At 45.9% G+C, this 129,574-nt stretch overlaps 7 protein-coding genes across 18 annotated transcripts; 4 read left to right on the top strand and 3 right to left on the bottom strand.

Moving 5' to 3' along the window:
* Positions 1-8,814: 8,814 nt before the first annotated feature.
* On the top strand, positions 8,815-16,268 carry LOC121545529 (myelin transcription factor 1-like; the record flags this gene model as incomplete). The annotated part of the gene is made up of 7 exons (XM_041856122.1): positions 8,815-8,892; positions 13,850-13,944; positions 14,286-14,340; positions 14,490-14,520; positions 14,779-14,841; positions 15,354-15,592; positions 15,766-16,268. Coding segments are annotated over exons 1-7 (1,011 nt in total), but the record flags the coding sequence as incomplete, so codon positions are not given.
* An 11-nt stretch (positions 16,269-16,279) lies between these two features.
* LOC121545528 (myelin transcription factor 1-like) lies at positions 16,280-32,259 on the top strand. Of its 3 annotated transcripts, none has more exons than XM_041856121.1 (17): positions 16,280-16,842; positions 16,948-17,067; positions 17,239-17,329; positions 17,520-17,645; positions 17,958-18,172; positions 26,035-26,243; positions 26,529-26,636; positions 26,953-27,107; positions 27,335-27,397; positions 27,711-27,779; positions 28,221-28,283; positions 30,135-30,218; positions 30,383-30,607; positions 30,865-30,956; positions 31,373-31,476; positions 31,635-31,778; positions 31,919-32,259. In XM_041856121.1, exons 1-17 carry the CDS (start codon positions 16,362-16,364, stop codon positions 32,060-32,062), a joined length of 2,493 nt encoding a protein of 830 aa, XP_041712055.1. In that variant the 5' UTR covers positions 16,280-16,361; the 3' UTR covers positions 32,063-32,259. The 3 variants fall into 3 exon arrangements, with proteins under 3 accessions (XP_041712055.1, XP_041712054.1, XP_041712053.1); XM_041856120.1 differs by having other exon boundaries at positions 26,412-26,636; positions 31,922-32,259; XM_041856119.1 differs by having other exon boundaries at positions 26,412-26,636.
* A 2,582-nt stretch (positions 32,260-34,841) lies between these two features.
* pcmtd2a (protein-L-isoaspartate (D-aspartate) O-methyltransferase domain containing 2a) lies at positions 34,842-71,516 on the top strand. 6 transcript variants are annotated; one of them, XM_041856116.1, is made up of 7 exons: positions 45,079-45,220; positions 45,338-45,408; positions 46,212-46,518; positions 46,831-46,933; positions 47,258-47,429; positions 68,976-69,099; positions 69,711-71,516. In XM_041856116.1, exons 3-7 carry the CDS (start codon positions 46,212-46,214, stop codon positions 70,154-70,156), a joined length of 1,152 nt encoding a protein of 383 aa, XP_041712050.1. In that variant the 5' UTR covers positions 45,079-45,220; positions 45,338-45,408; the 3' UTR covers positions 70,157-71,516. The 6 variants fall into 6 exon arrangements, with proteins under 6 accessions (XP_041712052.1, XP_041712048.1, XP_041712051.1 ...); XM_041856118.1 differs by lacking the exons at positions 45,079-45,220; positions 45,338-45,408 and adding an exon at positions 34,842-37,838; XM_041856114.1 differs by lacking the exons at positions 45,079-45,220; positions 45,338-45,408 and adding an exon at positions 44,698-44,769.
* Positions 71,517-71,766: 250 nt separating this feature from the next.
* LOC121545526 (polycomb group protein ASXL1) lies at positions 71,767-87,201 on the bottom strand. Of its 2 annotated transcripts, XM_041856112.2 has the most exons (13): positions 86,586-87,201; positions 83,237-83,319; positions 82,715-82,717; positions 82,441-82,558; positions 82,132-82,291; positions 81,324-81,454; positions 80,992-81,076; positions 79,938-80,060; positions 79,058-79,224; positions 78,703-78,799; positions 76,464-76,569; positions 75,306-76,323; positions 71,767-74,996 (listed from the first exon to the last, which is right to left on the bottom strand). In XM_041856112.2, exons 1-13 carry the CDS (start codon positions 86,640-86,642, stop codon positions 72,243-72,245), a joined length of 4,902 nt encoding a protein of 1,633 aa, XP_041712046.1. In that variant the 5' UTR covers positions 86,643-87,201; the 3' UTR covers positions 71,767-72,242. The 2 variants fall into 2 exon arrangements, with proteins under 2 accessions (XP_041712046.1, XP_041712047.1); XM_041856113.2 differs by lacking the exon at positions 79,938-80,060.
* A 3,906-nt stretch (positions 87,202-91,107) lies between these two features.
* LOC121545525 (zinc finger protein PLAGL2) lies at positions 91,108-96,049 on the top strand. Its single transcript, XM_041856111.2, has 2 exons — positions 91,108-91,230; positions 92,238-96,049. The coding sequence occupies exon 2, from the start codon at positions 92,761-92,763 to the stop codon at positions 94,039-94,041; it is 1,281 nt and encodes a 426-aa protein (XP_041712045.1). The 5' UTR covers positions 91,108-91,230; positions 92,238-92,760; the 3' UTR covers positions 94,042-96,049.
* LOC121545524 (myosin light chain kinase 2, skeletal/cardiac muscle) lies at positions 95,679-101,847 on the bottom strand. Its single transcript, XM_041856110.2, has 18 exons — positions 101,719-101,847; positions 101,226-101,535; positions 100,796-100,908; positions 100,529-100,607; positions 100,261-100,442; positions 100,005-100,083; positions 99,466-99,808; positions 99,099-99,286; positions 98,834-98,939; positions 98,617-98,710; positions 98,356-98,465; positions 97,871-98,012; positions 97,600-97,670; positions 97,358-97,486; positions 96,953-97,105; positions 96,722-96,854; positions 96,399-96,502; positions 95,679-95,940 (listed from the first exon to the last, which is right to left on the bottom strand). Exons 2-18 carry the CDS (start codon positions 101,485-101,487, stop codon positions 95,907-95,909), a joined length of 2,322 nt encoding a protein of 773 aa, XP_041712044.1. The 5' UTR covers positions 101,488-101,535; positions 101,719-101,847; the 3' UTR covers positions 95,679-95,906.
* A 1,492-nt stretch (positions 101,848-103,339) lies between these two features.
* Positions 103,340-111,159, bottom strand: LOC121545523 (targeting protein for Xklp2-like). 4 transcript variants are annotated; one of them, XM_041856106.2, is made up of 17 exons: positions 111,052-111,159; positions 110,634-110,751; positions 109,750-109,890; positions 109,502-109,649; positions 109,074-109,160; positions 108,902-108,943; positions 108,502-108,612; positions 108,084-108,208; positions 107,854-107,999; positions 107,516-107,687; positions 107,205-107,343; positions 106,687-106,906; positions 106,155-106,421; positions 105,668-105,814; positions 105,331-105,442; positions 104,655-104,842; positions 103,340-104,149 (listed from the first exon to the last, which is right to left on the bottom strand). In XM_041856106.2, the coding sequence occupies exons 2-17, from the start codon at positions 110,734-110,736 to the stop codon at positions 104,039-104,041; spliced, it is 2,259 nt and encodes a 752-aa protein (XP_041712040.1). In that variant the 5' UTR covers positions 110,737-110,751; positions 111,052-111,159; the 3' UTR covers positions 103,340-104,038. The 4 variants fall into 4 exon arrangements, with proteins under 4 accessions (XP_041712040.1, XP_041712042.1, XP_041712041.1 ...); XM_041856108.2 differs by having other exon boundaries at positions 104,655-104,821; XM_041856107.2 differs by having other exon boundaries at positions 108,084-108,193.
* Positions 111,160-129,574: the final 18,415 nt, after the last annotated feature.

Raw genomic sequence — 129,574 nt, 5'->3', positions numbered from 1 at the left:
TTAGGTTTGTTTCATTGAGTTGCTCTATGTTGGCAGTGTCTCCCTCACCCCTAGGGAGAGAGGCACGTGTGGCACATTCAACTCCAGTAAATAATCAAACAGCCCTTTCATTCTCTTAAAGAGGTCAGCCCTTTTCCAACACCTGCTCCCACTGGAGGAGAAAGAGAAGCCTCTCCGGGGTGGCGACCTATGTTACCATGTACCTCCGTGAGGTCAGGGGTCAAAGAGTGACCTGTGTAGCTGCCCATCGTGACACTGCTTCTCTGGGAGAGGTGTCCTGTTTCCCTGTGACCTCCAGGGAATAGAGTGAAAAGTTAGTTATCATCAGAAGACATTTTCATACATTATTGTATAACAAATAAATAAATCATTAATTAATAAATGTCCTCAATTTGTGCAGGTCTAGACATCAAAATGTCTCCAGCCATTTTAATACTGTACATGAAAACATTGTCTGCAATATTGTGTTGTTTATTGTATTGTTTATTTTAGATTTGTGTGTAAAACAGATGTAGAAACATGCATGGGGAAACATCTTAATAACAAAGGCACAGAAATGTTTTAAGTACTGTTTAAAAGATGTTCACACTGTGGTAATGTTAGCAGATTGACTCAATTAAGTATTTATTTCATTTGTAACAATTTCATAATCAATATTTTACAAATGGCAATTGCAAGGGGATTTGCCTCTCTGGATGACAGCCATAGAAAGCAGGCCGACAGCTGCTTATAATGTCACACAATTTATATCTTAGTGCATAAGTATAGGGGAGTCCGTACATCCCCTCACCCTCCATACATTATCTATATACCATGAAGGTTATTTGCATACAGATGCCAACTCAGCCTGGCTAGTTGGATGAGAAAGGGGGGAGGGGGGAGGGGCAATACACCCAGTCCTTTGGCCCTGTGCCATGGCGACAGGAATGTGGAATTAAAAATTACCATGGATACTTCGGAGTGTGGGTCGGTGCTAATTAATCTTAGAGGATGTCTAATCTAACAGTCATATTGGCTGGGCTTCAGCAGTCCGCAGGTAGATTTGATATTTTTCTGGCTTTCTTTTTCAAGGAGGGGGAATGGGAGCTGCTGTATTGCCGGAAGGCAAGGTGACGAAACAAAAATAGTCTTGAGACCAGAACATGAGTGTGCTTAATTATGGGGGGGGACTGAGCTGGGTGTGAGGGTGTATGAGGGCAGGTGGCATGAACATCTAGACTAGAAGGCAAATTGTCTTATTGGGGGGTCTATTGAGAAGTTGAGGGATGAATGAAGAAAGAGGACTATTGGCACGTTGTCATATTCACTCCACCAAAACAAGTGAACCTATACTTTTCGACATCTGCTGAGCTTATTTGGCAAGGCATGGCAGAATACTATCCACACAGTACTAAAACTTTGAGTGCAAACCCATTGGTGAATACTCCTCTTGATTGCGGTTCTCTAACAACTCCAAATATGTCGTCAATATTTTGGTATTTTAAGTGTGATGCATTATTACAAACAGAACATTTTTGTTAAATGCTTATCTGAAGTTAGGGTTGTGTTTGCCACACCATACCTTTTTAAGCTATCACTCTCTGTAACTTCAGTCTTACGACTTTGAGTCACTTCATAGATCCCTATGCACAAACAATTCCAGAAAAATACATTAGAAAATACTAAAAGTTGTCTTGTTTTGTATTTGATCTTCAAATAATTATTGAAATGTTCCAGGGATATTGATGCAGTTATTCTTTTCATACTAACTTTAGACAGACTAGACTGATATTACACTGAAGAGTGACAGCTGTGGCAAAGGGCCTTTTTTTCACTATTCACACACAAACACACACACGTGCACGCATACGCATGCACACACACAGACACACACACACACACACAGGGTGCTCATTAAGCAGCCAATGGCCTGGAAATCATCCCGCTGGCTCCGCCCCAAAGTGTGAGCAGCCTTTGTTATTGTAATCAGGCTCTTAGTGTGCAGGGGGCAGGGGGTGCATGTGTGTGCGTGTGTGCAGTGCAGCAGGACTTGGCCATCCGTCAGTATTCCTCCTCACAGCTCCCACCCATAGGCCCATACAGCATCAGATTTAAAAAACAACTATTGATGCAAACACTACAACATACAGTTTATTTACTACAAAATAAAACTGTTTATGAAAACACCAAATAGAAAAAGTAAATTTCAAGGTAATCATAATCAGGTCTCAGCCATACATCTCAACTCTCAAAAGTTTGAGCCTGCAGAATGTCTTGACGACAACCAGAAGCGCCGTCAGAAAGGAGGTGGGGGAGGGGGGGCTGCAGCCTGCGGTCATCAATATCTGCAGGCCATCTGTCATAGGGGTCTATGGGGGGGCACAGTATCCACTCACAGGGCGAGAAGGACATATGGTGAACCACAAAGTTACAGAGCACCACTCACAGGGAGAGGAGAAGGGCCAGACAAACAGAGACACAGAAACATTCAGACAGACAGACAGAGAGACACAGAGACATTCAGACAGACAGACATTCACACAGACAGACAGACAGACATATTCAGACAGACAGAGACACAGAGACATTCAGACAGACAGACAGACAGACAGACAGACAGACAGACAGACAGACAGACAGACAGACGTGAGTGGAGAGAGTTGAAAACAATGAGAGAATGGGGAGCAAGTATGTCACAAGCCGGGCTAGAAACTCCGGTCTCAGATGTGGAGAGCTGGGGGTACTACCCCTTAGCCACAGAGGAGGTGTTGTAGGACCCAAATGAAACACCCAAGGCAATACTCCAGGCAAGTAGATTTAATGTTCCAAAACAGGAGGCAAAACAAAACAACTCCACGAGGGGAGAAAAACAAACTAAAGATAACTTAGAACAACTTACTAGGACAGACACGGTGGGACAAAGCAGGAGACACATAGTCAGGACGCAATAACCAAGTGAGAAACAAGGGGAAAACACACAGCTAAAATACACAAGGGGAAACAAGGCACAGGTGACCTGGATCAAGCTAATTAGGACACATGAGGAAGAACTAAGGCAGAGGGGAACACAGATGACCTCTAGAGGCCCGGAGACAAACAGGAGGCAGGAAGCTGACACACACGAGGAAGAACTAAGGCAGAGGGGAACACAGATGACCTCTAGAGGCCCGGAGACAAACAGGAGGCAGGAAGCTGACAGGACCCCCTCCTCTAGGAACGACTCCTGACGTTCCTTCCAGAACACCCTGGCCCCAGGGTGCGAAAATCTCGGATCAAACCTGGGTCCAGGATGTCCCTGGCTGGAACCCAGGAGCGCTCCTCCGGCCCGTAGCCCTCCCAGTCCACCAGATACTGCAAAGAGTTCTGGACCCTCCGGGAGTCCAGTATCCGGCGGACTGTGTAGGCTGGCTGGCCGTCAATGATCCTGGGAGGTGGCGGGGGTCTGCGTGGGGGGGCAAAGGGAGAAGACAAGACAGGTTTAAGGAGTGAAACATGAAAAGTGGGGTTAACTCTAAGGGAGCGAGGGAGAACCAAACGATACGACACAGGGTTAACCTTTCTAGCAATGCGGAAAGGCCCGATGTATCTCTGGGAAAGCTTCCTGGATTCGACCCGGAGGGGCAGGTTCTTAGTGGCCAACCAAACTCTCTGACCAGCTCGGAAACTAGGGCCGTCCGGGCGGTGGCGATTAGCCTGACTTTGGTATCTCTGGGAGGTCCGAAGGAGGGCACGCCTGGCCTTCTTCAGGTCCGCCTACAGCGTTGGACAAAGCGCTGGGCCGAGGGAACACCAACTTGCGCCTCCTCCTCTGGAAACAATGGAGGGTTGTAACCGAACTGGCATTCGAAGGGGGACAATCCGGTGGCTGAGGACTGGAGGGTGTTGTGGGCATATTCAGCCCAAATGATATAGGTGGCCCAAGACGTGGGATTACTGGCCGCCATACACCGCAGGGTGGTCTCCAGATCCTGATTAATCCGTTCCGTTTGGCCATTAGACTCTGGATGGAACCCCGACGATAGGCTGGCTGTGGCCCCAACAAGCCTGCAGAAGGCCCCCCAAAACCGGGACGAGAATTGGGGACCTCGGTCAGAGACCACGTCCAGGGGGAATACCAAATATCCGGAAGACATGGTTCATGAGGAGCTCAGCAGTCTCCTTAGCCGAGGGCAGCTTGGGCAGGGGAATAAACCGGGCAGCCTTAGAGAACCGGTCTACCACCACTAGGATGACGGTGTTGCCCTGGGATAGAGGAAGTCCCGTAACAAAGTCCAGAGAAAGGTGTGACCATGGCCTTCGAGGAACAGGTAAGGGATGGAGCAGTCCCTGGGGTCGCTGGCGTGTCGACTTTCCCTGGTTGCACACAGGGCAGGCCTCAACATAGACCTGCACGTCCTTCTTGATGGACGGCCACCAAAACCGCCGTCGGAGGAACTCCAGTGTGCGAGCACTGCCTGGATGGCATGTCAAGGGCGACTCATGACCCCACTGCAAGACGCGGCCCCGAACAGAGAGAGGAACGTACAGGCGACCGGCAGGACCACCGCCTGGATCGGGCTCCCTGGACAAGAGCTTCTCGTACCCCTCTTTCTAGTTCCCACTGAAGAGGTGCGACGATCCTAGACCTCGGAATAATCGATGCCAAGGGCTTCTCTTGTAACTCGGGAGAATAGACTCGAGACAGAGCATCCGGCTTGACGTTCTTGGTGCCAGGTCGGTAAGTCAGGAGGAACTGGAATCGATTAAAGAAAAGGGACCATCGTGCTTGCCGAGGGTTCATCCGCTTAGCCTGTTGGAGATATTCCAGGTTCTTGTGGTCTGTGAGAACCTGGAAAGGGTGCTGAGCCCCCTCAAGCCAATGGCGCCACTCTTCCAATGCCAGTTTTACCGCAAGCAACTCTAGATCCCCCACGTGGTAGTTGCGCTCGGCCTCAGACAGGCGGCGAGACATGAAGGCACAAGGGTGTAATCTCCCATCCGCACCCCTCTGTGACAGGACGGCTCCCACCCCCCACCTCTGAGGCGTCCACCTCCACCACGAAAGGTCTCTCTGGGTCAGGGGTCACCAGAATCGGAGCAGACGTGAAGCGGCGCTTGAGATCCTCGAAGGCCCCTGCTGCTTCCGGACCCCAGTGAATCTTGGTCCCTCCTCCCTTGGTAAGCGTCGTCAAGGGGGCTACCACCGAGCTGAAATTCTTAATGAACTTCCGATAGAAGTTAGAAAAGCCAATGAACCGTTGAACCTCCTTGACCGTGGCAGGTGTGGGCCAATCGTGGACCGCCTTGACCTTCTTGGGATCCATCTCTAGGTGCCCGGGAGTGACAATAAACCCGAGAAACTGAGTCTGAGAAACATGAAATTCACACTTCTCAGGCTTAACGTAGAGGTGATTGTCAAGGAGCCTCTGGAGAACCCTGCTAACATGCCCCTCATGCTCCTTCAGAGACCTCGAGAAGATGAGGATATCGTCCAGGTACACGAAGACGAACAGATTAAGCATATCCCGGAGAACATCATTAATCAGGGCTTGGAATACTGCGGGGGCATTGGTGAGCCCGAACGGCATCACCCGATATTCATAGTGCCCCGTGGGCGTGTTGAAACGCCGTCTTCCATTCGTCTCCTTGCCGGATCCGCACGAGATGGTAAGCATTGCGGAGATCCAGCTTAGTAAAAATGGAAGCCCCTTGAAGCAGCTCAAAAGCAGTGGCCATGAGAGGAAGGGGGTATCGATTCCGAACCGTGATCTTGTTGAGTCCCCGGTAATCAATACAAGGCCTAAGACCCCCGTCTTTCTTTTCAACAAAAAAGAAGCCCGCCCCAGCCGGGAAGTAGAGGCATAGATGAGGCCGGCTGCCAAGGACTCCTTAATGTAGGTGTCCATAGCTGCGTGCTCGGGGAGGACAAGGAAAAGATCCGACCTCTAGGAGGGCAGCACCCAGGGAGTAGATCAATGGCACAGTCATACGTGCGATGAGGCGGTAAGGAAGTAGCCCGGGCCTTGCTGAACACTGCCTTGAACCGATGGTAAACACTGGGGACTCGGGAGACGTCAACAGACTCTTGAAACTGGGTACTAGGGGCTGAGGGACTCTGAAGCATGCAGGTGAGTTGGCAGGCGGGACCCCAGCTTAGAATGGTGCCCGTAGGCCAGTCGATCTGGGGATTATGTCTGCATAGCCAAGGGTGACCCAGGATAATAGGATACTCGGGAGAGTCAATGAGATAGAAGGTCTCCTCCTGCTGGTGTTGAGAGATGGTAAGTCGCAGGGACTGAGTCGCCTCGGTAACCTTTCCTGGTTCCAGAGGTCTGCCATCTAAGGCTGTAACTGCCTGGGGTTGAGGAAGTAGTTGGGTAGGGATCTTAAGTTCCTTAGCCAAGGTTACATCCAGGAAATCACCTGCGGCACCGGAATCGATCATAGCCTGGACCCGATGCTGGTGGCCCCCAGGACAGAGTGGCTGGAATAGCCAGGACAGCGTTAGTAGGAGGCGCTCTAACTCTCCCCATCACAGCCCTCCTGTAGCTGGGCGGGGACAGGCGTTTCCCAAGCTCGGGGGCAAGTGGAGCGGAAGTGGCCGGCAACCCCGCAGTAGAGGCACCGACGTTCCCTCATGCGACGTTCCCTTTCGTTGGGAGAAAGCCTGGAACGGCCTAACTGCATGCTCTCCGGGGAATCCTGGAGCAGTTCAGGAGCCGGGGAAGCTCTGAATGACGGAGTCCAAACAGGAGAAACAGAGCTGCTCAGAGGAACTTGGGAATGAGACACCTGACGGCGAGCCGTTCTCCGCTCTCTTAGACGATTGTCCAGGCGGATGGCCAAGGCTATGAGGGACTCGAGATCACCAGCTGGTTCTCGGGTGGCTAACTCATCTTGAAGGGGCTCAGATAACCCTCCCTGAAAGCAGACCCTCAGCGCTTCATCATTCCATCCGCTCCTTGCTGCTATGGTCCGGAAATCAATGGCAAAATCTGCCGTGCTTGGGGCCCCTGACGGAGAGACAGTAGGCGCTTGGAAGCCTCCCGCCCACTGACAGGATGATCGAACACCCGCTTGAACTCTTCTACAAATGCAGCGTGGGAGTCACAACAGGCCTCCTGGGACTGCCACACCGCAGAAGCCCAGGCAAGCGCCTTGTCTGAAAGAAGGGTAATGATGTAGGCAATCTTGGAACGGTCTGTGGGAAAACTTGAGGGTTGGAGCTCGAAGGTGAGGGAGCATTGGGTGAGGAAACCCTGGCAAGAGCTTGGATCCCCAGAAAAGGGCTTGGGAGGTGGTAGTCGGGGCTCCGCCAACCGAGATGACCTGTCGTCACAGAGGGGGTGACCTGGGGGAAGGGAGAGGACCAGGGAGGCGTTCAAAGAGCTGGCGGAGGGAACTCATCATTTCGGCCAGGAGTTGAGAATGACTAGCCATCAGCTCCTCTTGTCGGCTGAGAACGGCTTCATGGCGCTGGAAAGAAGCCTCATGTCGAGTGATCACCGCCAACAGGTCCGGGGAACTGAGTGTTTCTGGGTCCATGAGTGACTTGGTTATTCTGTCACAAGCCGGGCTAGAAACTCCGGTCTCAGATGTGGAGAGCTGGGGGTACTACCCCTTAGCCACAGAGGAGGTGTTGTAGGACCCAAATGAAACACCCAAGGCAATACTCCAGGCAAGTAGATTTAATGTTCCAAAACAGGAGGCAAAACAAAACAACTCCACGAGGGGAGAAAAACAAACTAAAGATAACTTAGAACAACTTACTAGGACAGACACGGTGGGACAAAGCAGGAGACACATAGTCAGGACGCAATAACCAAGTGAGAAACAAGGGGAAAACACACAGCTAAAATACACAAGGGGAAACAAGGCACAGGTGACCTGGATCAAGCTAATTAGGACACATGAGGAAGAACTAAGGCAGAGGGGAACACAGATGACCTCTAGAGGCCCGGAGACAAACAGGAGGCAGGAAGCTGACACACACGAGGAAGAACTAAGGCAGAGGGGAACACAGATGACCTCTAGAGGCCCGGAGACAAACAGGAGGCAGGAAGCTGACAAGTAAGAGAGAGAGATGGCATTTGTAGATGACAGTCAGACTACAGTGTGTCAAATGGTAGGCATGTGTCTGAGAAATGTCCTTCATTGATTTGTAAGTAACTGATTGATAGACTAGAACTCAGTGATCGGGGTTTGGCATCCCTATCTGACAGAACACAACCTTACTGTAGCATGTTGCTGTACTACAAATGTGGTGTAATAGCCTGAAAGAAGAACATAATTACACTGAAATTAAGGGTATAGGCTATGAGTTTTCATTAGCCTATGAGTAGGCCTACTAGGCCTATAACTTGTTTCCACACTATTGCCAAGTTAGAACCACTTTATTGCATGCTACCAACATAATTGTATTAACTAAATTAATCTGATTGTGCATTTGTACACACTACTTCAGTATTATATAATTCGTTTCATTACATATTATGGGAAATTGGTAGGGTATGCCTTCCTTTCACCTGCTGATAAGATTCTGAGGGAGGCATTCTAAGAAATGAAAGCTTCCTTTCAGAGACACTTTGAAAGCTCAAGCATCTTTGAGGAGTTGCAATGAGAGAACCGGGAAGAAGTTGGATTTCACTTGTGACTTACTAGGGATACCGCGACCCCTTTGTGTTAGTTTTCAATGGGCATTGTTTTGGAACGCTGACAGTGTGCGACGCTCTCATTGGCTGTTTTTGGAAACAATAACAGGACCGGTGGCCTCTGATTGGTTCAAATCGACAGCTGCCCAATAATACCCCCCTTCCCGACTCATACGTTTCTCTACCCAACTTTCTTTAGTATGAAGTAAAGTTGCCTGTGTTTGGAAGCAGTGTACAAGGGGAAAAGTCACAGCAAAGATGAAGCTGTGTAAAACCTTTTTAGGTGAGTCGCCTATTTATCATCTGTTTCTCTCTCTCTTCAGTAAGCAATGTGTTGATGGCTAACTGAACTATGGTTAGGAGCAGATGTGACGGTCTAAGCATCTGTCACTTTTTAGTCTGTTAGGATAGGCCTTGCCTGCTCTTCTGTTATAGCTTAAACTTGCATGTTCTCTATTCAAAGTCATTAAAAGACACATATTCATCGTAAAGAAAGTGTCAGTATTTGCATTGGCTTTAGGGATGATAAATAAGCATCTTCCACCCACTACTAGACACACACAGGTGGCGTCAACTTTATTTAAACATACTCGAATTATGTGACTTCTTCGTATTTCATTAGCAAAAACTCATCAACTCTATTTACACAATGTCTAAATATAACCCAAAATGTACGGAAGCTATAAGCTTGTCGACAACGTATAAACAAAGGTTGATTTGCAGTCTGTGCCCAGTTGCTGAATTTTCTGGGCCTTTTAACCGTTCAGCTGTTTATGGAAAGTTTTTCTGTACATGCCCGAATTTATATTAATAGAAAAACTATGTTGAATCTTAACCACACAAGGCTCTTTGTGCTGACCAAAGATTTCCTGAACTCACACTCTGTTCAGACACTTTGTTAGACAAAGGAAAGTTTTGTCCCCTCAGGGATTAGTGGCTCTTAACTCTGTATAGGAGACGTCAGGCTGCAGGCGTATTAAAAACATTTTGTGCGGGGTGGGGGAGTCTGTCAGATTGGTCCATCTGTTTTTGGGGAGTCGAGAGAGCAGCCTACCCTCTCGTCGGTCACCCCCTATGTAATATTTATACAGCCCGTCCCAGTCATAGCAGATCCGACGCTAATTGTATTCCAGAGCAGGGCTGTCCATCTGCACTGTGGCTTTAAAAAATGACTGCGATCGGGGAAAAAAGGCCCCAGCTGGTAACCGAAGAGGAGTTGAGACTTTAAATATGCAAAACTCTTTTGAAGTTGCTCGAGCTTTAACAGTGCCAAAATTGAGATTTGTTTTTCAACATATTTGCAACCGGACGTTTGAGGGGTATAGACTAGGCCTAGTAGGGTACTTTATATGCCCAATAAGTAAAATCATTTATTTACACGCACTCAAAAGTGTATACTACTATAAAGCTACTAATAGCATATTCGTTTCGTTTAAATTATTGATTGGTTATCCAAATTTGTATAGGTATAGGCTGCATGATTTGACGATTAGACCTAGATTATGGTCATAGCCTATATATTCGTGGTTGTATTAGCATTTATTAGCCTACTATATTTAATCAATACATTGTTCTAAAGTAGCTTTTTTTCTGTAACATTATTTGATTTTCTTCAAAACAAAATCAGTAGAGAGCAAATATAGGAAAGGATACTGTAGGGCTACTACTACTTTGTCCAGAGGAGCTCAGGCTGTAGGCCTAATCATATTTTGCGGAGTACTGCCTGTGTGTTGTTGCACAAGAAAAACGAGTTCCCTCTGAGAGGGGTATGTTACGCTTTTTTTGCCTTGACACCAATGTTTCAGTTTTTGGCTAAATGACTAAAATGTGAAATGTGAAATATTTTGGTTGATATAGGCAGACACAAAGTGCTACGAAAACATTGTCTGTAACAGACACCATGCAATTCGATTGTTTTTTTTCTCTCAATAAAACATCGGCTATTTAAGTTAACTTTGAAGGAATTTCAATCGGTGTGAATTGGAAAGTGGTTTATATTTAGCTCTGAGAGTAGTTACCACATCTATAAGGACAAATGTTATTTTTATGGATCGCCGTTTTAGCAGAGCGCTCTAGCTACTGTCCATGGTGCTGAAACTAAGGCACGCACCACCCGGGGTACTGAACTCTTCAAGATATTTTCACCGTGCTTAGATTTACCTTGATACTGATGTTGAGGGAGGGTGTAGACTACAGAAAATTATGATTGATGCTGCAGCATGAATACTGATATAAAAAATTAACCGGAGTAACCGAAGCCCCTCTTAGCCTATGTTGTGGGGTTTGCTATGGTGATGTCAGAGAATGGGGGGAGGGGTGAACAATGGCCCATGAGCGAAAGGTAAGGCAATATTACGTAGGCCTGTTCTCGCTGACAAAGGCAAATGAAGCCATGTTTTTTTGCTTATGAATTTTGGAGTAGGCTATTCTACATTTAAAGTTGGAGTAATGCCGCTTTTGTAAACTGAAGACTGGTGGAAGAGCACTCAGCTCCGGATTATGTTTGATGTCTCTAACGGTCAATGAAAGAGGTGCGGGGAAATTGTGGACGTAGTATTCAACGCTGAGAAGAAGTTGTTGAAATAGGAATCAGGAGGCCCGCCTTACCTACTTGAAACAACGAAGCAACCAGAGTCATTCAAGAATGGTATTTATAATCATATTACGGTTTCAAATTCTGTAGTATAGTTAAATGATTGTGTTCCTCAAATGTGTTTGAAATCAGATTGTAAACCTATTTATTATCTTTTCGCGAACATCCATTGCTGTTGGTTTCTATCGCCTAATGGACGTCCGGGTCTTAATTCTTAAAGATGAGGTCTCTTTAGGATGCTCATTCATATAGAACATAATTGTATCTTATTTCACATAACCTTCAGTAATATAGACTTAAGGCATGAACAAACAGAACACACAGTTCTGTTTTGGTAATCCAAAAGTAATCCAAACGACCAGAGAACGTCATTTCGGACGAATGTCGAACTCTTTTGATAGTACCCTTGAAAAAAACGTTGATCGTTTTGATATGAGTTTCAGAATAAGCTATATTGTTCACAGTTTGTAAAAGCATTAATGTGTGATTTGTATCCGACTTCGTGTTGCTTAGGGTTTCTGAAACTTCGAGGAAAGAGGCATATAGACCTAATGTTGATAAGTTTGAAAGCTGTAGGCCTATTGTGTGGCATTGTACATAGCCATGTAATTGTATTTTATGGTTTATCCTTTCTTTCCATTATGAAGAGCCTATAGAAAATTAGGCAACCGGGGAGATAATGTAAAATAATATTTGAACCACTAGGCATATCTGTTTCGGTTTAGGGTTCTATTGTGAAAGTCATTTATGTTTTTGCAATCCGTAGAGGCATAGGCCTTTATAAGCGCAATGTAGCCTACTTTTCTTGTTCTTATCTCGTATATATTTTGTTGTCTTTATATTTCAGTTGCATGTTCACTCGATGATCAAGGCCTAAACCTGCACGTTATTTGGTTACAAAGTGGCTTTGCAATGGGCCTGCTGCTGCGTTGCTATATATTTGCCTGTGCTTTCCTACTCTGCTCGCATGGAGGTCGTGTTTGTAGTCAATGACTGTAAAATGTGTCAGTAGGAAACTGGGGGAGGTGGAGCTACATTTCCGAGAGCCGATGATCATGCGCTCCTCAAATGTCACCATCTCCCGGGGCTATGTGCGCTAAGAGTGCCATTACAACGACCTTATTAATATAATAGCACTAGAAAAACCCACCCAAGCTTGATATTTGAAGGCTCTCTCTCTCTCTCTAAACCAGACCGATTAACTCGAAGGCGTGGTGCCATAGCCGAGTGTGTTAGGTCATGTTAGTAGCACCATGGACAGCACCGTGGTGTTTTTGTGCAAGGCCGATAAACAAAGCCACGAAGCCATTTTCTTTCTCTTTAAACACATATTCATAAATCATCTAAATGTATTCAAATGTGTCCTACTCTAGGCATATAGGTCTAATTCCATTATGTGCAAGAGAGAAGAAAAATAGGCTAACATGGTCGAGGAGGAGACTTAGGGTAGGCTAGTTGCTCTGGTGAGCGGATATGCAGTTTAATATTTTAGTATATAGTGATTAACTGTCTGGTTCATTAAAGGCTATTCCTCAAATAATAGAATCACCACCGGTTATAACGTCCAACTATATAGGCCAATTAGGCCTAATCATAGGTATGCCTAAAATGCTATATGATACATATTCTTTGCACATTGCTGCATGTTTAACGCAACATGATCTTGGAACAGTGTATGCCTCAATGCCATTGATTTAACAGCGCTAGTACTTGTCGGCCTACTGTATTGTTCTCTTATATTTCTCTGTGGGAATCTCAACCACACAGCCCTATTGTGTATGGGGAGCTTGTTGTGTATGCAATAACAGTCATGGTTATTTATCACCCTCTTATCAACCATCGACCGTTTTTACCTGTAGCTCTGTCCAGATTGAACATGTGATGATTTTCTAGGGGTGCTCTTCAAGGATAGTTTTGTGTTTAAGCTTTTTAGAACATTTTGTACACAAATAAGATTAACAACAAATAAGAAGGACACCAACAATCAACATTACATTATGTCATGGAATGAAATTGCCATACATGGAAAAAATTAAGTATGTCACACAGTCTTATATATCTTGTATCCCTAATAGGTTAGGATGTCACCAGTGCACACAGTTTGGGCCTGTCTAAGTATGTACACTATGTATACAAAAGTATGTGCACACCCCTTCAAATTAGTGGATTTGGCTATTTCAGCCACACACGTTGCTGACAGGTGTATAAAATCGAGCACACAGCCATGCAATCTCTATAGACAAACGTTGGCAGTAGAATGGCCTTACTGAAGAGCTTAGTGACTTTCAATGTGGCACCGTCATAGGATGCCACCTTTCCAACAAGTCAGTTCATCAAATATCTGCCCTGCTAGAGCTGCCCCGGTCAACTGTAAGTGCTGTTATTGTGAAGTGGAAACGTCTAGGAGCAACAATGGCTCAGCCGCGAAGTGGTAGGCCACACAAGCTCACAGAATGGGACTGCCGAGTGTTGAAGTGCGTAGCGCGCAAAAATCCTCTGTCCTCGGTTGCAACACTCACTACCGAGTTCCAAACTGCCTCTGGAAGCAACATCTGTGCGGCCAAAAGGTTTGCCCAACCCTGATGTATGTTGTATGCTGGTGTTGTATAAGCCTGACTGTGTGTTCTATATCTCTCCTCTCCAATAGAAAATGAGTTCAGAGGGCAGCTGCTGAACCAGAGGTGGACACGAGGAGACAGAATAAGCAGATTCTGTGAGACCAAGAGGAGCCTTCGAATCAAAGTAAGAAGCTGTGTGTGTGTGTGCTGATATTTCCTTTTAAAAGCTTATATTAGAGTTGATAAGGGCTCTGCTTTCGTAACAACAGCTTGCTCCTTTAAAATACTTGTGTGCAGGAAGAGGAAGATAGGGGGGAAAATACATTGATACTGCTATGGCACTGTATACATTGAGGATGCAGAATAATTGTAGAGAAGTCACTCAAAAAGTGAAGCCTTTGTATCTGTGTGTCTGTGTGTGTGTGTGTGTGTGTGTGTGTGCGTGTGTGTGTGTGTGTGTGTGTGTGAACAAGAGAAAGAGAGACAGATAGTGAGTGCAGTGTCATGACACTCTGTGTGTTTCAGATGAGTCAGGACGCAGCAGATACGAGAACCCGGACCCGCTCAAAAGGCATCAGAGGTGAGCTGGGGCCAATCAGACATGCACGTACAGTAGGCACGCACGCAGGCACACATGCACACTCACTAATTGAAACGGCTTCATTTGTTGTGTATTGTAGGATAAGTGTGTGTCTTATGATGTTCTCTCTCTGTCTTTTTATTCCCCAGTACCCGTTGAACTCGTGGGAGCAGAGTTAAGGTGAGAGAGTAAGATTCTTTCTGCTACTGTGTTGAATCCACCCACACAGTTGTCCTGTTACTGTATACATGTAGGACACTCCTGATAAATGCAATATGGCTTTAGACTGGCCAGGTGCACTAAAACCAGAGCATGCAGATATTCAGAGCAAATAAACTGGGCTGATGATGAACTGAATAGCACATACAAAGTTTGAACGTATTCATTGTGCAAGATGAATAAAACAAATGTTTGTTTTCTGTTTGTTTCACTAAGTAGCTGCCCCACCCCCGGATGCGATGGTTCAGGCCATGTCATTGGGAGATATTCACGACACAGAAGGTATGATATACTAACTAGACTAACCACCGCCAACTCTTAGCGCTCAAGTTCCTTTGCTAACACCAGTTTTTAATGCAAATACTTTGGGTCATTGAGAAAAAACTCCATTAAAAATACCACATATAGTGGTATTAAGGGTAATTCAAAAGTCTCTTAAAAGACGTTCTCCAGTGATTTTTGAACTTTACCTGTTGCAAAACGATATCCCCAGTATAAATACAGTAAAGTACACACACTAAAGGGTAAAAAAATATTGTAAACTTCAAGGAGTAGGGCATTGGTCTGATGGTGACTTTGTGATGTCATCAGTCACCCTCCTTGCTCAAGAAACAGTAGAGGAGCAATAGAGAACAAAAGAGGAAAGGCTCATCCCCCCCACTTGTGCCATGTCATGAGGATACCTGGACCACCTATTGAGATGTGCCTTTTGTTAAGTAAATCAGGTGTTAAATGAGGTGAAAAGGAGACTGGAGTAAGACTTTAACACCCATCTCCTCACCTTGCACCCATAGCGTTCTTGGATGCCCAATAGTGAAGAAGAGGAAACTTGTGGAGGTGGAGGCAGAAGATAATCAACCCGCCCCCAAGAAAAAGACCCCGCCCCTGAAGTTGGCCATGGACGAGAGCTTCAACACAGCAGACAGTGATGCCGCCAGTGAGGCGGAGCATAAGGAGGGGGAGGAGTCAGAGGAGGAGGAGCAGAAAGAGAAGGAAAATAACAAAACGCCAAACCCTCCCAAGTCCATGAAAGGTGAGTCAAGAGAAGACCAGAATCCAAGGAAAATATCACATTTATCATGGATTGTTATTGGCTATTACAGTGGTACAGATTGATAATGATACTAAAGTGAGTATTGATGAAAAGACAAATACAGGGAACCGCTCATATTTAGCAATAACCTATCAACTCTGCACTGTACACAGCCGATTGCTCACAGGTGGTACCTGAAAACACAGAAAAAGAGACGTCTGTTGAGTCTGACACCATAGCTGCACCTAAAGCAGGGACTCCGCAGAAGGACACAGCCACCACAACCCAACAGCAGGCAGAAGCAAAGGCAGACAGACATGAAGAGGAGGTGCAAGTAGTGGCAGAGATACAGGCCGCTGAGGAGGAGAAGGAGGAGGAAGATGAGGATACAGTTGATGAACACAGAATAATAGAGCAGCCCAAAAGCAACGATGAAACAGGGAGATCAGAGAGTGAGGAGAAGCAAAAGGAGGAGGTAGGAGAGGAGGAGGAGGAGGAGGAGGGAGTGGAGGAAGAGAAAGAGGAGGAGAGGCAATGTGTGAGTCAGGAAATCTCAGATCACCAGTACTCCAGTGGCGACTACAGCAGGCATCAGGCAAAAGAGGAGGGAGATGAGGAAGAAGAGGAAGAGAAGAAGGGAGAGGAAAAGGAGAAGGAGGAGGAGGAAGAGAAGGAGGAGGAGGAAGAGAAGGAGGAGGTGGAAGAGGAGGAAGAGGAGGAAGAGGAGGTAGAGGAAGAAAAGGAGGAAGAGGAGGATGAGGTGGTCTACATGGAGCCTGCCATCCCTCTTGCCTCTAGTACTCCTGCTCAGGAATGTGAGGATACAGAAGTGGAACCGGGGGAGGTAAAGATTGGTACCCCGTTGACTGAAGAGGAGGAAGAGGAGGAGGAAGAAGAGGAGGAAACAGAAGCAGGGGAGGTGGAAGAAGAGGACCACAACTCTCTCAAAGCCCCACCTACCACAGTGGTCAACGAGATACGATCTGAGGAGGAGGAAGAGGAGGAGGAAGAGGAGGAGGAAGATGACTGTCTCTCACAGGGTTCGGGCGTGACAGATGACTCAGAGACCTGGGATATGACCCGGGGGAACTTGGGACTGCTGGAGCAAGCCATCGCCCTGAAGGCCGAGCAGGTGAGAGGGCCGCACGTCGACCAACAGTCTCCCGAGCACCAGCACTACCACAGCCCCGACGACAGGGCCAGCAATGCCATGGACCCAGCCATGCGACACAGAGGACACCACAGCAAAGGTAGGACAGTTTATGGTTTATCAGGATATCTTTTAACCCACCATAGGTTCATCTTCCAATTGTTAGGGATTCTGTTCACTCAACATCTCTCCCCTTCCCATCCAGAAAAGAAGGAGGTGAAATGCCCCACCCCTGGGTGTGATGGGACGGGCCATGTGACTGGGCTGTACCCTCACCACCGCAGCCTCTCTGGGTGCCCTCACAAAGACAGGATCCCACCTGAGAGTGAGTACTGTTTTTTGTAGTTGTACTTTTGTTTCTGAGAGTGAGTACTAGCAGAGCACTAACACGCTAATACCAAAGTTCTAACAGGGAAACATTACATGTACTCCTTTGAACAATATGTAGATCTGCCACACATACTCTGTCTTTCTCTCTCTCCCTCCATCTCCCTAGTACTGGCCATGCACGAGAACGTGCTGAAGTGTCCAACTCCAGGATGCATAGGCCAGGGTCACGTAAACAGCAATCGCAACACACACCGCAGGTATTATACTGTCCAATGATTATAACCTGACATTGACCTTTTATCCCTACACTTAATAAATACTATTATTGAGGATATGGGACATTAGCAGCTGATGAGCTGTAGTTCTAGTCACAATGTTAGTCAATTAAAAGGATCTATTTGTGGTGGAATTCTATACATTTTCACTATCTCTCTTTGTCCCTCTCAGTCTGTCCGGTTGTCCCATAGCAGCTGCAGAGAAACTCTCCAAGGGGGGCCATGTCACCCCCAGTCACCCCCAGCCTTCAGTCAGCGAGCCCCCAACTGGGAGCCCCCACTCAGACAGAGTTCTCAGGTGAGCCCTCTCTGCTCCTCCCTTTCTCCATATCTCCACTTACTACCATAGCTGTCCATCTCTGCATTTTACTAATCTTTTACCCCTTCTCTTGTACAAATTGTTCTGACTGTTTCACCACCTCTGTCTCTTACCTTTCTTCTCTCTCTTTCTCTCACTCTCACTCTCACTCTCTCTCTCTCTCTCTCTCTCTCTCTCTCTCTCTCTCTCTCTCTCTCTCTCTCTCTCTCTCTCTCTCTCTCTCTCTCTCTCTCTCTCTCTCTCTCTCTCTCTCTCTCTCTCTCTCGCTCTCTCTCTCTCTCTCTCCTACAGACCTATGTGTTTTGTGAAGCAGCTGGAGATCCCTCAGTACGGCTACAGACCCAACATGGTGCCTGCCACGCCCCGCGCCAACCTGGCCAAAGAGCTGGAGAAATACTCCAAGGTCTCCTTCGACTATGCAAGCTTCGACGTCCAGGTGTTTGGGAAGCCTTTGCTGGTTCCAAAGATGCCCTCCACCAGTCAAACCTCACCCAAAGCCTTCAAATGTAAGATGATCTTGGCATTTGTTGAATTTCTGTTGGAAACCATTGCTTAAAGGGATAGTTCTCCCAAATTACAAAATGAAAATAGTGCCAGGGAAACTAAACTAAGGCATGTATTGCTGTCATACCTTGTCCATAGACTGCTTACAGGGTAAAAAGAAAAACAATGTGTCATTTTGTAATTTGGGTGAACTGTCCCTTTAACTACAGTTTTTCTCGATTGCTAAGACACATTTCTTGAAAGCTGCTCTCCTTTTCTCTTAACTGTGAACACAAAACCCAATTTTCAAGCTACATTCACAAAACCTCAGACTCTTCTTGCAAAACCAAACTTTCACCTCAAAACAGTTCAATCTGTGCTCAAAACTGAACTATGTTGTCAAATCGTGCCCCGAGTCAATCAAAATAAAAAACACTACTGAACAGTCACTAAACACTACGTAGAAAAATAGAAAACACAATGCTCAGGACATGAAGCTGGAGAAATAAATGTTTATTGTTCACTGTAGGCTAAATGCATGTTGCATCTAAATGCATGTTGTAGCACTTGTAAAAACAAACAGAAATCTTATGCGTTTGCCACTTGTGTACAGTAAGCCCATGTAAAAATAAAGTACAAAAATATACAAATAAGTGCATTACTCAGCCACAGCATCATGTCTCCGTACTGGGTCAGGCCACAGGACTTCATCCACATCACAGGCCACATTTTGTCTGGCCAGGCAACGGGGGAAGAAAACCCTGGCATGCCGTATCCAGGCTTGGCATGCCTCCACACCTATGTCACCACAGGCAAGTCCCATGGCTTGCAGGAGATTTACCCTGGTGTAAGGTTGGCGTTCATATACCTTCCACCGCCATGAGGAGAAGAATTCCTCAATGGGGTTTAGGAAAGGGGAGTACGGTGGAAGGCAAAGATTGATAAAACCTTGGTTCATATTGTACCACTCTCTAACCTGGAGGGCTCTGTGAAAACTCACATTGTCCCAAACAACAACATAGATGGGATGCTCATCCTGCTGCCCTAACAAAGCATCTCGCATGTGATTGAGGAAAATGAGGAGCTGGTGAGTGTTGTAGGGCCCCAGGTTGGCATGATGGTGGACAACCCCATGATTGCTGATGGCAGCACATAATGTGACATTGCCACCACGCTGCCCAGGAACACCAACAATGGCCCGATGGCCAATCACATTACGGCCTCTCCTTCTCCTTTTGGTGAGATTAAACCCAGCTTCATCCATGTAGATGTATTGATGGGGTCTTTCCATTGCATCCAGTTGAAAAACCCTCTGTAGAAATAGATATAGTTTTGTAAGTGATACGGAAAAAGTGATTTAGGCCACTACAGTAAATCACTACTTAGAGTAATCAACATTGAATGTGTCTGGATATATGCCAACCTGTACATACTGGAATCTTTGCTCTTTGACTCTGTCTGAGTTGCGATCAAAGGGCACTCTGTATAGCTGTTTCATGCGCAGTCTGTTGCTGTCAGGGCGTGCTGTAGGTGTAATGGTGGAATCAAACGCAGGACTCAGAACGATATTCCAATCTCTTGTATTACTGCCCATACATAGGCAAAAAGGACAACTTGGCCCGAAGGCGAAAATTACGCACAACGGCGAAAAGAAACAGCGCACAAACAGGTGCGACAAAATGTAACCGCGCACAAACAGGTGCGATAATACTCCAGAGTAGTGGAGAGAAGCTCAACCGAGCAATACACACAACTGACGGAAAATAATTACACACAACACTAGACAAACACAACGAGAAACTTATAGGACACTAATTACGCCAAAACAGAAACAGGTGTGGAAACAAACAGACAAAAGCAAACGAACATGAAACATACAGCGGTGGCAGCTAGAATTCGGAGACGACGAACGCCGAAACCTGCCCGAACAAGGGAGAGAGGCAGCCTCGGCCGAAACCGTGACAGTACCCCCCCCTTGACGCGCGGCTCCAGACGTGCGCCGACTCCGGCCTCGGGGACGACCAGGAGGACGCGGAGCAGGGCGCGTCGGATGCCCCCGATGGAATTCCGTCAGGAGCGACGGGTCCAAAACGTCTCTCCTCGGCACCCAGCACCGCTCCTCCGGACCGTACCCCTCCCACTCCACTAGATACTGGAGACCCCCATCCGACGTCTCGAATCCAAGATGGATCTCACGGAGTACGCCGGTGCCCCTCGATGTCCAACGGGGCGGAGGAGTCTCCAAGATCTCATTTTCTTGGAGTGGGCCCTTCACCACCGGCCTGAGAAGGGACACATGGAACGAGGGGTTAATACACTTATACTCCACAGGTAGCTGTAATCTATAACATACCTCGTTCAACCTTCTCAGGACTTTAAATGGCCCTACAAACCGCCGACCCAGTTTCCGACAGGGCAGGCGGAGGGGCAGGTTTCTGGTAGAGAGCCAGACTCGATCACCAGGTGCGTACACCGGTGCCTCACTGCGGTGGAGATCAGCGCTCGCCTTCTGACGTCGGAGGGCCCGCTGCAGGTGGACGTGTGCAGCGTTCCAAGTCTCCTCCGAGCACCGCGCCCACTCATCCACCGCAGGAGCCTCGATCTGGCTCTGCTGCCAGGGTGCCAGAACCGGCTGGTAACCTAACACACATTGAAATGGAGTTAGGTTAGTGGAGGAATGGCGTAGGGAATTCTGGGCCATCTCGGCCCAGGGAACGTACCTTGACCACTCCTCCGGCCGGTCCTGGCAGTATGTTCTGAGAAACCTACCCACATCCTGGTTTACGCGTTCCACCTGCCCATTACTCTCCGGGTGGTAACCCGAGGTGAGGCTCACCGAGACCCCCAACCGCTCCATAAACGCTCTCCAGACTCTGGAGGTGAATTGGGGACCCCGATCAGCCACAATGTCCTCGGGTACCCCGTAGTGCCGGAACACATGGGTAAACAGTGCCTCGGCAGTTTGTAGGGCAGTAGGAAGACCCGGCATGGGGAGCAAACGACAGGCCTTAGAGAACCGGTCCACAACGACCAGGATGGTAGTATTCCCTTGGGAGAGGGGAAGGTCTGTTATAAAGTCCACTGAGAGGTGGGACCATGGTCGTTGTGGAACGGGCAGGGGTAGCAACTTACCCCTAGGTAGATGTCTAGGCGCCTTACACTGGGCGCACACCGAGCAGGAGGAAACATAAACCCTCACATCCCTTGCCAACGTGGGCCACCAGTACTTGGCACTAAGACAGTGCACTGTCCGGCCGATACCCGGATGTCCAGAGGAGGGTGACGTGTGAGCCCAATAGATCAATCGATCCCGAACCTCGAGCGGAACGTACCTCCGACCCTCCGGGCACTGTGGTGGACTAGGGTCGGTGCGTAACGCCCGCTCGAGTTCAGCATCGACCTCCCACACTACCGGTGCCACCAGACACGACTCAGGCAGTATGGGAGTGGGCTCCACGGACCTCTCCTCCGTGTCATACCGCCGAGACAGCGCATCTGCCTTGCCATTCTGTGACCCAGGGATGTACGTGATCTTAAAAGTAAACCTGGTCAAGAACATACTCCATCTTGCCTGGCGAGGGTTCAGCCTCCTCGCCGCCCGGATGTACTCCAGGTTACGGTGGTCCGTCAAAATGAGGAAAGGGTGTTGAGCCCCCTCAAGCCAGTGCCTCCACACCTTTAGAGCCTGTACCACGGCTAACAGCTCCCTGTCCCCTACGTCATAGTTCCGCTCCGCCGGACTGAGCTTCTTAGAATAAAAAGCACAGGGGCGGAGTTTAGGTGGCGCGCCAGACCGTTGTGAAAGCACGGCTCCTAAACCGGCCTCCGACGCGTCCACCTCTACCTGGAACGGCAAAGAGGGATCCGGATGCGCCAGCACCGGGGCCGAGGTAAACAGGTCCTTCAGCCTCCCAAACGCCCTGTCCGCCTCGGCCGACCACTGCAGACGCACCGGACCCCCCTTCAACAGAGACGTGATGGGAGCTGCCACCTGTCCAAAACCCCGGATAAACCTCCTGTAGTCATTTGCAAACCCCAAAAACTGCTGCACCTCCTTCACAGTGGTTGGTGTTTGCCAATTACGCACGGCCGACACCCGGTCTACCTCCATCTTCACCCCTGACGCAGACAACTGATAACCCAAAAAGGAGACCGACTCCTGGAAAAACAGACACTTCTCTGCCTTCACATACAGGTCGTGCTCCACCAGCCTCCGCAACACTCTACGCACCAGGGCCACATGCTCGACACGGGTAGGTGAGTACACGAGAATGTCATCAATGTACACCACCACCCCCTGCCCCTGCATGTCCCTGAAGATCTCATCCACAAATGATTGGAAAACTGACGGAGCGTTCATCAACCCGTATGGCATGACCAGATACTCGTAATGGCCCGAGGTGGTACTAAAGGCTGTTTTCCATTCATCACCCTCCCTGATGCGCACCAAGTTGTACGCGCTCCTGAGATCTAATTTCGTGAAGAAACGCGCCCCATGCAACGACTCAGTCATGGTCGAAATCAGCGGGAGTGGATAACTATACTTCACCGTAATCTGATTGAGACCACGGTAATCGATGCACGGGCGCAAACCACCATCCTTTTTCTTCACGAAAAAGAAACTCGAGGACGCAGGGGAAGTGGAAGGCCGTATGTATCCTTGTCTCAGCGATTCGTCTATGTAAATCTCCATAGCTTTCTTCTCCTCCTGAGACAGAGGATACACATGGCTCCGTGGGAGCGCAGCTCCTGCCTGGAGGTCTATCGCACAATCCCCCTGCCTATGGGGTGGCAACCGCGTCGCCCTCGCCTTACTAAACGCAATAGCCAAATCCCCATACTCAGGTGGAACGTGCAATGCGGGCACCTGGTTTGGACTCTCCACCGAGGTAGCCCCCTACGGAAACGCCCAAACATCTACCCACACACTGAGCAGACCACTCCATCAGAGCCCTCTCCTGCCACGAAATAGCTGGGTTATGGGTACTCAACCAGGGCATGCCCAGCACCACCGGATACGCAGGAGAGTCAATCAGGAACAGCTGAATCATCTCCTGATGATCCCCCTGCGCACACATCCTAAGTGGCGCCGTGACCTCCCTGATTAAGCCCGTACCCAACGGACGACTATCTAGGGCGTGAACGGGAAAAGGAACATCAACAGGAATGAGGGGAATCCCTAACGCTAAACAAAACTTTTTATCAATAAAATTCCCAGCCGCGCCTGAATCTACCAGCGCCTTATGCTGGGAATGAGGTGCTACCTGTGGAAAACGTACAGGCATACAAAAATGGGCAACAGTGAGCTCTGGGTGAGTGGGGCGCCTACTCACCTGGAGGGAATCCTCAGTGCGGGACCTGTCGTCATCTCCCCTAGGAGGCCATCCCCAGCACCTAGCCGCGGTGTGTCCTCCCCGACCACAGTTGGTGCAGTGGATGGACCCCCTAGCCTGCCGACTCCTCCTCTCTAGCGCCAGCGCCCCCGAGCTCCATAGGACACGGCTCGGAGGCGCTGGAGGGTGAAATGGACGGACCCTCCGCAGGACGTCCGCGGGTAGCCAGTAGGTTATCCAGCCTGATGGACATGTCAACCAGCTGGTCGAAAGAGAGGCTGGTGTCCCTACAAGCCAGCTCCCGACGGACGTCCTCTCGTAGGCTACATCTGTATAGATCGATGAGGGCCCGATCATTCCACCCTGCATCTGCCGCTAGAGTACGGAATTCGAGCGCAAATTCCTGGGCACTTCTCCTCCCCTGCCGGAGGAAGACCAGACGCTCCCCCGCCGCTTTCCCCTCCGGGGATGAGTCAAACACCGCCCTGAAGCGGCGGGAGAACTCGTTGTAAGTAATCGTCGTGGCGTCGATCTTCCTCCACTCCGCGTTGGCCCACTCCAACGCTTTTCCGGCCAGGCAGGAGATCAGGGCGGACACGCTCTCATGCCCTGAAGGTGCCGGGTGCACTGTGGCCAGGTATAGCTCCACCTGGAGTAGGAATCCCTGACACCCAGCCGCGGTTCCGTCGTAGGCCCTCGGGAGAGATAGTCGGACTCCTCGAGGTTCCGGCGCTGGAATGGGCGGGCTGGCCGATGGTGCTGGCAGGGCGGGAGGCGGTGGAGGCGTACCCCAGCCTCGGAGGGTGGAAATCACCTCTTGCAGGGCGGTCCCCATCTGCAGGAGCTGATCTTGTTGGTCCCGAACCTGGGCCTCCAGTCTCGTCTGGGCTGCTTCGGCTCCTGCTGATTCCATAGATGGTGTGTAATTCTGTCAGGGCGTGCTGTAGGTGTAATGGTGGAATCAAACGCAGGACTCAGAACGATATTCCAATCTCTTGTATTACTGCCCATACATAGGCAAAAAGGGACAACTTGGCCCGAAGGCGAAAATTACGCACAACGGCGAAAAGAAACAGCGCACAAACAGGTGCGACAAAATGTAACCGCGCACAAACAGGTGCGACAAAATGTAACACGCACAAACAGGTGCGATAATACTCCAGAGTAGTGGAGAGAAGCTCAACCGAGCAATACACACAACTGACGGAAAATAATTACACACAACACTAGACAAACACAACGAGAAACTTATAGGACACTAATTACGCCAAAACAGAAACAGGTGTGGAAACAAACAGACAAAAGCAAACGAACATGAAACATACAGCGGTGGCAGCTAGAATTCCGGAGACGACGAACGCCGAAACCTGCCCGAACAAGGGAGAGAGGCAGCCTCGGCCGAAACCGTGACAGTTGCGCTTGAGGACACGATCAACAGTAGAGAGGCTGACACTGTTGATACCCTCAAAATGTAAATGGTCCTCAATGATCTTCTGCTGAATTTCGCTCAGTTTAATGGCATTTTTCTTACGGACCATATCAACAATTAGGGTCTCTTGGTGTGGGGAGAACATACCTGTCCTCCCACCCCCATGTGGCAGTCTTTCAATTCTACAAAAAGAGAACATGGAGTTACAAAAAATATACATGGAATACTAGGCCTACAAACAGTTAGACCAACCCTCCATTACAATATTACAGTACATTGGTACAGTGATGTACTGAAACATGTATTCACTTACAGTATACTGTGGTACAGTATATAGTATGTCATACAGTAATTGCTGTCAACATTTACATACTGTACTATAATGTCAAAAAAAGGTAATTACCTGTTCTCTTCTCTAAATCTTCGGATTATGGTGGACACAGTGAATCTACTGATGTTTGGTTGTACCCTTTGTCCAGCCTCCCTCATGCTCATACCATGGACAAGAACATGGTCAATCACAGTAGCTCTGATTTCATCAGATATTACTGTTCTTTGTCTTCGCTGACCACCTCGACCACCTCGACCTCCTCTCACACGAACTCTTCCTCTCAGATTTCTATCCATTGTAGGGCCTCACAAACCAGTGCTCTCTGAACTGGCTTACTGTATATGTTCCCTCACATCATTAGCCACAAGTGTGATCAATTTTGAGTTGTTGTGTTCAAGTGGTGATACCTGTGCTCTAATTGTGTTTGACTTTTGTCACATGTGCTCACCATTATGCAGCACGGGTGCATCACAATGAAAATGTGTTGGCAAGTTGTGTATAAACAGGTGAAAAGTGCTTATGGTTTTGCCAAAAGAGTGATTGATTCAATCAGTGGGTTCAGGCAACTGAGCATTTGGTTCAGACAATAGGGTTTAGTGTTTTAGCAATTGAGAAAAACTGTAACAAAACATAACTTTTACTTTTCACGTCATTGTTCATGAGAGAAATTGGTCGGTAGTCTAGGATCACGACCCTGCTGGTTATAGGACAACTTTAATGGCAGCTTGGTGCGTGTTATACTGTGAAGGTCAATTCTCATTTGTACACACCCACCCTCTCTCTCCTCTACAGCTAAACCATTCCCTAAGGCCACGTCCCCGAGCCATAGCTTCTCGGGAGGATATGCAAAGAGCAGCTCCTCCTCGTCCTCCAGTGGCTACGATTACTCCCATGATGCCGAGGCTGCTCATATGGCTGCCACTGCCATCCTGAACCTGTCCACACGCTGCTGGGAGAGTCCAGAGAACCTTAGCACCAAACAGCAGGACCCAGCTGGCAAGGTAGGCCTCTCTGTTACCCAGCTCAGCCCAGCCTAGCCTGTTGGTGGTTGACTTTATAAAGAATATATTTTTCCCTCTTGAAAGTATTTATTGGACACACTGCATTACTACCCGCGCACACGCACGCACGCACACACACACGTAGTAACATAGTCCTTGTACCTTCAGGAAATAGATATTGAAGTGGATGAGAATGGGACACTGGACCTGAGCATGAAGAAGCCCATCAAGATGGAAGGGATGCAATCACCAGACCAATCTTCATCCTCCTCCTCTTCCTCGCAGCACACGGGAGGTGTTCCCTCGTCCCAGGCCCACCTGCAGGAGGAGTTGGAGGGGCCTCTGGACTTCACCAAGCCAAACTGTCCCAAAGAGAAGGAGGAGCAGGATGAGGTAACCGCTTTATGCCAAGTCTGCGACTAACACCAAACCATTGGAATTATGATAATGTTATAGTCTTGAGAGAAGTTAGTGTGTGTTCTAGCCTCAGCTTCCAGTGATGCATGAGAATTGGAAATATGGCAAGGTGAGACGTGTGTGATTATGTTCTGAATGCATGATTTGTTATGCTAGAGCTGCCATCTTTGCCAGGTCTTCTTTGTAAAATAGCTTTTTTGTCTCAATGGGACATCCTGGTTTGAATAAAGGCTGGATTAAATGATCAACTATAATCTCCATCCTTACCTGTGTTTGTTTGACCTTCTGTCAGATGGACTATGTGGCCCACTCCTACACCTCCTCTGACGCAGAAGATGATGACATCACCCAGGAGTGCATGGAGGACAGGAAGTACCCAGGCGAGGTCACCACGTCCAGCTTCAAGGTCCAGTTCTCGCCCAAAGACTGCAAAAAAGAGGTTCTACTGTAAGAATACTCTAAAATAACTTCAATCCAACATTCATAACAACGTTATAAGTGAAAAAGAACCTACATTTAAATATTTAATTGTCTATCTATGTCTATCTACCTAGTACTCTAATCTCAAGGCTGACACATCACTATGATAAAGAACACAGTTGAAAGTAGTACTGCCATCCACCCTCATTATGTTTTCAATGAATTAATTTCCAATAACTTCCAATTATCTTCAGATGTCCCACCCCAGGTTGTGATGGCAGTGGGCACATCACTGGAAACTACGCGTCACATCGGAGGTATGACACAGCCCCACTCCCCTGCATTACAACCAATGCAGTCGGTGGCACTGTTTCAAATTTTACATCTTACAACTGCATACAACTGCATTTATAGTGTTTTTCAGGAACTGATACTGAATGTCAACTAATTTACAAATCTGCATAAAAAATCCTGAACTTTCAATAATTACTATACTCTATTGTGCTACTATGAGTCCTGTAAACAGTATTCATTGTTATGATTAATGATCGAGGCCTTTCCTTTATTCTGCCCTTATTAAATGACTACACAATATCCTCTCTCTATATATATATTTTCCATATCTTCCAGTCTGTCAGGCTGTCCTCTTGCTGATAAGTCTCTTCGGACCCTCATGGCTGCCCACTCTGCTGAACTGAAGTATGTCTGTGCTTGTATTCCCCCTTCCTTCCTTCCTTCTAACCCAGGCATGTGTGCAGGCATTGGTTCCAGTTCAGCTCCAACACACCTACAAACCTAATTGTTGTCTGACTTCAAGGATTTTAATTAGGTGTGTTAGTGCTGGGCTGGAATAAAAACCTTCACACACTGCGGCCCTCCTTGACCAGAGTTTCCTATCCCTGTTCTAACCCTACTTTATACTGACATGACTGAACCCTTTGTATTGTCACTACAATGTGCAGGGATGTGTTTTCCCTCTGCTGCGATCTCCTGTATCAAACAAATTGCTATCCCATAGAGAAAGTGTTAGCTACCTTTATGACAAAGCGCTTTCATATCACCTCTACATTTGCAATACATATGAATATCTCATGCAGTGCTATGCTGACCTGACCTGACTTCTCTCTGGTTGACTCCCAGGTGTCCGACCCCTGGATGCGATGGATCAGGTCACATCACTGGAAACTACGCCTCCCATAGAAGGTACAGTGCCTTGCAAAAGTATTCATCCCCCTTCGCATTTTTCCTATTTTGTTGCATTACAACCTGTAATTTAAATTTATATTTATTTGGATTTCATGCAATGGACATACACAAAATAGTCCAAATTGGTGAAGTGAAATGAAAAAAATAACTTGTTTCAAAAAATTATAAAAAAGAAATAACTAAAAAAAGTGGTGCGTGCATATGTATTCAACCCCTTTGCTATGAAGCCCCTAAATAAGATCTGGTGCAACCAATTACGTTCAGAAGTCACATAATGAGTTAAATAAATTCCATCTGTGTGCAATCTAAGTGTCACATGATCTGTCACATGATCTCAGTATATATACACCTGTTCTGAAAGGCTCCAGAGTCTGCAACACCACTAAGCAAGGGGCACCACCAAGTAAGTGGCACCATGAAGACCAAGGAGCTCTCCAAACAGGTCAGGGACAAAGTTGTGGAGAAGTACAGATCAGGGTTGGGTTATAAAACAATATCTGAATCTTTGAACATCCCACGGAGCACCATTAAATCCATTATTAAAAAATTGAAAGAATATGGCACCACAACAAACCTGCCAAGAGAGGGCCAACCACCAAAACTCACGGACCAGGCAAGGAGGGCATTAATCAGAGAGGCAACAAAGAGACCAAAGATAACCCTGAAGGAGCTGCAAAACTCCACAGCGGAGATTGGAATATCTGTCCATAGGACCACTTTAAGCCGTACACTCCACAGAGCTGGGCTTTACGGAAGAGGGGCCAGAAAAAAGGCATTGCTTAAAGAAAAAAATAAGCAAACACGTTTGGTGTTCCCCAAACATATGGAAGAAGGTACTCTGGTCAGATGAGACTAAAATCGAGCTTTTTGGCCATCAAGGAAAACGCTACATCTGGCGCAAACCCAACACCTCTCATCACCCCGAGAACACCATCCCCACAGTGAAGCATGGTGGTGGCAGCATAATGCTGTGGGGATGTTTTTAATCGGCAGGGACTGGGAAACTGGTCAGAATTGAAGGAATGATGGATGGCGCTAAATACAGGGAAATTCTTGCGGGAAACCTGTTTCAGTCTTCCAGAGATTTGAGACTGGGACGGAGATTCACCTTCCAGCAGGACAATGACCCTAATCATACTGCTAAAGCAACACTCGAGTGGTTTAAGGGGAAACATTTAAATGTATTGGAATGGCCTAGTCAAAGCCCAGACCTCAATCCAATTGAGAATCTGTGGTATGACTTAAAGATTGCTGTACACCAGCGGAACCCATCCAACTTGACGGAGCTGGAGCAGTTTTGCCTTGAAGAATGGGCAAAAATCCCAGTGGCTAGATGTGCCAAGCTTATTGCTGCAAAAGGTGGCTCTAAAGTATTGACTTTGGGGGGGGTGAATAGTTATGCACACTCAAGTTTTTTTTTTTTTTGTCTTATTTCTTCTTTGTTTCACAAAAAAAAATATTTTGCATCTTCAAAGTGGTAGGCATGTTGTGTAACTCAAATGATACAAACCCCCCAAAAATCCATTTTAATTCCAGGTTGTAAGGCAACAAAATAGGAAAAATGCCAAGGTGGGTGAATACTTTCGCAATCCAATGTATTCACTCAGGGGTGTGAATACTTTCACTTTGTCATTATGGGGTATTGTGTGTAGATAGGTGAGAAATAAATATATTTAATACATTATGAATTCAGGCTGTAACAACAAAATATGAAATAAGTAAAGGAGTATGAATACTTTCTGAAGGCGTTGCTTAGTGGGGGCGTTACTCAAAATGTACAACTGAAATCTGGACCCCCTCTAAAAAGGACTGTATGCAAATCCTTATTTTTCTCTCTACGTCTGTCAGTTTGTCTGGATGCCCTCGTGCTAAGAAAGGTGCTGTCAAGACAACACCCACCAAGGATGACAAGGAAGACTCTGAGCTTTTAAGGTTGGTACACAACCAACAATTCCTTTTCTTTTCCATCCACACAAAGGATTGCCCTTTATTCGGCCCTCTAGCTTTCAAACTGATACTGATTGCTTTCCTTTTGTCTCTCTCTCTCTCTTTCCCCTCTCCTTCCTTGTTGTCCCTGGCTTTCCCCCCTCCATTAGTAGATGCCCGGTGCCCGGCTGTGACAGCCTGGGCCACATCAGTGGGAAGTATGCCACCCACCGTAGTGCCTACGGGTGCCCCCTGGCAGCGCGGCGTCAGAAGGAGGGGCTCCTCAACGGTTCTCCTTTCTCCTGGAAGGCCTTTAAGACAGAGGGCCCCACTTGTCCCACCCCCGGCTGTGACGGATCAGGACACGCCAACGGCAGCTTCCTCACACACCGCAGGTATTACACTCATTCAAATTCAATTGTTTTTGGGGGGATTCGTACAAACACTTTACAAAAACTATTTTATTAACATATTATAGGTTATTTGATAGATTTTTACATCTAGTCAGGTTTTTAAAGCACAGCAAAACATATTGTATAAAGACAAAAAAAATGATAGCATATTAAAATAAACTAACTAAATTAGTTTGGCCCTATTCTAGCAGCACTCCATCACTAGCCTCATCTCTCTTTTCCTCTTCTGTTGTTCCCAGTCTCTCTGGTTGTCCCAGAGCCTCTGCTAATAAGAAGAGAACCAGGTTCCCTGGAGATGAGTACATTACAGCAAAGTTCAAGGCCAGCGATGGTAAGTCTGGGGATATACAGTAACTTAAATGTTTCATCTGACAGTTTGTACATAACGAGGCAAATCGTAATTTCCACTTAGTCATGCATTGATTTCAGTGGAAGTTAGGATTTGTCCCAACATGATGAGTGGATCAAGTCAACAACACATCAGTAAAACTAGATGATCTTCAATTATGTTTGCGGCAGGTAGCTTAGTGGTTAAGAGCAATATGCCAGTAATCGAAAGGTCGCTGGTTCTAATCCCCAAGCCGACTAGGTGAAAAATCTGTCGATGTGCCCTTGAGCAAGGCACTTAACCCTAATTGCTCCTGTAAGTCGCTCTGGATAAGAGCGTCTGCTAAATGACTTAAATGTAATGTTTGACTGTTGGAGTCCATCAACCATTGGTTGTTACTGGTTGCTTAATTTCCCCAGTTCTGGATAATGATGAAGATATCAAGCAGCTGAACAAAGAGATCGGGGAACTGAGTGAGTCCAACTCAGAGATGGAGGATGACATGATGAACCTGCACACACAGGTGAGTTTGCCACTTGTTAACAATACCCACTAAATACTGTCCCGACTGTACGTTCCTAATTCAATTCGAAATCAAAAATGAATTGTATAGAGTGTTTCTGACTGGTTTGTGGCTGACTGAAGAACGGTGGTTGATTGATTTGTGGTTCTCTGCTCCAGATCTCGTCCATGGAGAAGAACCTGAAGAGTATGGAGGAGGAGAACAAGCAGATTGAGGAGAGGAACGATGCCCTGTATATGGAGCTGTCTGGCCTGAGCAAAGCTCTGATCCGCAGCCTGTCCAACATCCGGCTGCCACACATGGTGAGTTACACACAGGGATGGATCACTCAGAGCATGCATGCACTCACGCACACCCACACACTCTCCACAAATGCACCGGCACTCGCTCACAAATTAACGCATACAGCTTGTCTCTAACGCGTTACATGTGTTTACTTCAGCAGGAACCTATGTCGGACCTGAACTTCGATACCTACGTGGACACATTGACCCATATGTTTTCCAATAAAGATTGCTACCAAAATCCGGAGAACCGCGCTCTGTTGGAGTCCATCAACCAAGCAGTAAAAGGCATTGAAGTGTAGTCTCTAAAAGAGTGGTGAGGCATAATGGAACATATGAAAGAGAGAGGTAGAAGAGGAGACAGGGTGACATGGTGTGTGGGAATACAAAACCCAACAACCATAAATAATCATCCCTTGCTTTTGGGATATACAGTGGGGAAAAAAGTATTTAGTCAGCCACCAATTGTGCAAGTTCTCCCACTTAAAAAGATGAGAGAGGCCTGTAATTTTCATCATAGGTACACGTCAACTATGACAGACAAAATTAGAAAAAAAAATCCAGAAGGATTTCCAGTAGGATTTTTTATGAATTTATTTGCAAATTATGGTGGAAAATAAGTATTTGGTCAACAACAAAAGTTTCTCAATACTTTGTTATATACCCTTTGTTGGCAATGACACAGGTCAAACGTTTTCTGTAAGTCTTCACAAGGTTCACTGGGTGATCTGAAAAGTCATAGTCAATCAATCAATAATATAATAATACTTTTAGCAAAAATGTTTATTTTTAATTCACAATCTGTAGAAGCAATGAGAATAGAAAGGTTCAGAATTTTTGTAAAACATCACAGTACGGTTGAAATATATATGGCAAATAGAAATCCTATATGGATGGTGTTAAGAGATAGATGGGAGGTATTGAATAGAGTTGAAGGATGGGACTAATAACAAATAACAACAAATAATAACAAAGATAGCTAATAATGTAAGCATACTGTGTCCATAATAAGTATATAGGTTGTATGTTGGGAGCTTTTGGGAAGCAGCACAGTTAGAAAGATATGCCATATAGAAGCAAACCGGATGGACACCATGAAAATGATCGGAGAGGTTGAGAGTAGAAGAAGTTCAGGAGCAAAAAAAAAAAAAATATATATATATATATATATATATATATATATATATATATAATAGAATTATTGTAAAATTAACTCTGTCCATAAGGTGTAGATAGTAAGTATAGACCGGAAGTAGAGGCCTGGGCATTGTTGTTCACTAATTTACTCCAAGTAGGGAAAGGATGGTGGGGTTGAAAAGTAATAAAGGGGAGTATATATATAAAAAATAAAAAAAACATGGGGGATTGGAAGTGATGCAGACAATTACATTGATAGAAGATACAATCTATCTGCAATATTAAGCTGATCCATTCCCCCCCCAAAAAAAAAAAAAAAAAAAGTCTTCACAAGGTTTTCACACACTGTTGCTGGTATTTTGGCCCATTCCTCCACGCAGATCTCCTCTAGAGCAGTGATGTTTTGGGGCTGTCGCTGGGCAACACAGACTTTCAACTCCCTCCAAAGATTTTCTATGGGGTTGAGATCTGGAGACTGGCTAGGCCACTCCAGGACCTTGAAATGCTTCTTACGAAGCCACTCCTTTGTTGCCCGGGCGGTGTGTTTGGGATCATTGTCATGCTGAAAGACCCAGCCATGTTTCATCTTCAATGCCCTTGCTGATGGAAGGAGGTTTTCACTCAAAATCTCACGATACATGGCCCCATTCATTCTTTCCTTTACACGGATCAGTCGTCCTGGTCCCTTTGCAGAAAAAACAGCCCCAAAGCATGATGTTTCCACCCCCATGCTTCACAGTAGGTATGGTGTTCTTTGGATGCAACTCAGCATTCTTTGTCCTCCAAACACGACGAGTTGAGTTTTTACCAAAAAGTTCTATTTTGGTTTCATCTGACCATATGACATTCTCCCAATCCTCTTCTGGATCATCCAAATGCACTCTAGCAAACTTCAGACGGGCCTGGACATGTACTGGCTTAAGCAGGGGGACACGTCTGGCACTGCAGGATTTGAGTCCCTGGCGGCGTAGTGTGTTACTGATGGTAGGCTTTGTTACTTTGGTCCCAGCTCTCTGCAGGTCATTCACTAGGTCCCCCCGTGTGGTTCTGGGATTTTTGCTCACCGTTCTTGTGATCATTTTGACCCCACGGGGTGAGATCTTGCGTGGAGCCCCAGATCGAGGGAGATTATCAGTGGTCTTGTATGTCTTCCATTTCCTAATAATTGCTCCCACAGTTGATTTATTCAAACCAAGCTGCTTACCTATTGCAGATTCAGTCTTCCCAGCCTGGTGCAGATCTACAATTTTGTTTCTGGTGTCCTTTGACAGCTCTTTGGTCTTGGCCATAGTGGAGTTTGGAGTGTGACTGTTTGAGGTTGTGGACAGGTGTCTTTTATACTGATAACAAGTTCAAACAGGTGCCATTAATACAGGTAACGAGTGGAGGACAGAGGAGCCTCTTAAAGAAGACGTTACAGGTCTGTGAGAGCCAGAAATCTTGCTTGTTTGTAGGTGACCAAATACTTATTTTCCACCATAATTTGCAAATAAATTCATAAAAAATCCTACAATGTGATTTTCTGGAGAACTTGCACAATTGGTGGCTGACTAAATACTTTTTTTCCCCACTGTATACTTGGTTTTTCTCTTATTTGTTTTGGAGAAAATATGTTGTCCATTTCACGTTGCTCCCCTCCCTGTTTGCATGAAGGTTATCAGGATCAATGGACACACTTGTGTATGGATGAGTACGGAAGTTTCAATTAAGTCTTGAGTGTTTTTGAGTGCATTGGAGTAAAACTGTGTTTGTGCGGGTGTTTGGGAACCTTTTGAGGGGTATAATAAAAAAAGACATCCACTTTAATTGTACAGAACAGACTAAGAATGCAGTATACTGGCTCCAACACCCCATCATAACATACATTTTACATTTACGTAATTTAGCAGACGCTCTTATCCAGCGACTTACAGTTAGTGAGTGCATACATTTTTTCATACTGGCCCCCCGTGGGAATCAAACCGACAACCCTGGCGTTGCAAGCGCCATGCTCTACTAACTGAGCTACACGGGACTACATACTCTCCAAAATAGTGTACATGTGTTCCAACCCTATTGAGTAATGTTGATAGTATTTATGGGCATAGATATTGCACTTCCAGGAATAGTTTGTAGTTTCATTATTATCGATGTGTATGAATTTGAGTCTTAGAAATGTCTGTTTAATATATTATTTATTCATGTTGTGTTAATTTTGCTTATTTATTCAGCATTTATTTATTGACCTATTTATTTATTTTTACAAAAAAAATGACACTGAAGACATTTTTAAACAGCGACTGAGAGGAATTGTTTATCCTCTGCATTGTTGAAAAATAGGAAATATTTTAAAATATTAACTATAAATTGTTTTATATATCTTATTTATTTGAAATACTGGGATCTTTTTTAAGTGCAAATATTTTGTAACCGACAAGTTTTGATAATTTTTTTAAGAGTTTGCTTTTGTTTATATTATTTATTTTATTTCCATAAAGTATTTTGAGACACCTTGCAATGAACTAGGAAAAAACGTAATGAACGTATTTAATATTTATTTGAAAATGAAGAACAAAGTGAATGGAGATGTTGATGTATATTTATTTTGTATTGTCTATGTCACGTGTTAGTGATGATGGCTGTGTATGGATTAGTCTTTGCCCATATGTTGATTTTGAAATAAAGGAAAACCTGTGCTAAGATAACTAAGCATCATGGAATATTTCATGATTAATTATGATTATGGGTAATTATTGTGAAAGTGTATGAATATTGTTTATGGCTACAGATATTTTGTGGATGTCCCTTCAGAACCCAGAAATGGAAGTGGATGTCAGCAAACTCCCTATCGGTACCAGGATGTAGAAGCTTGTCATTATAGTGTTTGATGAGCCGAGTGATTGGGTTCTTCGGATCCAGCACTGCTGGGTGCACCGAGTCTGGTTCGAGAATCTCAGCTCTCCGGAGCCTGCCCCCAACTCGAATGAGATCTGTAGACTTGTCCAATTCAGGAGAGAGGTTTTGGAGGCGGCTTTTCAAAGGGACCACTTTACCACTTTACAGCAAATGGAGGTCTTCTGGGAAGGGAGCCGACAACTCAGCCGGACTCTTTCCTCTGGTGATGTCATCTGCTGGGTTGTTCTGTGTGTCGACATACCTCCAGTCCTGAGGTCCAGGATTTCAGTTACATGGTTGGCAACAAAGACCTTGTATCAACAGGATTCTAAGTGCAACCAAGTCAACACCGTAGTGGAGTCTGACCACAGAACTGTCCTATCCACAGGTAAGGTGATCTCGGTCTGTAACAGCTTGGCCAGCTGGGCACCTGTAAGGGCAGCGCACAGTTCAAGGTGGGGAACGGCGAGAGGACGTTTAGGAGCTACTCTTGAGCGAGCCATGACAAAGGAGACGTGGACTTGTGCCTGCTGGGTTTCCATCCTGAGGTATGCCACTGACTCATAAGCCTGCTCTGAAGCATCACAGAACACATGCAACTCTCTGGAAAGTGAATCTGTGGGATGTTCACTGGGGCTATAGCATCTGGGAATCTGGATCTTGACCAAGTCAAGGAGGATGAGGATGGAAATGGCAATTCTTAGAGGAGGGAAATGTGTTGCCATATTTGGGGCGGCTGTGGTCGAATTGCCCCTACCCTGACCGACTGTCTCCTCACCCTATCACCAACCACCATACCCTGTCCAACCCCCTCCAGTAGAAGCGGGACTTTAGCTCATTCACCACCTTTAAATACCCACACCTGTCACTAATCAGTGTGGCACGGAATAGTGCACCATTGAAAGGAGTGATTTCTGGGGTAGAGTTAAGTGTGGAGCAATTTAAGTTGAACATTCCTGGTGTTTGTGATGCCCACCATCTGGTGCGACGCAGACCCGGTGGGTAGCATGGTGAAACAGAGGAGTCATTGTCAGTCCTTTTGAGTCAGAGTCTCTACCAGACAAAGTCATGTCAGGATATATCAGTTATCCTGTTAGAGCTTTTGTGCAGAATCCACTGCGCCGTTTCAGGTGCAAGGTTTATGGTCATGTTGCAGCAGTGTGTATGAGGGAGATTCCAATATGTGTGAAGGAGGCCATGGGACAGAGGATTGTGAAGGTTCAGAGGATACATTTGTGTGTGTTTCAATTGTAGGGGTGCTCATGTTGCTGGGGATCGGAAGTGTCTGGTGCGAGAGAGGCAGATTGTAGTGGTCAAGGTAGTGCAGAGGGTGTCATGCTGAGGCAGTGAAGAAAGTGGAGGAGGATGGGTCAAGGTGAGGGATGCTGAGAGGATCCCAGTGAGTTGTAGATTTGAGCCAGTATTTGAGCCAGTACAGAGGGATAGGGTAACGAGTGAGTTATTCTTCAGTAAGGTTGGCTCCTTAGTGTTCATAGTAATGGTTATCAACTGTACTGCAGAAATGGAAAGTAAATCACAGAAAACAGATGTGGTGGCAGTTGCAGATAAGTATTTGGGTATATGAGATTTAACTTCAGAAGAGTTACAGGGTGAGTTGAGGGGTGGTGTCCCGTCCTCCCAGGCTGTTGGCATGGGCAGGAGCAGATGGGGTCAAAGTAGTGGAATGGCATAGTGGGTTTTTAATGGGTGTAGGTGGCAACTGCAGAGAAGTACCTGGTTGTATGACATTTTACTGGAGAAGAGTTAATGGGGTGGTGATTTATATTTTTATGAAATATAGGTGTAGGGTTAGTTGGTGGTGCACTTTTTTTTTTTAGTTGGGAACAGGAATAATGAAGATAATTTTAATGTAGGTAGGCCGTGACTGGACTCACTTAAGTACAGTAGGTGGCAGTGTATGCACCTTTAAGTTGGATGTGATCCGCCAACCCAGTCTCAAAGAAGAAGAACCAGTGTGGCTACCTTACTATTTCAGTTTGCTAATGTTTTGTTACAAGACACCTTTTCTCTTGTAATGTTGTGTATTTTGGATGCGTTTATAACCAAGTAAGTTTGTTCTTATTTCTTAATTTATACTATAATTTCATTGAGAACATTTACTTTGTGATAAAATCGTTTGCTTTATTAATTTCCTTTACTCACGTTTAAACCTATTGCCTAAGTTTCTTCACTGTAATATTATTTTAATGTTGAGCTTCATGAGCATTTGTTGATCTGCATTTGGTTTGTGTGAAATCACTACCATGTAGGTTTTTGTATCCCTGTTAACCATCATCATATCCTTAAATCTCTCATCTTCAATTCAACTGAAATAATAAACCGGGCAACAGCCCTTTGAACCGCAAACCACCATCTGTTTTAATGGACACACCACCACTATAGCCCTACTCTAACTCAAACCAACAGTTACAGCAAGATAGTCCATTTACCACCACTAAGTTTTTACAGGTTGTGAGACGAAACCATTGAAATGGTGAGAACAGACATATATTACAGAATGGTTTCTAACCTATGACTAAGCTCTGATGACATCTGTCGGCCAGTTCAGGAAATGCTAATATCATGGAGCATATCTACAATTGTTCAATTAAATTAAAACAACTTCGTTTTGTTTACCACAAAGAGTGGGTCCCACCAGCCAAAATGTAAACGGTGTATAAATATTCCAGTGCATTCCATGACAATGTCACATGCAAATAGCAATTTATTTCTGATATACAGTACCAGTCAAAAGTTTGGACACAGCTACTCATTCCAGAGTTTTTCTTTATTTATTCTTTACTATTTTCTACATTGTAGAATAATAGTGAAGACATCAAAACTATGAAAAAACACATGGAATCATGTAGTAACCAAAAAAGTGTTAAACAAATCAAAATATATTTGAGATTCTTCAAATAGCCACCCTTTGCCATGACAGCTTTGCACACTCTTGGCATTCTCTCAACCAGATTCACCTGGAAAGCTTTTCCAACAGTCTTGGAGTTCCCACATATGCTGAGCACTTGTTGGCTGCTTTTCCTTCACTATGCGGTCCGGCTCATCCCAAACCATCTCAATTGGGTTGAGGTTGGGGGAATTCTGGAGGCTAGGTCATCTGATGTAGCACTCCATCACTCTCCTTCTTGGTAAAATAGCCCTTACACAGCCTGGAGTTGTGTTGGGTCATTGTCCTGTTGAAAAACAAATGATAGTCCCACTAAGCCCAAACCAAATGTGATGGCATATCGCTGCAGAATGCTGTGGTAGCCATGCTGGTTAAGCATGCCTTGAATTCTAAATGAATCAGTGTCACCAGCAAAGTACCCCCACACCATAACACCTCCTCCTCCATGCTTTACGGTGGGAAATACACATGCGGAGATCATCCGTTCACCCACACCGCGTCTTACAAAGACACAAGGGTGGGAACCAAAAATCTCAAATTTGGACTCCAGACTAAAGGACAGAATTCCACCGGTCTAATGTCAATTTCTTGTGTTTCTTGGCCCAAGCAAGTCTCCTCTTCTTATTGGTGTCCTTTAGTAGTGGTTTCTTTGCAGCAATTCACCCAGTCTCCTATGAACAGTTGATGTTGAGATGTGTCTTACTTGAACTCTGAAGCATTTATTTGGGCTGCAATTTCTGAGGCTGGTAACAAAATAATGAACTTATCCTCTGCAGCAGAGGTAACTCTGGGTCTTCCATTCCTGTGGTGGTCCTCATGAGAGCCAGTTTCATCATAGCGCTTGATGGTTTTTGCGACTGCACTTGAAGAAACTGTCAAAGTTCTTAATTTTCTGTATTGACTGACCTTCATGTCTTAAAGTAATGATGGACTGTTGTTTCTCTTTGCTTATTTGAGCTGTTCTTACCATAATATGGACTTTGTCTTTTACCAAATAGGGCCATCTTCTACCTTGTCACAACACAACTGATTGGCTCAAACGCATTAAGAAGGCACACCTGTTAATATAAATGCATTCCAGGTCACTACCTCATGAAGCTGGTTGAGAGAATGCCAAGAGTGTGCAAAGCTGCCATCAAGGCAAAGTGTGACTATTTGAGGAATCTCAAATATAAAAAGTATATTTTGATTTGTTTAACACTTTTTTTGGTTACTACATGATGCCATATGTGTTATTCCATAGTTGTGATGTCTTCACTGTTATTCTACAATGTAGAAAATAGTAAAAATAAAGAAAAACCCTTGAATGAGTAGGTGTGTCCAAACCTTTGACCGGTAGTGTATATAGTGCCAATAGAAAGTTTACACGCCATTGAACTTTTTTCGCATTTTGTCAGTGCCTCAGTTTCATGCATTCATGAGGATTTTTCCCACCAATCTACACACCATACTCCACACTTAAGGGGATTTGTTTGGAAAAGAGTACATTGAAAATACAAAACTGAAAATTGGATAACTCCCCCTTGAGTTAATACTTGGCACCTTTGGCAGCAATTACAGCTGTGAGTCTGATAGGTCTACCAACTTTGCACGCCTAGATTTGGCCATTCTTCTTTACATACAGTTGAAGTCGGAAGTACACTTAGGTTGGAGTCATTAAAACTCGTTTTTCAACCACTCCACAAATTTCTTGTTAACAAACTATAGCTATGGCAAGTTGGATAGGACATCTACTTTGTGCATGACAAGTAATTTTTCCAACAATTGTTTACAGACAGATTATTTCACTGTATCACAATTCCAGTGGGTCAGAAGTTTACATACACTAAGTTGACTGTGCCTTTAAACAGCTTGGAAAATTCCAGAAAATGATGTCATGGCTTTAGAAGCTTCTGATAGGCTAATTGACATCATTTGAGTCAATTTGAGGTGTACCTGTGGATGTATTTCAAGGCCTACCTTCAAACTCAGTGCCTCTTTGCTTGACATCATGAGAAAATCTAAATAAATCAGCCAATACCTCAGAAAAACAATTGTAGACCTCCACAAGTCTGGTTCATCCTTGGGAGCAATTTCCAAACGCCTGAAGGTACCACGTTCATCTGTACAAACAGTAGTACGCAAGTATAAACACCATGAGACCACGCAGCCGTCATACTGCTCAGGAAGGAGACGCGTTCTGTCTCCTAGAGATGAACGTACTTTGGTGCGAAAAGTGCAAATCAATCCCAGAACAACAGCAAAGGACCTTGTGAAGATGCTGGAGGAAACAGGTACAAAAGTATCTATATCCACAGTAAAACGAGGCCTATATCGACATAACCTGAAAGGCCGCTCAGCAAGGAAGAAGCCACTGCTCCAAAACCGCCATAAAAAGCCAGACTATGGTTTGCAACTGCACATGGGGACAATGATAGTACTTTTTGGAGAAAAGTCCTCTGGTCTGATGAAACAAAAATAGAACTGTTTGCCCATAATGACCATCGTTATGTTTGGAGGAAAAAGGGGGTTGCTTGCAAGCCGAAGAACACCATCCCAACCGTGAAGCATGGGGGTGGCAGCATCATGCTGTGGGGGTGCTTTGCTGCAGGAGGGACTGGTGCACTTCACAAAATAGATGGCATCATGAGGAAGGAAAATTATGTGGATATATTGAAGCAACGTCTCAAGACATCAGTCACGAAGGTAAAGTTTGGTCGCAAATGGGTCTTCCAAATGGACAATGACCCCAAGCATATTTCCAAAGTTGTGGCAAAATGGCTTAAGGACAACAAAGTAAAGGTATTGGAGTGGCCATCACAAAGCCCTGACCTCAATCCTATAGAAAATCTGTGCGCAGAATTGAAAAAGCGTGTGCGAGCAAGGAGGCCTACAAACCTGACTCAGTTACACCAGCTCTGTCAGGAGGAATGGGCCAAAACTCACCCAACTTATTGTGGGAAGCTTGTGGAAGGCTACCCGAAACATTTGACCCAAGTTAAACAATTTATAAAGGCAATGCTACCAAATACTAATTGAGTGTATGTAAACTTCTGACCCACTGGGAATGTGATGAAATAAATAAAAGCTGAAATAAATCATTCTCTCTACTATTATTCGGACATTTCACATTCTTAAAATAATGTGGTGATCCTATGTAAACTTCCAACTTCAACTGTAACTGTTCAAGCTCTCAAGTTCCTTGGGGAGTGTTGGACATTAATCTTCAAGTCATGCCACAAATGTTCAATTGGATTTAGGCGGGGCTCTGACTGAGCCACTCAAGGACATTTACCTTTTTATTCCTTTGCCACTCCACTGTAGCTTTAGCCTGTGCTTCAGGTCGTCACGCTGAAAAGTGAACATCAGTTTCAGCTTTCTTGCAAAGAGCAGCAGGTTTTCCTCAAGGACTTTTCTGTACATTGCTCCATTCATGTTTCCTTCTATCCGGATAAGACCTTAACGATGAGAAACATCCCCATAACATAATGCTGCCACCACCTTGCTTCACAGTAGGGATGGTATTCTTTGGGTGATGTGCCATGTTGGGTTTGCGCCAAACCTAATGTTTTGCATGCAGTGGGGAAAAAAGTATTTAGTCAGCCACCAATTGTGCAAGTTCTCCCACTTAAAAAGATGAGAGAGGCCTGTAATTTTCATCATAGGTACACGTCAACTATGACAGACAAATTGAGGGAAAAAAATCCAGAAAATCACATTTTTAATGAATTTATTTGCAAATTATGGTGGAAAATAAGTATTTGGTCACCTACAAACAAGCAAGATTTCTGGCTCTCACAGACCTGTAACTTCTTCTTTAAGAGTCTCCTCTGTCCTCCACTCGTTACCTGTATTAATGGCATCTGTTTGAACTTGTTATCAGTATAAAATACACCTGTCCACAACCTCAAACAGTCACACTCCAAACTCCACTATGGCCAAGACCAAAGAGCTGTCAAAGGACACCAGAAACAAAATTGTAGACCTGCACCAGGCTGGGAAGACTGAATCTGCAATAGGTAAGCAGCTTGGTTTGAAGAAATCAACTGTGGGAGCAATTATTAGGAAATGGAAGACATACAAGACCACTGATAATCTCCCTCGATCTGGGGCTCCACGCAAGATCTCACCCCGTGGGATCAAAATAATCACAAGAACGGTGAGCAAAAATCCCAGAACCACACGGGGGGACCTAGTGAATGACCTGCAGAGAGCTGGGACCAAAGTAACAAAGCCTACCATCAGTAACACACTACGCCGCCAGGGACTCAAATCCTGCAGTGCCAGACGTGTCCCCCTGCTTAAGCCAGTACATGTCCAGGCCCGTCTGAAGTTTGCTAGAGTGCATTTGGATGATCCAGAAGAGGATTGGGAGAATGTCATATGGTCAGATGAAACCAAAATAGAACTTTTTGGTAAAACTCAACTCGTCGTGTTTGGAGGACAAAGAATGCTGAGTTGCATCCAAAGAACACCATACCTACTGTGAAGCATGGGGGTGGAAACATCATACTTTGGGGCTGTTTTTCTGCAAAGGGACCAGGACGACTGATCCGTGTAAAGGAAAGAATGAATGGGGCCATGTATCGTGAGATTTTGAGTGAAAACCTCCTTCCATCAGCAAGGGCATTGAAGATGAAACGTGGCTGGGTCTTTCAGCATGACAATGATCCCAAACACACCGCCCGGGCAACGAAGGAGTGGCTTCGTAAGAAGCATTTCAAGGTCCTGGAGTGGCCTAGCCAGTCTCCAGATCTCAACCCCATAGAAAATATTTGGAGGGAGTTGAAAGTCCGTGTTGCCCAGCGACAGCCCCAAAACATCACTGCTCTAGAGTAGATCTGCATGGAGGAATGGGCCAAAATACCAGCAACAGTGTGTGAAAACCTTGTGAAGACTTACAGAAAACGTTTGACCTGTGTCATTGCCAACAAAGGGTATATAACAAAGTATTGAGAAACTTTTGTTATTGACCAAATACTTATTTTCCACCATAATTTGCAAATAAATTCATTACAAATCCTACAATGTGATTTTCTGGATTTTTTTTTCTCATTTTGTCTGTCATAGTTGACGTGTACCTATGATGAAAATTACAGGCCTCTCTCATCTTTTTAAGTGGGAGAGATTGCACAATTGGTGGCTGACTAAATACTTTTTCCCCCACTGCATAGGCCAAGAAGTTCAATTTTGTACATTTACATCATTTAGCAGACACTTTTTTTTATGGGGGGGTGGGGGGAGGGGGTAGAAGGATTACTTTATACTATTCCAGGTATTCCAGGTATTGTACGACCGCAACTTGTTACACATGGCTAGAGAATTTTATTTTTTATTTTTTTGCATACTTCAAACAGGATTCATGGTGGGCTTTCTTGAGTAATGGCTTCCTTCTTGCCACCTTACCATACATGCCAGATTTGTGGAGTGCTTTGGGATATTGTCACATGCACACTTTGACTAGTCTGTGCCATAAAAGTTTGTAGCTCTTTCAAAGTTGCCATTGGCTTATTTGCAGACTGCTGTAATACCATAGAAGAAGAAAGTTGCCATTGGATTCTTGGTAGCCTCTCTGATCAGTCTCCTACTTGCTCGGTCATCAAATGTTTGGAGGGACGGCCGGGTCTTGGTGGTGCCATAAACCTTCTACTTCTTAATAATTGTCTTGACTGTGCTCCAAGTGATATTCAAGGCCATTTACATATTTTTATACCCATCCACTGATCGGTGCCATTCCACATCTTTGTCCCATAGTTCTTTTGAAAGCTCCTTGGTGCTCATGGTTGCATGTTTGCTTTGCAAATCACTACCCAGCAGAGGCAACCTACAGGAACTGCTGAAAATATGAAAATGTTGACAGGGGGTGTAGAATATCTATAGGCACTGTATGCATGCATATAGGCTTACAATTGGCTTATGCCGCATTTATATTCTCGTCGAACTAAGAAATTCGAAAATGTCCGACTTGCTGATTCGTTGAACGCTGCACGTGTATAATACAACCAGTTAGCGTGTCAGAAATGTCAGTTTCCTAGTTCCGACTAGCACGTGAACGTGCAAATATTATAGGCATACATCCCACATACTGCTTTATGTTTCATGTCAAATAAGGTAAATAACTTTGAGTGGATATTACAAAAATCGCGTTCAAAGCCTAATTTCTATTGGAGAAAAATCGCCACTTTACATCTCGGCCAATGCAAGACGAATATTCCATCGAAGAGAATCACAATGGCGCGTTCCTCTGCCCAGGTGTTTCTGAAGCCTGCCAGATCTTACAACGTCTGGATAGGTACGCCTATTTTACGTAGGCTGTCAGCTAACCACATCATATGGTATAGCAATCTGTCAGTCGATGACAGTAGAAGACTTGGCACGCAGCCATTTGTTGATGCATGCAAAGTCTGAGCAGGGGAACGTGACCCAATTTTCCCACTCCACCCGGGGGGTGGTGAACGCACATTTGGGTGTTATTGCGCGTGACGTTAGTGTCAGCTGGTCAATGTTTACATCCATAATAGTGGTGACATCTATTGAATGTGTATGGGGGGGAAACGAGAAGGTAACAACACATACGATTTCAACATCATTTTGAGAAATACAGTTGACACTATAAATCAGCGTCGATTAAACGTCACTTCCATAAGGTAAAGACAGCTGCTTCGTATTTCTTTGTTAGCTCCAACCAGACCATAATTTCTCTTCTCTCCGCTGAAGAGCGCTTCGTAGACGACATCAACAGAGACAAAGGTGATACGTTTTTTTTTTATGTAGCTCACATTGCGGCTGCAGTTTGTGGACGTCTTGGTTGGTTGTTGATAAAGCCTTTATCAAACTATTTGAAAGAAGGCATAACAAAACACTATGACGAATGCGCATCAAATGCTGACCTAAATGTTGGTTGCAGTACTTTTGGTGGCAATGATAATATTTATGTAATACAGACTTTTGTTATTCAGTGGCGCAGCTGTATTTTGTGTGTGCGTTGATTGGTGGGAAATATGCCTGACTACCACCGTCACTAGGATTATCGTGTGCTGTGGCAGTGCCCCCGCCCGGCTACTGGTGAAAACACAGGGAAAGGGCTTATTTTACTTGTTTATGATATAATAACTTAATGAAAGACCTGAAGAAAGTGGTTATAAAACAGGCATGTATTTTACACACACCTTGACTCTAAAGGACTAATTATTTTCTCCAGCTACAGCTTGGCTCTGTTAAATGCAGATGGAAAATATATATATATTTTTTACAAAGTCCAATGTCAGTGGTTAATCCAAATATAGCAATACAAAGTTATTATCTGGAGCCTGAGGTCACCATTGCGGAATGTCTTCAATAAAATACAGAAGCTGGTACGGCTCATTGGGGAGATGAGGGGGATGATGAATCAATTGATCAATATTTGACACCTTTTGTCTGACTCTATCCTAGTTAAACCAGCCTGGTCTCTCAAGCTTACATTCTCTCTCTCTCTCTCTCTCTCTCTCTCTCTCTCTCTCTCTCTCGCTCTCCCTCGCTCTCTCTCGCTCTCTCTCTGCGAGACCGTGAAGATGGGAGGAGCCGTGAGTGCAGGGGAGGACAACGACGAGTTGATTGACAACCTGAAGGAGGCCCAGTACATCCGTTCGGACCTGGTGGAGCAGGCCTTCAGGGCAATCGACCGGGCCGACTACTATCTGGAAGAGTTCCGGGACAACGCCTACAAGGACCTGGCCTGGAGGCACGGCAACATCCACCTCTCAGCCCCCTGCATCTACTCAGAGGTGATGGAGGCCCTGGACCTCCAGCCTGGCCTTTCCTTCCTCAACCTGGGCAGTGGCACGGGCTACCTCAGCACCATGGTGGGACTCATACTGGGTGAGTCAGGACCACACAAACCTCACCTGGCCAGGTGAAATCTAGACTGGGTGAAAAAGGATAGACTTGCTCCCGATTCACTAGATCTTCTCAACTTTGGTGACTTAAATTAGATAAGTGCATTGCAATGGCGCAAGAGAGGCTGAGCATCTTTCTTACCATTGAGACTCTCAGCCACGTATGGTCCTCACTGCTTTACACAAGCCTGTGGATGTGTCCTGTTAAGGGAAAGAAAATGGAGAAGTGTAAATTGTTGACGGACTCTCATTGTTGATGGACTGACTCTTTCCTTGTTTCTCCCCCTTACTTTAGGTCCATTTGGAGTGAACCATGGGGTGGAGCTGCACCAAGATGTCATTGAGTATGCATACCAGAAACTGGAGTTCTTCATCAAGACCAGCGACAGCTTCGACAGGTAGGAGGGTTTCATGATGAGAGAGCTGGAGATAAAGTGATAGAAAGAGAAAGAAAGGTGGTCAACAGAGCAGAGGTATTATACCAGTTATAGGAGCTATCAGGAGCAACCAGTTAAATGTAGTTACTCTGTAAAAAGCTAGTAAGTTATAGGTTACTCACCACACAGAGTAAGTCTGTGTCTTCGGTGTACAGGACACATTTTATTCTGGGTCAGGTGTCGTTGATAAGATTGTTGAGAAAACTATGTTTTGGGAGTGCTACTGGTATCCAAGAAACATCAGACTGGAATGGGGGAAACGTGTGTTTCTATCTGTGTGTGTAGGTTTGAGTTCTGCGAGCCCTGTTTCGTGATAGGGAACTGTCTGGAGATAGCCCCAGAGAGTGGTCAGTATGACAGGGTGTATTGTGGAGCTGGGGTGCAGCTGGAGCAGGAAGACTACATGAAGAACCTGCTCAAAGTGGGAGGAATCCTAGTGCTGCCATTGGAGGAAAAGGTCAGCACGCGTGCACACACAACTATACAGTGCATTCGGAAAGTATTCAGACACCTTGACTTTTTCAACATTTTGTTACGTTACAGCCTTATTCTAAAATGGGTTAAATAGTTTTTTCCCCCTCATCAATCTACACACAATACCCCATAATGACAAAGCAAAAACAGGTTTTTAGATTTTTTTGCAAATGTATAAAATAAAAAATAAACTATGACATTTACATAAGTATTCAGACCCTTTACTCAGTACTTTGTTGAATCACCTTTGGCAGCGATTACAGCCTCAAATCTTCTTAGGTATGACGCTACAAGCTTGGCACACCTGTATTTTGGGGAGTTTCTCCCATTCTTCTCTGCAGATCCTCTCAAGCTGTCAGGTTGGATGGGGAACGTCGCTGCAGAGCTATTTTCAGGTCTCTCCAGAGATGTTAAATCGGGTTCAAGTCCAGGCTCTGGCTGGACCATTCAAGGACATTCAGAGACTTTTCCTGAAGCCACTCCTTCGTTGTCTTGGCTGTGTGCTTATTGTTATTGTTCTGTTGGAAGGTGAACCTTCGCCCCAGTCTGAGGTCCTGAGTGCTCTGGAGCAGGTTTTCATCAAGGATCTCTCTGTACTTTGCTCCGTTCATCTTTCCCTCTATCCCTCTATCCTTACTAGTCTCCCAGTCCCTGCCGCTGAAAAACATTACCACAGCATGATGCTGCCACCACCATGCTTCACCGTAGGGATAGTGTCAGGTTTCCTCCAGACGTGACGCTCGGCATTCATTCATTCAAAAAATACAGAACTAAGAACAGATATAGCCCCTGGTTCTCCTCAGACTTGACTGCCCTTGACCAGCACAAAAACATCCTGTGGCGTACTGCATTAGCATCAAATAGCCCCCGCGATATGCAACTTTTCAGGGAAGTTAGGAACCAATATACACAAGCAGTCAGGAAAGCAAAGGCTAACTTTTTCAAACAGAAATTTGCATCCTGTAGCACTAACTCCAAAACGTTTTGGGACACTGTAAAGTCCATGGAGAATAAGAGCACTTCCTCCCAGCTGCCCACTGCACTGAGGCTAGGAAACACTATCACCACCGATAAATCTACAATAATCGAGAATTTCAACAAGCATTTTGCTACGGCTGGCCATGCTTTCCACCTGGCTACCACTACCCCGGCCACCAACTCTGCACCCTCTGCTGCAACTTGCCCATGCCCCCCCCGCTTCTCCTTCACACAAATTCAGACAGCTGATGTTCTGAAAGAGCTGCAAAATCTGGACCCCTACAAATCAGCTGGGCTAGACAATCTGGACCCTTGCTTTCTAAAACTAGCCGCCGAAATTGTCGCAACCCCTATTACTAGCCTGTTCAACCTCTCTTTCGTAACATCTGAGATCCCCAGAGATTGGAAAGCTGCCGCGGTCATCCCCCTCTTCAAAGGGGGTGACACTCTAGATCCAAACTGTTACATACCTATATCCATCCTGCCCTGCCTTTTGAAAGTATTCTTGGGCCGACTCTTTTCTCTGTGTATATCAATGATGTCGCTCTTGCTGCTGGTGACTCTCAGATCCACCTCTACGCTGACGACACCATTTTGTATACATCTGGCCCTTCATTGGACACTGTGTTAACAAACCTCCAAACGAGCTTCAATGCCATACAACACTCCTTCAGTAGCCTCCAACTGCTCTTAAACACTAGTAAAACTAAATGCATGCTCTTCAATCGAACGCTGCTGGCACCCGCCCACCTGACTAGAAACACTACACTCGACGGGTCTGACCTAGAGTATGTGGACAACTACAAATACCTAGGTGTCTGGTTAGACTGTTAACTCTCCTTCCAGACTCACATTAAGAATCTCCAATCCAAAGTTAAATCTAGAATCGGCTTCCTATTTCGCAACAAAGCCTCCTTCACTCATGCTGCCAAACATGCCCTCGTAAAACTGACTATCCTACCGATCCTTGACTTCGGCGATGTCATTTACAAAATAGCCTCCAACACTCTACTCAACAAATTGGATGTAGTCTATCACAGTGCAATCCGTTTTGTCTCCAAAGCCCCATACACTACCCACCACTGTGACCTGTACGCTCTTGTTGGCTGGTCCTCACTACATGTTCGTCGTAAAACCCACTGGCTCCAGGCCATCTATAAATCACTGCTAGGCAAATCCCCGCCTTATCTTAGCTCATTGGTCACCATAGCAGCACCCACCCGTAGTCTGCGCTCCAGCAGGTATATCTCACTGGTCATCCCCAAAGCCAACACCTCCTTTGGCCGCCATTCCAGTTCTCTGCTGCCAATGACTGGAACGAATTGCAAAAATCTCTGAAGCTGGAGACTCTTATCTCTCTCACTAACTTTAAGCATCAGTTGTCAGAGCACCTTACCGATCACTGCACCTGTACACAGCCCATCTGAAATTATCCCACCCAACTACCTCATCCCTATATTGTTATTTATTTTGCTCTTTTGCACCCCAGTATCTCTATTTGCACATAATCTCTTGCACATCTAGCATTCCAGTGTTAATACTAATTGTAATTATTTTGCACTATAGCCTATTTATTGCCTTACCTCCATAACTTGCTACATTTGCACACACTGTATATATATTTTCTGTTGTATTTTTTTGACTTAGTTTTTTTACCCCATATGTAACTCTGTGTTGTTGTTTTTATCGCACTGCTTTGCTTTATCTTGGCCAGGTCACAGTTGTAAATGAGAACTTGTTCTCAACTGGCTTACCTGGTTAAATAAAGGTGAAATAAAAATAAATAAAAATTCAGGCCAAAGAGTTCAATCTTGGTTTCATCAGACCAGAGAATGTTGTTTCTCATGGTCTGAGAGTCCTTTTACTGAGGAGTGGCTTCCGTCTGCCACTCTACCATAAAGGCCTGATTGGTGAAGTGCTGCAGAGATGGTTATCCTTCTGGAAGATTCTCCCATCTCCACAGAGGAACACTGGAGCTCTGTCAGAGTAACCATCGGGTTATTGGTCACCTCCCTGACCAAGGCCCTTCTCCCCCGATTGCTCAGTTTGGCCGGGCGGCCAGCTCTAGGAAGAGTCATAGTGGTTCCAAACTTCTTCCATTTAAGAATGATGGAGGCCACTGTGTTCTTGGGGACCTTCAATGCTGCAGACATTTTCTGGTACCCTTCCCCATATCTGTGCCTCGACACAATTTTGTCTCTGAGTTCTACGGACGATTCCTTCGAACTCTTGGCTTGGTTTTTGCTCTGACATGTACTGTCAACTGTGGGACCTTTTTATAGACAGGTGTGTGCCTTTCCAATTAATGTCCAATCAATTGTAGAAACATCAAGGATGATCAATGGAAACAGGATGCACCTGAGCGCAATTTAGAGTCTCCTAGCAAAAGGTCAAAATACTTAGGTAAATTCTAAAAACCTTTCATTATGGGGTATTGTGTGTAGATTGATGATTATTATTATTTTTAATCCATTTTAGAATAAGGCTGTAACGTAACAAAATGTGGAAAAAGGGAAGGGGTCTGAATACTTTTCGAATGCACTGTAGATGTATATTTTATTTAAAAAAAATTGGGGAGGGTAGATCAGCTTTAATATTGCAGATAGATTGTAACTTCCATCAATGAAATTGTCTGCATCACTTCCAATCCCCCATGTTTTTTCTTTCTTGCATATATATATATATATATATACACACACACACACACACAGATGTGGAAAAAATTAAGAGACCACTGCAAAATGATCAGTTTCTCTGGTTTTACTATTTATAGGTATGTGTTTGGGTTAAAATTACATTTTTGTTTTATTCTATAAACTACTGACAACATTTATCCCAAATTCCAAATAGAAATATTGTCATTTAGAGCATTTATTTGCAGAAAATGACAACTGGTCAAAATAACAAAAAAGATGCAGTGTTGTCAGACCTCGAATAATGCAAAGAAAATAAGTTCATATTCATTTTTAAACAACACAATACTAATGTTTTAACTTAGGAAGAGTTCAGAAATCAATATTTGGTGGAAAAACCCAGATTTTCAATCACAGCTTTTATGCGTCTTGGCATGCTCTCCACCAGTCTTTCACATTGATGTTGGGTGACTTTATGCCACTCCTGGCACAAAAATTCAAGCTTTGTTTGATGGCTTGAGACCATCCATCTTCCTCTTGATCACATTCCAGAAGTTTTCAATGGGGTTCAGGTCTGAAGATTGGACTGGCCATGACAGGGTCTTGATCTGGTGGTCCTCCATCCACACCTTGATTGACCTGGCTGTGTGGCATGGTGCATTGTCCTGCTGGGAAAAAAAACAATCCTCAGAGTTGGGGAACAATGTCAGAGCAAAAGGAAGCAAGTTTTCTTCCAGGACAACCTTGTAGGTGGCTTGATTCATGCGTCCTTCACAAAGACTAATCTGCCCGATTCCAGCCTTGCTGAAGCACCCCCAGATCATCACCGATCCTCCACCAAATTTCACAGTGGGTGTGAGACACTGTGGCTTGTAGGCCTCTCCAGGTCTCCGTCTAACCATTAGACGACCAGGTGTTGGGCAAAGCTGAAAATTGAATTCATCAGAGAAGATGACCTTACTCCAGTCCTCTACGGTCCAATCCTTATGGTCTTTTGCAAACCTCAGCCTGGCTCTTCTTTGCTTCTCATTGATGAAGGGCTTTTTTCTAGCTTTGCACGACTTCAGCCCTGCCCCTAGGAGCCTGTTTCGAACTGTCCTCGCCGTGCACTTCACCCCAGCTGCCGTTTGCCATTCTTTTTGTAGGTCACTTGATGTCATCCTATGGTTGTTGAGTGACATTCGAATGAGTTGGCGGTCATCCCGGTCAGTAGAGAGTCGTTTTCGCCCTCTGCCGGTCTGTAGCTTTGTTGTCCCCAATGTCTGCTGTTTGACCTTGTTCTTATGAACCGCCGTCTTTGAAAATTGAAACTTTGAAAGCAATCTGACGCTCACTGTATCCCTCTGCCAGTAAAGCCAGAATTGAACCCTTCTTTTCCTCACTCAAAACTTTCCTTTTCAACTCTTTTGGCATGGTCAATAGTTCTTTTTTAATTAATATTACTTTTGAGGTACTATTAGCACTGTTTTTGCCATCCAGCTGGTCCTATTGCAAGAGGATAGTGATGACCACAGCAGTGGTTTTTATACTTTTCCTCGTTAAATAAGATTTGGTTCAGGTGATCACCTAATCAGTACCTAATTCAGTAGAATGAGGTGTGCCTGTGTTGGAATTCAACAGACACTGGAATGGAATGGCTGTAATATTTGTAGAGATGCTGATTTAAGAAAAATTTGCAGTGGTCTCTTAATTTTTTCCACAGCTGTATATACACATACATATATAGACATACATACATACATACATATAAACACATATATTTTCTTTAACTAATTACAGTTGAAGTCGGAAGTTTACATACACCTTAGCCAAATACATTTTAAACTCAGTTTTTCACAATTCCTGACATTTAATCCTAGTAAAAATTCCCTGTTTTAGGTCAGTTAGGATCACCACTTTATTTTAAGAATGTGAAATGTCAGAATAATAGTAGAGAGAATGATTTATTTCAGCTTTTATTTATTTCATCACATTCCCAGTGGGTCAGAAGTTTACATACAGTCAATTAGTATTTGGTAGCATTGCCTTTAAATTGTTTAACTTGGGTCAAATGTTTCGGGTAGCCTTCCACAAGCTTCCCACAATAAGTGTGGTGAATTTTGGCCCATTCCTCCTGACCGAGCTGGTGTAACTGAGTCAGGTTTGTAGGCCTCCTTGCTCGCACACTTTTTTTCAGTTCTGCCCACAAATGTTCTATAGGATTGAGTTCAGGGCTTTGTGGTGGCCAGTCCAATACTTTGACTTTGTTGTCCTTAAGCCATTTTGCCACAACTTTGGAAGTGTGCTTGGGGTCATTGTTCATTTGGAAGACCCATTTGCAACCAAGCTTTAACTTCGTGACTGATGTCTTGAGATGTTGCTTCAATATATCCACATACTTTTCCTTCCTCATGATGCCATCTATTTTGTGAAGTGCACCAGTCCCTCCTGCAGCAAAGCACCCCCACAGCATGATGCTGCCACCCCCGTGCTTCACGGTTGGGATGGTGTTCTTCGGCTTGCAAGCAACCCCCTTTTTCCTCCAAACATAACGATGGTCATTATGGGCAAACAGTTCTATTTTTGTTTCATCAGACCAGAGGACATTTCTCCAAAAAGTACGATCTTTGTCCCCATGTGCAGTTGCAAAACGTATTCTGGCTTTTTTATGGCGGTTTTGGAGCAGTGGCTTCTTCCTTGCTGAGCGGCCTTTCAGGTTATGTCGATATAGGCCTCGTTTTACTGTGGATATAGATACAGTGAGGGAAAAAAGTATTTGATCCCCTGCTGATTTTGTACGTTTGCCCACTGACAAATACATGATTAGTCTATAATTTTAATGGTAGGTTTATTTGAACAGTGAAAGACAGAATAACAACAAAAAAATCCAGAAAAATGCAAGTCAAAAATGTTATTTCCCTCATTAAAATGCAAATCAATTTATAAGTATTTGACCCCCTCTCAATCAGAAAGATTTTTGGCTCCCAGGTGTCTTTTATACAAGTAACGAGCTGAGATTAGGAGCACACTCTTAAAGGGAGTGCTCCTAATCTCAGTTTGTTACCTGTATAAAAGACACCTGTCCACAGAAGCAATCAATCAATCAGATTCCAAACACTCCACCATGGCCAAGACCAAAGAGCTCTCCAAGGATGTCAGGGACAAGATTGTAGACCTACACAAGGCTGGAATGGGCTACAAGACCATCGCCAAGCAGCTTGGTGAGAAGGTGACAACAGTTGGTGCGATTATTCGCAAATGGAAGAAACACAAAATAACTGTCAATCTCCCTCGGCCTGGGGCTCCATGCAAGATCTCACCTCGTGGAGTTGCAATGATCATGAGAACGGTGAGGAATCAGCCCAGAACTACACAGGAGGATCTTGTCAATGATCTCAAGGCAGCTGGGACCATAGTCACCAAGAAAACAATTGGTAACACACTATGCCGTGAAGGACTGAAATCCTGCAGCGCCCGCAAGGTCCCCCTGCTCAAGAAAGCACATATACAGGGCCGTCTGAAGTTTGCTAATGAACATCTGAATGATTCAGAGGAGAACTGGGTGAAAGTGTTGTGGTCAGATGAGACCAAAATCGAGCTCTTTGGCATCAACTCAACTCGCCGTGTTTGGAGGAGGAGGAATGCTGCCTATGACCCCAAGAACACCATCCCCACCGTCAAACATGGAGGTGGAAACATTATGCTTTGGGGGGGGGGTTCTGCTAAAGGGACAGGACAACTTCACTGCATCAAAGGGACGATGGACGGGGCCATGTACCGTCAAATCTTGGGTGAGAACCTCCTTCCCTCAGCCAGGTCATTGAAAATGGGTCGTGGATGGGTATTCCAGCATGACAATGACCCAAAACACACGGCCAAGGCAACAAAGGAGTGGCTCAAGAAGAAGCACATTAAGGTCCTGGAGTGGCCTAGCCAGTCTCCAGACCTTAATCCCATAGAAAATCTGTGGCGGCAGCTGAAGGTTCGATTTGCCAAACGTCAGCCTCGAAACCTTAATGACTTGGAGAAGATCTGCAAAGAGGAGTGGAACAAAATCCCTCCTGAGTTGTATGCAAACCTGGTGGCCAACTACAAGAAACGTCTGACCTCTGTGATTGTCAACAAGGGTTTTGCCACCAAGTACTAAGTCATGTTTTGCAGAGGGGTCAAATACTTATTTCCCTCATTAAAATGCAAATCAATTTGTAACATTTTTGACATGCGTTTTTCTGGATTTTGTTGTTGTTATTCTGTCTCTCACTGTTCAAATAAACCTACCATTAAAATTATAGACTGATCATGTCTTTGTCAGTGGGTAAATGTACAAAATCAGCAGGGGATCAAATACTTTTTTCCCTCACTGTACTTTTGTACCGGTTTCCTCCAACATCTTCACAAGGTCCTATGCTATTGTTCTGTGATTGATTTGCACTTTTCGCACCAAAGTACGGTCATCTCTAGGAGACAGAATGCGTCTCTTTCCTGAGCGGTATGACAGCTGCGTGGTCTCATGGTGTTTATACTTGTATACTATTGTTTGTACAGATGAACGTTGTACCTTCAGGCGTTTGGAAATTGCTCCCAAGGATGAACCAGACTTGTGAAGGTCTACAATTTTTTTTTCTGAGGTCTTGGCTGATTTATTCTGATTTTCCCATGATGTCAAGCAAAGAGGCACTGAGTTTGAAGGTAGCCCTTGAAATACATCCACAGGTACACCTCCAATTGACTCAAATGATGTCAATTAGCCTATCAGAAGCTTCTAAAGCCATGACATCATTTAATGGAATTTTCCAAGCTGTTTATAGGCACAGTCAATTTAGTGTATTTAAACTTCTGACCCACTGGAATTGTGATACAGTGAATTATAAGTGAAATGATCTGTCTGTCAACAATTGTTGAAAAATTACTTGCACAAAGTAGATGTCATGCACAAAGTAGATGTCCTAACCGACTTGCTATAGTTTGTTAACAAGAAATTTGTGGAGTGGTTGAAAAATGAGTTTTAATGACTCCAACCTAAGTGAATGTAAACTTCCGACTTCAACTGTATGTTCTTTAATGCAGGGCCGACAGACAAGTTCCTTACTTTTTCCACTTTCCTCTTCCATTTTTGCGGTAATGCTGCAATTATTTGGTTGTTATTTTGGGTAGAGCAGACATTTCCATATGTTTTTGTTAGCTACATGTGCGACATAACGCCACCAGTCCTACCTATTATATCATTTATGAAGATTATACCTTTAAAAAAAAAAAAAAAAAAAAATACTGGCTTTTTATCAATTAGTATATTTGAGTTTAACCACAATATTTGTTGCATTATTTGTTCTGTCTTTTCTGGAGGATTCAATTGAAATTGCAACCAACTTTCTATGGCTTGTTTTAGAAATAGTGATATTTGGGAGATGATTTCCTTTTCAAATAACTGAAAGTGAGAGTTTGTCATGAATAATGGGAAAAAGGCCATTCTTGAACATTGGGTGAGACAATCTTACTAATTTGCTAGAGAACCAGTTCGAATTTAAGTATACCTTTTGTATGACTGAAGCTTTTAGTGATAGGTCTAATGCTTTAATATTTAATCATTTCTGTCCTCCGAATTCATATTCATTATATAAATAGGCCCATTTAATTTTGTCTGGCTTGCTGTTCCAAATAAAATAAGAATATTTTTTTCTCCTATCATTTTAAAAACTGTTCGCTAGGCGTAGGCAAGACCATAACCAAATAGGTAAACTGGGATAATACTAAAGAGTTAATCAGGGTGATTTTTCCACAAATAGACAGATATTTACCTTTCCATGGTAGCAAGATCTTATCTATTTTTGATGTATTTCTTAAATCACATTTTATTTGTCACATGCGCCGAAATACAACAGGTGTAGACCTTACAGTGAAATGCTTACTTACAAGCCCTTAACCAACAATGCAGTTTAAAGAAAAAGAAGTGTTAAGTGAAAAATAGATAAGTAAAAAATAAAAATTACAAATAATGAAAGGGCAGCAGTAAAATAACAGTAGTGAGGCTATATACAAGGGCTACTGGTACAGAGTCAATGTGCGGGGGCACAGGTTAGTCGAGGTAATTGAGGTAATATGTACATGTAGGTAGAGTTAAAGTGACTATACATAGATAATAAATAGAGAGTAGCAGCAGTGTAAAAGAGGGGGTGGGGGGGAACCATGCAAATAGTCCGGGTAGCCATTTGATTAGCTGTTCAGGAGTCTTATGGCTTGGGGGTAGAAGCTGTTAAGAAGCCTTTTGGACTTAGACTTGGCGCTCCGGTACCACTTGCCGTGCGGTAGCAGAGAGAACAGTCAATTACTAGGGTGGCTGGAGTCTTTGACAATTTTGAGGGCCTTCCTCTGACACCGCCTGGTAAAGAGGTCCTGGATGGCAGGAAGCTTGGCCCCAGTGATGTACTGGGCCGTACGCACTACCCTCTGTAGTCCCTTGCGGTCGGAGGCCGAGCAGTTGCCATACCAGGCAGTGACGCAACCAGTCAGGGTGCTCTCGATGGTGCAGCTGTAGAACTTATTGAGGATCTGAGGACTGTTAAGTTGCGTCAATTCAAATCTGGTATAGGAACAAAAAGAGGTCAATACACGTCTTCTAAAATAGACTAGTATTTTAATTAATGCAAACACTTGAATGGTAAATATGATGTTCGTATATACGGGTCCACTGAAACACCATGCAGGGCAGTCAGAGAACTGAGCCATTGTTATAAGTTCTTCTTTAAATACTCTAACAGAGATAGTTCCCGCTCCAGGCAGGCCTATCAGAGTAGAGGCTGGGCGTGGTTTAAACTTACCCAGCCTATCGTTGGCGCTCAGGCTGGTCCCAGACCCTTGGCGCTTCACTGTTGCCAGGTGTTAGTTGTTTTGCAACTTGTCCAGAGAGTCAGCACTTTTGCAGTACACATGTCCTTGAGCGGTTTAACAAAGAGGCTGTGTGTGTGAGTCTACAAGCCTGTCTCAGCCTACCCCCTATCGGTTCCTCACATTAATCACAGCTTGTTATGTTAAACAATCTATATCAGTACAGCACAAACCTATTATGTTTAATCATTAATGCATTCTTTTTAAGCTAGGCATTCACATCTAATTATAAGAAAATAGATCCCCACAATCCCCCTTTTCACACCCGCTGGGTGTGAACCCAAAATAAGAAATTTCAGGGAAATTTAGGATTCCCCCTTTTGACACCCACTAGGGTGTCACCCACTAAACAAAAATACTTTTAATAGGCACTTTTATTAATAGGTACTTTTATTAATAGGCAGAGATAATGATAATAAAAAATAAAAACCTTCAGTCCTTCCATCTACACCTAACTTTTACTAGGTTGGCTACCAGCCACCCAGGAACTTCAAACCTTCACATAAGGAAAGACAAACATTCACAATGGTTAAAATGGATTTATAAAACATAAAAACACAAACAGGGAATTTTGATTCCCCCTTTAGACACCCACTAGGGTGTCACTCCACCACCTCACCAATAGCAAACCAAGGGTCATCCTTAGTCAACTCAGTTTCTGCATCTCCTTCTTGAGCCTCCAGCAAAGGCATCATACCAGCAGCGTGCACGACATCTGTAACAGACTTTCTCAGACAAGGGATAATACAGGCAGCACAGCACATCAAAATTAAAAACATAACGATTAGGGTCAGAAATCCAGTAACCACCAGTGCAGCATACCTGCCAAAAAGGGCCTTCATCCAACTCCACTCACTTACCCCAGCCACATTCTTCATTTCAGCAGATAACCTGTCAAGTCCCCGTAAGGCTTTAGTAATGCTACCATCGGGGCTGGTGTTATTGGGAATGAAGGTACAACACTGCTCTCCGAACATCTTACACACTCCCCCCTGATAAGCCAGGATCATGTCTAATGCCAATCGGTTCCGTCTAGCCACCCTAGTGGTAGCTTCCAGCTGTTCAGCCATCCCGGTCAAGGCTGTGAGGGTATAATTCACAAACCTTTGCTGGTTATAGAAAATGTAGTTGATCCAGGAACGCTGTTTAGCAGCATCGATAGCCGGACCTATAATTGGAATCGGATGCCACAGACCATCATTCCTGTTAAGAGCCTGGAACTCCAGGGGGATCCCTACTGGTACTCCCAGCAGGTTAGAATGGATATCCTCACCTTCTGACCAAGGGGCACTACGTCTCTGTCTTCTAACCCCGGCCCCTTCTTCCCTCTCCATCTGAGTGGGCCCCAATAGCTGGTCTGCAGTCACATCAATAATGGTCAGTGGGATAATCAGACTGGTGAGCGCACACGTGCCCTGCCAGTCACCCCTAAGAATTGGTGTCAACTTTCTATTAGGCCCACACATCCACCATACATCAGCTACCCCTCTAGTTTGATTCTTGCCCTCCCCTGGCCAGGTGCTGTTAGCGGTTACATAACTACTACAGTCAGCTTCAGGCAAATGACCATAATTAATACCCTTACCCGTTCTAGTAATGCAACTATATATTTACATTTACATTTTAGTCATTTAGCAGACGCTCTTATCCAGAGCGACTTAGTTAGTGAATACAATTTTTTTTTTTATACTGGCCCCCCCCTGGGAATCGAACCCACAACCCTGGCGTTGCAAACGCCATGCTCTATCAACTGAGCTACATCCCTGCCGGCCATTCCCTCCCCTACCCTGGACGACGCTGGGCCAATTGTGCGCCGCCCATGAGTCTCCCGGTCGCGGCCGGCTGCGACAGAGCCTGGATTCGAACCACTATAGTTACCCCCATAGGCCTTAACCCCTCCTGGAGCCTTCTGAGGCGGTACTTCCGTAAACACCAAACTCAGAGCTTTACACAGGGTTATATTAGGTTGAGAATGATAAAACCACCCTTCCCCTTCTCCTAGTGCAAAGGGGTGGGTTGCCAATTCAGGTCTAGCACGTCCACAGATAACACAATCCTTTTTCTTTAATGTTCTAGCAGTATATCTCATATAAGCCAGACACATATTCTCCCTCCCTTCATACCCTGTCTCGGTTCCCAACTGGTCACTGTCAGTAATATCCTTCACATTTACAACCCTCAGTGGATTTTGTACCTTGGTCGTTTGAATTTGTGTTCGAGGAGTGGTAGTACTTAGCGTGTTCGGAGAGCCAGTGCCGTTTCCCCCTTCCTGGGTGTCCCCACGGGGTGTCCGCGGGGTAACCTTTAACTCAAAGAGTCCCATAACATCAGCCCCGTACCGTCTCCCTCCCAGTGTATATGCTCCAGCATCTGTGGGTTTAACATTCTGTATGGTTAGTAGGATTTCATCACCTTTACACACGCTGCTTGCTGATCCCTGCACACCCCATATCATTGAAAACCTGGTTGTGTTAGACACATCCTTTAATGTATATGGGTAGCCTCTTCGCCACTCCCAAAAGGTTCCTACATTGGTGACCATGTAGTCACCACTTGAGACCCCCCTTCCTCCAGAGTGATAACTATGCTATGCCCCCTGTTACTTGAGCTATGACCCCCCACATTGTCCACAGTCCCCATACTACCCATAGCACCCTCATTTTCTAGCCTGTGGCTAGGTCTTGCTGTACCTGGTCTAGAGTCCTCCCCGGGACAGTGTCTTTTGCACAGTGTGTTCTATGATACCACACGTCCTTCTTACTTGTATTCACTCTCAGTAAGTGACTCGATACCTCCTTCACCTGGAACGGTCCTACCCACCTCGGTTCCGTCTACTTCCTGGAATGCACCTTTACTCTCACCCAATCTCCCACTAGGATGTCTCTGTTCTCGTCCGTGGTTTCAACAGCAGGTGTGCGGATCTCCACCACCTGTTTGGACAGTCTTTCGACAAGAGAGGTTAGCGCCTGCATGTAGTCTGTGTATCTGATTTTAGCAATGTCTAACCTAGGCAGACTCAAATTGTCTGCTGGCGGTCCTGGCATTCTACGTCCTGTCAATAGTTCATGGGGTGTGAGGTGTGTGTCGGAACCGGGTGAGTTTCTCATTGACATAAGGGCCAAAGGTAGCGCATCTATCCATTTCAATTTTGTCCCTGCTATTATCTTAGCCATTTTCCGTTTCAGAGATTGATTAGCCCTCTCTACCAAACCCTGCGATTGTGGGTGGTACACTGACCCAAACTTGTGGGTGATCCCCAACACCTGTTCTACCTCCCTCAGGTGTTCATTCTTGAAATGGGTGCCGTTGTCAGAACGGATCATCCGTGGGACTCCGAACCTCGGTATAAGGTCCCTTCTCAGCCATTTAATAACAGCTTTAGCATCTTCTCTTGCTGTTGGGATGGCTTCCACCCATCGGGTGAACCTGTCAACCATTACCAACAGGTATCTTTTACCTTCCACTCGATTGTCTTGCCCCATGTCTGTGAAGTCTATGCAGATATCTTGAAATGGTGCATCTGGTACTGGAAAGCTGCCAATGACAGCTCCCAATGAAACCTTGTTGTTGTAACTTTTACACACCTCACAGCTTTCTGACACTTCCCTAGCCATGTCTGACATGTGTGGATGCCACCAGGCCAGTTCTATGATTTTTGTCACGCTTCTCCATCCTCCACGTGCCTTGTTGTGTCCTTCCCTTATTAGTGACCTGAGCAGCTTGATGGGTGCCACAGTCTTTCCCGTGTGTGACCTCCAGGTGCCTTGGTGATCTCTCCTCGCTCCATGCCTGTTCCAGACGGTATGCTCATAGACGTCTGCTGCCTCTTGGAGTTGCCTTACTGTGTCCTCTGTCAGATCCTATTGGCTCTGGGCTGCTTGCTGTACCATCTGTTGTGCAGTGTAGCCTCCTGCCTCCTTTGCTGCCTGGTCAGCTCGGTCATTTCCTTCCCTCACTTTTGTGCTCTCCTTACTGTGCCCTTTACACTTTATAATTGCCACTCGTCCGGGCAACTTGATGGCCTCTATTAACTTCTGGACCTCCTGCTTGTGCCTAACCGGTTAATTTGAGCTGGTCAGGAGTCCTCTTCTCATCCACTGTGGACCGTCAATGTGGGCAATGCCATGGGCATATGCAGAGTCGGTGTAGATGTCCACTTTTTTCCCCTGGCAGAGTTCCAGCGCTCTCCTTAGTGCTCTCAACTCCGCCAGCTGTGCTGAGGCCTCTGTTGGTCCCAGTTTTTCTGCTTCCAGTACTGTGTAGCCGCCGTCCCTTTCCTGTCTGACCACTGCATAGGCCGCTATGTTTCCTTCTCCCGGGTCTTTTGACCTGTAACAGCACCCATCCGTGAACAAAATTTCCTCTGTCCCTTCCAACGGGGTGTTTTCCAGATCCATTCAAACCTTTATTTGTTTTGCTGCCCTTTCTTCGCAAACATGCGTTTCGCCGTTGCCCATTCCGTCAGTCATATTGGCCCCAGTGGTGACATATGTGATATGTTTTGCTGATATTAGATTTCCTTTTGCTGGACAAGGTGAATAGTTTTGATCCAATGAATGCTGCGACTCCGTGGTCAGTATTGATTTCCAGCAGGTGTCGCATTACAATGTGTGCAGTCTTCCCTACAGCTTTAGCAAGGGCAGCCATGTGCCTGGCACAATCAGTTTGTCCTGTTTCAATGTTGTCCAGCTTCGCACTATAGTAGTGCAGTACTCTCCTCTCCCCCTTTTTGTTTCTGATACAGGACTGAATGGACATACCCATCCTGTTCAGAAACATCCAAGGAAAATGGAACCGTGTAGTCTGGCAGTGACAAGGCCTCAGCCTGGGCTAGAGCCTGCTTTAGTTGGATAAATGCTGTTTCTGCCTCTGGAGTCCATTTGAGAACAGCAGTAAGGTTCCTGTTGCCTGCTTCCCTCAGGATTCCCCTCAGTGGCTCAACCTTCAAACAGTATTCAGGTACATGTGTTCTACTATACCCTGTCAATCCCAGAAAAGACAACAGATGTTGAACTGTGGTTGGTTTAGGATGCTCTAGTATTGACATCCGCTGAGCCATGGAAACTGCCTGTCCTTTGCCAGATATCACCCTTCCCAGATATTGAACAGTTCTCCTGCAACACTGCACTTTCTCCCTCTTGACTTTGTATCCTTTCCTTGCCACTAGAGCTAGCAGCGTTGTAGTTGCCTGCAAACAGGACTCAGACGTAGGAGCAGCCAGCAGCAGGTCATCCACATACTGTAGCAACGTCACACCCTCAGGCAGAGCCAATTCCTCCAGATGTTCCTTGAGGCTGGAATTAAAGATCCCCGGGGAATCACGATAACCTTGTGGGAGACGAGAATAGGTGAACTGCTGACCCCTGTAGGTAAATGCAAAAAGTGGCTGTGAGTCCTTGTGCAGGGGTATGCAGAAGAACGCATTAGCTAAGTCAATGACAGTGAACCAGTCCTGGTTAGGTGAAATGTTCTGCAGTGCCAGATAAGGATCGGGAACCGGCCTGACATCCGGTAGGGTTACCTCATTTATGGGTCTGAAATCCTGTACCATCCTGCATTTACCCGTTTCTCCTTTTTTAACAGGTAAAATCGGCGTGTTCCATAGTGAGGTGGTGGGATAGAGAACTGCACCCTTCTTCAAACATTCCAGCGTAGGCTCAATACCCCTTTCCTTCTCTTCACTTAAAGGGTATTGAGACCTCCATACTGGAACCGTCAGCCTGGTGTCTTCCTTTATGGTGATTACAACTGGCTCAACATCAACCAGCCCTACATCCTCTGTACTGATTGACCACAGGCATCCAGGCAGACTTGCCAATATGTTCTGAGTATCAGGGTGATCGGTCATCTCCCTACCGTGATACCAGGATCGTCTCACCACCTCAGGTGTTGATACATCATCAACGTTAAGTTTTATTCTCCAAACCTTTGTTCCACTCATTTCAGCTGCCTGCACTCTAGGAATCGATGTCCTTTCCCATTTCAGGCAGCTAGCCTTCCGTACTGCCGGTCCGAGTGATCTTGCCTCATATCCAAACCCAACCATCAGGGTAACGTGTGGTACTGAGGCAGTGTGGGAACCATTGGTGAGAGCAAACCATTTTTCTGTGAGATCAACATCCCCATCCATTATCATGCAGCTTGTCGCCACACCTTCTTTGAGTATATACATGTGATTGCTAGTCACTGCTGGTCGCCTGTCTTCCATGTCAGCTGCCCAAGCTTCATCGTAGATTTCATCAAATTCAGACGTGTAGTTCATGGTGACATGGGGTGGGTCTTCAGGTGGATAGTATGCATTGAGTGTTTGTATCCATGCTTTCCATTGTTGAAACTCCTTGCAGACCCTTGGTGAGTGGGTCTGGACTAAGAAGCTTCAGCCAGTATACGTATGCCTGCTCCTCCTCCTCTCCTTCTTCTTGACCGTTTCCCGTATACAACATTCTTGCTGATTTTCCGGCCGTATTATGACAGAGTGTAGTTATCGGGAGAGTGGTGGCATGCAAACCTTCTGAGCCACAATAGATACTACACCCAAGTTTTGATAGAAGATCCCTTCCCATCAATCCAACTGAGCATTCTGGATTATATAGGAATTGATGGGTTACCTTAAGTCCATCCCATACAACCTCTAGTGGTATGGTGAAATGCTATCTCATTACAGCCCCGGAAACACCAGAGAAAGCCTGTGTTCTGGTAGTAAGTTGGTATGCTGCTTGCACAGAGGACCATGTGCATCCTGTGTCAATCAGCATACTGTGCAGTTTCCCCCCTATTAGGCACTTTACAACTGGCTCCACGTCCGGGGGAAAGGTGTAGATGGTATTAGTGGAGGGGTGTTCAGGCGTTTCCGGGCAGCTTCATTGACTGTTGTATTCTCCAGCCCAGGCCATATTAGGGACCAGTTCTGGGTTTGGTGAGTCTGTAATTGACCCTGGTCTTGTGCTAATGCCTGTTGTTGCTGTTGGAACTGTCCACCACGTCCTCCCTGCCAGGTTCCCCTTGCTCTTGGTGCCCACTGCCCCCTTCCTCGATTCTGGCTCATGTACCCTCTTCCTCTGCCCTGGAATTGCTGTCTTGGCATAGTGCAGTTCCTAGAGATATGTCCTGGACCCCCACAGTTGAAGCACACTTGGTTCCCATACCTGGATATGTATGGTGGCATATATGGTGGCTGATATCCGGGATGTGCTTGGGGAGCCGGGGGTGGGCTGGCATATACCAGGGGTGGTAGCGGTGGTTGATAGGGAGCGGCAAGTGCCCGTTCCGGTGTCATCAGTCCTGCCATAGCCTGTACTATTGCAGTTACTGTTGCCACATCCGGGGTGGGTGCCGGAGCCCCAGACATGGGTGTACTTGTCACCACCATTTGCTTTCCAGGCTTATCCGCCGTCAGCTGTTTCTTCAACACCTTCTTCTGTAGCTGTTTGATTTCATCCTCTTCCTTTCGTTTACCTTCTCTCCATCTCTCCACATGGTGCTGGGCTATATCAGTGAATTCCAATACGCACAATACAGTGATGCCTACCACTTTCTCACACTCCACTCTCACTTGTTCTGGGAGTCCTTCTAGACAGCTCGCCAGGAATAGGTATTTTGTGGTTTCCTTTCCTGGTTCCTCGTTCCAGGCCTGCCTCCACATGCCTTTTGCCTTCTTCATGTATACTGGAACAGTCTCATCCCCCTCCAGTGTCAGACTTTTCATCAGCTGAGGTCTTGGTTTAGTCGGGTATTTGTATCTTATGGCATCCCACACCTGTCCATGGTGTTGGTCAAAATGGGTTGATGCCGCCACCCTTCCTCTCACTCCTCCCGCAGCGAAGATTTCACGACATTCCTGATCCCCCATACATCTGTTAATCACTGTTGCCATGTCTCCTATCATGAGTTCATCTGCTGCAGTCAGGCTTTCAAAAGCTTTTACCCATCTGTCACCAGACTCCTCCGGGGCAGGAAGAGCATCCACCAGGGTTTGTACGTCTCTGTGTGCCCAGGGCTTGTAGATGGCACCACCCCCTGGTGTATCTCTCATTGGGTACAAGCCCCTCGTTTCACGGACCCTAGTTTTTGCCCGTGTGCAACGTGCAGGTACGTCATCTTGATCCCATAATTCCCCTTCGAATCTTCCACATAGTATTTTGGGCTCTCTTCCCCCTGCTTCACCATGCTCTTCTCCCATATCTATATAGTGCCCTCTAGGAAGGGAGTTTGCTCTACTTCCTTGTTTCCTTTCCTCGCTCAAGTCTTGTATGGTTCTCTCCTGCAGCTGTTCCGCGCCTCTTCTTACTTCCTCTTCCAATATTTTCACTTCCTTATTTCTTTCTGCTCTCTCTCTCTGTCCTCCCTTTCCTGATTCTTCAGTTCTGTTTGGGTCAAACCCCCATCAAGCATCAGGCTTCCCCTGTCGCCGTCACCCGTCAGGCTCATACGACTTCCTTCTTCCTGTAATCTGGACATGTTCTCAACCCCGTCTCGTATAGCTCTTGCTCCTTCTAGCAGTGCCCCTACCTCCAGTCTCCGATCGCCCAGATCGCAAGCCCTCACCCATTTTTCTCCATCTTCCTCTTCTGGTCGCTTATGATATTCGACTTTCCCCACAATGTCAAGCGTTGGAGCCATCCGTTTTGGTACCTCGTATGGGGGTGGTGACATAGGCAGTTCTGGGTATAATCTGGGCGGGGGCGGAGCCGTAGGCAATCTGGATCCTTCTTTCTTGTCCTGCTTCTCCTCGTTGTTCTGTTTTTCTTCCCATATTTTCTTAAGTTTTCCCAACACTGCTAGTCATATTCTTTCCTTCAGCCTTGCTTTTTCCATTGCTTCCTTGATTTTACCCCTTCTGGGTTCTCCCTCTTTCTTCCATTCCCCCTCTGTTTTCTGGGTTTTCCGCTTCAACGTTTCCAGTATTCTCCCTGGTTCGCCTCCTACAGGCACTCCATCGGGGGATAGTATACAACCATCCCCTATCCATTCCTTATAGAGTTTCTCTCCTCGCCTGCTCCATTCCTTCCCATCCTTCCCTCCATTGATTTCAAGTGTGGACTTTAAAACCTTCAATGTTCTTTCTGCTTCTCCACTGGTAGTCATGTTTTTCGTTTTAATTAGTAATAATCGTTCGTTATTTAAAATATGCTAATATGTTTGTTTAAATCAAATTATTCCCGCCGGATTATTTCAGCCTAATTATTTAAAACCAGTATTCTTACAGTGCCACACATCAAATGGTAAATAAATAAAAATAACCCAAATTATTTCAATTATTTAACCAATGGTTGCTATGTCAAATCAAACGATAAACCATATTACTTCAATTTAATTATTTTGAAACCAGTATTTGTTATGTCATGTCAAATAGTAATTCAAATTACTTAAACTTAATTATTTATTTAAAACCAGTATTTGTTATGCCAAATCGAATGGTAATCCCAATTACTTAAACTTAATTATTTAAAATTAGTATTTGTTATGTCAAACATTAAACGTTAAATCAAATAATAAACCAATTTGCTTCAACTTAATTATTTAAAACCAGTATTATGCTATGTCAAACATCAAATGATAAACCAAATTGCTTCAACTTAATTATTCAAAACCAGTATTATGCTATGTCAAACATCAAACGTTAAATTTCAGTTATATCAGTTCAAACGTTTCAGTCTAGTCATACTAGTTATTCATTATTTTACCTTTATATTCCCAATTTACTATTACTCCTACCAACCTCGCCTCCTATTCCTCCCCCTATCTACAAAATACTCAGCCGAACCTAGCCGTACCCTCGTAGTTACGGACCTCGCCGGTCACTAGTATTTTATCTAAAATTTCCCGAACCTAGCCGTACCCTCATAGTTACGGACCTCGCCGGTGTAATTCTTCGAACCTAGCCGTACCCTCGTAGTTACGGACCTCGCCGATAGCAATTACTAATTCAGTTATTCCCTATATCCTCGAACCTAGCCGTACCCTCGTAGTTACGGACCTCACCGAGAGATTTCAGTATTTTCTCCGAACCTAGCAGTACCCTCGTAGTTACGGACCTCGCCGGTAGAACATCACATTCACCACAGGTTTGCATGTCACAATATGGTGCTTATCTACTCATAATAATTCGTATAATAATTCATAATTTAGTTCACTTACATCAAACGGGTGTTTCACAAAATTAATTTGGATAAAGCCAATGTGCAGAACTTTAGTTATATAACAATAGGTGTCTGCTTACCTGTTTTTAGTAGTCCGGACTCTTTGTGAAACACACCGTCCAATGACAGAGATGTCCAATGGGCTGGACAATATCCAGCGAAGTCCCTCTACCAGATCACGTCGGGGTCACCAATTGTTAAGTTGCGTCAATTCAAATCTGGTATAGGAACAAAAAGAGGTCAATACACGTCTTCTAAAATAGACTAGTATTTTAATTAATGCAAACACTTGAATGGTAAATATGATGTTCGTATATACGGGTCCACTGAAACACCACGCAGGGCAGTCAGAGAACTGAGCCATTGTTATAAGTTCTTCTTTAAATACTCTGACAGAGATAGTTCCCGCTCCAGGCAGGCCTATCAGAGTAGAGGCTGGGCGTGGTTTAAACTTACCCAGCCTATCGTTGGCGATCAGGCTGGTCCCAGACCCTTGGCGCTTCACTGTTGCCAGGTGTTATTTGTTTTGCAACTTGTCCAGAGAGTCAGCACTTTTGCAGTACACATGTCCTTGAGCGGTTTAACATAGAGGCTGTGTGTGTGAGTCTACAAGCCTGTCTCAGCCTACCCCCTAACGGTTCCTCACATGAATCACAGCTTGTTATGTTAAACAATCTATATCAGTACAGCATAAACCTATTATGTTTAATCATTAATGCATTCTTTTTAAGCTAGGCATTCACATCTAATTATAAGAAAATAGATCCCCACAGGACCCATGCCAAATCTTTTCAGTCTCCTGAGGGGGAATAGGCTTTGTCGTGCCCTCTTCACGACTGTCTTGGTGTGTTTGGACCCTGCTTACTACAAACACATTTCCAGTACACATAAACACATTATTGTCCTTCCTCTCCTTAGTTGACCAAGATCACTCGAACAGGCTACAACAGCTGGGAGACCAAAAAGATAATTGCTGTTTCATTTGCCCCACTGGTGTTGCCCAAACACCGAGACAACAGTAAACCTAAAGCAGTGCCTTTACGTAAGTACTGTAGCAGAGGTAGTTTTCCAAGTGAGCCTTTGTGTGATGAGTAACCATGTTGAAGATCTGGGCCCCTATTCGCAAAGCGTCTGAGTAGTGGTGTGCTGATCTACGATACATTTTTTATTTTAGATTATAATGAATACGACAGGGGGACCTGATAGGGGAGGCAGGTAGCCTAGTGGTTAGAGCGTTGGGCCAGTAACCGAAAGGTGACTAGTTCGAATTCCCGAGCAGGCAAGGTGAAAAATCTGTCTGTGCCCTTGAGCAAGGCACTTACCCTAATTGCTCCAGGGTCGCTGTTCATAATGGGTTAACCTGGCCATGACCCCACTCTCCGAGGGTGTCTTAGGGGGAGTTCGGATTTGCAAAAAATATAAGAACAAATATAGGCACCCTCCAAATTATTATTATTCTAGATCAGCACTCCTACTCTGAGAGGCTTTGTGAATTCAGGCCCTGGAGACTCAAGAGACTGGAGAAGGAGGTTGGAGGTGAAAGCAGTTGAACACTGTTGTCTCAAATGCATGGGAAGGCAGAACATACATCACTTACTATTTGGGGGAGAGTGAAATGGTTTCCTCTTGTGGTGTGTGTGTGTGTCTCCTCAGCGGCCATGTTTGAGGTGCGGACTCTGCAGGACTTGGCTCGCATCTCTATCCGCCTGACGTTGAAGAAGACAGTGGCGGGGCCAGGGCCATTGCCCAGGAGGAGGCTGGCCCACAGCGGGGAGCGGTTCCGACGAAGGCGGGCCCAACACCGTGGCTCCACCCTGCTCTCCAACCGCTACGTATTCATGAGCCGCCTCATCCCCGGACCGACGGACAACAACAACAACCGCTCTGGCACCGACACCGAAGAGGAGGAGGAAGAAGAGGGGAACTGCAGGGTTCTAGGAGATCCTGAGGAAGAGGAGCAGGAGGAAGAGGCGCAGGAGAGGAGGGAGGGCGGTGCCCTTCTACATGAGGCTCCAGTGAACCTGCTAAGAGAGAGGATCCTGGGCCTGCCGCTCCCTGAGCCTCTGAAGATGTACCTCCTTCACTACAGAGAGAAGTAGGGAGGGACAGGAGATGAGAAGCTGTGCTCCCATTCTCTAACTAGTTCCCATCCCTATGCCCTTGTTGACTCCCCTTTCTGGATACAAAAGTAATGGATGTGTAAGAAATAGGCTGATAACTCCACCGGAATGGCTAAAATGAGTTCCCACTATTTTTCTTACAGTCTACCTAATAAGTTGCAAGTCAACAACTGGTGAATTTGAAATCGACCCCTAAAAACGTCATGTTGAAGTGAATAACTAGAAGAATTGGATAAGTAAAAGCAATATTGTAATAGCACTATCTCCCCCTCCCGATAGCCCAGGTACGCCTATCCAGAGGTGCCTAGGGGGTAAAGGTTGAGTTGGGAAAAACAAGGATGCCGAGTTAGGGATTGGGAGCTTACTTAGTTAGCCCTAGCCCCAGAGCCGTCACCACCACCAGCCCCCTAGGACTATTCCCAACACCTCTGAACACTGAATTCTCATCTCACCATCTTTTGGGATATCTTCTGTTTTGTGCCTGACAGTGGCACCCAGTCTCCAAGTCCTTCTTTATTCCCTTTGAATTTTGTAAATGTGATTTTTTGGAAAATGATGCTTTTGACTGTGACCGAACAATTCACTGGAGCTTTTGAGATGGACTTACAAAGACTGAAAGCCCCAAATGTTGTGGAAATATTTGCTCATTCTGTGTTCATATCTGTAATGTCTTCTCATATCCTACTGCATTGAATGTACTTGGTGAAAGCAGGGGTGACATAACAGAAATTGCCTCTTTAACAAAATCACTTAAGGTAAATGTTGAGGGCTCCAGGTATGAAAAAAGTATAGTAACACATTTTTACATATCTGTAAATACTTACACACACGGTAGGTACAGAAAGGAAAGGACCACATTGTCAAACAGCATTACCTGAATTCACTCCTTTTGTGAATTCTTTCATCAAATCTTTTCAAATAATAGGAGACTGCAAAAGCCTCGGCACTGTAAAACACCCCTGGATTAGGGGTAGAAAGTGAATGTGTGGGATAGCAATGTACCATTGGGTTCTCAATACAGAACTGTAATCAAAGTAGTAAAGAATTTATGTGTATCCACCTGTGAAGGAATTTAAGCACCAATTGGTCTACATTGGAACTTCAGTGTGATGGACTGTGTTATGCTCTTTGATGCTGTTTTGCGTTTTGTCTGTTTTCAGTGCCAAACTTCTCCAGCACTGGCCGGCTCCAAATGTTTCTTGCGGTTCAGTTCTACAATGTGTCAAGTTGTTCAGCGGAAGTAAAAATGATGTGTATTTAGAATAAATATCTGTGTGACAAAATACGTTTGGAAAAGGACTGTAGCGTGACTGCTATCATTAAAATAAGTTGAACTATACTGCCAGCAAATCCAAAACGAGTGTTATTCAGTATGAAAAAATGTATGCACTCACTAACTGTAAGTCGCTCTGGATAAGAGCGTCTGCTAAATGACTAAAAATGTAAAAGTACAAATGTTATTGCTTAATACCAGGCAGCTCAATTTGAGCTTTATTAGTTTTGAATATTGGGCTTATATGCAGAGTATAGACTTGACTTTGTGCAGGGAAAAATTGAAAGAAAGCAATTACAAAAAAAACAGACCAATGTAATTTATGCTTGCTTTAATTATTTAAAAAAATATTTATTTGCAAGAAAGAGACTAGAACTTATTCCCCTCCATGCAGGGCCAGAGAGGAAAACAATAACAATAACGGCCACCATTTTCACACTGAACTGATGACAGGTGTCAAGATGAGGTAAATGTTTTGAGAAAAGAAAAAAGGCACAATCAACCGTGCCAAATAAATTCACATTAATAATTACAATAAAAAATAATAATCATAAAGGCATTAGAAAAAATAAGCAACAAATACAGACCGATTGTATAATACAAGGCATCACCCAGCCCCTGTGTCCCACCCTCTTCCAAGGGTCACGTAAATGTCAAAGCCCACACACTTGTTTCTCTCACAAGTCCTGGGTGTGTTAGGTTAGTTAAGTTTATACATGGAGCAGGTATGCTGAAGGTGGAACGGCATATAACACCAAACCACCAACACTGTAGCAACGTCAAAGAAAGCGCCTATCTGACCACCAGGCAGGATACACAGAGTTTGGAGGGGCCGATGCAGTCGTCGTGGCAGAAGGCCCCGCAGCCCTGGCACATGATCATGGCCTTGAGGCGGCAGGAGCACTTGAGGGCCACCTCCTCAGCGGCGCTGTCTGCGAACGCCTGGATGCTGAGCGTGGCGCTCTGGCTGGCACTGTGGCGCTGACGCAGCTGCAGGACGCCGTCAGCGATGCTCCTCGAGAAGCCGCTGCCGTCCACCATCGACACGTTGGCCGTGTAGCTGAAGCCGGGCGCCGCCACACCGCAGCCCTGCTTGGGCAGCTTACCGTAGAGCTGGAAAGGGAGGGAGGAGGTTGAGGAGGAGGAGGATGAAGAGGAGGGGGAGGTGGAGGAGTACTGAGCTTTGCTCTGCGCCTCCTTCTTAGCCATGCGGGCTAAGGACATCTCCATGTTCAGCAGTCCCTCCATAGCCCCACCTCCTCCAGTCAGGTAACCATCCATAGAGTTCACTGCCTCCTTTTTGGTGACCACCATACCTGGCCCGCCACCTACCATGGGGCCAGAGGGGGAGGTTTTGGAAAGAGCTTGACAAGAGGGCCGGGAGGTGACCTCGCTCTTCACGCTGGGTGCGGGCGAGAGCTGCTTTTGGTGCGGGGGGTGGGGTTTGGAAGGGTGCCAGTTTATCTTGACAGAGGGGACCACCTCAGATGGGCAGAGGTCCGGGGTGGCCCGGGGCTGAGTGAGGTTGTTGTGGTGCCTCTCCGGAGACTCTCGGATGACGGCTGACTCTTGGGAGTTCCGTCTGGAGGAAGAGGACGAAGAAGAGAGAGATGTGATGACGGGCACGGCCCCGGGGGGCACAGCGCCTCCTGGCTGCTGGGACAGGTACTGTTGCATGGCCGTGGCCCGAGAGGAGGCCTCCTCCAGCAGGCAGGCCATGCGGGAGGGCACTGTGCCTGGGGGAGAGGACCCGACGCTCCGGCTTGCTCCAGGGGAGCCTCCTCGGCCTGCAGGGGAATTCTGTTGGTTCTGAGAGGACAACTCGGGGACCAGGGACTCCCCCGTATGGGCCTCTGTGGGGCCCCTGAAGCGAGGGCCCGGGTTCCTGGTCTGTTGTTGCCGGATGAGCTGGGACTGGGGGGCTGGCTGGGGCCCCCCTGGCAGGCGGTTGATCTCTAGCTTGCTAGACGAGTGCGTCTGCGGCAGGACTTTCTCCAGCTGGAGGCTGCCTTGGAGCAGCTGGGTGACCAGAGGATTGTTGGCCTCCACTGTGGACACGGGCCGGGCCGAACTAGGGAGCCTCTTGGAGCCAGCGGTGGGGTGGATGGGAGAGGGCTTCAGCCCCAGCCTACAGTCCTCCTCAGCCGAGCCCCGGCTGGACGCTTTGTAGTCATCCATTGGGTCTGTTTTGTGCCCCCTCTGGGCTTGGGAATGTGGCGCAGCGAGAGCCTGTTGGTCTGGGTGGGGAGTGCATCCAGGCTGCTGCTGCTTTTGGCCTGGCTGTATGAGACTCTGGCTGGGCAGACCGTTGGGGAAGCAGGGCTGGATGACCGTTTGGCTGTGGCCGTGGTGGTTGGACACGTGAGCCTGGATGACTGGCTGCTGGTTTTGCTGTAGAGGGGGGCTGCAGATCACAGGCTGGCCATGGGCCTGCTGAGACAACCTTTGGAGGTGCTGGATGTTGCCGTTGCGCTGAGCGGGCAGGTGGTGGCTCCACATGCTCAGGTGGGGCTCCTCCTCCTGGCTCTCGTTCTCGCAGTCAGAGGCCGTCTCCGTGGAGTCACTGTGATGCCCTGCCTCGTCCTCTCTGACTGAAGGTGGGAGACGAGGGAGGGAGGCTGTTTCTCTCGCCCTCTCCAGGGGCTCCGACTGCTTTTTGCCCTGGCTGTGGCCCTCTCTGGCCAGGATGGGGGGGTTCTCTTGTGGCCCTACGTGGTGGGAACCATGCTGGATGACGCCCCCTCCTCCCCCTGCCCCCCTGTGCTCCCCCCTGGCCTGCTCGGTGCCAGCCAGGGACCTGATCACGTCTACTCCCTGGGCCCCGAACCTGGGCAGAGAATCTGGGATGGAGGTGGGCGCCAGGGGACCACTTTGGGCCGTTGTCCTATCACAGTCGTCCCCTTCGCCTCGCCCTCTGAGGTGGCTGGACACAGACTCAGGCTCCAGCAGTGCTGCATTGTCTGAGAGTCCATTGGAGGTGCCTTTGACTGGTGGTGGTGGTGGTGTTGGTGTAGTCCCCTCGTCCCCACTCAGCTCCCCCAGTCGCTCCTCCTGGGTGGTTGGGGATGGAGTGGGGGTTTGCGGGGGCTCGGAGGAGGACAGGGAGGGGTTGGAGGAGGTGGACAGGGAGGGGGACGAGGCAGCTGTGTTCGGGGTGGGGGTAGAGGAGGGCTCTAATTTGGACTGCTGTAGTTGTGTTCCAGGTGGATGAGAGCCCGCAGGCAATCCCTGCTTCTCCACGCCTCCTGCTCCTCCTCCGGGCTCGACGGGTCCTGGGTGCTCTCGTGTTCGTCTTCCACTGCTGCGATCCTGTAGCCCAGCACCAGCCCTGCCCCCGCCCGGCCCTGGTCCGTCCCCAGTGGCTGCAACAGCAGCAGCGGCCTCGCGCTGGGCCCGGGCCTGCTGGGCGCGGGCTTTGATGTCCGCCAGGGTGCGCGCCCCCGTCCCAGAGCGCCGCGAGCCCTCGCCGGGGGGCACAATGCGGGGACAGATCTGGTAGGTTGGCGGCCCTTTGACCCAGGGCGGTTTGATTCTGGAGAGTTGAATCTGGAGGGATACAGACAAGGAGAGCATGTCAAACATGGATTTTTCAAAGGCCATATAACGGACATTCGCATGCATTGCTTGGCTAAGAATCCCACACCGAAACCCAGTCAATCATCACTAATGATTTACCATCTTCAGAGAAGGAAGCTGGTTTCTGGCAAGGTGATTTGACATTTTTGGTGGAGACAAATCACAATAATCAAACTTACTTTACAGATTGTGGATTCCAGGTCTTAGGAAATTGAGTGCCTGCCACTGCACCACTACAGCCACAATAAAGACTTACAATTACAAATGGTGACCTCATACCCGGATAGGTGGGACCTTGGGCTCCTCTGCTGTCGGCTGCGGCTTTTCCGTGTGAACCCCGTCGATTGTGGTACGAAAGGACTGACGATCTTCCATTCGCGGCCTCTTTTCGGGGAAGCTGGAGAAGGCCTGGGGCTCGTCTGGCCTCCTCTTCTGCTCCTTGGTGGCTTGGGCAGTGATGGGGGTGGGGCTGGCTGCAGGGCTGCTCTCCCGGCTGCTGGTGGCCGTGCCCCCCGTGACCGAGGTGACCATGGAAGCCCCATCGTCCAGCGGATCAGCGGTGACAGCGGCCGTGGAGGAAGAAGAGGACGAGGAGGAAGAGTCCAAGCCGGCGGTGAACCCCCCCTGTCTCTCGGAGTTGGAGGAGGGAGAGGAGGAAGGGGAGGAGGACGAGGAGGAGGAGGAAGATGAGGAGCAGGGAGAGGAGGTGGAGGCGACGGCAGGTGCAGGCTCTTCGGGGAGCAGGCGGGCGGTGACTTCAGGCTCATCGCTGGTGCTGATGGATACAGGGCTGGGACATGGGGTGGATACAGGGCTGGGACATGGGGTGGATACAGGGCTGGGACATGGGGTGGGCTCAGGCTCAGGCACGGTCACAAATGGGAGCGCAGACACAGGGGAAGGGCAGGGCACGGGCTCTAGGGAGGCACACTGGGCCGGGGCCTCCAGTCTACAGTCGGCCTGCAACACCACCTCTCCTCCCTGCACCGTGGTGGCCTCTGGGACGGGCGAGGGGACAGAGACAGAAGAAGCTGCGTCTAAAGTGAGTGTGCCCTCCGGCTGCTTGGAGGACTGCAGGGTGGGGGAGTTGGTCTTACAGAGGGTGCGTTGCGCCCTGCGTCTCAAGTCTGCCCGCGTTCGCCGTCTCATCCTGCCGTCTCGCCGCCGCCTGCCCACGCTGCGGCGCTTGGGCGTTCCCGCCGCCACCAAGGCCACCTTGCTGTCCAGGACGCTGGTGGCAGCATCGGCCGCGTCGCTCATCGTCAACTTCAGAGACTCTTCCCGGGTCAGGCCAGACCTGCAGCAATAGAACACAACATTAGTACACAGAGTATATACTTCTATAAAAGTGTTATACAGTTGAAATAATCAAGTAATTTGCAAATGGTCCATGGAATAACAGCCGATGTTGTGGCTGGGGGTATTCAGGAGACTTACTTTTGTCCGTGGTACTCCTCAAAGAACTTCTCCTTCCATGCCTCCACTTTCTTCTCTTTCTCCATCTCCTGGCGAAATCGCACCTGCATCTCATGGGTGAACTCCCCTGAGCAGGTCAAACAATATTACACAAGATTAACCCACATATCTGGCTATAGCGTTTTAAGTAATACCTTCATTCATGTATTGACTGACTCTGTTTTTCCTGGTATTTGCATGGTATTTAGTAGGAAGCTATATGATAGTATAAATGGGTACATTCTGGTACTGAATACCCAAGAGACAGTAATTCATGGGTTATTATTGTACACCCTGTTATTTCTAGAAAAATACCCGGCAATTTCTGTAGAGTAAAATAAATAGCTAGCGAATTAACTCCTGAAGAGAAGGAGTTCCCCGTGTGTGCGGCGCACAATTGGCCCAGCGTCGTCTAGGGTAGGGGAGGGAATGGCCGGCAGGGATGTAGCTCAGTTGTTAGAGCATGGCGTTTGCAACACCAGGGTTGTGGGTTCGATTCCCAAGGGGTATGAAAAATTAAAAAAATTAAAAAATAATGTAAGTCGCTCTGGATAAGAGCGTCTGCTAAATGACGTAAATGTAAATGTGTAGCCAGTCACTAACCCCTAGTCATGTGATATCAGTGGGGCTTTATACCAACCATAGTACAGTGAAGGAAAAAAGTATTTAATCCCCTGTTGATTTTGTACGTTTGCCCACTGACAAAGAAATGATCATTCTACAATTTTAATGGTAGGTTTATTTGAACAGTGAGAGACAGAATAACAACAAAATCCAGAAAAACGCATGTCAAAAATGTTATAAATTGATTTGCATTTTAATGAGGGAAATAAGTATTTGACCCCTTTGCAAAATCCTTGTTGGCTATCACAGAGGTCAGACATTTCTTGTAGTTGGCCACCAGGTTTGCACACATCTCAGGAGGGATTTTGTCCCCCTCTTTGCAGATCTTCTCCAAGTCATTAAGGTTTCGAGGCTGACGTTTGGCAACTCGAACCTTCAGCTCCCTCCACAGATCTTCTTTGGGATTAAGGTCTGGAGACTGGCTAGGTCACTCCAGGACCTTAATGTGCTTCTTCTTGAGCCACTCCTTTGTTGCCTTGGCCGTGTGTTTTGGGTCATTGTCATGCTGGAATACCCATCCACGACCCATTTTCAATGCCCTGGCTGAGGGAAGGAGGTTCTCACCCAAGATTTGACGGTACATGGCCCCGTCCATCGTCCCTTTGATGCGGTGAAGTTGTCCTGTCCCCTTAGCAGAAAAACACCCCCAAAGCATAATGTTTCCACCTCCATGTTTGACGGTGGGGATGGTGTTCTTGGGGTCATAGGCAGCATTCCTCCTCCTCCAAACACGGCGAGTTGAGTTGATGCCAAAGAGCTCAGTTTTGGTCTCATCTGACCACAACACTTTCACCCAGTTCTCCTCTGAATCATTCAGATGTTCATTGGCAAACTTCAGACGGCCCTGTATATGTGCTTTCTTGAGCAGGGGGACCTTGCGGGCGCTGCAGGATTTCAGTCCTTCACGGCGTAGTGTGTTACCAATTGTTTTCTTGGTGACTATGGTCCCAGCTGCCTTGAGATCATTGACAAGAACCTCCCGTGTAGTTCTGGGATGATTCCTCACCGTTCTCATGATCATTGCAATGCCACGAGGTGAGATCTTGCATGGAGCCCCAGGCAGAGGGAGATTGACAGTTATTTTGTGTTTCTTCCATTTGCGAATAATCGCACCAACTGTTGTCACCTGCTTGGCGATGGTCTTGTAGCCCATTCCAGCCTTGTGTAGGTCTACAATCTTGTCCCTGACATCCTTGGAGAGCTCTTTGGTCTTGGCCATTGTGGAGAGTTTGGAATCTGATTGATTGATTGCTTCTGTGGACAGGTGTCTTTTATACAGGTAACAAGCTGAGATTAGGGGCACTCCCTTTAAGAGTGTGCTCCTAATCTCAGCTCGTTACCTGTATAAAAGACACCTGGGAGCCAGAAATCTTTCTGATTGAGAGGGGGTCAAATACTTATTGCCCTCATTAAAATGCAAATCAATTTATAACATTTTTGACATGCGTTTTTCTGGATTTTGTTGTTGTTATTTTGTCTCTCACTGTTCAAATACACCTACCATTAAAATTATAGACTGATCATTTCTTTGTCAGTGGGCAAACGTACAAAATCAGCAGGGGATCAAATACTTTTTTCCCTCACTGTAGGTACTAACCCTCAGCAAGCCTTTCCTTCCAGCTCTGGGAGGCGTGAGTGAAGAATTCATTGTTGAGAGCAGAGTTACTGAGGCGAGCCAGACCGTCAGGTCCCACCTAGAGAAGAGGGAAGACAGGACAGAACATACTGGGTTACATTCACAGACATAGGGCTGTACGAGAAATCCAAAAAACTATATGGCACTAAGAAATTATGAGACATTATGGGCTGGACTAAAAAGGCACACTCCAATAGAGAATCTCCATAGAAAAAATATTTTTAGTCCAGGGAAAGGTTTAACCTGGGTCCGGGAAACTGTCCTTGAGAGTTATAAATTATGACTATGATTATAAATGATGAGCACGCTCCCTCACCTGGCGGTCGACCTCGGGGAGGAGCTGCAGGAGTTGATGTTGGGAGTGGGCTGGGAAGGCAGAGAAGGTGCGCATGTTGATGAGAGCCCTGATGTTGGTGTTGACCAGGATGGAGCCGGGCGTCTCAAAGTCCACCTCCACCCCGCCTCGGCTCCTCTTCATGGGCCCTGCAGACAAACACAACCACAGGCCCGCAACTGGCTAATGCTATCCAATGGATATGGGTTTAAATTCATTAATTCAACTAACAGCAAGCACAGCGTGGCCGTTCCATTGCCAGCCAATACAACTCCAGTTAAGAGCCAGTCATTCAGGCGTTTAGTTTAGCAGCCAGCACAATCACAACAGCTATCAGTCAGTGAGCGGTTAAGTATGTCCTGGCCGGGTGGCCAATGTTGGGATAGCTAGCCGACCCTGGCATTCAGTTAGCAACCTGCAAAGCACTGCTGTTCAGTTAGCATTAGTGACCAATGCAACCCTGACAATGTTAGCGACCAGCGTACCATTGGTTAGCTACCAAATCACCCTGTCAGTCTGAGATTGAGCCAAAGTCCAGGTTTGGTGCTTATTCGTAGACAGCTGACCTGTGTAGAATCTGAGACATACATCTAATAGTTCTACAGATTGTGTACTATGTCCAGATTATGTTGTTTAACCTCTTCATTTGTGACAGCTAAAATCATAAGATATACAGATTTGTCAAATTATTTACAGTTCAGGTTCCATCAGGCATATCTCTTTGCCAAAGGTGTCCTGAACAATGATGAAAGAAAAATAAACTGGGTTACAACTGGGAGAGGTAGGTTGGTGTTTTAGGGTTTACTGGAGGGAGTTTGGTTGGGTTGGTGGGCTTGATTATACCCGGGTCTAACCCCTGTACCTGAGTGGTAGCCACGCAAGCTCTTGAAGTGCTGGGGGCGTTTCCAGCTAGCCAGCTCGGGGCGGGCACGGAGCGTGGGGCCTGGACCCCCCCTAGAGCCTTCCCTGCGCCTCCCCGCTGCTCCTGAGGGGGAGAGGTGGGGGGAGGGGGAGCCTGGTGAGACACTCCGGTCAGGTGTGTGGGGGGGGACTTACGAGCGGGAAGGCGGGGGTGGGCAGGTCAGGCAGACAAGCCAAAAGTGGGGGCAGCAGAGCCCATAGCACGGGGTGGGGTGGGGGGATTGGGAGGGGTGAGTAGTACAGACACAAAGCAAGGGGAGCAATTACCCAGGCCCACATTGACACAGAGAGAGGAGGTTGGAGGGTAGGGTGGAGCAGAAATCTCAGAAAGTGCTCCCCCCACCTCATACAGAGCAATTTGGTTTACTGGGCAGCTAAATGTAAGGCGGGAGGGAAGGACTGATATGAGACTGGAATTTCCAGGTGCACACAAAAATAAGCAGGGAGGACAGATATTGAAGTTGCACTCAGACAATGAGTGGCTAGGAGGGTTATTCTGCACGCAGAGACTGGCAGACAATCAGCCACAAGAGGGGAGGGTTTCAGGGGAACGTCAGAATGAGAGAAAGACTCTGGGTGCACACGAGGAGCACGGTCAAAACTGCACACAGGTCACATTTCAGTCAACACGGCACCTGCAGGAACACTAGCCATTCCTACACTTTCTTCCCATAGATAGTACTAAAACAGTTTAAAGGCCATTAACAGACAGGTGTTTTTGTTACCCAGAGGTTACTGAGTAACCTGAAGAGCTCTGAGAGGTTACAGTCTAAGAAGGCTGCTGAAAAAGTAAATATGCAACACATAAATAAAAAGACTGGCAAAGCAGTAGAGGCCAATGCTGGGTGAGAAATGGTCCAAGACCACCGTAGGAATATGACTTAGAGGTGTGTGTGTGTGTAATGCTACAAATGGAAGAGTGTGTGTGTGTGTGTGTGTGTACACAGAGAGATGGGTTTAGGGTAGCAAAGGGGCTAGCAGAGAGAAGTGCTAACCTGATGGGACGTGTTCACCATTGACCTTGAGTGGAGTGAGGACCACACGCGGCATCATCACAGCCTTCTTCCTCTGTCTGCTCGACTGCAGCGAAGGAGAGAAACGGACATTGTGAGAGGTAATAGAATGCGGAGGTTATCACTAAGCCAGACATAAAGGGGAACTTCAATCCGCAATCATTTTCTATGCATCTAGTACTCATAAAAACCTCTTCAGACTTGATCTATGCACACTATGAGCAACCACCTATAATATCCCTATTGAGCAACAGTACACAGACAGCCAGGTTTGGAGGGGAGGGGAGGGGGGAGTGAGGGGGGGTAAAGCGTACCTGTCTGGATCGACTTAGTCGGGTCTGTGCCTGGGCCTCGGAGCGCACCTGTCCAGAGACTCCAGATCTACTCAGCCTGGTCTGGGGCTCTGTGGAGCAGGAGGCACTGGACGAGCTCTCATCTACGGACGCTGTGAGGGGTAGAGGGGGCTATGGTCAGATACCAAATTGTTATATCTTTACTGGGTTCCAAATGGCTTAGTTGAAGATAAATGGTCCATGGACCACAAACACTGACAATGCTTTTCACACTGCACATGTTTTGGTTTCCGTTATCACAATTGGTGATGGTGTGTTTATCATCTAGCACTTTTCAGCCATGTACTCAGATAAACGGGAGCTCCCACACAAACCCAAACAAATGTTTATCTTTAAAATAAACACACACACACACAGATCTAGGCCACGGTTGGCAGTTTCATGTGCACCCGTAACCATGGCAACAAACATCCTAAGAAGAATAAAAAATGTATGTCTCTGCTTTGCAGTTGTTTAAAAGCACTTCAATTCATTCTATCGTGGGCTTGCTCTTTCCGCCTTTATCACGATAATATTCCTGTGTTGTTTTCAAAGTGCCTTTTAACAGGGCAGTCACAGTGCTTAATAAAGACCAGGGATGTAGTGGTAAAAACAAATGGTGGATAAACTGTAAAAGGGCGGTTGATAAGATGGGCGGTGAGTAATGTAAACTCCAACAATGCTAATTTACAGTAAAAGTAAACACCAAATAAAAAAGGGCATTTACGTGTGTTTACCCTCCACTAAATTATCACTGATGAAGGCATGTGGTGATCACAACCATACACACCATCGTTCTCTCCACTGGCCGCAACCATTTCCATGGAGTCACAGCTCTCTTGCTCCGCACCTTCCGTTGGCCCTGCTGTTGCCGTGGTAGCGGTAGCCGGTGTGGTGGCTTCGGCTGTCTCCGCCTCTGTCGAACTCTTGGTCCACTGCAGAGCGTTCTTCTGCAGAGGGACAGTCAGAAGAGAGATTCCTATCAGAAACATGTATGTGTGTATTCCAGATATGGGTTTGTATGAGGTTTATTAGGGGTAGGGATAAGAGGGGTGTGCGTGTTTGAGGTATGGGTGTGTGGAGTGGGCTGGTTCCATACCTTCAAGGTAAACAGACTCATCCTGCCAGGAAGCTTAAAGAAGATGCTGTTTTTCACTCTGTCCCCCCTCACCTGGGAGTGCAGCATGGTCACCAGACAGGCCAGAGGGGCTGTGCCACTGATGGACAGAGGAGAGAGAGAGACAGGGTGGGGGGATAGAGAAAGAGAGAGTGGGGAGAAGATGAGTGTGAGAAGCAGAACAATACTATGGTATTCAAAGAGACAGCTAAACATAAAATTGAAATATTGTCCCTTTGTTCTTGTGCCATCTTACCTTCTGTTTTTGTTGAGCATATTGTGGATCGGGCCAGGTAGAGATCATGGAGGAATGGTGAAAAATGTGAGTCTGAGTTAGAAACATTCCTTTCTCATGGATATTCTCACAACATATTGACTTATTTTACATAAACACAAGCGATACTATTCTTGGTTTTGTTGCTGGTATGCATTACCATAGAGATGGGCTTTAAGGGTATAAAGGTATAATGCGATATTCTGGCATTCAAGGCCTTGTTCTACTTACCCAGAGTCAGATGAAATTGTGGATACCATGTGTATGTCTCTGCGTGCAGTATGCTACTGTAGCATTGCTACTGTACCTGTAGACTTCCAGTCACTGCGCTAACGCGAGTTAGCATTGGCTCGCAAAACTACCACTAACTTCCTTCATACTGCCCGCAGAGACATAAAATGGTATCCACAAGTTCATCTGATTCTGGGTAAGTGGTAGAACAAGGGCTTAAATGCCAGAATCTCGCATTATCCCTTTAATTAAGTGTATGTGGTGGTTGCTTACCTCATTTCCTTAAGCCCCTTGGTCTGTATAACGTGCAGGATCTGCTTGGGCGTCATGGGGGCATCAGAGAAGTTCTCTAGAACCTGGAAAACATTACAGTCAGTCATGAACATGTTATAGCCCACACACACAGAATTTAAGATATACCTCCAACTATACAACTGTACCATACATCCAGTAAGTGAATACAGCAGCTTCAGAAATAGGTGAAAAAAGGCAACACAATGTGAACTCCATACCTTATGAATGGAAGACTCACAAAAGGCAGTGTATAAAACCAGCGTCCATTTATTAAAATGTTTAAAAACGCCTGAGTTCACCACTCAAGCTTTGTCAGCAGAAAGCGTATGGCTTTAATATCCACTAAGACAGTGAAATAGCACACAACACAGAATACACCCACAACTAGGCCTATCCCTCTAGGAGAACCAATTAATTTAAACGTACCCTAACATTTGAATCAGTGATGAGTGGTAAAAAAAATAGGTGGGTAAACGTTGATTGCCAGCCATGGTGAAAAAAGTTACGCTCCCTATACTTTCAATGCATTTTTACGCAGAAGCTGGGTAAACACTCGGCAAAATAAAAAGGTGCGTAAACAGTGTTTATCCTCCACTACACCACTAATTATAATAAAGTGACATCACTACATAGCCTAGCAGCATCGGTGGTTTTAAATGCCATCTCCACTTACCTAAAAATACAGTGAATTATTGATTAATTGCCATTAATAAAGACCAGAGATAGATAGGTGCTTGAGGTTGTGAGATCAATCCAGCGCCTCTCCGTGTGTCATCATGACAGGATGCATGAGAAGGAACAATACATAATACAGACTGGGTAGTAGAGCACTGCTTTATATTAACCCAAGGACACACGTGCAGGAAATTTGACGGAGAGGAAGGGTATTTCGGTCAGGGAGACAAGCAGACAAAGTCAACTCCAAACACAACAAATGCACACTGACAACACAGGCGCACACTAAAGATGCACATCACAATAGAGCAACAGTATGCACCATGATTCGGTGAGGCGTTGATTACAGAATGCTAAGACGTGGCAATCAATGTAACAATTCTGTTGTCCTTGTCCACGCAGAAAAAGGAAACTGAAAACTGTCCCTGAGGAACTCAAAGGGCCAGATGGTGGATAAGTTAGACCTATCAGGGTCATGCATGGAGAAAACCCATCACACACCACTACCAAACTCCAGATGAATGCCATGGCAGATAGGCCTATCTGCAGTAAGTTAAAATAATGTATTTGGAACTGGTAAACTAGCCTACGGTACTGTGCTTATGGTTGTCTAGGCAACATGACATTGTTGGTAAGATTATGAAAAGTGTCTTGATGGTTCTCCTTTTTTGTATGTGGTGTTAATCAACCCTAAATGGATTTGTTCCATATGGTGAATTGGGTGCAGTCAAAGCGTGTGCCCCTATCCTCGTTGAAGATACAACCATGTGTGTCCACTGGCACAAGTTCACACCGGCCCATCCCCATTTATCTGAATGTGTGAGTGTGCAAGCTAGGTATGTGTGTTTCACTAGCGGTTCTCAAACCACGCTTGAAAGGGTCCTTTTTTTAACACTAATCGGTCTGTTACTCCAGTATGCCTCAGAGAATGAGGAGAAGCTACCATGGCATAGCACAAGTTTCAGAAGTCACTGGACTCGCCTAACCTATGAATATTGTTTAAGCTCCCCAAAAGCTAGCCTAGCCAACACATTCTCACCACAAGGATCTGCAGTGACATATGGGCCTGGGTTTATAAATAAATGCATTCCCCACACAGTGAAAACTAAAAATGGCACTGAGCTATGTAGCGCTGCTGTGGCGTGCATGGATGCTGATAGGCAGGGAACAGAAAAGTAGAGTCTGGCAACAGATCAGAGCCCCACCCTAAAATGTGTCCCTGTTACATTTAAGTAACTTCCACACCCATATTAGAAAGGAGAAATTAGCCGAAGTTGAACTATAATGCATCTGCAGTATGCATGCACAATATAAAACATGGTAGGCTTTATAGCTATGCGAACTGAATAAAACGTGTCATTAACTGCATCCAGTTCAAGATCCTCAAGAAACACCAATGATACTGCTATACAACGCAGCCTCGTCTGGCAGTTGAGTCGCAGAAGGGGTCTGCCTACCATTGAAATTAATGGACTGTTGCCGGATGCAGCCCATTTATAGCAGTAAATGGGCACTGTGTGTTAGGGCTCTGCATAACTACACAATGTAGGTGCCTGATTATCCTACTCAGCATCAAGACACAGCTCTGAGTGTCAACCTCATGACATTCCCAATCCTATATCCTTTTTACACACACACAATTTTAATCCAAGTACTCTCTGATACAACAAATTATTTCATCTACCTCATATAGTAGACCTGTATATTTAGACCACTCTACAAAGCATAGAGAATAGGGTGTCTTGTTGAGGAAGAAACCATAATGGGAAACTGAATTACAATAAAATGTTGCAATGATCATTGAAGAAAGCCAAAAGCACACTTGCATTACACAAGAACACAGACATGATTTGTATACCATTAGGTAGTAACGTTAGCTGGTAACCTACAAGCAAATTCTTAGCTGGCTTATTTATCAACATGGCTAAATAAAAACATTTACATACATACAGCCGCTTAGCTATCCAATAACCATGATGATAGCTACATAAAGACGGCTTTACCCATCTTTTTATTTGGTCGTAGCTAGCTACCACCTAGATAACATTAACTAAGGCTGGAGGTAGTATTCCCCTGACCCTTGCTCTGACCATAACCACAGAGGGGCCTGGCTAAATGTGTTAAAATACGAGCAGACAGTGGAATTAACGTTAGCTTGGGTGGATAACTCTGAAATAGATCTTTGTTTACATGTTCAATGAATGGTGGTCCTACTGGTAGTCTGGCTAACTTACCAATACAGTTGGTTATGCTAACTCGCTAGCTAGCAAACAAAGGGTCAAACTGGAAGGCAGACGTACCCGTATGTTAGCTATGCTCCTGTCAACAATGAACATTATTTTAGCTACAACCAGAGCCATCTAAATACATGACTCTGGCCACAACCACACGTGGAATGACTAACGTTAAGCATATGAATAACAAAGGTATTTCGTTATCAGGGGCTCAATGCATTTACTAATTAAATTGTTAACATGCTGGCGATTTAGCTACGTTAATGTTGGAGATTATCCGAGCACTCCCTGCTAGCTAACGTGCAGTGCCAACCAGACAGCCCAGGCTCCGACCAATCTTAGTTCGGTTGATGAGTGTTGTTCGTCTTCGCTGTCAGTACATTAGCTAGCTACTATATTACAACTAATGATAGCATTACCATGCGAGCCGCCTCAGCCCACGTGCGTTCCTTCTTTCTCTTCTGTTTGTCCTTCATTTCCTCCCCTCTAGTAGCTAGCTAGTTATCAGTTGCGTATCCAGCAGCAGCTAGCTTCCTATCAAGCTAAATACGGTCGGTGGATCAGGAAACCCCGAACTAGCAAGCTAACGTTAGCTGAGCTGTTTCTCTCCGTTTCGCTAGCCTTCCCACCACGTAGTTGCTCGTTCTCTCGCTCGTCTGGTGATTGGTAGGCACGCCCCTTGTTGAGCTAATTCATTTAGCTATATAAACTATGATTGTTCTGCGTTAGTGCACGGTCAAGCGCCTGAAGGCTAGTAAGAAGCTAGCTAGCTAGCTAGCTAGTAAACACATACGGGGGCGCAGTAACGAGCGAGCGCCTCTCGTCTTGAAGCTACTACCACAGAGTTTCTAAACCCGGAGGGCCCAACATCGCGATACTTCCCAAGATTCGACCGATAGCTCAGTGGACTCAACAGACCAGACGGGGGTTTGGGAAGTAAATGAGAGAAGTGGACAATTCTTCCTTAATTGTTCGTTTTCTGAAGGCACAACTTTAGATTCGAGCCAATGTCTTAAGTAGCTGATTGTGTTATTACTCCAACCTCGTGAACGTGACAAACTGACACGTTTTAATTTTCGTCAAAAACAACTTTATATAGATGGACCGTTAGACCCGATGACGCGTTTCTGCGCATGAGCTTAGCTAGCTAACGTCGCATACTAAACCATATTTTGGAATTATTAGGGGTTCACAGGGAAGCTGTGAAACCTATTGTTTTTCTCTCATGTATTATTTTTCTTTACATGGTCAAATAACGAAAGCATAAATGTTTTCTAAATTGGCACAAAGAAACTAGGGACCATGTAATTTGGTATTGATATCTAAAAAAACAAGGAAACTATTAACAACTCATGTAATGCTTATGCTCAAAATCATCTGCAATCATCTTCTCCTTTAATTGTTTGAGAAAAAGTAGGTGCTGCATTCAAATATGTCCACACTGTACCTATAGACGCATGTTAGCACATATGCTAATGCTCAAAATACTTTAAAAAATCCCCACTGGGCACAGACGTCATTTCAACGTCTAGTTTTGATTTACATTTGGTTGAGTTTTCAACTAACGTGAATTCAAGCAACGTGAAATGTCATTGGCTGTACTGTAGGTTAAAATGCCCTTACGTTGATGACTTTTTGCAAATCCAATCAGTTTCCCACGTTGATTCAACGTCATCACATTATTATTATTATTATTATTTATTTTTTGGGGGGGGGGGTTGAAATGACGTGGAAACAATGTTGATTCAACCAATTTTTGCCCAGTGGGTCACTTTGGAATGCAAGGCTGAGAGAACACAACAACGAGGTCAAGGGTCAAAACACACTGCAGGAATTAACACAAAACAACTCTCCCTACCCCCTCTCTCTCTAGTCACTCTACAAACCAACGCTAGTGGGAGAGAATTGACGGAGAACAAGTCATTGTGGCTGTACTATCTGCAAAATGAGCCACAATCAGTGCTTGACTTGGACTGAAATAGGTGCTGGTACTCATTTTGGGTGCCGATACTGTTTATACACTGCTCAAAAAAATAAAGGGAACACTAAAATAACACATCCTAGATCTGAATGAATGAAATAATCTTATTAAATACTTTTTTCTTTACATAGTTGAATGTGCTGACAACAAAATCACACAAAAATTATCAATGGAAATCAAATTTATCAACCCATGGAGGTCTGGATTTGGAGTCACCCTCAATATTAAAGTGGAAAACCACACTACAGGCTGATCCAACTTTGATGTAATGTCCTTAAAACAAGTCAAAATGAGGCTCAGTAGTGTGTGTGGCCTCCACGTGCCTGTATGACCTCCCTACAACGCCTGGGCATGCTCCTGATGAGGTGGCGGATGGTCTCCTGAGGGATCTCCTCCCAGACCTGGACTAAAGCATCCGCCAACTCCTGGACAGTCTGTGGTGCAACGTGGCGTTGGTGGATGGAGCGAGACATGATGTCCCAGATGTGCTCAATTGGATTCAGGTCTGGGGAACGGGCGGGCCAGTCCATAGCATCAATGCCTTCCTCTTGCAGGAACTGCTGACACACTCCAGCCACATGAGGTCTAGCATTGTCTTGCATTAGGAGGAACCCAGGGCCAACCGCACCAGCATATGGTCTCACACTGAGCACATGTGACAGACGTGACAGAGTCTGGAGACGCCAAACCGGTCATGCTGGAGGATGTTGCAGGCAGCAGAACGTTCTCCACGGCGTCTCCAGACTCTGTCACGTCTGTCACATGTGCTCAGTGTGAACCTGCTTTCATCTGTGAAGAGCACAGGGCGCCAGTGGCGAATTTGCCAATCTTGGTGTTCTCTGGCAAATGCCAAATGTCCTGCACGGTGTTGGGCTGTAAGCACAACCCCCACCTGTGGACGTCGGGCCCTCACACCACCCTCATGGAGTCTGTTTCTGACCGTTTGAGCAGACACATGCACATTTGTGGCCTGCTGGAGGTCATTTTGCAGGGCTCTGGCAGTGCTCCTCCTGCTCCTCCTTGCACAAAGGCGGAGGTAGCAGTCCTGCTGCTGGGTTGTTGCCCTCCTACGGCCTCCTCCACGTCTCCTGATGTACTGGCCTGTCTCCTGGTAGCGCCTCCATGCTCTGGACACTACGCTGACAGGCACAGCAAACCTTCTTGCCACAGCTCGCATTGATGTGCCATCCTGGATGAGCTGCACTACCTGAGCCACTTGGGTGGGTTGTAGACTCTGTCTCATGCTACCACTAGAGTGAAAGCACCGCCAGCATTCAAAAGTGACCAAAACATCAGCCAGGAAGCATAGGAACTGAGAAGTGGTCTGTGATCACCACCTGCAAAACCAGTCCTTTATTGGGGGTGTCTTGCTAATTGCCTATAATTTCCACCTGTTGTCTATTCCATTTGCACAACAGCATGTGAAATGTATTGTTAATCAGTGTTGCTTCCTAAGTGGACAGTTTGATTTCACAGAAGTGTGATTGACTTGGAGTTACATTGTGTTGTTTAAATGTTCCCTTTATTTTTTTGAGCAGTGTATATAGATGCAGGAGGTCCACAATACTTTTGAGCTAATATTCTCTAAGAGGAACAGGAGCTCAAGCAGTAGAACATTTGAGGTGCCAGTACTCAGCTCCGGTGAGCTCCTGCCCAAGGCAAGCACTGGCCACAATGGCATCAACATGTACCCTGCCCATAGACAAACCTGCCAGAGATCAACCTGAAGGAAAACATGGAGAGGAAAAATCTGATACCACCGCTGTGGGCACAGACGTCAATTCAATGTATATTCCACAATGGTTCAACTTAATTTCATTGAAATGACATGGAATCAACGTTTATTCAACCAGTGTGTGCCCAGTGGGACATTCTGTTTTGAGATAACAAATTGCAAGAAAAAATAAGATTTTTCTAGGCTACTATTTAATTACATAAGACATAAGGGAACATAATGACATCGACTACAGTGTTTAGATAAAAGCGTAGGGCTAGCCACAGTTTCCATTGATGGTCCAGTGCTCTAGTTTGCTTGGGGTGTGCAGCACTGTTCAAATGACAGTGGAAAAGGCCTGTGTCTGTGTCAGCATTAACTGCCTGTTTATTAGCACAAACAAACATTGGGGTAAGGGGCGAATAAAATAATGTTGGTTATTATCGAACAAAGTCTGATTATAGTCTGTAATAAATAGAGTACTAGTCATTATGATTTCCCATACCTCCAAATCAAATCACACAGAGAACATCCACATTAATAGAATAGGTACAATCTATAATTTCAACAGCCTGATCCTGCCACATTGTTTGGTGAACTGAGGAATGGGGCTGGGGAAATGTAACCACACATTTTGCAGATGGAGCTATGAACGCAAACCTGGACAGACAGTCTGTGAGATTGACATGATATAGTTTGAAGCTATTGGTACAAGACAAATGACAAAAACTTGAACAGTAGGGTATGCAACCTTACTCCACAACCAATGCAACATAAATCCATGTTGCAAACAGTTCCTCAATGAAGAAACTGTTTGGAACATGGATTAAGGATGAATTAGGATTTTTGGTCATCCTGAGTCCTGACCAGAACCAGAACCAGATTATGAGCAGAAAATCTGATGGAAAAGACGACGAGGATCTTCTCCTCGTAACGGTCTTAAGTGAGTCCGCTCCCTCCATCATCCTCTCTTCTTATATAGCGTCATGATGTGGGGCCCATATGGCCATCCGCTTTTGTTTTTTGGGAGTACAACACCTTCAAAACAGTTTTAGTATATGCAATGATGTTATGGAAAGATTTTTTCCAAGTTTTAAAATATTGTCCCATATCTTAAGGTTTAATATGAGGTATTGCATGCTAGGTCGCTCAGTGTAGGTGAACCGTTTTTAGCTAGCAACCCCTGCAAAAGTTTGTCAAAAAGTGGTGTCTGACGTCACACTCCCATAATGCAAGCGCTCTGCAACTCTAGCGCCGCGGAAGCAAAACCCAGGGCCCGAAAATAATACAACTTTTAAAAATTGGAAAAATAGTTTTACAAAACATCTGAGAGAAAAGGACCAAGAACCGAATCGCGAAAGTTTTAAAGGTACGTTTACGCCAGTTTTCAACGGAAAGGTCCCAAATATACGCCTGCCAGGCTGATAGTAAAAATCGACTCAAACCGATCAAATTCGGTGACATGAACTTGCTGAATTTCTTTGGCACTTTTCAAATAGTAGTGCAATATGTATATTTATTTTCATTACTTTATGTAATTAAGAAAAGCATAACTGTTTTGTTAGCGCTCATCACATTGTATTTCAGAACACAAACGTTTTAATAAAAAAAATAATAATGTTATCATCACGTCCTTATTTTCGTATTACGTCTCCCCATTAAATATTTTTCAATCATTGATCATGAATTACACGAGGCCCATTTATTGAGTTAAGTTCAGTTTACTTTGTATTTTTAAGTTACTACGTGAATATGTTTTTGTGTTTTTTTTTACTTCATATACATGCTGATCAGCGCGAGTTGATGAACCATATGTTCGTTATATATAGACTTTTGATTCGTTTCCAAGTGAAACTCCCATACCTTGATTTACATTGTTCAGATCAGTGTCTTTTGTACAGTGGCCCCATCAAATTATATAAAAATGATAATTTTCTAATATAGAATACATTGCTCATATCATGCCACCCAGGTTTCACTTGATGACACTATCTATGGCCCGAATATTGATCTGCAGCACTTGCACAATTAGCCTAACCATAGTAAATCCTCAATTAAAAAAGCCAAGTAATAATTTTTTTTATATTACAGTATTGTTAAAGTTTTCCTTATTTCACGTGTAATCACAAAAACAGCTCAACTCCATTACTTTAAAATGTCAAAGTAATTACTAAAGTTCTATGTAATAAAAGTGTTACTACCAATGATGTATAGTTATGGTTATTACACAGGTATAGGGACAAATCATGTAAAGTGCATTGCTTTGGATGGGTGCTATACATGGGGTGTGTCCGGCGTCAGCTTGACCCTGGTAATTTCATCACACAACAACTTTAGGCTGATCTTAACCATGTGCTTGTTTGTGCTTCTTTATAGGACTGTGGTCATGCAAAACTGCAACTCACATTCAACCGCTCCTCTGGCTGGTGTGGCTGGATGAGACAGGGAGAAAAAGCACACAACTTTGGGCCTTACCCAAGAATTACCCTGCGGAGACACGCACACATACACACAAAATAACATAAAACTCACACAAGCTCAGGGATGCTCACCCATATCCAGTCCGAGCCTTAATGGCTGAGTGAGTGACTCTGCTCTCATTGCCCTGGCCCTATTGGGTTGCTATGGCAGCTGCTGCTGCAGAACCCCCCCATCTGATAGAAGCTCGCACTGGAAAGGGAGACAGGCGGACAGACCCTCGCCTGGAGAGAATACGAAACACTCCACTAGCAGCATTCAGCAGCACTCAACACCCTACTCTCCATTAACGGTGCAGCCAAGCCTGTCAAGTTTGAAGGTCCTCTCTTAAAATACCCCATATGAGTGTTTTGTCCGTCTACTCATGCTTATGGCCCGTCGCCCTCTGCAGAAGACCCAGCGCCGTTCCCTCTACTAGAGGATGTTCCAACAGAAGGAGCACCTGAAGAGCCACCTGCAGGCCCACGACGCCAACAGGCATGTGTTCCACTGCCAGGAGTGTGGCAAACAGTACAGCACTCAGTTGGGCTACCGGCGCCACCTGCTGGCCACCCACGCCCCTGCCCCCAGCGCCACCCTCCCTGGGGAGCTCCATTGCCAGGAGGGGGCGCCTGCCCTGCTGGAGCAGCTGGGGAGCCACACCGACAGGCTTCCGCCACTGGAGGGTACCGCCACCGTCAGGGAGAGGAAGTATTCGTGCGAGCGCTGCGACCGGCGCTTCTACACCCGCAAGGATGTGCGGCGCCATGCGGTGGTGCACACAGGGCGCCGTGACTTTCTGTGCCCGCGCTGCGCCCAGCGCTTTGGTCGAAGAGACCATCTGACGCGCCACTTGAAGAAGAGCCATGTCCAGGAGCCCACCCCCACCACCCCCACACCTGCCCCCACCACACCTGGGCCTGTAAAGGAGGAGCCAAGTCCGGTGCAATGCGGCATGGGGCCCTCCTCCAAGGAGCATGTAGAGGCCTTCCCCATTGACATGTACAGCAGCTACCCCCTGCAGACCATGTCCAATCCAGGCATGGGCCACCAACATCACTCCCTCATGCAGGGCTCCCTGTCCACGGCCATGGGGGTGGGTCGCCACATGCCAGGTCCCTCTCCCCATCCCCATCCCCACCACCACCTCCCCCAGCAGCAACAGCAGCCTTATGGCCACATGGCCAGGTACCAGCATGGATCTACCTCATATCCCCGCACTGACATGGAGAGCTTCCTAATGGACCTGCAGAGCGGGCTGCCCCCACACCTGACCACAGCCTCCTCCTCTACCTCCGCCTCCCCTCAGAGGGAGGTGCTTTCAGAAGCCCAGGGTGGCCCAGGGGCCGGTGACCCCCACCTTCTGTCCAGGAGCCCCGCTCTCTCCTCAGCCGAGCTGTCGTGCGCTGCTAACATGGACCTGGGTCCTCTTCTGGGCTTCTTGCCGTTCAGCCTGCCTCCCTACAGTGCTCATATGAGTATGGGAGGTCTGGTGATGGGCTACCCCTCTACCTCTACCTCCACTGTGCCGCCCTCCTCCTCCAGCCCTCTACCCTATCAGGCCCCAGGAGGTCTCACCTTCCTGCAGCCCCCACAACTTCACGCACCCCAGGGCCCTGGAGCCCACAACCACAACAACAACCAGCTACCTCAGGGGTTCAGCAATCCTGGAATGAGCACTTCCACCTCCCTACCTCGCTACTACCAGGCCTTTCAACAGTGAGCAGCCTGATACCATGTGACCCAAACACCAGGCCAAGGGACACCCCAAATAGTCTTGAATAAAGCCTCCCATAAAGGGCGAGTGTCTAGAAAGACTTGAATACACAAGTGATACATAGAGGCTTCCAATGTGCTTGCATTTATTTTTTTTATGGAAAAAATGGGAATTTCATTTTTTTAAATGATGCTAATTAAGCTTTCAGTGGCAATACTTTTTGTTATGATGATGTCGAACACAAAGAACCACTTCATCAGTATTACCTCATCCGATAATAAGAAACTTGAGCAGAAGGAGAAAAGGGAGTGTCTTTTAGCAACCAAAATGTAGTTTTATTGAAACCTGTTAGAAATAGGCCAAATGGTTGCACTTTGTTCAGGAAAGACCGCATCAGGTCTATACAATGTGGACATAAGTGCTACATGACACCTGCCACTCATCTTGTTTTCCAATAATGTGAGTCACTTTTATGACAATGGTCATGTTAGATATTTAACAGCAGTTTGCGTAAAAGTGTACTTGTGTTATCATGTTCTGCTTATTTATACAAAAACTAGAGACGTTTGATTTAAGTTCTTTTAAAGCAGTTATCCAAACCTCTCTTCCAGTACCCCCATTCCAATTATTTGGTCTGTTCCAGACAGTATTAGCACACCTGATTTAAGTAATCAAGAGCTTGATTATTAGTTGACCAGTTCAATCAGCTGTGCTTGTTCTGGAATATACCAAATAGGTGGAATGGCAGGGGGTACTTGAGAGGTTTGTCAAACACTGCTTTAGAGAGTGTTACTGAAATAGGTTTCATATTACTGCATATCATTGACTGTATCCTGTATTCAGTGAAATGTTGCACCGATGTCTTTAAAAAATGCTACTGTTGTGCCTCTTGGGTGTCTACTCTCTTGACTGGGTTTAAGCACTTAAGACATTACGAAAGGATAGAATTGATGTCTTATGAAATGTTTTGTTCCTTTTACCTCAACAACATGCTCTCCTAGATGAACAGATAAATACAGTACTCTGTCCTGTGGGGTTAGGGTATAACCTTTTAATCTATTTCCTAGTTACTTTGGCTCTAACTTGTGCCATTAGATCTAAAGTGAAAATGTAGATTTTATTAATCAAATTGCTTGTTTTGTTTAGATACAACAGACAGTGACATTGATTGACCCATAAACGTTCTACCTCTATCTTATCCTATTACAGTACCAGTTCTTTTTCTTGGCGTGGAGGTAACTGTTATGTAAAAATGTAACAAGAAATCGAACAATCAGTACGGAATAACATCTCTCCTCCTTGAACATCGTTGTCTCTTTTACCAGTACTTATGTAATGTATCCTCTCCTGATATGTAGAGGTCAGTTCCTCCACGCCCATGATGATTGTATACTTGTTGGCAGCGTTTTAGACTGACTACATTGCAGACGCCTGCCAGATCTCACAACACCTGGATAGGTGTTTAACATATCAGCTAACCACATCATATGATATAGCAATCTGAGGCCCGACTGCGCAGTCGATTAAGTAGCATGCAACCATTGGTTGATGCAATGCAAGTGTCTGAAATGTAGACAGCCTGGAACGCGTCCTTTGACTACCTCAGAAAAGAGCAACTTGTTACTTTTCATATAATTACAGAGAACATTTGTGTAGAGTTTATTTTTGTCAGTTCAACGAACGCACACTTTATAGTAATAGATTTGTATTGAGGTTAGCTTAGCATATTGACAAAAGGATGTTAGCACAATAGTTAAGTTCCCATCATATTGTATTGAATGAGGATTCCATTGTATTCAATTGCATTGTTGCCTGCAGTAAAATTAGCTGGAAGCGTTACTAGAATGCAGGCATCACATCCTCGTTAGCTCTTAGGACAAGGCTCTAGCTGTTTGTTCCATCACCCTATAGAAGAAGATACAAAACAAGAATTGCTGAACTGCTCTTATCATATTATCTTTGAAGCATTTTCTTATTGTCTGAATGTAAACAATAAAGTACCTATTAGATTGGATTGGTTTCTCGTTATTTCACTATCAAACACATTTCCTCTATAGATGTAGTGTCATATGTTTTGGCATGAAATTGCTTCCATACATTTCCACACAAGAAAATACAAATATTAAAGTACAAAATTGCTGTTAATTTTTTGAGTCAAATTATGCTGTGTAGCCACTATTTATTCACACACTGTGGCCAGTTTATTTTAGACAGACTGACCATGACAAGAGTACCTTCTCTGACTGATTATGTGGGAGGTCTTTACTAGTATGCAGTTTGTCCAGCGGAGGTCAGTACAGGTTCACAGGGGGTGACATTGTAAGGCGCAGCATAGGTACTGTGTTAATAGGTGAGATTGTTACGTTGCTATAGGTACTGTATCCATATCCGTATCCAGAGAGGTCAGCTCCCCACCGCTGCTGATCTTCTTGAATCTGTTGGCTGCTGCTATCGCAATGTAGTTTTTCTGTCAATAAGCACAGAAGCACATTTACAACATACAGTGAGCAAGGCAGGAAGGTTGGATGCATCTGATCAACAATGGTTGGCCGGAAACAATTGACATGAAAGAGCTGATTGTAGTGCAAAGAGGATAAAACTGTTCCGTAATGTGAACAATGTGTCTTCCAACTACAAAACCAACTAAATGAACCACACTGTGGTGGAGGAAATATGTTGGACTGACCTTCCATAGTCTCTTGGCCAGGTATTTCTTCAGCAGGACCTGGGACTTCAGTACTATATTGCTGCCCTTGGCCTTCTCTGCAATGTTGTTGAGCCACGGATGTCTTAGACACTGTGCAGCACTCATTCGCCCTCTGGCCAAACAGGGAACAGGGTAGAAGTATAACTAATAAACTGTAATAATTATCAAAATCATGAGTGTTATGATTATTATTTCAGCTTTGGCCCTCACCCCCTCTCCTTGACCAGAAGGTGGGAGATAAAGTCCTTGGCCTCAGCTGAGATGTGCTCAAAGGCCTCGTCCTCAAAAGAACCGTTGGCAGAGAGGACGTTGTTGAGGGTCTGGCTATCATCGTCACCCAGGAAGGGTGAAAGGCCACTTAGACTGCGGAGGATGAGATGAAGGAAGTGACGCATGCACATACACAGGGACACAGGTCACAATTAAAAAGCATGCATGGTAGGGACATGTGGGGTGAATCATCACTTCCACTTAAGTCACATTTTTACTTAGTCATGCATTGATGTCAATGGGACACTAAGTAGAAATGTTACTTACGTGGAAGTAAGTTTGCCCCATACAACTTATGGTTTAACTAAGATGTTAGGGAAAATGAGGCTGGTATATTAGACTCACAGCATATAAGTGACGACCCCTAAGGTCCACATGTCTGTGGGGAAGGACACAAAGTCAAAGTTGACCACCTCTGGGGCCAGAAATTCAGGGGTTCCAAAATTTACTCGGAGCTTCTCCCGAGGCCTGTATCTGATTCCGAGGAAGAAAGAAAATTCATTTTCAAGGTTCTTTTTGAGAAAGCTGCTACCAATGCTCACAATAAAGCTTGCAAAGTCACACACACAGCTGAAGAGAGGCATTACCTTCTTGCCAGCCCAAAGTCGATAATCTTAACCTGATGGCCAGTGCGATTCACACAAAGGATATTCTCCGGCTGTAAACATCGGAGTGTGCAAATTCATTTGTATAAATTAACCATTGATTACTTTTCTCACAACAACACACATGGATACCTCTTTGAGTTATGGTGAGACTGACCACACTGTGCTTCAAGTAGTGATTAAAATGTGCCTGGCATTTGTGACGGTGGTGAGCCTTGAAATCTGGAATGCACATCCAGTCCACCATACTCACTTTCAGGTCGAGGTGGAGGACATACATCTGATGCATGTAGCTGACCCCTTCACAGATCTGCTTGACAAATACCATGGCGTCCACCTCAGTCAGCGGTGTGCTCTCATCCACAATCCTGTCAAACAGCTCCCCGCCCTCAACACTGCCACACACAGACATAAGGTTGACCAACTCCACTTCTCCTTTCTCCCCTTTCCATTGTGTACTTTTGATTGAGGTATACTGTATGTAATGCACCTTGTCTTTGTTTTCATAATGTATCCATATTTGCGGTGATTCAGTGTTCTGTATATATGTCTCTGAGTGCTGCCAGCAAACCAAATCCTCCCTCAGGAGATCATTAAAGTATATTAATTAATTGTTAATTTATTGATCCCTGTTAAATGATTTGTAGAATGTTTGGAAGCACTACAATGTAATGGAGATCTTGCTAACCAATGACAATGAATAGCAGAGTGGAATATGAAGGAATAGTAGCCACTTACTACTCCAGAATTAACACCAGCTGGTGCTTGGCCTCAAAGGCCTCGTAGAGCTGGAGGATGTTAGGATGACTCAGCTGGTTCATCACCTGCACCTCGTTATTTGCCCTTTCCTGAGAGAACAACACAGGCAAATGTGTACATGAACATACAAATATGTACCTGTAAATATGCAGTATATATATTTGTAGTCATGAAATGTAGGACTGCTTTGAGTGGACAAAATGCAAATTATCTCATTTATCAGTCAACTTACTCACTCACCTTTTCTTTAGCAGTCCGTGTGTTGATTATCTTAGCTGCGAGTTTAAGTCCAGAGGATTTTTCGGTGCACTTGTGCACCTTGCCAAAGCGTCCGCTGAGGGAAAAATTTGTTTTTCTTAACTCATTAACACACAAACCCAATAGCCAGTAGATAACATCTGACAGATTAGTACTTCTACCACTATTCCAGACCAGTAGGCTACAGATGTCAGCTTACCTCCCCAGCACCTCTCTGGTGTGGATAATGAAGGTGTCAGATGTGGGGTTGGATCGCAACGACACACAGTGGTGAAGGAAAGGAGCCGGCTGGGGGGGAACGTCATCTGAGAGATAGATAGATAGAGAGAGAGAGAGAGCGAGAGATAAAGATTGGGAGGGCACCACTCATTAGCACAACGTCAGTACACTTCTCTGTATACTAGCATACTAATCCCCAAATTCTCAAACACTAAGGCCTTTTGTGCACGGAAGTCAACATTCACCTATGACCTTATGGCAGGTTTTGGGTGGGGACTTGGGCCGGGTCCTTTCTGCTGCAGCAGGGACTACTCTGATCTGTATTCCACTGGCTGCAACTGGACTAGCCCTTCCCAACACACTGCAGGTCTTCCCAACAGCAGGTCCACGGGCAGGGCAGACAGACTGCGGCATGGGCCTTGAGCTCTGGATCCTGGACCAGAAAGAAGGCCAGCACAAACAGAGCAGACTAGCGTTTATACGTTGTATGGTGGAAAGCAATGTGATTCACATCGGTGGTGGATGTGTCGAGTTTTTCACATATAGATATGATATCCAATCATTGATCATTTCTATTAGTATGTATGTTAGGTGATGAGTAAGCTCCTTTACCTCTGCAAGGACTCTGGACAGCTGTGCACTTGTCTGAGGGAGGAGCTCTCCACGGTTGCCATAAGGACAGCCAACCCAGACTGATTTTTTGGTGCGGGGGTGGGACTTGAGGGAGCAGCTGCTTGGTTCTCCGTCACTGTGGTCCTCGTCTGAGTCTTTGGAGTGTCCGCCATTGATGGGACAATCGCTACAGCTGGAACCTCTCTCATCCCACCCCTTTTAGTTTCACTCTGTCTGTGGGACTCTGCTGCCATTGGTTGACCTCTGACCCCCTGTTGGTTCCCTCCAATCCGCTGCTCTCCTGCTGCAGCCCCAACACAGTCTCTTTGCTCTGCTCCCATACCTGCAGACACCCCTTAATTAATATATGTCTATCCATTCATATGTCAATGCTTTCACTGTGTTTGTATCTATCATATAACACATAAACACCCATCGAAGCCATGAATGTTGGTCAGCTCAATCTAGCCAAATGTAGGTCTTAAGCTCACAGAGTATGACATGACTATAGTCATACCACTAAAATGGAAGTGAATTACCTTTCTTTGCAGGAGCGATAGGAGTGTGTTGCGTTGTTTCCTGGTGTCTGTTCGTCTCAAACTGATTCTGGGTCTCAGCCTGAGCATGAGAGAAACATAGAGGCCGCTTGAGCATCTCACAAGGTGTGCCACTGACCAATCATCAATTAAAAGGCTAGTTTTAGGTTTTGCCATTTAGAGATATCAAGTAGACACATATCCATGCAATGTATACACAAAACCATTCACACAATGAAAAAGCATACAATAAGAGTACCTTTTCAGTGCTTAATGAATCGCTGACTGGCAGAGATGCTGTCCTAAGTGATGCCTCGATGGGTGTGGCCGCTTGGTTCTTTGTCACTGTGATCCACGTCTGAGTCAAAGTCTTTTGAGTGTGCACCGTTGATGGGACAACCGCTACTGCCAGCCGTGTCAATGTTTTCGTTGCATCTATCTCTGTCAAATAACACACCAATTGAATCCACCCTGGATATTGGTCACCTGCATTTGGTCTAGAGCTCATCGAGTATGAATATAGTTACCTTTCTTTGCTGGGGTGGTAGGAGTGTGTTGTGTCTTGTCCTGCTGTCTGTTTGTCTCCAACTGATCCGGGATCTCATCCTGACCATGAGAGAACATATAGCACCAGACATTGGGCCACTGACCAATCATCAACTAAAACAGTTGCTTTATGTTTTGTCATTTATATATTGTACATGTTTACCATGTTGACATTTATCAACATGGAAAAAGACCATGCAGTGTATACACATAACCATGCACACAATGAGGAAACAGACTCAAAGTACCTTAGAAGTGACTAATGACGTCCTGGCTGGCAGATAAACTGTCCTAGGTGGTGGCTCGATGGGTGGGGCTGGGGAAGCTCCCTGGCAAGTGTGGGGGTTCCTTTGCTCCAGACCTCATTTACAAGACAAAACCGAATTATCCTCAAAGGAAATTGGACACATTTCCTACAAGCCTCTCTCATCTTCACAGTAGCATGGACGTTGTTGTAACATCAACATTGTGTGAACAAAATGATTGTAATTCATGTCCACTTCACAGCTATTAATCTCCTTTGAAATGCAGTTTGAAACTTTGATGCAGATACACGGCATTGATTGAGACATTGAAATACTAAACCATGGGTCAATCCTGTAGAGAGCTCAGTCAAACTTAGATTGTCAATAACAATACAATACTTCCATGTGTCATTTCAGATCGATTGAACGTTACCTTTGGCCAGGCCCTCTAAGGTCCTCTGCATCTCACTGATCTTCCTCTCCAAGTTCTCTAGCAGCCTGGACTGGGCCACAAGCTGCCTTTCTGTTGCCTCTGGCTGGCCACTGTGCAGACTGCAGGTGGAGCAGATGGTGCAGGCACCTATTTCTCTGGAGAGGAGCTCATCCAACTTGTGAGTCAAGTGATCTACTTTGGCCTCTAGGACAGGTAGGTTTGTGGGGTGTGGGACAGGTGGCGGACACCGCACTGAACCCATGATGAACAGTGGTCCTCAATAGGCCTCCGCAAAACAAAAGCCTCTAGACTAGAAGCAGGAGTCACACAGAAGACAGAGGCAGAGTTATCCTCAAGAAATGGAAGGGCTGGTTACAAATGGTTTCTAGTTACAAATGGTACAAAAGTCAGGACAGTTGGTTACAGCTCCCTCCACAAATATAATGGTTGGTACTCTTCAGGCTTCCTCTCAGAGCTCTTAAATTGTACCTACCTCTTAGATCAATGAAAGCTGTAGAAGGCAGAGTAGGAAGAACGTCAGATCAGGTAAAGAAGCAGAATGACCAGTATTGGTAAGAGTCAGACAGTAGGGGTTGGTCCTGTCCAGAGGAGAAAGCCACAGTGAGCTGGTTTGCTCCGTTATCTCTTCCAGCGACAGCCTCATGGTCCAGAAATAGGCAAGCGAGGGGCAAGGGCGCCGAGGGTTGGGAAACAGTAGCAGATAACGAAGGTATGCATGGCAGGCCAGACAGACGCAGTTCCTCTGATGGAGAGCATGTGCACACAAAAACATTTTTATTTGGGCATAGAAGGTAGTGATCCAAATGTCTGGGTCTTGCCTAATCGAGTTAGAACCAATCCTTTTCAGACTTGGACCAGACTCCTAATTTGCATATCTGTTGGTGTGTTAATAGTCTCACTAAACTATTAGATACTCTTCCCAAGAGTATGATTACTGAAATGACACAGCTTGGCCTCCATCCAACCTTACCCACTAGCTCAGTGCCTTAACCTCTGGTCCCCAAGATGGTTTGTCTACACTATAGTATTTTTAAGCAAGCCCACAAAGAGAACCATAGCTTAGGCCCTGGTACAAAAAAATGTTTCGAAACACTGCAGTAGCTCATAACGAAGGCCAGAGGTTACTAAAACTACTGAAAACTTCACTAAGGCATAAACAAATGTTGTAGTCCATTTTTCTTGGCAGAAGGCTGCTGCGGCAACATGTTGCAGACAGTCAAAAGACTTCAATGCAGAAATGAATCTACACTGAACAAAAATATAAACGCAACATGTAAAGTGTTGGTCCTGTTTCATGAGCTCAAATAAAATATCCCAGTAATGTTCCATACACACAAAAAACTTATTTCTCTGAAATTCTGTGCACAAAATGTGTTTACATCCCTGTCAGTGAGCATTTCTCCTTTGCCAAGATAATCCATCCACCTGACAGGCGTGGCATATGAAGAAGCTGATTAAACAGCTTGATCATTACACAGGTGCAGCTTGTACAGGGGACAATAAAAGGCCACTCTATAATGTGCAGTTCTGTCACAACACAATTCCACAGAGGTCTCAAGTTGAGGGAGCGTGCAAACTGACTACAGGAACGCCCACCAGATCTGTTGCTAGATAATTTAATGTTCATTTCTCTATCATAAGCCGCCACCAACCTCATTTTAGAGAATTTGGCCGTACGTCCAACCCACCTCACAACCGCAGATCACGTGTATGGAGTCATGCGGGCGAGTGGTTTGCTGATGTCAACCTTGGGGACAGTGCCCCATGGTGGCGGTGGGGTTATGGTATGGGCAGGCATAAGCGACGACAACAAACACCATTGCATTTTATCGATGGCAAATACACAAAAATACTGTGACACGATCCTGAGGCCCATTTATTTTAATGTAATGTATCTGTGACCAACAGATGCATATCTGTATTCCCAGTCTTGTGAAATGAATAGATTAGGGCCTAATGAATTTATTTAACTTGCTCATATGAACTCAGTAATAATCAATGAAATTGTTGCATTTATATTTGTTTCAGTATACATACACATTCCTTTAAAGATAGTAAGGATGTAAAGTCTGATGTATGAATTAAAACATTAAGACATTCAAAGTAAAAACTTTATTATACATTATTGAATGAGACAGTAAGTCAGAACAAACGGGCAAAAAATGTACAGGTAAAATGGGAATGAGAAGTTAGAATGTTTCTTAGGATTAGAAGTTACTGAGCTACACATTAACACAGAGGTTTGTGAATTGTTCCATAATAGCGTTATACTTTGGCAAGTAGAAGGGGTCAGAAGCAATTTTCCAACTAACCTGTTCGACGATACAATACTTCTGAATTGAGCACTAAAGTATCTTATAGATCTCAGTGTTCAGTTGCAGGTGGTTCCCCAGAAAGATTACAGAGCGGAGAAATGCCTCTTGCATGTGTGTAGAGCTACACTTTGCAGCGTCGCAGAGACACGACTAAAATGGCAAGGGAACTCCTCACTAAGTGTAAAACATAGGATTTTACCAGCTCTTAGAATACTCTGTTTTTTTTGGAGACCCACCTGCAACTGAAGACATTTAAAATATGTACTTTTCATCCGAAACAGTATCGCCAAGAACAGATTACTTGAAAAATGGCTTCAGACCCTTTCTACTAGCCAAGGTATAACTCTACTGTGGAAGAATTCACATACTGCAGTTAATGTATAGCTACAAACTAATTAAAAGGAAGACTACAGAAGTGAGATACAATAACTAAATGGAGTGGTTATATACACACAATTAAATCCTTTCCATCAGCCATCACATGCGGAAGCGGTCAGAAAAGTTGGGAGACTGGGGCACAGTAAGTGTGACGTCGCTCTTCTTCAGCTCCAGCTGTTTGTAGCGTCTGATGGGCTGGGCTTTGTGGACCTGAGGGACGGAGAGGGGACATTAAGATGCTGTTCAAACACCCACGCACCCGTTTACACCGAGGTCCAAGCAGGGCTTCGGTTCCAACAAACCAACCATTAACACCGACTTCAACTATATCAAAGGCCTGAATAAGCAATTCATTAGTTGTATCAGGTGTGTTGGTGCTGGGCTGGAACAAACACCAGAGACGTATTAATTAGGGTACACAACATTTTGTAACAGAAAAGGAATGTTTCTTGAACAAGTTCAGGTGGTCCCTCCTGGATTTCACCCCAGTTTGAGCCAAAGGAATACTACCCAGATGCGTTTGTGCTGGAACAAAAGCCTGCACACCATGTAGAGAGAATGGTTGATTTCAATAGCTCAGGTTTAAAATGGAATATGGACACCAAGTGCTACCACGTTGCAAAAAATGTTTCTTCTGTTTGGATTCCCATTAGCTATTTTATTGTAAGTGCGTAACCAACTTTTTGGGGGACTGGTCTAAGGTCAGCGTAGTTACCTGCTCTTGGCGTAGCCTGGCCATTTTCTCCTTCTCGCACTCCTCCTGCTCCATCCGCTGCTCCTCCTCCATGCGAGCTCTCAGCGCCTCCTTTTCATTAACCGCCCGCTCAAACTCCAGCCGCTCCTTGGCGCGGCGCTCTGTGGATAGCTGGAAGAGCTCTGGAACTACGGAATGATTAATGTCTTCTAAAGAGTGCCAAGGAAAAGGGGTTGGAAGAAAAGGAAGAGGGTGGGGTGAAAAGGGTTTGGGTGGTGAGGTGTTTTCAAAGGTAGGAGGAGGAAAAATGGAAAGTGAAAGGTGGGAAGCAAAAAATAATACAAATAAAGGTTAGGGGTGCGGAAGCCAAGCTCAGCGTTTCCCAAACAAAGCCCATGTAAAGGAGTAGGCAACCCTGATCCAGCGTTTAGAGACTTAAGAAAAACGAAAGTCATTCAGTTGGCATTTGTAGTTGGAGGAAGAAATATGCTCGAGTCAAACATCCTTCCCCTGGAGATGGGTAATGATCCAAGAAAACTGCTCAGGGTGACAAAATGATGGAATCCCTTAGATAAAAATGGTGGAAACATTTTATGAGTTGAATAAAGAAGTCCAACAGGTTTCCAGAACCAGGGTTGTTCATGGCCACCACAGTGCAGAAAGCAGAGGTGAGCGAGGCTGTTGTGGTCATACGTACCCAGGACTGAGCGGTTCTCTTTCTTGGGCATGAACGGCTCTTTGTGAATGGCCGTGTTTGGTCGAGCTTTGAAGGTGGCTGCCTCCGCCTGGTGCTTCTGTTCCTCCTTCATCTGAGAACAAATTGGAGGAAATGTGAGAAATACTTTATGGGGGCAGGGAATAGGATTGTGTGTGTATATGCATGAAGATTGACTGCCTGACATATTCTGGTGCCAGACTCAAACATAATTAGTTATTCCATGTACTGTATATGGTCAAAGTATGAAAGCAACTGCATGGACTTTGCCACATCTTCAGTTTGAAGCAGGGCAGGAATTGAATAAAGCAAGTCTTACCATCTGCTCCCAGCGGTCATTCTTGGCGGCTCCCCGCTCATCGAGGAGCAGCTTGAAGGGCTCAGGCTTGGTGGGCTCAGCCACCTTCTTCTCTGGCAGGACCACCTCATGGAAGTCTGGCAGTGGTTGGGCCTTGAACTTTGGCGCCTGAGGGGTTAACATTTTAAATAATGAAACAGACGAAGCCATTTAGGCTATATTGTCAGACCAACACACTGCATTAGGATGACATTTTCTAGCTCTACAACTTGCATCAAAAGGCTATCATTCTTCATCCCAAACGAATGTTGCATCACAAATCTTACAAAGCACACAGTGCTAGGCCACTAGAGGATTAATTACTTCTCTCCTAATCTAATGACAGGCAACTGCACCTGTAATGCATTTAGTGGCATCATTCATCAGGTCTACCCAAAATCGATAGAATGTAAGGCAAATGATACACGAGGAGAAATCTGAACAGTTTTAAGGCAGTTAATGGGGGTACCTCTTCGTGCCTCAGCTCCTCCAGCCTCTTCTCTTTCAGCACCCTCCTCTCGCGCTCCCTCTCTTCAAAGGAGAAGGGGCACACCTCCACCTGGGTCTTGTCCTGGAGCTTAGGCAGAAAGGGCAGGCCAAAGTGGGGCACAGCGTGGGCCTTGAGCAGGGCCGGGAGTTTCACCTCCTCCACTTTTCTGTCCATGCGCACCTTCTTCAGGGCCCACGCAGGGGACTCTGGAACAGTGGGACACTGCACCTTCTTCTCCGGGACACCCTGTAAACCAAAAGGTGTGGGTAGACCATTAACAAGGGAGCCATCACATCTTATATACCATCATAGTATTATACCAGTGCTAGACTGCTTTGAATAGATATGTCTGGAGGTTAAAACTCTGAAAGCCTCAAACTACTAGCATTGGTGCCCGTCTTCATCAGTTCCTTTGTTTAAGGAGCAGACGCGAAACAAACTGTACAACCAATCCAGTGTAAAAATACATGACAATCCAGTAAAAAAATTGAGTTGGTCATGTAGCACTCACCACCACCTCCTCCAGGATCCTGACAGGCAGTGGGCGGGAGTGGAAGGTGTGCTGCTCCTCGGGCTCCTCCGGCTTCTTGCTGGCCTGACGCTCCGCAAGTCTCTTGTCCATATGCATATGGAATACCTCTGGGTGAGTGGACTCCTTCACAGTGGGCTTCTTGGGGTTCAGCGCCCCCTCCAGGATCTTCCTGTTCAGCTCCAGGGCCTTGAACTTAAACCTGGAATATACAGGACAGTGGTGGATTCATTTATTAGCAATTTAATAAGTAGAGGAGACAATTCCCTATTCAAACTGACAATCATATGTGTTCTACACAATGTATTTCTATCTTTCTGTCCTCCTGAACAAGGCTCAAGGTTGTTGGACTATGGATGAGCTGGAGCACCAGCAAACATTTTTGCCTTCGTTCAAGTCTCATTGAGAGTACACACAGGTAAAAGTAACCCAACAGTCTAATAACTACTATGCAGAGGGTAGAAGGATAGAGCGTGAAGAAGTCATAAGTGTAGACTCACTGCTGAAGTTTCTGGAGCTCCTCTGCCTCCAGCTCAGCGCTGCTCTTGACCGCCGTGGGACGGCTCCTCTGCCGGGTCATCAGCTGAGGGGTGTGAGGGTGGGTGATCTTAAGATGCTCACTCTTCACAGGAGACGGGCCTGAAAGAGAGGATATCATATTTTAATTTGCTGCCACCCCCCACATCGTACTTAACTCCGGAATAACAGCCACGCATACAGTGAGCACATCCCAGGGTATGAGACTGCCATCCATCGTCTGTAATGTACAACAATGCCAAAGACTGGCTGGATTAGGAGCTAATATACGCACCCCTCTCCTGGCTCTGTCGACTGCGAAGGTGGTAGCGGGTCGGTGTGCGTTTCTGGAACAGCTCAATCTGTTGGGCCATGGGCATGAAGGGGACAGGGTCCGCCACCTTCCTCTTGCTGCCAGTGGACAGGTTGAAGGGCTTGGGAACAGTGGCACCCTTCGGCGCCTTGGCCTGAGAAGGAAATAATTCAGGAGATTAAAGAGAAACAAACAATCCCAAATATGTTTGGGTGAATTGACAACCTAGGTAAGTGGAAAATCATATCTTTGGGTTGTGTGAACTATCCCTTTAATTACCATAGCAGCTGATGTGGCCAAACAGAAAGCTAGCTACTTACGGGGGAGGCCGGGTGCTTGCGGAGCTGAGCAGTGAAGTCCACCTCCCTGTGGGTTGATGCAGTGCCCGCCTTGACGCGCCCATCTGTGCTGAAGTTGAACTCTTTGGGTACGGTGGTGGCCAGAGCCAGCTTCTTAGGGAGCTGACCTGAGTGACAAGATTAAATCCCTCTTAATTAAGGCAGACAGACTTGCAACGCTTCACTTGTAGGAAGAAAGGAGGGTTACTCACTGCCTGCCAAGGCAGCCTTGTAGCTGACCTCGTTCCTCTTCCGCTGGTCAGCCACCTCCTTCTGAAGAGTCTTGATGTGTACCATCTCCTGATGCTCAGAGCTCTTATGCCTGGGTGGACATACACTATGATAACACAATCTAGGGATATTAACCTTCAAAGGCAGTGTTCTACAATCCTGGTCCTAGAGAACCACTGGTTGTCCTAACCCAGCGCAAACACTTGATTAGTTGAATAAGGCGTTTCTGCTAGGGCTATAACACTGAGGGATGGGGCTCGGGAAATGTAACCACTAAAATGCCTTAACGTAGCCATGGACGAAAGGACTGACAGGCTTGTCGGCACCAATATCAGGTAATGATGCCTCCTTGACTAATTGCTGAATCCATTCAAATCCATTAGTGATAGAATGACTTACTGTGTGGTGCTGGGGGCTGCTGCAGCGGGCCGAGCCTGGGTGGCTGCTCTGGGGTTTAGTCGCACGCTGGTACGGACACTACCACTGCGTTTGGGGGGCAGAGATGAGCTCCTGAGAACCGGACACAAACCAAGACAGTTGGGTTACTTTTCTCCACAAGACAATTGGTCAAGGTTAATTATTAAACATCAAGTCCTTGCACTAAAAGCATATGCCATGCAAAGGTGACAAAACTATACCTGCATGTGAAAAAGTAATACATTGGCACATTCACTAATGACCAACACCCAATGTTCATTTCATATTTCAAACCCAATAATGAACAGTTTTGACCATGCCTAACTAGCCACCTCAAAAAACATTTTCACCATGGGAGGGGGAAGACCCTCCAGTTGTTTACCTTCGATGCGGGCGAAAGGTTCTTACAGCAGTTGGGTTTGAGCTGTAAACAGTAAGACTGATGACTAGGATTACATCCAGGGCTAGATTGAATAATCCCAGGCACACAGCTGCTCATGATAACAATGGAATAGACAGGTGGCAGAATGGTGCAAATGAATACGTTTACAGACCTTCTCGGCTTCTTGACAGGTGGTGCGGCTTGAGGGGCGGTGTGCTGTCCTTCCTCATTGCTGGGTGCCTCTTTGCGCTTTGACACCCTTCAGTGGAGAAACAGGATTGCCACTTGGAAGCATACAGTTGGTTGGTCTAATGTTGACTAGTTAGGTCAAATACAACAGGAACTTTATTTACTCCTGGACTGGTCTGCAGCTAAACATGCAGATGCTTGTTTTGGAACAGAGACATTACTTTAGAGTTAACCTTTTTAGCTTTCCTTTTAACTTTTGCAATAATCCAAATATTCTGAACACCCATGAATGCAGCAGGACGAAGGCTGCAATAATAATCTGTGGGGCTTGTGAAAACTCAACTTGACCAATGTACAGCCTTACAGAACTCTCAAACAAGATGTTAGCTGAGTGTTCTAGAAGCAACATACCTGCGTGGTTGGGCAGGTGGTCCATTCTTTGGCAGGGCAGCTACCGGTGCTGGCCTATTTCCCCAGGAGGTGACAATGTTGGAGGGGGTGACTGAGGACGTGCTCGGGGTATCTGCTGTGGTGGGTACTGAGGATGTGCTTGGGGCCTCTATTGTGGAAACATGAAGAGTCAGCACATTACACACAGGTCAGTCAAACTTGTGAATGTATCTGGCCTAGATAATCACGCAACTGTCCAAAGTACCAACCCGAGTCTGAGTTGTCTTTCACCCTGGGAGATACAATCGCCCTGGGCAGGTGTGCTTTGGGGGTCGCACCAAATGGTATGTTGTTTCTGTTTGGGGTGGCGAGGTGGCAAAACAGTCTCTCATCCTGGCCTGCACATTGGTCTGCAGAACATCACACGATTCAGCAATGAATTGTGGGAATTCAAGAACTTGGCAAGTTAGCTGCCACTTCCAGAGCATGTAGCCAGGCCCCAATTGGAGCCTGCTGACAAACATTGAAATACATGCATTCATCCTGGGAAGCTCCATTCTTACTAGCCTTGAGACCATTAGTTGAATTGCATTCCCAGTCAGCCAAAGTTTCCTCTCAAGACCTCTACAAGCCAGAATGTTGGATAAAATGGTTTTAACTTAATTTACTGATGTCCTTGCAGTTAGTCCTTTTGCAGGTAGGATTGTGAAACCATATTTCCACCGGAAAGTGTAATTGCATAAATTTTTCTAAGCGCTGGTAGTGCATTCAGATTTCTATCACCTGAAGCACGTGCAGAAGCATGTAAACACGTGCACGAGCTCTATAGGTATGAATTAGTCTCCTGCATGCATTTATCTTGAGCACACGTTTCAAGTGATAGAAATCGGAACTCACTACCGGCGCTTTGAAAAGTTGATGTAATTATACTTTCCTGTGGATGGATATGTTGTCTCATTCCTACCTGCAAAAGGACCAACCACACGGACAACCGTTAAAGTTAAAATATCATTTTATTGTGGCTTGTAGAGGTGGTGAGAAGAAACGTTCCTGATCCAAACGCTCATTTATGCCCTAACGTATAATTCAATGACATTCAAAATACTGTAACATTGTGCACAAGCATGCAAACATAGGTTTCTAACCATCTTACCAAACCAAATGTCTGCGTTATCCTCCGTATCAAATGTTTGGAAATCAATGACATGTGACGGTGCATCGAATTCGTAGTGACTAGCCGATTCGCTCTGCGCCATCTCAGCACCTAAAGTCTAAACAAGCAGATTAGATGCATGATGTGAGTTGTTCAGATGAGTTAGCTAACTAACGTTATTCATTCACAAACCATTAACATAACACATTTAACTGCGTAGCGACAATATATACGTTATTATAACAAGTACGCGAGAACTATATAAATACCAAATTAATATCAGAAATTGTGTATTGAAGTTAGTTAGGTAGCATTAGGCCACCTAACGAGGTAGCTAGCTATTGATCAAAATTATCTGCTGGGTAAATTATAAGATACAAAAGAGATGTCAATTAAAATACAAAATATTATAACGTACCTCTCAAACGTATCTTATAAACACAACCAACCCGTAATAGAAATCCCGTGAGCTGAACTACACTATTGAGAGCGCAAAATAACAAAGGAGGTTTGGCGTTACCGTTTAAATTTCCTCGCCATTTGAACCAGCCAATCAACAGCCTCGTCCAGATCAATCGGTTTTCCATTGGCTCCATATTGGCTACGTCACGGCATTCACAATTGATATTTCCTGTCACGTGAGGAGTTTCTGTAACTTTAAAACAAACAATCTCTGCCCACATTCTATACATTTTCATTTAGCCACATTTTGCTCATTTAGCAGACGCTCTTATCCAGAGAGTGACGGGGGTTGGGGAGTAACCGCTACTTCTGATTACAAAAAAACTGTAATCAGTAATGTTACCAGCAAAAATATTGTAATTGGATTACAGATACTTTTGAAAAGTATGATTACTTTTAAATTCAGAAAGGATATTTGTGAGAAAAAAATATGATGACTCCTTTCTGTTTTCTCAATGACATTCAAATCAGCATTGAAAATAGGCTTAAGTAAATTTGTTCCACCTGAGCATGTCTGACCACAAGTCAGAGACCACTATGATGACACACCAAATTAATTTGATGGATCCTTTTTGTCTTTTTCTAATTCCTCAAGGGGAAAGTAATCCAAAAGTAACTGAAAGTAATAGGATTATGTTACTGAGTTTGGGTAATCCAAAAGTTACATTACTAATTTGGTCAGATGACACGGATGCTACGCTACAGGACTGTTTTGCTAGCACAGACTGGAATATGTTCTGGGATTCATCCAATGGCATTGAGGAGTATACCACCTCAGTCATCGGCTTCATCAATAAGTGCATCGACGACGCCGTCCCCACAGTGACCATACGTACATATCCCAACCAGAAGCCATGGATTACAGGCAACATCCACATCGAGCTAAAGATCTGCCGTTTTCAAGGAGCAGGACACTAATCCGGACACTTATAAGAAATCCCGCTACGCACTCAGACGAACCATCAAACAGGCAAAGCGTCAATACAGGATTAAGATTGAATCCTACTACACCGGCTCTGACGCTCGTCAGATGTGGCAGGGCTTGATAACTATTACTGACTACAAAGGGAAACCCAGCCGCGAGCTGCCTAGTGACGCGAGCCTACCACACGAGCGAAATGCCTTTTATGCTCACTTCGAGGCAAGCAACACTGAAGCCTGCATGAGAGCACCAGCTGTTCCGGACGACAGTGTGATAACGCTCTCGGTAGCCGATGTGAGCAAGACCTTTTAAACAGGTCAACATTCACAAAGCCGCGGGGCCAGACGGATTACCAGGACGTGTACTCAAAGCATGCGCGGACCAACTGGCAAGTGTCTTCACTGACATTTTCAACCTCTCCCTGGCCGAGTCTGTAATAGCAACATGTTTCAGGCAGACCACCATAGTCCCTGTGCCCAAGGGAGCGAAGGTAACCTGCCTAAATTATTACCGCCCTGTAGCACTCACGTCGGTAGCCATCAAGTGCTTTAAAAGGCTGGTCATTGCTCACATCAACACCATCATCCCGGATACCCTAGACCATTGGTGCCCAGGACGTCGATCGAACTTCTTTCTAGTAGACTGCATGAAAGTTTTCAAAATGTAGGCACTAAAAATATATATTTTGCCAATTCACAACGTTACCATCAAGTCTGCTTAAAAATAATGAGGTCCACAGTTCTGAAACACTGTATGCTTTCTTGAAAATTACTGCACAGCCAAAATAAATAAAAAATGCTTGATTTACATAAAATTGGACCAACCCGTGGCACTATAGTTGCTACATTTGTTTTCCAAACTGTCGCTACCATAGCAACCATCTGCAGTAAGTACGTTTACATTTCCACGCTTGCGAGACCTGTAACAGACCTGTAACAGAATATTATTTGTTGTTCTTCTATGAAGTTGCGGTTAAGTTTTTTATATGAGTGCTGGACCAAGCAGCAAGAAACTGAAAATCTACCACTTTTTTTTCACCACAACAAATTCAAAATCTGTGTATCTGATCTGCCATTAAAACGTAGCTCTTGCTAAGAAGGGAAATGTCGAGATACATTTCAAAACTGTTCACAAGAAATATGAAAGTGACTTTCCAGCTAAAAGTGAACTACGTAAGAGAAAAGTAAAAGAGTTGAAGTCTCAACTAGCTGCCCAACAATAGAGCTTTACAAGGCCCAGCTCAAAATCAAAGACAGCCACGATTGCATCATTCTGGGTGAGTCGCATACTAGCAAAGCACAAGAAACCGTTCCAGGATGGAGAAATGGTAAAAGAGGCCTTTTTAGAGGCAGCAGAATCATTGTTTGATGATTTCAAAAATAAATCAGAAATAATTTCCGCTATTAAGGATGTTCAGCTATCCAGAACGACTGTTACACTGTGCTGTGAAATCAATCAATAAGGTGAAATGTTATTTAATATTGGCAGGGTAGACCACGTTAGGAAGAGGGTGGAAAAAGTAGATCCTATGTAACTAAAGTCTGGGCACCACTGCCCTAGACCCCCTCCAATTCGCATACCGCCCCAACAGATCCACAGATGACGCAATCTCATTCGCACTCCACACTGCCCTTTCCCACCTGGACAAAAGGAACACCTATGTGAGAATGCTGTTAATTGACTACAGCTCAGCGTTCAACACCATAGTGCCCACAAAGCTCATCACTAAGCTAAGGAACCTGGGACTAAACACCTCCACTGCAACTGGATCCTGGACTTCCTGACGGGCCGCGCCCAGGTGGTAAGAGTAGGCAACAACACTTCTGCCACGCTGATCCTCAACACTGGGACCCTACAGGGGTGCGTGCTTAGTCCCCTCCTGTACTCCCTGTTCACCTACGACTGCATGGCCAAACACGACTCCAACACCATAATTAAGTTTGCTGACGACACAACAGTGGTAGGCCTGATCACCGACAACGATGAGGCAGCCTATAGAGAGGAGGTCAGAGACCTGGCAGTGTTGTGCCAGGACAACAACCTCTCCCTCAATGTGAGTAAGACAAAGGAGATGATCGTGGACTACAGGAAAAGGCTGGCCGAACAGGCTCCCATTAACATCGACGGGGCTGAATTGAAGTGGGTCGAGAGTTTAAAGTTCCATGGTGTCCACATCACCAACAAACTATCATGTTCCAAACACACCAAGACAGTCAAGAAGAGGGCACGACAACACCTTTTCCCCCTCAGGAGACTGAAAAGATTTGGCATGGGTCCCCAGATCCTCAAAAAGTTATACAGCTGCACCATGAAGAGAATCCTGACCGGTTGCATCACCGCCTGGTATGGCAACTGCTCGGCATCTGGCCATAGTGCGTACGGCCCAGTACATCACTGGTGCCAAGCTTCCTGCCATCCAGGACCTATATACTAGGCGGTCAGAGGAAAGGCCAAAAAATTGTCAAAGACTCCAGTCACCCAAGTCATAGACTGTTCTCTCTGCTAACGAACGGCAAGCGGTACCGGAGCGCCAAGTCTAGGACCAAAACGCTCCTTAACAGCTTCTACCCCCAAGTCATAAGACTGCTGAACAATTAATCTAATGGCCACCCAGACAGTGGCGGTTCTAGACACATTTTACTAGGGGGGCCAAGGAGGGGCCAGTGTTTAATCAGGGGGGCACACATAAAAAAACTGGCAACACATGATATTCAAAGATTATAAACTTTATTTTACTTTAAAATCATATGACATTTATTATAACACGTATTTTGTACAAGAGTGCAGATGATTTTCTTGTACTTGTTTAGTGTGTTCTTTGTCAAGGAGATCTGTTAGTGTTGCGTCAGTTCTAACAGCTCTTTGATAATCCCTCCATGCGATCATTGCACACTTGTGTCGTTCAGACTTTGCATGTAGTGAAAACCCTGCATTTCTCATAGTTGCCTTTTTCCAGTTTGTAAAACCAGGTGTTGAAACAAAAACTGTGTCTGGGGCATTTGGTGTGCTAAAATGTCTACATGCATAGCAACATGTAGAGTCCGTCATTACAGAATACTCAAGCCATGGATGAGTAGTGTACCAGTTTGGTCTGAAGCTTCGTCTTCTGTCCCCCATCAGTGTGGTTGGGAATATCTTCAAGTTCGGCTGTACTGGTACGTCATACTTAGACTTGCTGATATCTGAAGAAGATGGACAGTAAACATAGGGCACAACTACAACATTTATTTACTGTATATCTGCATGTATTTCAAAATGTAGGCAAAGTATTTACTTAAAAAAAAAACAGAGCCATATTGACACAAAAAAGAATTAACAGCAGAAAGCAGCATTTAAGGACACCCAGCAGGCCTACCATTACATTGTAATTGCATTGCTTTGCAAATAGTAAGAACCTTCCTCATCACAAACCTGATGGTGCAGTACTTGATCCACATGGATCCACTTGCTGTCCCTCTGGCTGTTCATCTCTCTGTCCCTGTATGCTTTCTTCTTCATGCTTCTCACCCTCTTCTTCATTCTCCTCGCCCTCTTCTTCATTCTCCTCACCCTCTTCTTCATCCTCCTCACCCTCTTCTTCATCCTCCTCACCCTCTGGAATTTCCCTCTCTTTGTCAGACCCCTCACTTTCATCACATGCTGGCTCTCCCTCTTCCTCAACTTTCTCAAAACCTCGATTTGTTTCTCTCACTTTTTTGTTTGCTGGGGCAAAAAATGACTTTATGTCCCTTCCTCGTTTCATGATAACTATTAGAAGAAGAAAAAACGTAGGGGCATGCATTACATTTTGTTACCTAACCATCCCTCCCTACTTAACACTGGCAGATAACCTGTTGATTACTTTACTAAAAATGTATTTGTTATCGCGATGCAACAGCCAAGACGGATGAAGTTACGTGGTTAACATCACAACATTGTGTAGACCTAGCAAGGATAGCCTACTAACATTTGGATATTTGCTTCTGCTTCGATGAGTTTGCTTAGATATGATTACATTTCTAAACAAATCGAGACCAGACATTTAAAAACTTGATTTGATTTATGTGTGAGGAACAAAAGGAACATGTAGGCTATGTGCAAGAACAACAAGTCACTTATGATATTAAATCGTTTTCTTACCTTCGACTCCTGCAAATCGTAGCTCCTCTCGCAAATAGTAGTTGCTGAGCTCTCATTCACCGAAGCAGCACCACACGTGGCAGGCAGGCAGATGGCAGGATACAGTTTTTGGGTGCGCCACTCTAATTTACCCGTGTAGAACGTTGCCGTGTAGAGCGTTGCATTAGTTCCGCTTTTGGCGCTCGCGTGTAAAATAGTTATAAATTCATAATTTTTTATTTGGTCAGCACGGGGGGGCCACAGGGGTGGCCAGGGACATTTCCAGGGAGGCACGGGCCTCCCCCGGCCTCCGTGTAAAACCGCCACTGCACCCAGACCATGTACCTTAACACACCTCCATTTGTTTTTACACTGCTGCTACCCACTGTCTATTATCTACAGTTGAAGTCGGAAGTTTACATACACTTAGGTTGGAGTCATTAAAACTAGTTTTTCAACCACTCCACAAATTTCTTGTTAACAAACTATAGTTTTGGCAAGTCGGTTAGGACATCTACTTTTTGCATGACAAGTAATTTTTCCAACAATTGTTTACAGACAGATTGTTTCACTTATAATTCACTGTATCACAATTCCAGTGGGTCAGAAGTTTACATACACTAAGTTGACTGTGCCTTTAAACAACTTGGAAAATTCCAGAAAATGATGTCATGGCTTTAGAAGCTTCTGATTTGAGTCAATTGGAGGTGTACCTGTGGATGTATTTCAAGGCCTACCTTCCAATTCAGTGCCTCTTTGCTTGAAATCATGGGAAAATCAAAATAAATCAGCCAAGACCTCAGATAAACAATTGTAGACCTCCACAAGTCTGGTTCATTCTTGGGAGCAATTTCCAAACACCTGAAGGTACCACGTTCATCTGTACAAACAATAGTACGCAAGTATAAACACCATGGGACCACGCAGCTGTCATACCGCTCAGGAAGGAGACGCGTTCTGTCTCCTAGAGATGAATGTACTTTGGTGCGAAAAGTGCAAATCAATCCCAGAACAACAGCAAAGGACCTTGTGAAGATGCTGGAGGAAACAGGTACAAAAGTATCTATATCCATTTAATGGATATAGATATATATCCACAGTAAAACGAGTCCTATATAAACATAACCTGAAAGGCCGCTCAGCAAGGAAGAAGCCACTGCTCCAAAACCGCCATTAAAAAGCCAGACTACGGTTTGCAACTGCACATGGGGACAAAGATAGTACTTTTTGGAGAAATGTCCTCTGGTCTGATGAAACAAAAATAGAACTGTTTGGCTAAAATGACCATCGTTATGTTTGGAGGAAAAAGGGGGTTGCTTGCAAGCCGAAGAACACCATCCCAACCGTGAAGCACGGGGGTGGCAGCATCATGCTGTGGGGGTGCTTTGCTGCAGGAGGGACTGGTGCACTTCACAAAATAGATGGTATCATGAGGAAGGAAAATTATATGGATATATTGAAGCAACATCTCAAGACATCAGTCAGGAAGTTAAAGCTTGGTCGCAAATGGGTCTTCCAAATGGACAATGACCCCAAGCATACTTCCAAAGTTGTGACAAAATGGCTTAAGGACAACAAAGTCAAGGTATTGGAGTGGCCATCACAAAGCCCTGACCTCAATCCTATAGAAAATGTGGGCAGAACTGAAAAAGCGTGTGCGAGCAAGGAGGCCTACAAACCTGACTCAGTTACACCAGCTCTGCCAGGAGGAATGGGCCAAAATTCACCCAACTTATTGTGGGAAGCTTGTGGAAGGCTACCCGAAACGTTTGACCCAAGTTAAACAATTTAAAGGCAATGCTACCAAATACTAATTGAGTGTATGTAAACTGCTGACCGAAATAAATCATTCTCTCTACTATTATTCTGACAATTCACATTCTTAAAATAAAAGTGGTGATCCTAACTGACAGTTGGTAGAGCATGGCGCTTGCAACGCCAGGGTTGTGGGTTCGTTTACCACGGGGGGCCAGTATGAAAATGTATGCACTCACTAACTAAGTCGCTCTGGATAAGAGCGTCTGCTAAATGACTAAAATGTAAATAAGACAGGGAATTTTTACTAGGATTAAATGTCAGGAATTGTGAAATCTGAGTTTAAAATGTATTTGGCTAAGGTGTATGTAAACTTCCGACTTCAACTGTATGTATAGTCACTTTACCCCTACCTACATGTACAAATTACCTCGACTAACCTGTACCCCCGCACACTGACTCGGTACCTGTACCCCCTGTATATAGCCTCGTTATTGTTATTTTATTGTGTTACTTTTTAATATTTTTTACTTTAGTTTATTTGGTAAATATATTCTTAACTCTTTCTTGAACTGCATTGTTGGTTAAGTGTTACGGTCCGGCACTGTTGGTCCTGTTCCTGCTGGGTTTCCTTTCCCTTTTTCCCTGTGTGTGTTGTTTGTGTCTGTCTCCCCCTGCTGTGCAGTCCAGAGGATCTAGGTCAGGGGCGTGGCCATTCTCTCACAAGATCAGTTACATCCAGCTGCAGCTCGTTGTCAACAATCAGCCAGCAGTTATCTACCCGGGCTGGACACCTCTCCAGCGCCAGTTCGTTCCTACACTACCTGTGGTAACTTGGCCCCGTACAGCAATCTCAGTCTAGTTGTTACTATCTCAGCATTATAGTTGTTTCTGCCACGTTTTGTAACCTGTCTCTCCTTCGACCAGATCCCGTCTGTTCCTGCTGCCTGCCTACCTGCCATTCCCACGCCGCAACCTGCTCATCTGTTGTCTGATATCCTCGTCATCCAGCTCTCCGGACTACTGGCTCTCCCCCCCCACTCAGCTCCTACCCCGGTCTGAAGCTATTCCACCCTGAACTGTTTCTCTCTGCCAATTCACGCTGAATAAACGACATCCTAATTCACCCTCTGTTGTCCGTGTGTCCGTCTCTGCACCTGAGTCCCCCACCAAGCCTAATAGAACGAACTGGCCAAACATGGACTCAGCAGAGATGCCACATGAAACAACGGGTGATGGCGTACAACGCGCCCTCCATTCACAGGGAATGGTATTGGGACAACACGACCAACTCATCCGGACTCTTGTGGATAACAACCAGCAGTTGTTGGATCAAGTATCTCATCTCACCTCTCAGGTAGCTAACCTGGTAACACTCACTACCCTTCCTCCCTCTGCTTCTCCTCTGCCTGTTCCTCCTACAGTGGCTCCAGGCTCGGCTTCCGCTCCTGCCCTTCGGGAACCCCCTACAACCTCACCCGAACCTTTCACCGGGGACCTGAACAAATGCCGTGGTTTCCTGCTTCAGTGCCGCTTGGTGTTCCAACAGAAGCCCCTGTCTTTCTCCACGGAATCCTCAAAGGTACATTACGCACTGGGGTTAATGAGGGGCAAAGCTTTGATTTGGGCAGAAGCGGCTTGTTCTACTCAGCAGATTGCCAGCCTGTCGTTTGACGATTTTTCCTCTCAATTGAAAGTTGTGTTTGATCACCCGGACCATGCCGGGACCGCCACAAAGAGACTATTGAAGCTACGACAGGGCACGGGTAGCGTGGCTGAATACGCCATTGATTTTTGGACCTTGGCAGCCGATTCCAAGTGGAATGACGAAGCTCTTCAGGGAGCGTTTGTGAACGGTCTAAGTGACACGATTAAGAATGAACTAGCTGTTCGTGATGAGCCTGCTAACCTTCATGTTCTCGTTTCCCTTGCTACACGAATAGACAACAGGCTACGGGAGAGGAGACAGGAGAGGGGCGGTCGGGTCCACACCGCAGGCGGGGCCCCCTCGCTTTCTGCAGCCCGAGCTACACCACCACTCGGACACCGCCCACACACCGCAGCGGATCCCTCCACGGAACTAGACGAGCCCATGCAGCTGGGCCGTGCTCGCCTGTCCCCTGCCGAAAAGGAACGGCGTATGCGGGCTGGTGAGTGCATGTACTGTGGGGACCGCACTCATTTCCTGGTTAACTGTCCGGTTCGCCCAAAAGGCCAAGCTCGCAGGTAAAAGTGGGCGTACTTGCGAGTGCTACACCTGACTCAATGCCCACAGCACCCCGTCTAGTTATCCCAGCTACAGTCCAGTTCAGGAATCTATCTCTCCCACTAGCTGCTCTAATCGACTCTGGTGCTGAGGATAGTTTCCTTGACGTCAACCTGGTCACTCAGGCTGAGATCCCTGTTAAGCCTCTGCCTAAGCCTATAACAGTTACCGCTATTGACGGCCATCAGTTTGCCAACATCACCCACCAAACTGTCCCCGTTTCTCTCATGCTGTCCGGCAATCACAAAGAAACCATCCAGTTTAAAGTAGTCTCCTCCTCGGCCTCCCCCCTTATCCTCGGTTTCCCTTGGCTTAGCCTTCACAACCCCCCATATTGACTGGCAAAACCACAAGATACACAGTTGGAGCACTCACTGCCATTCTGTTTGCCTGGGGTCGGCTATTCCGCCCTCGGTCGGCTCCCCCTGCTTCCCCTGTCAAAACCCCAGACCTCTCTTCAGTCCCTGAGGAGTACCTGGACCTGGCCGAGGTATTCAGTAAGTCCAAGGCACTTTCATTACCACCTCATAGGCCATACGATTGCGCTATTGAGTTACTGCCTGGAGCCCCTTTGCCGTCCAGTCGGCTTTTCAATCTGTCCCGTCCTGAGAGAGAAGCTATGGAAACCTACATAGGCGACTCCCTAACCTCTGGCATCATTCGTCCCTCATCTTCCGCTGTTGGAGCTGGGTTCTTTTTTGTTGAGAAGAAGGACAAAACATTACGCCCCTGCATTGACTACAGAGGACTAAATAACATCACAGTCAGAAATACATACCCCCTGCCTCTCATCAACTCAGCATTTGAACCCCTTCATGGTGCCACCGTGTTTACCAAACTCGACCTACGTAACGCTTACCACCTCGTTAGGATCAGGCCGGAGACGAATGGAAGACTGGGTTCAATACCCTCTCGGACACTTTGAATACCTAGTCATGCCATTCGGTCTCACTAACGCCCCAGCAGTGTTTCAGGCCATGGTTAACGATGTGTTGAGGGATTTTCTACACCGTTTTGTGTTTGTCTATTTGGATGACATTCTAATATTCTCTAAGTCACAGGATGAACACGTCTCCCACGTCCGTCTGGTTCTCCAACGCCTCATGGAAAACAAACTGTATGTGAAAGCAGAAAAATGTGAGTTCCACCGGCAGTCCGTCCCCTTTTTGGGCTTTATTATCGAGCGGGGACAAGTGTCACCAGACCCTGACAAGATCAGAGCGGTTGTGGAGTGGCCCACACCCACGTCTCGGAAGCAGCTACAACGCTTCCTGGGCTTCGCCAACTTCTACCGCCGCTTCATCAGGGGTTTCAGCCGAGTGGTTGCCCCCCTGACCAAGCTTACCTCCCCTAAGGTGCCATTCCTGTGGACGCCTGAGGCCGAGTCAGCTGTGAGTACATTGAAGGAACTGTTCACCACCTCACCTGTTCTTATTCATCCAGACACTAGTTTGCAGTTTATTGTGGAAGTGGACGCCTCTGATTCGGGGGTGGGGGCTGTCCTGTCACAACGTTCCCCCACGGACCAGAAGCTCCATCCTGTGGCCTTTTTCTCCAGGAGATTGACCCCTGCTGAGAAGAACTACGACGTGGGTAACCGGGGAGTTGCTTGCTGTCAAGTTGGCGTTGGAGGAGTGGAGGCACTGGCTAGACGGAGCAGAGCAACCCTTCATAGTCTGGACAGACCACAAGAACCTGGCTTACATCCAGTCGTCCAAGAGGCTGAACTCCCGTCAGGCCAGATGGGCTCTGTTCTTCAGCAGGTTCAAGTTTATTTTAACATATCGTCCTGGCACACGTAATGTCAAGCCTGATGCTCTCTCTCGCCAGTTTACAGACAATGAAGACTCCAGCAATCCTGAATCTGTTCTGCCCGCTTCCTGTGTGGTGGCGGCGGTTCACTGGGAAATCGAGTCCCTCGTCCGATCGGCACAAGAGTTGGAACCTGGACCGGCCGATGGCCCCCCGACCTTCTCTATGTTCCCGCAGCCGTGCGGCCGCAAGTGCTCAACTGGATCCACACCTCACGCTTCTCCTGCCACCCTGGTATGAACCGTACACTGTCGCTACTGAAGAGGCACTTTTGGTGGCCATCCGCCGAGGCTGACGTCCGGGAGTACGTGGCGGCCTGTTCCATCTGTGCCCAAAATAAGGCTTCCCACAGGGCTCCTTCGGGCCTGCTGCGGCCTCTCCCAGTCCCGAGTCGTCCTTGGTCTCACGTGGGCTTGGACTTCGTCACTGGACTTCCTATGTCTGAGGGTAATGACACCATACTCACCATCGTGGACAGATTCTCTAAATCTGCCCATTTTGTTGCATTACCAAAATTACCATCTGCCAGTGAGACAGCCGACCTCTTTGTCCTACATGTATTCCGTCCCCATGGAATACCTGTGGACATAGTGTCCGATAGAGGCCCACAGTTCATTTCTCGGGTATGGAAGGAGTTTTGTTCGGCTCTGGGTGCCACTGTCAGTCTCTCATCAGGTTTCCATCCCCAGTCCAATGGCCAGACTGAGAGGACCAATCAGGACCTGGAGGCTGCTCTACGCTGTGTGACATCCCAGAACCCGTCCACCTGGGCCAAACATCTCCCGTGGGTCGAATATGCCCACAATTCCCTCACCTCATCTGCCACCGGCCTCTCACCTTTTGAGGCGGCTTTGGGGTACCAACCGCCATTGTTCCCGTCTCAGGAAAGGGAGTTAGCCGTCCCGTCAGTTCAGGATAACCTTCGTCGCTGCCGCAAGGTGTGGGTGGACACCCGTGAGGCTCTTCTACGGACAGCAGAGCGTAACAAGAGGGTGGCGGACAGGCACAGGGTAGTCGCTCCCCAGTTCCAGCCTGGTCAGCGAGTCTGGCTCTCCTCCAGCAACATCCCCCTGCGCACTGACTCCCGTAAGCTGTCGCCCCCGGTATTTGGGTCCTTTCGAGATCGACTCCATCATCAACCCTTCGGCTGTTCGGTTGAAGCTTCCCCAGGCCATGAGAGTCCATCCTACATTTCACGTGTCCCAGCTGAAGCTGGTCTCCTCCAGCCCTTTGTGTCCGCCTGTGGATCCCCCTCCGCCCCGCGATATTGTGCGACCATCCAGCCTACACGGTGCGGAGACTGCTGGACGTCCGGAGGCGTGGTAGAGGGTTTCAGTACCTGGTGGACTGGGAGGGATACGGTCCCGAGGAGAGGTCCTGGATTCCCGACGATTTATACTGGATCCGCAGCTGGTGGCTGACTTCCATAGGGACCACCCTGACAAGCCGGGTGGGTCGCCGGGTGGCGCCCGTTGAGGGGGGTACTGTTACGGTCCGGCACTGTTGGTCCTGTTCCTGCTGGGTTTCCTTTCCCTTTTTTCCCTGTGTGTGTTGTTTGTGTCTGTCTCCCCTGCTGTGCAGTCCAGAGGATCTAGGTCAGGGGGCGTGGCCATTCTCTCACAAGATCAGTTACATCCAGCTGCAGCTCGTTGTCAACAATCAGCCAGCAGTTATCTACCCGGGCTGGACACCTCTCCAGCGCCAGTTCGTTCCTACACTACCTGTGGTAACTTGGCCCCGTACAGCAATCTCAGTCTAGTTGTTACTATCTCAGCATTATAGTTGTTTCTGCCACGTTTTGTAACCTGTCTCTCCTTCGACCAGATCCCGTCTGTTCCTGCTGCCTGCCTACCTGCCATTCCCACGCCGCAACCTGCTCATCTGTTGTCTGATATCCTCGTCATCCAGCTCTCCGGACTACTGGCTCTCCCCCCACTCAGCTCCTACCCCGGTCTGAAGCTATTCCACCCTGAACTGTTTCTCTCTGCCAATTCACGCTGAATAAACGACATCCTAATTCACCCTCTGTTGTCCGTGTGTCCGTCTCTGCACCTGAGTCCCCCACCAAGCCTAATATTAAGGGCCTGTAAGTAAGCATTTCACGGTAAGGTCTACACCTGTTGTATTTGGCGCATGTGACAAAGTTTGATTTGATGACAATTTTGGACAGGTAACTAGTAACTATAATGGATTACACTTAGAAAGTAACCTACCCAAACCTGAGAGCGACTTACAGTCAACTAATGTAGGCAAGACAATCACATATCACAGTCATTGCCCTAAAAAAGCAGCTATCAGCGAAAACTTACAGTGACTTCAGAAAGTTTTTCCACATTTTGTTGTGTTACAGTCTGAATTTACAATTGATTACATTTAGATTTTTTTGTCACTGCCCTACACACAATACCCCATAATGTCAAAGTAGAATTATGTTTTTAGATTTATTTTTTTACAAATTAATTAAAAATTCACTATGTAGAAATCTCTCAGTCATTTCCTGGTAGCTAAAATTCTCATAGTTCGCCTAATTTCAGTTTGTGACAAAACAAGCAAGTATAGTGTAGAGGATCACTGTCTAAACCGCTGTGAAATATATTTTCCATAACCAAAAATATTGTATTTAACTGTTTGAAGCTAGTGTACAAAACCGAAAGTAAAAGATGCAAAAATAAAACGTACAACCGGCAAGCATAGAAATAGCGTGCATAGAACATATCTACCGCTCCTTAGATTTGCTTTCAATGAGAATGACAGATATATACAGTGGGGGAAAAAAGTATTTAGTCAGCCACCAATTGTGCAAGTTCTCCCACTTAAAAAGATGAGAGAGGCCTGTAATTTTCATCATAGGTACACGTCAACTATGACAGACAAAATTAGAAAAAGAATTCCAGAAAATCACATTGTAGGATTTTTTATGAATTTATTTGCAAATTATGGTGGAAAATAAGTATTTGGTCAATAACAAAAGTTTCTCAATACTTTGTTATATACCCTTTGTTGGCAATGACACAGGTCAAACATTTTCTGTAAGTCTTCACAAGGTTTTCACACACTGTTGCTGGTATTTTGGCCCATTCCTCCATGCAGATCTCCTCTAGAGCAGTGATGTTTTGGGGCTGTCGCTGGGCAACCCGGACTTTCAACTCCCTCCAAAGATTTTCTATGGGGTTGAGATCTGGAGACTGGCTAGGCCACTCCAGGACCTTGAAATGCTTCTTACGAAGCCACTCCTTCGTTGCCCGGGCGGTGTGTTTGGGATCATTGTCATGGTGAAAGACCCAGCCACGATTCATCTTCAATGCCCTTGCTGATGGAAGGAGGTTTTCACTCAAAATCTCACGATACATGGCCCCATTCATTCTTTCCTTTACACGGATCAGTCGTCCTGGTCCCTTTGCAGAAAAACAGTCCCAAAGCATGATGTTTCCACCCCCATGCTTCACAGTAGGTATGGTGTTCTTTGGATGCAACTCAGCATTCTTTGTCCTCCAAACACGACGAGTTGAGTTTTTACCAAAAAGTTATATTTTGGTTTCATCTGACCATATGACATTCTCCCAATCCTCTTCTGGATCATCCAAATGCACTCTAGCAAACTTCAGACGGGCCTGGACATGTACTGGCTTAAGCAGGGGGACACGTCTGGCACTGCAGGATTTGAGTCCCTGGCGGCGTAGTGTGTTACTGATGGTAGGCTTTGTTACTTTGGTCCCAGCTCTCTGCAGGTCATTCACTAGGTCCCCCCCGTGTGGTTCTGGGATTTTTGCTCACCGTTCTTGTGATCATTTTGACCCCCACGGGGTGAGATCTTGCGTGGAGCCCCCAGATCGAGGGGAGATTATCAGTGGTCTTGTATGTCTTCCATTTCCTAATAATTGCTCCCACAGTTGATTTCTTCAAACCAAGCTGCTTACCTATTGCAGATTCAGTCTTCCCAGCCTGGTGCAGGTCTACAATTTTGTTTCTGGTGTCCTTTGACAGCTCTTTGGTCTTGGCCATAGTGGAGTTTGGAGTGTGACTGTTTGAGGTTGTGGACAGGTGTCTTTTATACTGATAACAAGTTCAAACAGGTGCCATTAATACAGGTAACGAGTGGAGGACAGAGGAGCCTCTTAAAGAAGAAGTTACAGGTCTGTGAGAGCCATGAGGCCAATGGTGACTTTCAAACAGTTAGAGTTTAATGGCTGTGATATGAGAAAACTGAGGATGGATCAACAACATTGTAGTTACTCCACAATACTAACCTAATTGACAGAGTGAAAAGAAGGAAGCCTGTACAGAATACAATAATTCCAAAACAGGCACTAAAGTAATACTGCAAAAAAATGTGGCAAAGCAATTCACTTTTTGTCCTGAACACAAAGTGTTATGTTTGGGGCAAATCCAATAAAACACATTACTGAGTACCACTCTCCATATTTTCAAGCATTGTGGTGGCTGCATCATGTCATGGTTATACTTGTAATCATTAAGGACTGGGGAGTTTTTCAGGATAAAAAAATAAACGGAATGAAGCTAAGCACAGGCAAATTCCTAGAGGAAAATGCACCTTTCAGCAGGACATTAACCTAAAACACAAGGCCAAATCTACACTGGAGTTGCTTACCAAGAAGACAGTGAATGTACCTGAGTGGCTGAGTTACATTTACATTTAAGTCATTTAGCAGACGCTCTTAACCAGAGTGACTTACAAATTGGTGCATTCAACTTAGGATAGCCAGTGGGACAACCACTCCTTTTTTAAATACTTTTTTTATGGGGGAGGAGGGGGGGGGTAGAAGCATTACTGTTATACTATTCCAGGTATTCCTTAAAGAGGTAGGGTTTCAAGTGTCTCCGGAAGATGGCTGCCGTTTTACAGCCCTCTAACCAATTGTACTATTATGTGTGTTTTTCCGCGTTATTTGTAATTTATTTTGTACATAATGTTTCTGCCATCGTCTCTTAAAAACGCTCATCCAGATGCAGCGCTCTTAGTGGCCGGGGACTTTAATGCAGGGAAACTTAAATCCGTTCTACCTAATTTCTACCAGCATGTTAAATGTGCAACCAGAGGAAAAAAAACTCTAGACCACCTTTACTCCACACACACAGACGCATACAAAGCTCTCCCTCGCCCTCCATTTGGCAAATCTGACCATAACTCTATCCTCCTGATTCCCGCTTATAAGCAAAAACTAAAGCAGAAAGCACCAGTGACTCGGTTAATAAAAAAAGTGGTCAGATGACGCAGATGCTAAGCTACAGGACTGTTTTGCTAGCACAGACTGGAACATGTTCCGGGATTCTTCAGACAGCATTGAGGAGTACACCACATCAGTCACTGGCTTCATCAATAAGTGCATCGATGATGTCGTGCCCACAGTGACCGTACGTACATACCCCAACCAGAAGCCATGGATTACAGGAAACATCCGCACTGAGCTAAAGGGTAGAGCTGCCGCTTTCAAGGAACGGGACTCTAACCCGGACGCTTATAAGAAATCCCGCTATGCCCTCCGACGAACCATCAAACAGGCAAAGAGTCAATACAGGACTAAGATTGAATCGTACTACACTGGCTTTGACGCTCATCGGATGTGGCAGGGCTTGAAAACTATTACAGACTACAAAGGGAAGCACAGCCGCGAGCTGCCCAGTGACACAAGCCTACCAGACGAGCTAAACCACTTCTATGCTCGCTTCGAGGCAAGCAACACTGAAGCATGCATGAGAGCACCAGCTGTTCCGGATGACTATGTGATCACGCTCTCCGTAGCCGATGTGAGTAAGACTTTTAAGCAGGTCAACATTCACAAGGCCGCAGGGCCAGACAGATTACCAGGACGTGTACTCCGAGCATGTGCTGACCAACTGGCAAGTGTCTTCACTGACATTTTCAACATGTCCCTGACTGAGTCTGTAATACCAACATGTTTCAAGCAGACCACCATAGTCCCCGTGCCCAAGGACTCTAAGATAACCTGCCTAAATGACTACCGATCCATAGCACTGACGTCTGTAGCCATGAAGTGCTTTGAAAGGCTGGTCATGGCTCACATCAACAGCATTATCCCAGAAACCCTAGACCCACTCCAATTTGCATACCGCCCCAACAGATCCACAGATGATGCAATCTCTATTGCACTCCACACTGCCCCACACTGCCCTTTCCCACCTGGACAAGAGGAACACCTACGTGAGAATGCTATTCATTGACTACAGCTCAGCATTCAACACCATAGTGCCCTCTAAGCTCATCACTAAGCTAAGGATACTGGGACTAAACACCTCCCTCTGCAACTGGATCCTGGACTTCCTGACGGGCCGCCCCCAGGTGGTAAGGGTAGGTAACAACACATCTGCCACACTGATCCTCAACACGGGGGCCCCTCAGGGGTGCGTGCTCAGTCCCCTCCTGTACTCTCTGTTCACCCATGACTGCATGGCCAGGCACGACTCCAACACCATCATTAAGTTTGCAGACGACACAACAGTGGTAGGCCTGATCACCGACAACGATGAGACAGCCTATAGGGAGGAGGTCAGAGACCTGGCCGTGTGGTGCCAGGACAACAACCTCTCCCTCAACGTGACCAAGACAAAGGAGATGATTGTGGACTACAGGAAAAAAAGAGGACTGAGCACGCCCCCCATTCTCATCGACGGGGCTGTAGTGGAACAGGTTGAGAGCTTCAAGTTCCTTGGTGTCCACATCACCAACGAACTATCATGGTCCAAACACACCAAGACAGTCGTGAAGAGGGCACGACAAAGCCTATTCCCCCTCAGGAGAATGAAAAGATTTGGCATGGGTCCTCAGATCCTCAAAAAATTCTACAGCTGCACCATCGAGAGCATCCTGACTGGTTGCATCAACGCCTGGTATGGCAACTGCTTGGCCTCCGACCGCAAGGCACTACAGAGGGTAGTGCGTACGGCCATCCAGGACCTCTATACCAGGCGGTGTCAGAGGAAGGCCCTCAAAATTGTCAAAGACTCCAGCCACCCTAGTCATAGACTGTTCTCTCTGCTACCGCACGGCAAGCGGTTCCGGAGTGCCAAGTCTAGGTCCAAAAGACTTCTCAACAGCTTCTACCCCCAAGCCATAAGACTCCTGAACAGCTAATCATGGCTACCCGGACTATTTGCACTGCCCCCCCACCCCATCATTTTTACGCTGCTGCTACTCTGTTAATTATTTATGCATAGTCACTTTAACTCTACCCACATGTACATATTACCTCTGCAATGGTACCCACCTGTATATATAGCCTCCCTACTGTTATTTTATTTTACTTCTGCTCTTTTTTTTCTCAACACTTTTTTTGTTGTTGTTTTATTTTTACTTTTTTTTGTTAAAAATAAATGCACTGTTGGTTAAGGGCTGTAAGTAAGCATTTCACTGTAATGTCTGCACCTGTTGTATTCGGCGCATGTGACCAATAACATTTGATTTATTTTGATTTGGTCAGTGACTCCACTGTCCTGGCGTCGTGGGGGAGCTTGTTCCACCATTGGGGTGCCAGAGCAGCGAATAGCTTTGACTGGGCTGAGCGGGAACTGTGCTTCCGTAGAGGTAGGGGGGCTAGCAGGCCAGAGGTGGATGAACGTAGTGCCCTCGTTTGGGTGTAGGGTCTGATC

Source organism: Coregonus clupeaformis, chromosome 30 (assembly GCF_020615455.1).
Source record: "Coregonus clupeaformis isolate EN_2021a chromosome 30, ASM2061545v1, whole genome shotgun sequence".
Classification (NCBI taxonomy): domain Eukaryota; kingdom Metazoa; phylum Chordata; class Actinopteri; order Salmoniformes; family Salmonidae; genus Coregonus; species Coregonus clupeaformis.
This window is presented reverse-complemented; position numbering and strand designations above follow the sequence as displayed.

Bases quoted from the DNA above. Each gene is read 5' to 3' on its own strand.
- LOC121545528 (XM_041856119.1), top strand. From the start codon at position 16,362: ATGGAGCCTGCCATCCCTCTTGCCTCTAGTACTCCTGCTCAGGAATGT. The intron at 17,646-17,957 runs GTGAGCCCTCTC...TCTCTCCTACAG, and splicing joins CACTCAGACAGAGTTCTCAG to ACCTATGTGTTTTGTGAAGC. The intron at 26,637-26,952 runs GTAACCGCTTTA...ACCTTCTGTCAG, and splicing joins AGAAGGAGGAGCAGGATGAG to ATGGACTATGTGGCCCACTC.
- pcmtd2a (XM_041856114.1), top strand. The intron at 46,934-47,257 runs GTAGGAGGGTTT...CTGTGTGTGTAG, and splicing joins ACCAGCGACAGCTTCGACAG to GTTTGAGTTCTGCGAGCCCT. The intron at 69,100-69,710 runs GTAAGTACTGTA...GTGTCTCCTCAG, and splicing joins ACCTAAAGCAGTGCCTTTAC to CGGCCATGTTTGAGGTGCGG.
- LOC121545526 (XM_041856112.2), bottom strand. From the start codon at position 86,642: ATGAAGGACAAACAGAAGAGAAAGAAGGAACGCACGTGGGCTGAGGCG. The intron at 78,800-79,057 runs GTGAGGGAGCGT...CCTCTTCTCTAG, and splicing joins TCCCCGAGGTCGACCGCCAG to GTGGGACCTGACGGTCTGGC. The intron at 76,570-78,702 runs GTTAGTACCTAC...TGACCTGCTCAG, and splicing joins GAAGGAAAGGCTTGCTGAGG to GGGAGTTCACCCATGAGATG.
- LOC121545525 (XM_041856111.2), top strand. From the start codon at position 92,761: ATGTTCCAACAGAAGGAGCACCTGAAGAGCCACCTGCAGGCCCACGAC.
- LOC121545524 (XM_041856110.2), bottom strand. From the start codon at position 101,487: ATGGGTTCAGTGCGGTGTCCGCCACCTGTCCCACACCCCACAAACCTA. The intron at 97,487-97,599 runs GTAATGCCTCTC...CCTCGGAATCAG, and splicing joins GACTTTGGGCTGGCAAGAAG to ATACAGGCCTCGGGAGAAGC. The intron at 97,106-97,357 runs GTGAGTCTAATA...CATCCTCCGCAG, and splicing joins GGGGTCGTCACTTATATGCT to TCTAAGTGGCCTTTCACCCT.
- LOC121545523 (XM_041856106.2), bottom strand. From the start codon at position 110,736: ATGGCGCAGAGCGAATCGGCTAGTCACTACGAATTCGATGCACCGTCA. The intron at 107,688-107,853 runs GTAAGTAGCTAG...TTTCCTTCTCAG, and splicing joins GCAAGCACCCGGCCTCCCCC to GCCAAGGCGCCGAAGGGTGC. The intron at 107,344-107,515 runs GTGCGTATATTA...CCTCTCTTTCAG, and splicing joins TCGACAGAGCCAGGAGAGGG to GCCCGTCTCCTGTGAAGAGT.